Here is a 128561-nt window from a genome sequence, read left to right as displayed (position 1 = left end):
CATAACTCGTAACAATCCATTTAATCAAGTAGAAAGGAAGCATTAATACATCAAGGCTTGAGATAGAACACAGAGCTTAAGGGAGGTTTAAATCAACTTTAAGACTTGGACTGACGTTTTTCAGTAATTTCGAAGGGGTGACAGGGATAGCTTCCTATTCAAGGAAGAAAAAGACAGGAAGTTCTTTTTCTCATAAGAAAATGGCTTATTGGTCGAAATGCCCATTGAACTTGTCATTATGTCTCAGTTTACCCCTTGAAACCGGTTTTGTCTCACTTTGCCTCTTGACATTTTTAACGGTTTGCCTCACTTTACCCACTTTTGTTAATGGACTGTTAAGTTTAAGGGTATTTTAGACATTTCAGTTTTTACACATTTATTTACCTCTTGCTTACACACTAAATGTCACATCCCGGCCCAAACCCCCACCACATCCTAGACTCAACTCCACCGTAGCACGATATTGTCCGCTTTGGGCCCCGACCACACCCTCACGGTTTTGTTTCTAGGAACTCACACGAGAACTTCCCAGTGGGTCACCCATCATGGGATTGCTCTCGCGCGAACTCGCTTAACTTCAGAGTTCCGATGGAACCTGAAGCCAGTGAGCTCTCAAAAGACATCGTGCTAAGTAGAGATAGGAATATACATATAAGGCTTTAAGGATCTACTCCCTTGGGCGATGTGGGATGTTACACTAAACAAGTCTCAATTTTATTTTTGACAACTCTAATTCAAGAGCATAAATTTTGGGTATTTTTAAAAATAAATTATTCAATCAATAGAAAAATTATGAGCAACAAAATCATTCTATCAACCAAAATAAAGGTTGCAAGACATCCATATATTGGCTCAAAATTTTGCAATTGAAAAATGTTCATTACAACAAAATTATTATACCATTAAACTATCATCTCCAAATTAAATACTTCCCAAACAAAAAAAAAATCATTTAAAATAAATGTGCACAATTTGAAACAAAAAATTAAGTAGTGACAACCATTGTTAAAAATACACACAAGGAGTTAGTAAAATTAGATACAGAACATTTAAACATTCATAAAACAACATGAATAAATAGAGGAAAAATTAACAACTCACCCCATAGAAATTAATCAAACATTGTAAACTTGCAATGGACAAAACAAACAGTGAAAAAAAAAAATCAAACATACAAAAATTCATAGAAACAACAGAGAGAAAAACTCAAAATCTTAGTAAAATTAAGAACAAAAATCACTAATCACACAACAAAATCTTAGTTAGGAAATGTTGTTATAGTTAGTTACTGTTGTAACTTCCTGTTTAAGAAACAAATGAATAGCAGCTGTATAAATGATAGTCTATGTACTGTGATGATCAATCAATGAAATACAATCTTCTCAACTGAATTCTCTCTCTATTCCTCTTCTTCCTTTCTCTCTCTAGCTTGTGACGACCCATCCTGAATAAATATATATTTTCTCCTCAAATGTGTGAAAATGAAGATTATGCCCTCGTTGGCTTGGTGACGTGGATGTACGTATATAGTTTTAAATTATTTTTCCCGCTAATGTGATCAAATTGTACTCGATGCCATGAGAGCGTTAACACGAGTTAGGGCAGAATCAAGTTCGTAGTGAAAATGTTACTAAGGATTAAGTGAAATTTGGGTTGGTTTCTTTTTAGTTGGACTCAATTGTTTGAGCCCTAAACATTGTAGCCCAACTAGGGCTTGAGACCCTTTTATTTCTGACCTATCCCGTGACATACACACACATACACACGTGCCAAACCCTTCTCCCTCTCCTTCTTTCTCGAACCCCCTCTCTCGTCCGTACAAGCGTAGACCAATTGTGAAGAAAACCCTCCAAACTTCACGGATCGACCTTTCTAAGACCATCATCAGTCTTCTCTTGACTCCACAAGACTGGTGGTACCATTGGTTTGAAGAAAGGACGTCGGGAACCCGAGAACTCGCGAGCTCCGGTGGCGTAAAAGTTACTCTGACATGATTGTCGAAAATTTTCAAGGTTTTAAGGTCCAAAAAGGGTCCTAACCAACTCTATTGGGACCTTAAGCTAGTTTTGAAGTGATTTGGACGTCGGAATAGGCTAGTTCGTAGAGTTGAAGACCTTGCCAAAATTTCGAAGGATTTTCCGACTACTTTTCGTGGGTTTTAGGACTTCAAATAGGTAAGGTTAGGTTCTCCTTGTTGAGAGCTTCAAATCCATATATGATTTGTGGAATTTGGTTGAAAAATGAATGAGAAAATGAAGTTTTAAAATTTTCTAGAATCTGGCATTGAAGACGGCGGCCGATGGTGGTTTCCGGCGAGTCACCGGAGAAGAAGAGGAATATTCCGTCAACTTTGACGGAATATACCGACTGCGTCAGGTAATTTTAACGGAATATTGTAGGAATTTATCGGAATATTCCTATTACCGTTAGGGATTCTGTCAGTGTGGGTGTCTGGTGCATGTGGCCATGCCTTGGCCAGCGCGTGAGACACCAAATTTTTTTTCTAAAAATATGGGGATGCTCGTGGTGTTGAGTAGGCCACGATGGTATATTCAAACACCCCAATTGAGCAATGTACGAGAAGTTATTACACGGTTTTGGTTATGTGCTTAAAATTAACGTTAAATTAGTTGTTTCGCATATAGGTGAGACGTTTTCGGAGGACGAGCGTAGCCAGGCGAAACTCGGGGATTACGACCCTGCTACATACTAGTGAGTGGGCTTTTGGTTTTCTATATATACGTATATATGTTTTCCATTTTCCCAGAAATGGTTTTAAATGGATTTATGTTTTTTTAAATGTCATGTCAATTGCATTACATTTTAGTATATGCATTAGTATAGATATACATATTATTGCATGATGCTGCGGACGCCTAGGTAAGCTTCAGGTAAATGCATGTTGATGATAGTGATTGCAGTGTGTATAGTTTTGTTTAGATGCATTTAGTGCTCATTATCCTGCACCCCAGTGTTAGTGCTCCGCTCGAGGCCAGGGCCTAACCTTCACGTGATCGTTCACCTTCCGCACCACATGCTCACCTTGGATCCAAGGCAGGTGCCAGCCTGTCGTACAGACCACATTAGGTGGTTCTAACTCGTAGGTGACTTGCAATACTTCACATAGCCTTCACGTGATTGTAGCACTTGAGCGTATCTATTTACACCCAGCCTGTCGTACGGACCACATTAGGTGGTTTCAACTTGTGTGCGAGAATTGGTAGATGAGCTATAGGCTCAGCCATACAGGTCAAGTTAGGTGACTCCGGCTGACATATCAGTTTGCATTGATTTATTTCACCTGGCTTACTTATTTCATTGCTGAGATACTTGACATGGCATATACTTGGTTTTCAATACTCTCTAGCATGATTTCTACATATGTATGTATTACTATTTTCTGGGAAATTATACAAGTTTTACAGTCGGGGGTTATTATTTTTGGAAAGAGAAATGGTTTTAAAAAGCTTGTTTTTGCCCACTCACGTTTTTTGTTTTGCGCCCCTCCAGGTTCTAATTAGAAGTTTGTGTTGGTGGCTTACGAGGACTCTACGGTGGTTCTGACAAACTTCAATTAATGTAGGAATCTTGTTCATGTCTTGTATAATTAATACTTAGCCTGCTGGACTGCACTTAGGTTACATACGCTCTGAGTACTTGCATAACTACTTTAAACACCTCTGCACCCTTTTTATGGTTATCTTAGTGTAAATTAGTTAGTTTTGGTTTTTAATTACTCACATCTTCATATCACTATCACTTCCGCTCTACGCTCATGGCTACGTCACCCTCACGTGATGGCCAGCATGCCTCAATTCCGATCGGGGTGTGTCATAGCTTCTGATATACACTAGTTTACAAACCTATCATCCTATGATTAGGATGAAACACTTCATTTAGTTTCTCAATTCAATGCAAACTTGATGCAATTTTCATATTTGTGTTCTTGAACCTTCAGATGTAATTTATTATTGATTATTTATGGTTTGATGCTTAGCTACCATTATTCTATAGATATAATTGTGTTTGTTTGTGTTGAGTGATTATCTTGCCTTACATATAAGCACAACGATTTAGAGATTCCATATGCATATGAGCTAGAACTAGACTTGTATGTGTGTATGTTTATCGTTTCCAAAGAGCTTAACAGATTGTTGTATGTAAAATTAGACCTTGACCTTAGGCTAGTTGCATACGAAAATACTTGACTCTTGCCATGACCATTGGGAGAAATTATATTTAAGGGAAACAATTGCAAATTGAGTTGGAACAAGACCTTTTTGTAGATAAACTTCAAGAATTAAATTTGGAATTGTATGAATGCATTGATTTGAGAAACGTATGATTGAGTGTGGATTCCGAAACCTTAGGCTCACCATCCATAGATTACAGTCCCAATTCATTACAAACATTCCTTCACTGTCGTGTTTTATTTATTTCTTTTACTATCTTGTTTCGTAGGTTTTCTTGTTTGCTTATCAATCAACCACATTGTGATTTTTAGTTTAATGCTTTAGTGTTTAGTTGGGTCATAATACGAAGAAAAAAACAAGAGTCATTGTTTGTACTTTTGACTTGATAGTTATTATTTTTGTTTAAATTATTCTTGTCTCTGTGGAATCAACTCTAACTTATCGTTATACTATCTTTTTCAATTCGTATGCTTGCGAGGTTTAAATTTGTGTTTAGATTTGTTATTTGTTATTTGTTAACAATCTAATTATTCACATCAAACACCAGGGAGTTGAATTTAAATTTTTATAGAAATGAACAAATGGCCTGTTTTAGTTAACACTAAGCATTTCGTTAATGTTAACACTAAGCATTCATTTCTATAAGACATCAAACACAATCTCAGACTGCAAAATTTACAAATGAACTAAAGCAACTGAGGGATTCCTTAGTTCCCCAGTCAACAACGAGCTCCTAGTTTCTTTATTACAAACTACACTGAAATATACCAATTGTGTGGTTATTTGATCTATTACGAGCAATTAATGCTTCCAAAGTGGCTATTCCGAGTCAAATATTGTACATCATCAAGTTCAAGACTTGGCCCAACACCACAACACAACGGGATTTCTTCAGTCATCAGGAAAAACAAGCCCAAGGCTCACCTGTGGTTTTCTTGAGTGCCGCAGAGGAAGAGGTGTTTCGCCTTTAAGAATCCTTGGAGCTTCGTTCATTGTTGGCCTCTTCACATGGTTTGGGTGCAAACAAGCAAGTCCAATCACCAACATCCTCTATATCTCTAATGCATCAATCATCAAACTTCCCTATCAACCTCAGATCAGCAGCTTCGATCAGTTTCCCCTTTTCCCACATGCTCCAAACCTAATCAACCACCACTGTTCCATCATTCTCCACTAGCTTTCTCCCCATCGCCACCTCTAACACCGTCACCACCATAACAAAACTGTAAACATAAGTTTTAACAGTTGGAACACCTAAATAAAAGTATTCTGGAGCAAGATATCCCATTGTTCCAGCTGGTATAGTTGCTTCTCTTAAATGATAGAACTATGCACATACACTCCCTCTATACCAAATCCCCAAGTTTGGCGTTAAAATCTGCATTGAGCATTATTTTGCAAGTTTTAACATCTTTGTGAATTATTTGCCTCTCACACTCCTCGTGAAGATATGCAAGATCAAAAGCAGACCCCGAGAGCTATATTAAGTATTTGCTTCTAGGATAGAACAACTGCTGAATTGAAGCTTTTCTAGATAACTTTGTTAAGGCTTCTATTGCGCATGTACTCGTACACCAGGACTAACTCATTACCCTCAGATCACAACCCATGAGGTTGAATCAGATTCTTGTCCTGCAAACAGCCCACCATAGTTGCAAACTCCGTGGTAAAAATATTACGTAGACTACCAATCTCATTAGCCCTCTCAAGCCTTTTCACTACCACTTCTCCACCAAAGGCTAGAGACCCTTATAAACCTTAGATACTGCCCCCTCCCCCAACAACCCTATTTTGGTTAGAGCCCATTGTAGCTGATCTTATCTCTGCAAGTGACAAACTTGTCGGAACTTTATTCCCCTCAACTCCATAAGTTTTGCCCTCTCTGTTTCTTCTGGCAATAATACAAAACAAATGACAAAAAGAAATGCGAATATGGAGAGGACAAGCAAAACTAAACCTCCTAACCAAAGAGCCATCTCCACTACCCTTGTTTTTCTTTCATGAGAACGATTTGCTAGACTGCTTTTGGTACTTAAACCTTCTGGTGAAGAGTACATGAAACAATCCCCTTCTTCAAACGCATCAGTAGGAATCCTGGGTGGAAGAAACCCGATAGTCTTGACTCTCCACCTATCAATAATGCAAATTGAAAAGCCCTGCCATTCAAGGCAAAGAAAATGAAGTGCTTATAAGGGTGACGTTATTGTTCATCACAGGAAAGAATAACGGGTGACGTCATTGAAAGGCATTAAAGGGTGATGTTACTGTAAACGCAATTGCAAAAACTTTCTCGGGAAAGTGAAGGGCATAAACTTTCTTGGAAAAATTATAGAGAAACAATGATAAAGTATTACCTGTTGTAGACATAATTTACTAAACAATTATGGAGAAGAGATGGGGTGTGGTATAGAGAGAGAAGAGAGATGTGTAATTGTGAGGCGTGTTCTATTCCACCCCATTGTGCCTTTATTTATAGTAGTAGGGAAGGTAAATTCTTTACCCCAATAGGATTACAACTCTAATAGAATAATATCTAACCCTAGAGAATATTCCAAGATACACTAGGATTTACACAATCACATTCCTAATCTAATAGGACTGCAACACTCCCCCCAGAGTGTGTAAATACTCAACTAAATGGCGCATTAGGTCTTTAGCGATGAAGTAAGTACAATTGATGAAGTCGGCATAATGAGCAAATGCGAGTCTCAAAACAACGGAAGAATGCATAAAAAGGTAAAACTAATAAAACCTCGTTATGGTAAAATCCAAGGTGGGAGAAAAACTTATAGACTAAGGAGAAAAGTGAGAAGTTGCATTAAGTCCAAACTAAACGTCTTCTGGACACAAGTAGAATAGCTCATAAGGGTATGACCAGCCCAAGATAGGTGCCTTGTCAAAACCTAGTTAGGTAGCAAAAACCCAGTGGGAAAAATGCTCCTAATCGTAAGGAAAATAGTACATTAAGATCAAGTAAGTATACTTCTAGATACTCCCATAAGTTTGACAGAACTTCCAAATGAGAACTACAAGCATTGCATATGAATAGTTAGGCATACCAATTCCTCAGACAAACTTCTGGAAGGTTGCCTTTGGCAGTGACGTCGTGTAAAGGTCGGCAAGGTTGTTTGGGATCAGCTTGCGTGACTTCAATCTCCTAATGCTTTACTGATGTGATGTAGATGTAATATGTCTTGGTGTTGACTTCGTTGATGCATCATGTCCTGGTCAGGTCAATACATGTGGCATATTCTTCATGGATCATTGTCGGTACTCAATGATGAAAGAAAATAGCAAGTACTTCAAATATGCTCAACAAGAGCTCTCAACCATCACATGTGGTGTAATGAAGTGAGGTGAGTCTTGGAATGTTTTGAAGATTTCACAACTAAGGTCATATTGTGGACCTCCAAGATATTGCGATATCCTTAACAGTAAAGACATAACCACTCAGGGATTTGCCATGTGCAAGTTTGATAAGTAACAAGCGTTAGCATAACAAAGAAGTGAAGGGAAAACTATGAGATTAACAAATGGGATTTCGAAAAGACTAGCATGCATATACAATTCAAAATTTATATACATAAGCAACGGAAGCATGTTATCAAATAATATCAAAGCTATAGTCATGCAAATCCCCTTCAAGGTTCATAGGTTTATATATAACGCATCAAAACATTTTAGTAAAGAACAAAGTGTAGGTTTAGTCTTATACCTCTTGATCTAGACTTGAGACCAAGGATGGACCACCTCCAAGCCCTTTGTTCCTTGAAGTCCTTGAGCCTAGCCTCCCTCCTTGCCTCCTCCACTTTGTTAGTAAGAGTGCTCCAAGGTTCTCCTTTAGTCTCCAAAGGAGAAGACCTCTAAATATCCACACCCACTAGTGTAGTAAGATGGATGGAGGAATAACCAAAAGGGTGAAAGATTGTTAGTTAAATCACCCTCAAGGTGGCCGGCCTTTGGTGTTTTTAGAGAGATGTTTCTTTTGCCTCTTTGTTGTTTTAAAACACACAAAAACCCTAAGGAATAAATCTCTATAAAGTTCCTTACATAGACAAAAAGAAACCTAGTCAACAACTTGACTAAATATCTCTCCCTCTCCACTTTAAATGGCCGGCCCCTTTGTGTTGGTTTGGGTTTTGGGCTTTTATTTATTTCTAGTCATCCAATGCTTGAATAAAAGCCCAATGGGTTTAGGCCCAATGGGCCCAATTAAACCCGAACGTTTCTTTAAGCCCAAAACGATCTTTTATCGCTTTTATGATTTCTTTAGACTTTCTAAATTAATCACAACACTTAATTAATCCAATTAATTATTTCCATCATCCATTAATTACTCACTACAAGAGTGTATCGGTGTACAATCATTTTAGGTTCTAATTAGCAAGGCAGTGAGGTGATTGACATCAATCCAATTGATTATATTTAATCCAATCACATAGTGAATTAAAACTTCCTTTTAATTCACATAGTGAATTAAAACTTCCTTTTAATTCACCTTTCTTCTTTGATGAATACATTTAATCATCTAGAAGAACTCACAAGCTATGAGTGACATCTAACCATATGTCATAGCTACCCAAGCTAATGTAGAAGTTGTTCGGAGAACCTATTCAGTTGGAATTACAATGTAATTCGATCATTCTCTAAAACAATACTCTCAATCACATTACTAGGGTATGGATATATTATGTCAAACCCCTAATGTGATTATTCCTTCTTATATGATTCAATTGAGTCGCATAGGAACGCTTTCCTTTATTACGCTCGATACTTCGACCGAAGATTCCCGAATCATATCTTAGAGTATTCTTCCTCTCTTTTCGAGGATTAGAGATTCCTTGTTGCGCATTCACTTGCCTTCATGATTAAGTGGCTTAAGCCCAATTATGCCGTGGACACCCGCGAATGGGGTGACTTTGAGATAATCAAAGATTAAGTACTTAGCCACAAGACAACGACGATGCCTCAGGTCAAAGGACTACTTACATTATTCTAACCATTAGAGTTACTTGCTTGACATGTGAGTAGACCTCCATGCAAGTACTCTCGTTCGATTGTGTTCAGTGAACTCATTCCCTTAATGAGCACTTACATACTTGTCTTAGTGTCACCACACGAATGGGATGAGACTTTCCATCCTTCCATTTGAAGCAGACACAGTATGTACCGGTCTAAGCATTGTCAGTATCCCTCCGACAATCCAATGACCAGGAACCTTTTGGACATAATGGTTATGTGAAGAAGGTCTCTGTAGTCTAACATCATTAGATTACTTCTTCAATTGATCCATTGTCCATGGATTCATTATTTAGGACATATATCGTTAATTGAGATAGTCCTAATTAGTATCTTTGCCATTTGATGTATAAGAGTCATCTATACATCGATTCATTTGTCCTGAAAGGTTTCTTCCAAATATTGACTTTCAGGGCATATTTCCAACAAGAAGGTAAGCATCATTCTGATGATTGAGGCGGTCAGATCCGCTTAGGATGCGTTGGGATTTGCTCAAATCTTTAGTACCTTTCAGGGTAGCGGGAAAACGTCTTTAATACCAATTTAGTGGGTAGACCCAGTGCTGCATCTTTACCAATAGATCAACAGCGAATGGGATGCCCTTTCTAATTGCAATGATCTAAGTACAACAAGAGCAAAGTTTAAACTCAGATATGGAACTTTGGGTTTCATAACCTTTTCCAGGGTCTCATTTGCATATAGCATATGGAAGATTTTCCCAGGGGGGTGTAGTTTGACTAGTAGACACAAAGTACCATCAGAACAACGCTTCAACTTCAAGTCAAGGCATAAACAAGTTTTCCCAAGATCCTTCATCTCAAATTCTGTCTTCGGGTGCGAGACAGTTTTCTCAAGCTCTTCTAGAGTTTTAGTGAGATTTAGTCAATGACATAAACTACAACTCTAGCAATTCAGAACATGACTTCATAGTTTAACATGCAAGGGCATATTTCATATCCCTAACTGATCAAATAATCACTTAGATGAATATACCACATCAACCAAATTGGCTTAATCCATAAGTAAACGCCTCAAACAAATTGAGATGGTGTTTCGTGGTTTAGAACTATTTGAACCAATCCATGTAATTCTTCGGGAACTTACATGTAGATTTCCGTATCAATATTCCCTATGGAGAAACATTAACCACATTTCATAATGCTGTTGTCAATCACAGGGCGTTTGAGAGAAACTTTGCACCGTAAGGCGTGCATCATATCGCACTATTTTATTCATCTCATTACACTTCCTTTCCCACTTGTAACAGAACAGGGAGCACTGTAGGAACGATAGGTCCAAAACACACTTTGGTAAGGAATTTAAACCTGGATTGTAATTTCAGTTGTCTAATCAGTTCTACGTTGTCACTAGTCAACGGAACACTGTTCGATATCATCGCTCGGTAGCTACCATATAAGTGAAAACATCATCGATGATAATCTCATTCCAATTTCATTAACTTATCCAAACTAGTATATTAGACCAAGAACATCAAGTCTCGAGAGTAATCCGGATTAATCTCATGAGATGGAAATGATTAAGACAGTGATCAAGTATGGATTCATTGTTGTGCCGTGATCTTACTCTTCTAGGGAAGTTAATCTTATGAACTGAGTGATCTATTGTGCTTCAGGCTAAGATAGATTGATTGGCTAGCCGTTGGTGTACTGGACCATCCAGTAGGGGCGGCCAAATAGTCTAACAGGGACGGCATATTCTTTAGGGATGTTGACTCAACGTCTATTAAGTATGTTTATCCTTGTAGGCATGTTTGTAGCTGGTATATATGATCTCGTCACTTTAGCTAGATCAGAAGAATGTGTCTAAAGCAACATGTTTGTAGGCATGTTGACTCGACGTCCATGCAAATTCGCGTCATTCTACAAGAATGTTGACATTCTTATCTCCCCCTAATAATGGGAAGACTGTCTCATTGAAGTGACAATCCGTAAATGAGTGGTAAAGAGATCGCTTACAAAGATTCACATCCTTCTTTGAGGACCCATGTTGGTACATTGTGGTGGCGCAACTTGGCACATGGAATACACACCCAGATGCATAAATACAAAATGTTCGGTTCGTACCTAGTAACCAACTGTAACGTTGAAATGGTTGGGTGGCAATGAGCCTTAAGGTGGACCAACATAGCTGTGTACAAGATTGAATAACCCTAGGCAGAAACCAAAAACTTGGTGCATTCACCAAGGTCCGTGCGACCAATTAAATTGCGCTTTATGATCACTATGCAATGCTGTTTTGGAGTGAACATGGGAATTCAATGTCCAATTATAAATCCAAAAGACATGCAATACTTTATCAAAAACCGTCGATATAAACTCTCTAGCATTATCCCGTCTTCCAGACTTTATGGGATAAGTAGGGTGGTGAACCTTTAAAATCAGCTAAGAGGTTTAACAGCAATGTGTGTGGACAAACATGTGACCAGTTTGTTTATTCATCAACCAAAACCATAAATATTTATATGGTCTGCATTTTGGTTGGATTAGTCCACATATATTCCCTTGAATCCATTGTGAAAAGAGGGTCATTTCGTATCTTTGCTAGGGAGGATATAGAAAATCAATTTTTTTTTCAATGAGCAGGCTTAGCAAATTATGCTTGTAGACGCAAGATCCTTACTTCGGGTAAGGAGATGCATCGTGGCATCATTGTTTGACCTAAGTGTCCCAAATGGTCGTGCCAAGGCAAGTAAACTACTCGAATCACCGAGCTTTAGGCTAGCCACTTGTGGTGAATCCCAATCGAGAGGCAACCCATTGGCCCTAAAATGAAGCTTTAGGCTTATTTTTAGAGGTGGTGCAAAGATATTTCACTCTATTTTCCATTAGTGGTTTCATTCATGATCATTGTCATCTCGAATATCCTTAATGCGCAATGACGTTCTTCCAGAACAAAGAGAATATAAGGTCTCTGAAATAGTAATTTAGTACTATTCATACAACGAGAAGCGTACCAATGCTCTTGATCAGGTTGGATAGACTTGAAGTCGTTGCTAGAGATGTGATTTAGGTGTAAAGTTAGTGTGTGTAGTGTCGCATTCATCCAAACAACTAACTTTCCCACATTCATACCTAATCATGTGTTTAATTGAATTCGGTCACATGTATACAAGAAACATGATTCAATTAACTCACATTCAAGGACAATATCAATAAGATTATCCATAACTAAAAGAAACACCAAATGTGAATCCAAGAACATAGAAAAATGGTCACAAAGTAAATGGTTTACTAAGGGGATTTGGCCAACATGGTCATTTATGTCAAAATTCTGCTTTTCCAACGGTGTTTGGTGAAGCAAATTAGTCTCTCATATTGACTACTAGAATGGTACTCCTTAAAAACATTGGTAGGGGCATAAACAGGTGCATAACCAATGATCTATTCCATCAAGACAGAAGTAGATTCTGCAGGGTTGAGGTTTGGGCACAATATCCTTTATTCTTGAAGTTTTAGGTTTTAGGTGCCAAGGATCATGTTTTCGGCATGATGCCACACCTTGGCAGGCCCTAGTTCTACTATATGTTGTAAAAACAAACTCGAAATTGGATTGTGAAAAAAACAGACCCATACTTGGGTTTGGTAGGCTCTAGATGAAGATGGAAGGGTCTGCTCGATAGGTTTCTGTCGAAGCAAAGTAATACAGTTTGGTGCATCTCTGCCGAAGCAGAGCATGCCCTTCGGTGCATCTCTGCTGAAGCAGGGCATAACCATTCAGTAAGCTTTGACCAAACTGGGTTGAGCCATTTGGTAGACTCCAGCCAAACTGGTCTATACTATTTTCTCACATTTATAGTAGTAATCCGATTTGAGAATTTGGTAAACTTCCGTTCTCTGCACTGCTACTTCGAGAGTGAGTTAGAAACTTGGAAGGACAAGAAAAATATTCTCCAGTCAAAATTCGATCGAATTTATAAACTTCAGAATTGTACTTATTCATGGACGTAATCATGGTGTGCTTCAAATAATATATTTCATGATTAAATAGTTCGTAGAAGCGAGCCAAAGAGCCATGAAATCCTCGTTCGGGAGTTATTTCCCTTTGTAATGCTTCGGGCATAAGTTTTCGAATGAAGATCATGACAGAGGCTTATTCAGCTATTCCGTGCCATTGTTAGCTTCAATGGTTTCTCAGCTTCTTGATAGTCAAGTGGAGATTCACGTCTTATACCCACATAAAGTGGTTTATGTCAAGAAACGTCCAAGTTAGTGAAATCGAACTTGTGATGGTTTGACAATCACAAAATGGAGGGAACAAGATTGTGAATAGTGTTGTAGGAAATAAAATATCCATAAGCATAAAAGTTAGAACATTTGGATTCTAAGACATGGTTTACATGAAAAACATCGGGTTTTCATGGGTGTATTGTTTTAAGAAAACTTCGGGGTTTCAAAGGCACTAAATTTGAAACTACAAGCTTAATTTAGTTTATGAACGTTTAGTTCATAAAAGAGAGATTCCTGTAAGAACACAGAATACAATGTACTGATTTAAGTGCAGTGGATTTGAGTTGCTTTGGGAACTCAAGTGTGAGAGCTTCGAGACTACGAAAGGATGTCAACGGTTCAAAGAAGAAAAATAAATTATTGAATTGTAAATGTCCAAACGGGGTCGATTGGATATTTTTAACTAATTCAATAGATCGAGACCAAACGGGGTCGATTGTGGAAGCAAAATAATGACAGATGGATCATATTAGTGTAAATCAAAGTACCCAAAAAAAAAAATATTTGGACATGATTTAGAATCCGGGGATTCCAAAAATTGGCATTGGGTCGAAAAAGGTATGTATCCCAGCATGTAATTACTGGCTGCAATGGGTCACGGCCCTACAACAAGCTGTAGGTCTTTGGGCTCCATTATACGGCTGTACATCAGCCTAACTTGACTGCAAGTCAGCGGGTCAAGGAAAGACGGCAAAGCCTAACAGCGATAGGCTTGTTGGCTTTGAGCAGTGGCGTGAAGAAAGCCCAGCTTTTGTTGGCTACTTGGGCTGAGTGTGCGGATAAGCTCAGCATGGGCTGGCTTGGTCTGCCTTTGGTTGGACCATGAGAAAGCCCAGCAAACAAATGCTGGTATGCTGCTTGAAAGGGTTGCGGGCCCAGTAACTTTCAAAAACTCAGGTAATGGTTCAGCTGAAAAAAATCCCATAAATTTTAAACTCCAATGCGTTGTATCACTTTCAATACAGAAAAATTAAATTGAATCAATAGCATGTAGATCAATTTAATAAAATAATAAATTAATCATAAAAAGAATGATTAAAGCGTAATACTCCTCTGATTGAAGATCAAACACTCTTAGGCAGCCTAAAGAGCGTGTTGTAGGCATAATTTACTAAACTATATAGAGGCCAGAAAGAGAGAGAAGGTGCATCATAGAGATAGAAGAGAGAGATGTGTAATTGTGATCTATGTTCTATTCCACCCTCATTGTGCCTTTATTTATAGTAGTAAGGAAGGTAAATTCCTTACCCCGATAGGTTTACAACTCTAATAGGATAATATCTAACCCTAGAGAATATTCTAAGATATTCCTAGATACACTAGGATTTACACAATCACATTCCTAATCTAATAGGACTGCAACAGTACCAGGGTTTTCTGTTAGGATACTTGCCAGGTGGCATAATCTTGCAATGACAGATGTATGGTAGATGTGTTAGAGTTAGTTAGTTAATTAGTTGGAAATATCCTACAAATAGCAAATTGTAAGAGAAGCTTAACACTATGTTTGGATGAAGAAATTTAAGATTACTAAGGAATTTTAAAATGACAGAAATTGAAATGACGAGATTTTATTTTCTATAATTTGTGAATTTTCTTTTTTGGTTAACCTAAAAAAAACCTATGAAATTGAATACGGACTTTGTTATTTTTAAACTCTCAATCATAGAAATTGAGAAATGACACCTATTTATATAGAATTTAAATTTGGGAATTAGAGGTCTCAAATTCCAAGTTTTTTTTCCATGCGGAAATTCTAAATTTCTATGTTTATGAATCCAAATAAGGGAATTGGAGCATGTCAATTTATAAATTCTAATTTTTATCCAAATTCTAAATTTATTTCCCTCACCGAAACATACTATAATAGTCAATGAATTAGCATTGATCTTCTGTATTCTCTCTTTGTACAACTATAGAAGATGTCAAGCTAGGTTTTAACATTGGTATCAGTTGGTGTTTCGATGCACTCAATCTTTCTTTGTTGTATGACGCGCCAAGCATTGCGAAAAAAACATGGAAACTAGAGTCTCAAATTTGGAAACAAAATTCAATGAATTCAAAGCTTCACAAGATGAATTGCGACCAGCATTCAAGTCTTCGCATGAACTGATTCTCCTACATTGCAGTCATTCATGTCGCGTTGCAATAGGGGTTATGTGGGGGAATCTTGAGAGGCAACTCCACTAAATCCACAGGTGCAAGAAAGGGCATTCCTAATTGGGTTCCTAATTTCAAGAACCAATATTGCGGCCATCAATACCAGCAACAATCAAGACCGCCATTCTTGAAGATGGACTTTTGTCAATTCAATGATGGCGATGATCCAATGGGGTGGCTTTATAAAGCCGAGCATTACTTTGAATTTTTCAACATTGAAGATTCAAAGAAGGTAAAGTTGGCATCTTTTCACATGGAAGGGGATGCTTTGCAATGGTTTCAATGGGGGTGATGCCTAATCAACTACCTAGTTGGGAAGAATTTACAAAGGTTCTGTGCCAAGAATTCGGTCCCTCCGAATTAGATGATTCAACAGAAACTTTGGTTAAGCTCCATGAAGTGGGTACCATTCGAGATTATGTGATCGAGTTTAGACGCTTAGCAAATCGTACCAATGATATCAATCCTTCATTACTGAATTCTTGCTTCATTAGGGGATTAAAACTAGAACTCAGGCCTGATTTGAAACTTCTGAAACCAAGGGATGTTCTTGAAGCTTCAGCTTTTGCATTACAAATTGATTACAAGATTACTGATCTCAAGGTGAAATTTTCCTTTAAATCTCATGTGATTCAACCTAATTTTAGATCACCTCTACAATATGAAAATACTATGAATATGGTTGAGAATAGATCAAGATTCAATAACGTGGGAAGATTAATACCAGAAGAGATAGATCATTGTAGGAAAAATGGTCTTTGTTTCCATTGTAAATAGAAGTATGTTTGAGGTCATAGTTGTGAAAAGAAACAATTGTTATTGCTTGATGTGCAAGATTATGTTGAGGGTAAGGAGAATGAGGTAGAGAATGATATGGAAGAGATAGAACCTGAAATTACTAACTGTGCTCTGTTTGGAACCCTAACACCTCCATCTATAAATACTATGAAGGTTCCAGGGTTTGTCAAGTACTGTCCAGATACAATCTTAATAGATTCAGGCAATTTACACAATTTATTGATTTGGGTTTGGTTAAAAGACTCAAGAGTCATTTGGACACTAGTCATGTGTTTAATGTCAAAGTTGCAGATAGTGGTAAAGTGTCTACAAAAGGTACATTGTCGTAAGCTGCAATCAAAATCCAGGAGTATAAAGGGGTTTCAGATCTTTATACTATTATATTGGGTGGTTTTGATAAATTGTAAATGCAATTCACCAAAGATGCAAAAACCTTCTCATTACTAACACTACATCTCAAGGGGCTCTTATTGAACATATATCAACTCTACAAATGCAAAGGATAATAACTCAAGAAACAACAATGGGAGTCGTTCTATTTCAAGTTGAAAATGCAACAATTGAAACTAGCTTGTCAATTTTGAGATAGTGGATCAAAGTTTTCAACACCTTTCTGTTGAACAACAGCAAGCTTTACAACAATTATTAAAAGAACTTGAGATGATATTATGCACTTCAAGCACCTTCTCCTCGAAGGATTTTTTATCACAAGATTCCACTAATTATAGGCAGCAAACCTCCCAATACTAGACCCTCCCCAACCCCGATATCCCCATATACCAGGGTAGGCACGTGCTGGCCGACACTCGAGGGTGACGAAGCTATTTTAACATGCATACAAATAAAAGATATGTAATTAGAAAGATTATGCCACTGCAGGAACATGTTCAGAGCATACAATTAATCAAGAATTATATGAAAGAATTACTATTAAAAGGTATGAAAAAAGGAGTGAGACCTACACTAAGAAGACTTGAGGATACCTATGCGGAAGTACCCTGATGCCGGGATCGAATGCCTCGATTCTAACTCCTGAAGGGGGCAAAAACCAAAGGTGAGTAGACCAACTTTTATAATAATAATACTGATAATAGGAAAACATTTTATTTCTGAACATAATAACCCCCTGTTTTGAAAACATATATAATACTACATAAGAAGTTTTCTGAAAACCCTAGCATGCCATGAACAACCATTTATAAAGCAAGTACGTAAAATCCAGTGCTCGATAATGGAAATATCGTCGCCCAGAGGCAAATATGTAAATCTCATCGATGATGTACTCAACTAGGGGTATCATAGACACCCGAAGGCAGTACCTGTCCATCACCCGAAGGTGAAACTGTACGATTTGGGTTACGTCAATGAAGAAACATGGTAGGCCCCATCACTCGAAAGTGAAGATGTACAACTCTAGGTTGCGCGAGAGAAGAAACATATGCATATACATCTCACACCGACACTAGCCGTGGCTAGTGAAGTTGTCCGACACTGGTTTTTCCAGTGAAGCTGGGGATATGGCATAAATATCTCACTCCTCATTCGCTCGAAAGCAGTACCTGTCCATCACCCGAAGGTGAAGCTGTATGACACTAGGTTTCACCAGTAAAGAAACATGGTAAGCCCGATCACCCGAAGGTGAAGCTGTACGACTTTGGTTTACGCTATAGAAGAAATATATCCATAAATATCCTCAACTGCGTCTTATGGCCATAAACATGTACATACCCGTGTTGTGTGTATGTGTTGTATGATAACCCACTAGATAAGTACCGAAAATGTACCTCAAAATCTCATATCAAATCCGGAGCTCAAAAGCTCAAGTCTCACCATGTAATTCCATAAAATAAATCATATTCGTAAATCCGTAATATAGATCATATTAGAAATCAATAGAAATCCATATATGCAACTCCAATAATTCATAACAGTTCGTAAATGTAATTTCGATAAAATCATAAATATAGAAATCCGTAAAGCATAATGTATAACATACTCAAATCATGAATTATGAAATGCATGTTAGGCTAATATTTTATAAAAACATGCAAATTAAGAAGGGGTCCACTCACCTATATTTTATTGGCCGAGAGCCGCTCGAACTAGCGAAGATGGTCCCACCGACGCACCTAAACACAAATAGAGCGTATTTATTAAAACTCAACCCAAAAGTCAACGTTGACTGGTCAACAGTCAACAGAAGTCAACATGTCGGGTCAATGGTCAATGGGTCAACGGGTTGGGTCGAATCCGGGCTTGGGTATAGTGGATTGGGCGAGGTTATTATGTTGGGCCGGGTAATGGGTTTTGGATTTCTAGGCTGGGGCTAATGGGTTATGGACTTGGGCTCGTTCTAGGGTTTGGGCCAACTTACTGGGTCTGTTGAGTTGGATTTTAGGTACGCGGGTCGCATTTAACCCGTTTGGGTTTGCAGGTTGCCGGACCCAACGAAGACGAACACAGGGAATTTTGAGGATTTCATTCGGGACGAGTTTCAAACCTTAACTAAAATTCACCATTTAAAAGCAAGAATGATGCTAAAAGAATAAAGATTCATTTTATATCATTTTGGTTCACAGCAGTGGCAGAAAGATAGCTGGATGAATGCCTGCAACCTCGTGGTCCTTCGTTGATTGTGTGTCATACCTCTTTAAACCAAAAACTTTAACACCCTAATATTGTTTCTAACTCACGAAGGAAAAATGGCAGTGGTAATCCGAAGCTTACCTTGATCATGGAACTAGAAATCTCGCCGGAGTTTGCGAGATTGGTGGCAGTGGTGTTATGCATCAGTGAACCGAGAGGGAATGAGAGAGAACAGACGAGAGATGGAGTTTGTGAGGGAAGATAGTGAGATGAAGGATGAGTAGGTAGATTGAGTTAGGATGGCAGAGCTCGTCAGAGTGGCGAGTTAGTGACAAGGGTGGTCTGTGGGTATGCTCGGGGGAGAGGGAAAGAGTGATGAGAGGGAGAGAGATAAGAAAGGGAGAGAGAGAGAGAATGTGTGTGTGTGTGTGTGTGTGTGTGTGGTGTGTGTGTGTGTTCTAAAGAGAAAGAGAGAAAGTCACGAGAGTTCCAGAAGATTGGGATCCAATCTGTAAGTCACACATGGCACACAACCCTAATACAACATGTGTTTCAAATGGAAATTTACAAAAATACCCTTGCTATTTCAAGTTTGTAAAATCTTCATTTTAGCTCCAAATTCAAATATGTTTACTCCCACACATTCGTAGCGACAAATGCTGCAAGGATACGCCAAGGAAATGAATCTCATGTGACACGACAAGGAAATGAATATCACACTTTAAAATTATAAAACCAAAATATTTGTCGTTACACTTCAGATATGGTCCTATCCAAAAAGCTAAAATAGAGAAGAGTGTACAAAAGCTTTTACAAGCTGGGTTCATCCAACCTAGTAACAATCATTACCCTTCACCAGTGATATTAGTCAGAAGAAAGGAAGGCACGTGGTGAATATGCATGGACTATAGAGGACTTAATGATATCACTATCAAGGATAAGTTTCCTATTCCTCTTATTGGTGAACTCTAGATGAGTTGTTTGGAGCATAATATTTCTCTAAATTAGATCTGAGTGCAGATTATCACCAAATTCAAATACATGATGAGGATGTGGAGAAGACTGCATTTCGAACACATGATGGTTATTACAAATTTCTGGTAATGCTATTTGGGTTAACAAATGCCCCTGCCACTTTCCAGTGTTTAGTGAATGAAATAGTTAGACCACATGTCAGAAAATTTATCTTAGTTTTCTTTGTTGATAAATTGGTCTATAGTGCTTCTTGGTCCTTGCATTTGAAGCATTTAAGGTTGGTTTTTTACACCTTGAAGGAACACACATTATTTGTAAAATAGTCTAAATGTGCTTTTGGTAAATCCCAGGTTGAATACCTTAGTCACATAGTTTCAAAAGATAGTATTGCTGCAGACCCTACAAAGTTGGATTCCATTTCTAAATGGCCTATTCCTACAATTGTGAAAGCTATCAAAGGCTTCTTGGGATTAACAGGATATGATAGAAAGTTTATTCCCCATTTTGGCAAGATTATAAGTCCCATGACTGCCATTACAAAGAAGGAAAATTTTAAATAGAGTTCATAAACTACATAAGCATTTCTCACACTGAAACAAGCTATGTTGTCTCCATAGGTGCTTGCTCTACCAAATTTTAATAAGCCATTTATTATAGAGACATATGCTTCAAGACATGGGATTGGTGCAGTTTTGTAGCAAGAGGGAAGACTAATAGCCTTCACTAGTAAAGCCTTATGTCCACGGAATCAGGTACTATCAGCACATGAACGAGAGATGTTGGCAATTTTACATGCGATACATAAATGGCAATCATATTTGGTTGGGAATCACTTTATAATTTAAACAGATGACCACATCCTCAAATATTTCCTACAAGGCAGGGCTCACACCCATTTTCAGCAAAAATGGGTGACTAAACTACTTGGTTTCGACTATGAGATTCAGTTTAAACAAGGGTGCAATAATCAAGCAGTAGATGTTTTGTCAAGATCTCCATTAACACTTGATTCTTCTATGCACTCCTTGGAAGAATTGCAATTGTTGGCTATCACCTACCCATATTCTCAATAGATGGAAGATTTGCGCAGGCATATTGAAAAAGATCCATGGATCATTGCCAAAACTCAGAGTGTATTAACTAAAGATAAGGATGTTACTCCTATTGCCAATTTGACATTTTAAGTGGATAATGGATTCTTGAAATACAAGAATAGAATTGTGTTGAGCCCCACAAGTGCTTGGAGGGATAAGATCTTTGTTGAGCGTCATGCTACCCCAAGTGCGGGACATGAAGGTTTTTTGAAGACTTACAAGAGAATATCAAGGTGTTTTTACTAGGAAGGTATGAAAAAGAGTATTAAGGAATTAGTAGCTTACTATGCTACTTGTCAGCAAAGTAAATATGAGACTCTTTCACCACCAGGCCCTTTGCAACCTCTTCCAATTTCAACAAAAGTTTGGTCTAACATCTCTATGGATTTTATAGTGGGACTTCCTCCTTGCAAAGGTAAAACTGTGATATGGGTGGTAGTTTACAGGCTCTCTAAATACTCTTATTTCACAGTATTTGGACATTCATATTCTGCTTCCTTGGTGGCTCAACTCTTTAAGGATAACATCTTCAAATTGCATGGAATGCCAAACTCAATCATTAGTGATAAAGATTCAGTTTTTCTAAGTAAATTTTGGAAAGAGTTTTTCAACTTGCAAAGCTGTTCATTATGTTACAGTTTTTGGTACCATCCTCAAACTGATGGGCAAATAGAAGTTGTAAATAGGTGTTTGGAAACCTATTTGAGGTGTTTCTGCAGCTTTCAACCAAAGAAATAGGCATCATGGTTATCTTCGACAGAATGGAGTTCTAACACAAATTATCATACTGCCACAAAATGGCTCCCTTTGAGATACTGTATGGTGAAGCTCCACCAACTATACAAGCCTATGATAGTGGAACTACAAAGGTGGATGCAGTGGATCAGAGTTTGAAAGAAAGGGTCAAGGTCCTTTCACTACTCAAAAGTAACCTAGAAGCTACTTAATGTAGAATGCGAGTACAAGCTGATAAGCATCGGACTAAGAGGGTTTTTGAAGTTGGTGATTGGGTTTATTTGAGGTTGGTACCTTACCAACACATGTCTTTGGCTTCACATCCCTTCCACAAACTCCAACCTCGATTTTATGGTCCTTTCCAAATTCTAGCTAAAGTGGGATCGGTGGCATACAAACTGCAACTTCCAGAGCAATCCAAATTACATCCTATGCTCCATGTTTCTTTTTTGAAGAAACATTTAGGCACAAATGTACAAACTACTACACCATTACCTGTGATAACATATGTTGGCATCCTTCAAGACGTTCCTATAGCTATTTTGGACAGAAGGTTGATCAAAAGAGGTCATGCAATTGCTACCGAAGTATTGGTTCAATGGAAAAACCACTCGAAAGAAGAAGCTACTTGGGAATTATATCAAGAGTTAAAGTTTAAGTTCCCTGAAGTTGCCGATTTGTGATTTTCTTGTTGTAGTGTTGAAATATTGTGTTGTTTTTTTTTTTATTCTGTTGTGTTGTACTATTTCTGTTCTTTCATTGTACAAGTTGTGTTTCAAGAGGGTATTATTAGGATACTTGCTAGGTGGCATAATCTCGCAATGACAAATGTATGGTAGATGTGTGAGATTTAGTTAGTTAGTTGGAAATATCCTACAAATAGCAAATTGTAAGGGAAGCTTAACAGTCAATGAATTAATATTGTTCTTCTATATTCTCTCTATCTCTCTCTCTGTAGCCATAGAAGATGTCGAACTAGGTTTCAACATTTTCTTCCCCTCTAAAATTCTGCAGATGCTTCTGTCGATCTTGATACTTGAAAGATTTAACTAGTTGAATATATGAGAGAGAGGGAGAAGGAGTAAGGGAAAATTGGGAAATTTTATTTGAACCAATATAACCTCTCTACACTTGATGCGTAAAATAAGTTAACACATAAATTAACCCTCTTTTTGACAATTGTAGTATAGATGTAAGTAGGGTATCGTTCTAGGCCGGGGATTAGGAGGGATTGCTAATCTATTCTAAATTAATTTAAAAATATTAAACAAGACTCAAGGACACAAAACTAGGCTAAAAACTCTAATAACTCGAAACACACTTAGAATGACTCAAATAATGAAAACAATCAAATTAGACACTAGGAACTGAAATGGACGGAAATTGAATTAAAAGACTAACAACAATGAAAACTAACTAAATAATATAATTTAATAATGGGGGGGGGGGTTTGTTTTGACGAGAAGTAAATTAAACTTAAATAAATTACAGAATTGACAAAAGCATGAAATTAAGGTGAAAGGATAGGTGAAGAACTAGCTAGAGGGTTCTTCTCCACACATGAAATAAATATAACCTAAATCGATTTCCAGTTATCAATTTAACAAGTTATGAATAACAATGTTCCAAGTTAATTAGGTCCGCTTAAATTAACAATAATTAGATTTCCCTAGATTCATTGGATTGAATGGAATACGCATTACAACCAAATTATTCCTCATCAAAGTCCCTAACTATGGAATACGCATGATAGAGACATTCAACAAAGATCATTAAGTTCAACGGAAATCATAAACATTGACTAGGCATTCATAACTATGGAATACGCATGTTACTCTTGCCAGGAATCTACTTAACACGATCGTGACTAGCGACCTTCACTACTTGCTAATATAAACTCATAACGATTAGGTGAAACAAATTTATATCCTAGCACCAAATTCAAGTATGCAAATTAAGCGTGCACTCTCAATCAACATGCAAGAATAAGTTTTAATTTCAACGGTTAAGCAAATTGTATTCACAACTTATGTAACGATAACTGGAAGTAATCAATTCATATTACAAATATATTCATGGCTTTGAATTAACCTCTAGCCAAAATAAATTTAGTTACACATTATCTTCAAATTAAACCAAAAATTAAACATGAGTTTGAGAAGATAACACCAATAAGAATGGAGTGAAGCCTCTGCCTCTGTGCTCCTCTTCTTCCCGTGCTTCTCCTCCTATCTCTCACGCTGCCAAAGGCAGCCTTTATTCTTTCCGCGCCCAACAGTCTCTGCGCCTCACTTCCCTTCTCTGTTCCGTGTGTTTTCTCTGCTCTCTGCACAGTTTTCTGTGCAGCTTCTCTCACTAGCTGCCAGGCTCTGACCTCTCCATTTTCTTGTCTGCCATGCTCTTTATTTTCTACTTCTTTTTGTTCCATTTCCTTCCCATTTCTCCACTACCGTCCCATTTCCTTTGTTTTCTGTTTTTAGTCTCTTTATTCCTCTGTCAGTGCACTCCCCACTTAAGCTTTAAGATGTAATGGTATTGTAGTGGTCTGCAACTTTAGATAAAGATAATTGAAACCGGTATATTTTGAACCCATCTGCACATAATAACGGACTGAATTATGTTTAATTATACAAAACACAAAGTGTCCTTTCCTTTCTTTTTTATTTTTCTCCACTTTTCTTGAAATTAATCTTAAAGCAAATTGAATTGTACATTAACACAAGGTAAGGTAAAGTACCACAATTTAACACAAAAACATCACAAAGACTTTAGAAATGGATGGTATAAATGTATGAAATATATGAGTGATCAAATACCCCCAAACTTACATCTTTGCTAGTCCTCTAGCAAAACAAAGAAAATATGAAAAAGTAATAACATGAAAAACATTAGCTTCCCTCTATGTGACCCTCATAGAATTTCATTCAAGAAAACAAATCATCAAGAACCATAGCTAGCATCAAGGAACTAATCCAAGTTCATCTTCCTTATTCAAATATTAGCAGTAATCTTTGAATCATCCTTGAAGTGTAGTGTGTGAGATAGCCAAGCTAATGCAATTTCAAAATTTTTTATATTTTTAAAATCATCATATGCAAACTAGCAACCTTCTCACATGATATACACTCAATCACACATGTGTTTAGTTTAAATGTGTTTCGCTCAAAGAATCAAATGTGAAATTTCTACCATAAGCTTGCATAAAGATCTCATCTCCACAATCATAATTGCAAAACTTAAATCAAGAGGACTTTTATTGGATGTAATGAGGTTTAGGGATAGGGTTATTGAAACGATAGAATAGGAAAACACAAGTTCCAAGCTACATTGCAAGCAATTCTTTTCTTTAGATTTATAAGAACTCAAGCTCTCTAGCAATTCTTCTAGCACCTCCAACCACACCCTTAAACTGAAACTTTAAAAACTTTTTATTTTATTTGTATACAATCTTTCTTTTTCTTTTCTTCTCTTTTTTTTTTTTTTTTTTTTTTTTTAAATACAAACATGAAATACCCCCACACTTATTCTTTTGCCAAACACCTTCAAAGTACTTCACAAACATTTCTCATAAGACAATCTCTCATTGCTCGCTTGGAAAGGGTAAGGAAAAATGTTTCAGGTATAAGGGTAGACATATCTGGTGATAAGAAATAAAAGGCTCAACAAATACGGCTCAAATTGGCAATCTAATGATATCATTTTTCTTTAGGAAACATGGTTATTTGGGCCATAGTGGTAAACCTAATGCCTCTATCATTTCCAAGTTCATGCAATCAATGACAAACATTTCGAAAGATCGTTACGCAAGTTCTAGAGATGTATCTCACATAAGTTCATCACACATAAAAAAAAAAAAATAGGAGTGTATGAAAAATGCACACACTTTCAATAGGCTCAAAAACTCACATAGGATGTATATGGTCACTAAATTCACATATGAAGCTTTAAGTCATGCTTTAGTTTCACATCAACAAGGCTATGTGCATTTGGTTTTTCAAAGATGATCAAACATGTACAAAACTAACAAGAGAATTAGGAATTTCACAAAACACATGTTAACTAAGTTCTTGATGATCATGGTTCAAATTTGATCCAATTATATCATTGGGTCGGGAAACTAACAAAAATCTAATTCAAAACAATAAGGGAAACAAGACAATATTTTTGGATTTTTTAAAATTTCCGATTTTTTTTTAATTTTTTAAAAGAAAACAAAACTAATTAAGAAAACAAAAAGCAACAACATGGAAACAAATGAAACTCGTTCGTAGTTGAAGGTACAAAAAAATTTCAATTTGGTCATTTTTTATACTCTTTACCCCCAAACTCAAACTGGACATTGTCCCCAATGTCAGAAAACACTATAATGCAAATAAAAATAAAATAAATAAATAATAAGAAACAAAATAAAGCAATTGGACTGAAAACTTCCCTAGTTTGCAGTAAAACCAAGCGATGACCCCCCCAAGCTAAAATTCTGCAATCAACTTCAAGGGTGGAAATAACCAAAAGTTCCTGCAAAGAAAAGAAATAATTCAGTTAAGTAACGCAAGAAAATGTAAATAAAAAAAAAATTGAAAATCACGATAAAAGACAATGAATAGAACTAATAAGTGATCATTGGTCGTGCTTGTTGACTTTCCACAGCTTTCCTCTTGAACAGGGTGACACGTAGCTTTTTACTTGCAAGTGATGATTTGATGATATTGTATGGCGAGGCTTTGCTCTTTGGCGATGTTGTTGAAGCTTCTTGAGTTCTTCAGCTCAGATTCCTTCTGCTCTCGAGTTGATTGTGCAGGCTCAATTCCTTATTTGTTCTCCAAGCAGATGTGGCAGCTTCTCTAGTTCTTCAACTCAGACTCCTTATGCTGGGTTGATTGTGCAAGCTGCATTCTTCTCTGCTTGTTTCTTCTGCACGTTGTCTCCACATGCTGCTGGTATCATTTTCGCTTGCCTTATCTGTTCTTCAAGTAGATGTGGCAGCTTCTTTGGAAGTACATCAGCAGTGGAAGACGAGTACTCGAGAGCAATTTCTCCATGTCCTGCAGGTTAGAACAAAGACAAGGAAAAGGACATGGAGAATGCATGATATGAGATACTCTTGCTTTCAACCTTCATGATATGAAATACTTTTGCTTTGGATAGGTTGTTTGCAGAGGTACCCCAAGGAATAAGGAACACTGAGTGACTCGAGAGGGTGTGTTGGAAATACATTCTCGGAGATGAAAAAGTGCTGAGAGGGTGTGCCTTTGCTGTGGAAGGCGAAGGTAGATACTTATAGGACTTTTCTTCACAACCGGAACTATTCCCTCACTCATTGTTGGCAGCCGGTGGATGGATGAATAGTACAAATTACGCGCTTTCTGACAAAGCTGCCCGTAATTTCCGCAAAGCTGCAAGTTGCATGTGACGAGTGACGACACGTCTGGACAAATTGATCTTTTGAAATCCAGGGTTCGGCTCGTGGTTTCTGAGCAAGCCCAGCTTTTGAGAAATGCAACGCCTCTTTTGAGAAAAGAATCCGGCTTTTGAGAAAGGAGCCCCGACTCTTCGATTTGCGAGAGGACGCTTCTTCGATTTCTGAGGAGCGCCTCTTCGATTTCTTCTTTTTATAGAGGCGCTAATTTTGTTCCACAACACACTTGAGCTCCCTCCTGTAAACACTCCCTTCTTGCACTTCCAAAATCTTAATCTGTCCGATCTCTTTTTTCTTTACCATTCTGAAAAATGTCTGGCCCTTCCGATCGTCGTTTTGACTTGAACATTGGTGAAGAGGCAGCTCCGCCTTCACCAGACAACATATGGCGCCCATCTTTCATATCCCCTACTGGTCCTCTTACCGTTGGGGATTCGGTGATGAAAAATGACATGACCGCTGCGGTGGTGGCCCGGAACCTTGTCACCACCAGAGATAACAGACTGCTCGCTAGACGGTCTGATGAATTGGCGGTTAAGGAGTCTCTGGCTCTTAGCGTGCAGTGTGTGGGTTCTGTGTCCAACATGGCCCAACGCCTATTTGCTCGAACCCGTCACGTTGAATCGTTGGTGGCTGAAATACAAAGTCTCAAAGAGGAGATTAGAGGACTCAAGCATGAAAATAAACAATTGCACAAGCTTGCACACAATTATGCCACAAACATGAAGAGGAAAATTGACCAGCTGCAGGAAAATGATGGTCAGATTTTACTTGATCACCGGAGGTTTGTGGGTTTGTTCCAACCGCATCTGCCTTCGTCTTCTGGGGCGGCACCGCGTAGTGAAGCTCCAACTGATCAACCTCTGATACCTCCTCCTTCCGTGGCCCCGCCGACTGCTGAAGCTCCGCCGACTACTGAAGCACCACCTGACCAATGAATGCTATTAGTTTACACATCATTGTAAAATATTTTTACTTTTATGTTTTTTTTTTATTTTATTTTTATATTTTTTTTTATTAAATATGTAAATTAATGTAAAAAGACTTTGTTTAACCTGCCCCCACACTTAAACTAAATAACACAAACTCACAGAAATCAATCAAATAACACAACTAACTAAACAAAACAAAATGAAAACAGTAAAGATAAGGGTGTAAGAATGCAAATCTGATTTGGTTAGCGATTCCAAAGTCTCCCTTCGTTGAATGCTTGGGTTGCCTCCCAAGAAGCGCTTGATTTAACGTCCGCAGTCAGACGAATCTTTCCTTTAAACTCCCCTCGGCTCCAAAGCATGGAATTTATCTTTTAATGGGAGGTGATACTTGAAATGATTCGGCAATAGTTTAAATTCAAGAGTGGGTGCCTGAATCATCAAAATCAGAAACATGTTAGTATAAATTAAAATTAAAATTGGAGAAGATGGCTTACTTTCTTTTTCCGACACAAACTCAATGACAAACACCACATCTTTGAACATTTCCGGGACTTTGAACTTGGCCAGGTTTACTATGATGGTTGTGGCTTGTCCCGTGTCATCAAACTCAACTGCTTTGGGCTTGATTGTCTCATGCACAGCCTCTTGGATGTATTCTTGATATGCTTCAACCACTTCATTTTCTTGAATCCCTTTTCTTGGTGTGCAAGGTTCTTTGAACGTTTCAATACCATCGGGAACTTGTTTTGGTGCACCAAGAATTGGGATATCACTTTGCACCTTTGGAAGAGCTTCCACAATGTCTTTTTCACTCTCTTTGATATTTGGAATAAAAAACCTGCAAGGACAAAGGACGTTCGGTGGAATAATGTTAGAATGAAGTGAATTTAGAACTTCCTCACCTGAGTTGGATGACATAGGGATTTGAGGAGCTTGCAGCAAGAATTCTTCTAAACTGCCCAGGTCGTCCTCCTCCTCTTCTGCTTGCAGCAGCAATTCATCCATGTTCGGGCTGTGTTTGGATGGTTCTGGGACAGCTTCATCCTTCATGTCACCTTCCAAAGTGATGGCTTCATCGATTTCACTTTCTGCCTTTGAATTTGTAATGTTTGAGTTGGAAAGTTCACTTTGATCTCGAATCTGTGCCATGAATTCCACAATCTGCCCAACTTGCATATCCAATTTGTCCACTCTTTTGACTCGGTCTTGCATCTCCTGGTTTTGATTTTCTACTCCCTGATTCAAAGAGGTGAGTAACTTATTAAGTGTATCATTATTCAAGGACGTACCTGAATTGAATTGGGCTGATTGTTGTGGTGGCTGTGACGGTTCATATGGCCACTGATAGAACTCTTCCGATGGCGGCAATTGTTCTTCTTTTTGTGAACCCTGCGCCAAAGAAATTAGTCCTTCAAGAATTTCATTCATGGGCATACTTTGATTTGATTGGAATTGTTGTGGGGGATGTTGTGGTGGATGTATAGGTGTGGTGTAGAACTCCTCATATGGCTGCCAATATACATCTTGTTGAGCCTCCTTGGCTTGATTTTGTGAGCCCTGCACCAAACAATTTAATTCATTAAGAATTTGATTATAATTTATTGACGAACCTGAGTTTGATTGAGCATATTGCATAGGTTTTGAATAGAACTCCTCATCTTGCTGCCAATATCCATCTTGTTGGAATTGTTGAGGTTCCCCCCACATATAATTTGAATGATCTCTCCAAGCCGAATTGTAAGCGTTGGAAAACATGTTGTTGCTTGGTTGATCATAGCCTTGATAACCCCAAGCATCTTCGTTCACAATGAATTGAGGATGTTGATGAGTTTGATATCCGTGCCCATAAGACACACCAAATGTAGGGACATTTTGCATTGTAGTCCTTCCGGCAATCTGTGACAATTGAGAAGTAAGATTCGCCAATTGAGCTTGAATGTTAGCAAAATCCATGTCTTACTTCTCTAGAACCTGAAATCAAAGAAAGAAAACTAAATCAAATATCAAAAGTAAAATACACAAACACCAATATAAACATAAACAAAAACAAAAATAAAGGGATTAGCAAAGTTGCTAATCCCCGGCAACGGCGCCAAAATTTGATGCGTAAAATAAGTTAACACATAAATTAACCCTCTTTTTGACAATTGTAGTATAGATGTAAGTAGGGTATCGTTCTAGGCCGGGGATTAGGAGGGATTGCTAATCTATTCTAAATTAATTTAAAAATATTAAACAAGACTCAAGGACACAAAACTAGGCTAAAAACTCTAATAACTCGAAACACACTTAGAATGACTCAAATAATGAAAACAATCAAATTAGACACTAGGAACTGAAATGGACGGAAATTGAATTAAAAGACTAACAACAATGAAAACTAACTAAATAATATAATTTAATAATGGGGGGGGTTTGTTTTGACGAGAAGTAAATTAAACTTAAATAAATTACAGAATTGACAAAAGCATGAAATTAAGGTGAAAGGATAGATGAAGAACTAGCTAGAGGGTTCTTCTCCACACATGAAATAAATATAACCTAAATCGATTTCCAGTTATCAATTTAACAAGTTATGAATAACAATGTTCCAAGTTAATTAGGTCCGCTTAAATTAACAATAATTAGATTTCCCTAGATTCATTGGATTGAATGGAATACGCATTACAACCAAATTATTCCTCATCAAAGTCCCTAACTATGGAATACGCATGATAGAGACATTCAACAAAGATCATTAAGTTCAACGGAAATCATAAACATTGACTAGGCATTCATAACTATGGAATACGCATGTTACTCTTGCCAGGAATCTACTTAACACGATCGTGACTAGCGACCTTCACTACTTGCTAATATAAACTCATAACGATTAGGTGAAACAAATTTATATCCTAGCACCAAATTCAAGTATGCAAATTAAGCGTGCACTCTCAATCAACATGCAAGAATAAGTTTTAATTTCAACGGTTAAGCAAATTGTATTCACAACTTATGGAACGATAACTGGAAGTAATCAATTCATATTACAAATATATTCATGGCTTTGAATTAACCTCTAGCCAAAATAAATTTAGTTACACATTATCTTCAAATTAAACCAAAAATTAAACATGAGTTTGAGAAGATAACACCAATAAGAATGGAGTGAAGCCTCTGCCTCTGTGCTCCTCTTCTTCCCGTGCTTCTCCTCCTATCTCTCACGCTGCCAAAGGCAGCCTTTATTCTTTCCGCGCCCAACAGTCTCTGCGCCTCACTTCCCTTCTCTGTTCCGTGTGTTTTCTCTGCTCTCTGCACAGTTTTCTGTGCAGCTTCTCTCACTAGCTGCCAGGCTCTGACCTCTCCATTTTCTTGTCTGCCATGCTCTTTATTTTCTACTTCTTTTTGTTCCATTTCCTTCCCATTTCTCCACTACCGTCCCATTTCCTTTGTTTTCTGTTTTTAGTCTCTTTATTCCTCTGTCAGTGCACTCCCCACTTAAGCTTTAAGATGTAATGGTATTGTAGTGGTCTGCAACTTTAGATAAAGATAATTGAAACCGGTATATTTTGAACCCATCTGCACATAATAACGGACTGAATTATGTTTAATTATACAAAACACAAAGTGTCCTTTCCTTTCTTTTTTATTTTTCTCCACTTTTCTTGAAATTAATCTTAAAGCAAATTGAATTGTACATTAACACAAGGTAAGGTAAAGTACCACAATTTAACACAAAAACATCACAAAGACTTTAGAAATGGATGGTATAAATGTGTGAAATATATGAGTGATCAACACTCAACTTAAATTTTAGTTATGAATTGTCATTTACCCTATTGCATAATTATCATCAAGTACAAGATAAAATTAACAATAAAATTAGAATTTATCAATAAACCCACCCAATAATCACATTAAATCATACTATCATGCAATCTTTATCATCCGTTCATTCTAACTAACACTCTAAGTCTCTCTTATAGAGAAAAACAGGCTCTTTTGACCAATAGATGGTGATATTGTGGTTCGTGAAGATGGTTAAAATTGCTTTGATAGATATGTGGAGATTTTCTTTTCTTTGAAAATATTTGTCAATTTTTTTGTCTCTTTACATTTGCAGATATGTCTCCAACTGTATCTTGCTTTGAACGCTAAGGAATTACAATTTAAATGGTAATATATTGTTTGAGATTGGTCAATTGTAACTTCTTCGAGAACTAGGTCTTTGCTAGTATACTTGAGCACGGAGGGTGTTCAAGGTTTGTACAAGGGGTTAGGGGCGAGCTGCATGAAGTGGGTGCTTGCATCAAGGGTTTCATTCATGTGCTATGAAGCATGCAAGAGGATACTGGTAGAAGAAAAAAAAATGGAAGGGTAGAATATTTTCAAGAGAAATAAATTATATTAAATAATAAATCTAGGAATAAATTTGAATATTTGGGTGGAGGCGAACTGTATTCTACAACAATCCCTAAAAGAATTTTTATCATAGCTAAGCAAACACTACAAGAAAGGCGAATCTAAGAATCTAAGAACAAAACTTAGACAGCCACAATTTTTAAAGAAACCTAAAACTGCTCTCTTTTACGAATGAGTTGTAGAATACTGCTTTTGAGTTTTTATTGTTTAAATGAGTGAAAATATGAATTATATATTGAATTGAGTTTGTGAGGATAATTTAGGTAGTAAGTTTATGTTTAAAGAGATATTGATAGTTTAGTTAAAAGTAATATGAGTGTAAATAGTAAGTTGATTGTAGAAAGATGTTATATAGGTTCAAATAAATTTTCCCGGGAAAATTTCCCCATGGGATTGATCGAGAAAAACCAATTTTGGGTCCCAGTTAGAGCAATTCCACTCATTGCCAAAGGGCAAGGGCTAGGGCTTCTCAATTGCCTTTTAACCTTAAAAACCACCTCTAACAGCCCAGCATGCCAAAACAAGGAGAGCAATTGGTGAGCCACACCAAGCCCGCCCAATCACCCATGCAATTTAAGTCCGACCTTGCATCACCAAGTATTAACGTCAATCATATTTTTTTTTTGTCAGGCGTGTGTAATACACATCGGTGCGGGCTAGTGGGCTAACAACTTTTGTTGTGTGGGACTCGCAACAACAGCTCCAACTGAAGAGCCCAACGACTCTATGACGTAGCGTGATGATAGTCGTTGGATTTCCAACGGCATGATAATTTCGTGGACTCGACCCGCCCCGCCCCGTTAATTTTGTGGAACCGATCCACTCCGCCCTGATTTTTGCTTAGAATTTTTGGACCCATCATGAACCACATAAACCCGCCCCTGACCTACGGGTCCAAGACCATTATGCCTACCTCTAGTTTAGAGACTGTTTATACCATATTTAAGGCCTCCGTATTTAGATCTCGTACAAATACTTAGGGGACTTAAATGTAATTATGTAATAAAGGAAGGGGCAAATATATAATAAGTGAGGAGCCCTTATTCTATAAAATGACTCCTCACCCTCACAATTGAGGAGGTCAATTCCTAGGCCATTAGAGACTTCACTCTCTCCCTCAGAGGCTCTGAATCTCTCTCCCTCACAAACAGAGAAATACATAATCAATGTGGACTAGCCCAAACCTTGGGGTGAACCACGATACATCTTGTGTTATTTACTTTCATGCAGATTCACGGTCGGATTTACGTTGTTCCAAGACCTTCGGTTTTGTGCATCAACATTTGGCATCGTCTGTGGGAAACGATACGAAAAGTTGTGTCGGTTATTTTTTCATTTTTTCACCTCCGCCGTGAATTTGCAAAATCACAGAAACACCAAACCAAAATCCCAGTCCCATCTCTCTCTCTAGAAACCCAGAAATGGGTAAGCAGAAAAAACACATACTTTAGATCTCTCTCCATTCCTCATCCGGGGTTTGTTCCCAGTGCATCAAACTCTCTACATCTCTCTCTCTCTCTCCTCTTGCTTCACTGGGCCTCCAATCCCACTCGAAGATCTGAGCGGCGATGTTCCTCGACAGCGCCCCGGCTTCACAGAGTCCGAGCCCGCCTATACTTCGCTGGAATCAGAGAAGCGGTCGGGATCAATCCTCGTTCTCCGAGGGCCACCCGACACAGAATCCGACCCGGGAAGTTTCGAGCTGTTATACGACGATGAAGCCGGGATGGGTCTCCGCCCGCTGCCGTCGTCGATGTCGGATATCTTAATGGGTTTGGGTTTCGACCGGTTGCTTTACCAGTTGACTTAATTAGAAAACGGTGTCACGCTGCTCGACCACCCTCCGACGTCCAAAGCCACGATCGAGTTAATGCCCGTCATCAAAATCACCGACAACCACGTCTCGACGGAGTCGTACTGTGCCGTTTGCAAAGAGGCTTTTGAGCTCGACTTTGAAGCTCGGGAGATACCGTGTAAGCACATCTACCATTCAGATTGTATCTTCCCATGGCTTTCGATCCGAAATTCATGCCCGGTTTTCCACTACCAGCTCCCTACCGATTTGAGAAGCCCGTGTGGTAGTGGCATGGCTTCGCCAGAGAACAATGGCATGGTTGGAGAAGAAAAGACAGTGGGGTTGACTATCTGGAGATTGCCTGGTGGCGGATTCGCTGTGGGGAGGTTCACTAGAGGCAGAAGAGCTGCGAAGCGCGAGTTTCCAATTGTTTACACCGAGATGGATGGTGGGTTCAATAGAGGTGGCTTCCAGTTGTCAGGTTGTTTTCTTCATGATTCAGTGGTGCATCTCTGGTATGCCTCATATGAATTTTCTAAACAATTTTTGTTGGTTGTCCATCTTCTCGAAGTGTTCTAGTTTCTGGGAAAGACGGAATACCATCTGATTCAAAGTCCATGTCTACTTTATTAGATGCCACCTCTAGCATCAAAGGCTAATAGTTCGCATACGGGTGCTCAGTCAGACAATGGTTCAATGTTGTATTACCTCCACAGCTATAACCCATATGCCCCAAGAACAACTAAAAGAGCTGTAATGGTTTCTGGCAAGGAGGAGCCAGATTTTTCTCTGCCCCCAGCAATGGACTACTGTCTATTCTACTTGATCATTATCCTCCTCGAGTCTTGACAAGCATGGGCAGTTTGATCCAAGTGATGTCAAGATGCTTTTTAGAGCTCTCTTTGAAAGAATGGGCTGGCAAACTGATACTGACCTGATAGGTATGGTAAAAAGCAGAATTACTGCTCCACTCAATTTCACCATGTGAGGCAGGACAAGCAATAATTCAAAGAGCTCAGTGACCCATCCCCTGCATCTTCTTACAGGGTGGTAGCCATGTGAAATCACTTTCTAAAGGCCCAGAGGGTATGTCTACTTGAGCAAAGAAACATAGTGGGAAACAGAAACAAAAGCAAAAGCAAAGCATAAAAGAAAAGAGAAAGCAAAAGAGAAAGCAAAAGAGAAAGCAAAAACAAGGAATAAACACCCCCACCAGAATGATGTGATTTACTTTTATTTTTTATTTTTTATCTTTTGGAGATATCTGTATAAACCCCATCAGAGGGTAATAATAATAATAATAATAATAATAATAATAATAATAATAAAAACGGCAAAGCCCAAAATAAATGGGCTGGAATGTTATGGAGGGCGAAGGCCTATAAGCCCAAAATAGCACCAACCAGGTGATCAAAAGTACGCCCAGTACTCCAAAATTATTCGACACCTCACCGCCATTACCACCAACCAGGTGATCAAAAGTACGCCCAGTACTCCAAAATTATTCGGCACCCCTCTGCCATTACTACCAACCAGGTGATCAAAAGTACGCCCAGTACTCCAAAATTATTCGGCACCCCGCCGCCATTACCACCAACCAGGTGATCAAAAGTAAGTCCAGTACTCCAAATTTATTCAGCAGCCTGCTGCTATTACCACCAACCAGGTGATCAAAAGTACACCCAGTACTTCAAAATTATACATGAGCATTACTCATGTCAATCATACATAAACATTCATGAGCATCACTCATGTCAACATCCATGAGCATCACTCATGTCAACATCCACGAGCATCACTCATGTCAAAACAACACAAACATTCATGAGCATCACTTATGTCAATCAGCTTCAAAAGCTTCATTTACAGAGCTCCAACTTCAAAAGCTTCATTTACAAAAGCTCTAGCTTCAAAAGCTTCATTTATAGAGCTTTAGCTTCAAAAGCTTCATTTACAAAAGCTCTAGCTTCAAAAGCTTCATTTACAAAGCTCCAGCTTTAAAAGCTTCATTTACAAAAGCTCCAGCTTTAAAAGCTTCATTTATAAAAGCTCTAGCTTCAAAAGCTTCATTTATAGAGCTCTAGCTTCAAAAGCTTCATTTACAAAAGCGCTAGCTTCAAAAGCTTCATTTACAAAAGCTCCAGCTTCAAAAGCTTCATTTACAGAGCTCCAGCTTCAAAACTTCACTTGCAAAGCTTCAGCTACAAAGTTTCAGTGCAGGGTATACAAATACCGCCTCCGAACAACTGCCACTTCAGCCCATACATGGATTCAATTTGAAGTCTCCAGCCAACAGACTCTATTGACCGAAGACTTGTGGGACTACATTATGTACCATATATTGGGCCTCAACTGGGCCTTATAAAAAATACTTGGGGGACTTAGCCTATTATTTATGTACTGAGGAGCAAGCCTTTATTTTATAAAAGGGACTCCCTCACCATCATTAGAGAGCATCAACTCTAGCCCATCATTCATGTATTGAGGAGCGAGCCCTTATTCTATAAAAGGAACTCATTCACCTTCAACGCCACAAGCCGAGCCAACCAAGGTAACATAAGCCACGAGTCGAGCAACCTCGCAGCATGTGCTACTTCTAGTTGAGCATCATTTTAGATTGAGCACCGCCTTGTATCGAGCATCAATTTAAGACAACATCTAGTTACTTCGGCCCACACATGGACTGAATTTCAAGTCTCCAGCCAAAAGACTCTCTTGACTGAAGACTTGGGGGACTACTGTTTATACCATATTTAGGGCCTCCGTATTTAGATCTCGTACAAATACTCAGGGGACTTAAATGTAATTATGTAATAAAAGAAGTGGCAAATATGTAATAAGTGAGGAGCCTTATTCTATAAAAGGACTCCTCACCCTCACAATTAAGGAGCCCAATTCCTAGGCCATTAGAGACTTCACTCTCTCCCTCAGAGGCTCTGAATCTCTCTCCCTCACAAACAGAGAAATACATGGAGCACAGAGGAAGGGTTGAGCATTTCGAGAGGCTCGTGGGGGGGAAGAAAGCTGAGTATTTCAAGAGGCTTCGTTGGGAGTGCCCTCTTAAATATGAGAAAAGGTTGAGCATTTTTGGAGGTCTTCCTGTCTATGGAGGATGGAGGTCGACATATATAGGAGTCTCCTTAACGAAACCGAAAGCATAAACAAACAACATACCTAAATTGTAAAGGCATTACAATTTTGTTATTTGAAAGCATAAACAAGCAAACCGACCTAAATTGTAAAGTCATTACAATGTAGTTATTTAAATGCTACAAACAAGCAAACGGACCTAAATTGTATCTTCCACTACAAATAAACAAAAAGAAGAGATCTTGTCTTGTCTAATTTCGAACAATGTGCCAATTAGAGAAATAAATCAACGGATGAGATTAAGATAAGATCCAATCCAGTGATTGTTATGAAATGAAATCTTATTTTGTTTGATTTCAGCGAATGTATTAATCAGACAAATAAATCAACAGATGATATTGAGATAATATAATCAAATCCAATGATTGTTATGAAATAAAATCTTATATTGTTTGATTTCAAAGAAACAAACAACATATGAGATTGAGGTAAGAGAATTTAAGTCAATGGTTCATAAGTGATGAAATCTAACTTTGTCAGAAAGTAAGACAAAATTTAAGATATCACGTTCAAAAATCAACTTAAGAAAAGTTAAGACAAAAATAAATTTACCACGTAATTAAATTACTATATAATAAATTTATAGAGTCGGAAAGTTATATAGTCTCTTCATAGATCTGTACCTGGATGGATGTAGCCCCATTCTTTGACCAATTGAAAATGAAACCTTTCATTAAAATTACAAATATAGTAACCTCAAAAGAGGATAAAGCCCCATTAAAAATGCTCTCGTTAGAGACGCTCTAGTGCCATGAAGATCTTTCTCCTGAGTAATAATATTCATACCATGTTTTTGTATCACATTTTCTTACCATCTTAGGTGACATTTGATGTGGATAGTCACATAATTTGAATTAATCAGATTTTTAAATTTAGCTCATTATTTAATAAACTAATAATTAAGAAAAATAATTAATTAAATGATAATTGTGGTATACGAGGAGTCTTTCTTATTCCTTTATTTGGATTTTGCAAATTTTTCAAATGATGTTGCTGTGTACATCAGATACCACCTAAAGTTGTATAGAAATATAGATAAAAACATGGTATGAATAACATTACACATTTCTCCTCAATAGGGAATTGAATTACCCTCGGGTTTGTGAATGCAAAGTGAGCCCGGGACAGCAATGTTCTGCTTTGTCTGGCAGGTAACACGTGTACTCAAGTTCTCATGCCACGTAGCGTCTCACGTAAACGACTTCTTCCCCTGCGTGTGCACCCGCGACCCAAACGGCATGCCGTATAGCGGTTTAACTTCAATCCACCGCTATTTTCCGTTGCTTCCCAATTACACCAGTTTTCCCCCATTTTTTTTTTCTTCAATTTTTTTTTTATTTCCCCACAAAATAAATATTTCTAATTTTAAAATAGGGAGATCTTCGGGTTCCACATTTTACTCCTTTTTCACCTTTTCTTCAGATTTTCCCTAATATCTTCTGACGATATTGTATTCATTCTTTCACCAAAAGAAAGATGGCCCCTTTGAAACCCTAATTTCCTCACATTCTCGCTCTGATTTGCCCCCAAAAACTCTCGCATTGCAGTCAATTTTCTGAAAATTGAGGCGCTTCAACTTGCATGAAGGACTCCTGAGCTACTGGCCAACTATGGTATGTTTACCCAATTCCCAGTTCAATTTTCTTGCTTTTTTCCAATTGAATTTTGTAATTTTTTGTTTATCTTTTCGAATTTTGGTTTTTGAAAGTTTGGATCTACTAATTAGACTTGCATGGGCCTAGGTAAGTTAGTAGGAACTGTCTGGTGGGGTTTTTAAGCATGTGAAGTGTTTGAGGGAGTAGAATTATGGAACTTTAGGGCAGGAAGATGTCGGTTTTACCGGGAAAGCAGTAGATTTGACATATGTTATGCTGCGTTTTAGTGATGAGGGCATTCATCTATGGTTCATTACGTTAATTTTATTGATTTGACTGTGTAAAGAAGTGTATATGTCTATGTCATATCTGCAGTGTATGCATGTGCTGTACCATATTTTTTTTTTTTTCATTTTGAATCTAATTGGTTTTTTCCGAAACTTACAAGAGAGTAACGAATTTTGTGAGTATATTCGCCAGGAAGATGATGGTACTTGATCTTTAGAGAAAAACTTCAAACCCAATAATTTGAAAAGGAAAGAACCCAACTGACTTGATCACGGTTTTTTTTTTTTTTCCTTGAATTGAGCTCTTGAAGTGTTTTTGTATAAAACTTTGTCATGGTGTTTTGTTCTATGTTTGAATGAGGGACAAACTTAAATGCACTACCAGAACACTACTGATGAACTACTAAAGCACTACAGATGCGGTAGAAAGACATGCAAGGACTTTCAAGGTGTCATTTGAAAGTTCTTTCAAATGTATTGCATCTAGTCATTTTTGTAACCTCTCTATCTATTTTTTGTAGTGCATTTCTGAAAGGGCTAACCTAGGTTTCATGGCTTTAAACACATCATCCAAATGTAGTTTCTTTTCATTAAAAAAAAAATCATCCAAATGTAGTGTTTACCCTATGTTTGGATGAGGGACCTTAAAATTCCAAGGGACTTAAAACAGTGAGATAGGGACTTGAAAATTATTACAGGCAATCCCTTTTTTAGTGTCTTTATTAGTTCATTTATGGTGTTTATGTAGTACACTTTTAACAATTAAGTCCAATTTCCTTGATACTTTGAAAGTCCTCACCCAAATGTAGGGTTAGAGTATTTGCTATGCAAACCACCATACTCAAAAGTCTCTTGTAATATTTCCAGAGTTCTGAGTGTTTGGATATCACTTTGCTGTGAGCCTTGCTTTCCATTCTAAGCTATTATTTTAATTTCTGTTTCAGTAATCCACAATTTATACTTCTTATGCCTGCTCCTACCAGGTTTATTAACTAGAATCATAGTACTTTTACTTTGTGTGCGTGTGTGTGTGCGTGTGTGTGTTCTAATGAGAAACAAAGACTTTAAAAGTCAAGAAAGTACATGTTGAGTCCAGTCAAGCGCAATGTTGTAAAAAGCCAAGAACCATGGTACTTTTCTAGTTGTCAATACTCAGTAGGCAATTGTGAACCAATATTTTGTGTTTTTCTTACTAAACTTGTAATTCTCCTTTATCTGTTTTTGTTCCCTAACAGCCCATGGTGATGCTATAGTTCATCAAAAAACAAAAGAAGAAATTATGATGCTATAGGAATGTCACTGTTCGTGCATTTACTCTATGACAATGTCACTGTTCGTGCATTTACGCTATCCCTCATTTATATATTATTAAGCAGCTTTGAATTGGATTTGTGTTTTCGGTTTCCATTGTATTCATGGAGATTGCGCCTGATAGGGTTAATCAATTGGAAATCATTATTTATAATATATTATTATTAATTCTTTTGCTGTCCAACCCATCAAATCTCAAAATCTGCCGACCTAAGTTCTTTTAAGAATAAATAATAAATTAAGATAGCTATTCCTTTTGAACTTTCCTGTTTTCATCCTTCTGTGAGATGATTTATCTAATATAATGAAAGATGTAACATTAGTGGCTTCTCATTTTTAGTGATTCAAACATTTTTTTAATCATGTTGTAGTACTCCTAAATTTTTTATAACTTCAGTAATATATAGAAAAAAATTTATAAGTTTTAGACGCATATATCATATAATGTCTCCATAAGCACTGATATGCATGAAGAGTGAAGATTTCGGATACTGATGGTTAATCCAATTTACAATATACCTACCTCTACTCTTGTGTCCTAATTTATCACTTTTGTCTGTTCTTCGTAGTTGTACATTCCTCAATTAGACTGCTGTTGACCCTAAAATCTACCAAGCCTACGTGGCGCGCAGGCCGAATATATTCTAAGCTAACTACGTCCTTCGGTGATTGCGGGGCGTGCCAACTCGTCGGCCGAGGCTCGGCCGAGGAGTAAATTTGATGATGCTGCGTTGGGTCGCGCTACTGACTTCTGCGTCTTGCGATTGCGGCCGAGAAAGGAACGCGTCTCGGCCTCTTGGGTTCTCGAGCCTGAAGACAAGGCTGCTATTTCTTACAAAGTTCACGAACCGAATTCGGCTTACAATGTGCCGAATGTAATAACTGTAACACCTCACCTCGCCGAGAAGGCTAATGAGATGACCTCGACCAACAAGGATTCGAAAACCCTTCTCGACCGAGACTTGGATAGGCAATCGACCGTTCTCGCCGCAGTGCTGTTGATGCCAACGGAAGATACTGCGAGACCGACCGACTCTACGGTGACAGAGCTATCTATGCCGACTTAAGATATCACCGGTTGCTTCCACAGTGCTGTTGATGCCAACGGAAGATGTGTCAGCGAAAAAGGAAAAGAAAAAGATCTCAAGTTGTGAGAGTTTGCGCAGGGCAATTTTGTATTGATTTTTGTGGGGCTTTCCTGATGCACAGCTTCCGCTATTTATAGCACTGGACCCCGAATCTGAGATAGAATCCCATTCGGACTAGGTTTTCCCTCTCCGGATCAATATCACCTCGACCAGTCCTGTTTTCATTAGGATTGTGAACCTAGTCCTTATTCGAGCCCTATCCGCTTCTAGGTTGTTAATCCTGCCGAGAATCCCTATTGTATCAGGACTCGGCTTGTCATTGCATTTTGACCTAACTGGCCTAGGTTTGGAAGCCCATAAGCTGAACGATCCATGGTCTTCTTGTCGCAAGGCCTTCCGGGCCGAGAATGGCTCTACACTCGGCCCAAACTATTATTTTGGGCCCAAACATTGCCCCCTCGCTTCTGAGGTCCTCGGCCTGCAATCTTCGGCCGAGTTCCGGCCTTGAAGAAGCGAATCTACCACTCAGAATCCTCATACCCGAGTTCCAAGGCGCATTTATTGAGCACGATCGCACGATCTTGATCCTGCTAACCTACTCACCACGTGGCGTCCTCTAATATGGCCAATCCTACATAATGACGTCTAAGGCGTGCGGCAGCCTGAACTGTCTTGCCATCATGACCACTATCTCAATCCGCGAGCCACTACCTCAGTCCGTGAGCCCATTTGTCATCGTGCGGTCGTCGAACCGTCTTTTCGTCATTAATTTAGCCGTCACACGCAATCGTGCGCCCCCAAAACCCTAAAACCTTCGGTCTTCTCAACCGCATTCCCCAAATGTTCATCATGATCAACAATTCCTTTGGTCGATTTTGCCCTTTGTTTTGAATTTCGAACGATTGCTCTTCCCCCCACAACTCTATAAATACCGAAATTTCCTCATTTGTACTTTTACGCTCTCAAACTTCCCGAAATTCTCTGCCATTGATTTCTAGTGCCTCTCCTATTCCGAGTCTTCGTCTTTAAATCCCCAACCCAGAAAAACCCTTTTACTCCGTGCTTCTTTTTTCATAATGGCATCCTTCATCTCCAAGCTTTCCAGGGAATGTGACCAACATCCGAAGATCCTTGATCGGAGCTCGATCAAGACCATCCGGTTTGAAAACGACATGAACACCCAGTACCAAATCCTGGGTCCTCTCTTCAAGGCTACAATACCGCCGACTATCATCGGCCTTCTACAGGAGCACTGCCTAAAACCCTTGCTTCGAGGGTTTGAATGGTCGCGATGGGATGCGGCTAAACCCCAGGGCTCCTGGCCCTCGACGACCACATCCTGGGCAGCCTGGGTCGTTCGAATGGAACGACTCTTCGGCGAGCAATGGAAGGCCCTTGGCATCTACGACGCCATCCTCCTTTCGTCCATGGAAATCGTCCCCGACAAGGAACTTCTCCAAGCCGCTCTGTGCTTCTGGTGTTCGGCTACCAACACAATGGTCCTTCCTCTGGGTCCCATGGGTCCCACCGTCCTGGATATTACTGCCATTCTGGGGACTTCGGCGACCGGGATCCCTGTCGACGCGACCCTCTCTGGGCATCCGTCGAATATCGACCTGAAAACGCTCTTCGACCGTCGGGCCTTCGAGACCTTGAGCCGTGACGGTCATATCCCGTCGAAGGAAGATATTCAGAAGCTCCACAAGAACTTCTGTAATTACAACACCCTCTATCTTCACTTCGCCGGCCGAGGAGAAGAGGACCTGCGAGAGGGAGAGCATGAAGCTTTCCTCTTCTACTGGTACAACAAATACATTTGTTGTACCAAGTCAAACAAGTGTTTGGTCGAGAACATGCCGGTAGCCGAAGCCCTGGCCAGTGGTCACGTCTTGGCGCTGAGTTCCAACATTCTCGCCCAACTTTTCCGCTGCCTGGCCGAGGCGACCCTCCAAAAGGTCGACCCGCACCAGAATGGTCCTCTCTGGGTCTTCCAACTCTGGTTGCAGGTATACTTCACCTCCCTTCGGCCGGCCATAGCCGAATTCTCACCAACAGAGGCGCTTGGGTCTCAATTGGCCTCTCGACCGACACCTCCCCATCAAGCCGAAGAGGTATTTCGGTACCTCTTCGCCCTCGACGACTTCTCCAACGACGAGTTCCTAATATGTCGTCGTCGAGACTATCCTTCCTCCATCAGGCTGCCTATCTCCTCATGGAGCGCGGAGGAGGACGCCGATCTCCGTCAGACCTGGGGGTCGTTTGTGCTTGCCCGCGACCTCCCTCTCGGCTGCGATGGGAAACGGTCAGGATGGGAAGTATATCATCCGAACTTCCTCGCCCGACAGCTCGGCTACCTTCAGGGCTGCCCTATCCCCCTTCTCTTCTCCCGAACGGTCCTAAGCCGTGGACGCGAACCTCGTTCCTCTGAGAAGGAATGTAGAATCGCCGTGAAGGAGTTCCAAGAGCGCTGCCAAAAATTCCGCCTTCGACCAGCCACCCCGGAAACCCAATGCACCGACACCTTTGGTGAGTGGTGGGAGCAATACACCCAGGAATTCTTTGGTGCGCCGGTCGAAGACGTGCTTAGCAGACTCTTTGGTGACCGGCCTAAGAAGGCCTCGGCCCCTCATCCTCAAGGTACCGGTTTCATTTTCTTCCTTTCCATCAACCTTGCATATTGAGTTGCCTTACTGAGTTGTCTTTATCTTTTTAGGTAGTCGGCCTTTGAGAAAGACGGAGGCAGTTGCCGCTGCCACGACCGGGAAAAAATCGGTCGTGGCCCAAAAGGACAAACCCGCTGGTAGGGCCGTGCTGATCAAACGGCCTCGCCAAGAGGCCGAGCCGGCTGTCGAGCCTTCCCCGCCAGCCAAGCGGGTCAAACAAATGGCGAAGAAGGGTGCCCGGGAGATCCACGTTATCTCCAGTCACACGACGACTCCCAGTGCTTCTTCTCCCGCCGCCGGCCATTCTGGGGTCGAGACACAGCCGGCCTCGGCCGCAGAGACGGCACCAGCGCGGCCTGCCTCTGTGGCCGGCGCATCAGTTGTACCTCCCTCTGCCGAGAAGGCACCTGTCTCTCAACAGGCGGTTTCTACGACCGAGGGAACTTCTCCCAAGAATCCAAAGCCCTCGGTCTTTGTGTTGGACGAAAGCGAGGGGAGCGACGAGGTCCCGCTGGCGCACCGTCCTCATACTCGTCGACAACCTCCTCCAATACCCGAGATGGCGGTTCAAACCGGCCCCTCCCCGGTTAATCGTGGCAAGCGCACGGTCGAGGAACCGATCCCGGTGGCCGAACCTCTCGTTCCTTCTCAGGACCAGGGCGTCCCTGCCTCCTCTGAAGCAGCTGCGCCAGTCGGCCCATCGGCAGCCGACCGGGGCAAACGGCTGCTCGAGGAACCCGAGGCTACGGCGGAATCGCCGGTCCATCCCCAAGACCAAGGCTTCCATATTCCTCCACAGGAGGTTACCTCGGCCTTTGTAAGTACCTTCACTCGTCTCCTCCTGATTACTTTTCCGCTTTAGACCTCTAAACAAAGAAAATACCAAATGTCAGGTGCCTATACATTCTTTTCACCGTCAATTCTATGCGCCGAAGGGCGTTATCTATATTTCCTGGCCGCCTCAGTGGCCATCAAACGTAGATAACCTCCATCGGCCGCGTGAAGTGAGAAGCAATCTGAGACACTGGGCTCGGCCATTGAGTTCTTTAGGTTCGAGCAACGATCCTGGGGACATGGCCGAGGTCTCCTCTCGGCAGGTTAACACACGACACCTTCTTGCTATTCTTGTCATGACTTCCTTTAAACTTAACCTTGTTTATTTGTGCAGGCTTCATGGGAGGTTGAATTCAAAGCCCTCCTCTCCAGCACGACTGCAGAGTCCGGCCCTTCGGCCGCTTCGACTGATGCTGCCGATCCAAGTGCCCTAACCCAGCTGCGAGAAGTCCTAGCGCTCTCATCATCGCAAGTTCTTGAGCGCAACGGTCTCGATTTGCTCGGCGTGTGTCTGAACGACCTTGGAGCCGATGGTCGCCTGAGCGGAGATGCCATTGTCCGGGCATCGTCTGCCTTGGAGCGCGTTCGGGAGACATTTAGTATCTTCCAGACTGCTCTGAAGGCCGAACAGGACCTGCAAGCCGCCATGGCCGTTCAAGACACCCTCCGTCCGAAGATTGACGATCTACGGGCAAAAGGAGAAACGTTAGCCGAGCTCGACCGTCAGATGGCCGAACTAGCAAAACGTCGGTCGGCCATTGCTTCTGAGCTTGCGAGGGACTTCGAGTCAGGCGGGAAGGATCGCCTAACTGAGTATGCGGCGGCCAACAAACGAGTCGAGCGGCTGAAGCTGGATAAAAAGAATCGGCAGGCCGAAGTCATCATGGCCGACGTGCGGTGGTTGGAGCTGAAGGCTTTGCTCAGCACTCTTCTTCCCTCTTCTCCTTAGATATATTTGAATGTAAACCAACCGTCCTACTCATTTGTAAATACTTATCAATTTTAATGGATTGATTTTTTACTCATGCATTTCCCAAGTAACTGGATAGTATTTCTTCAAAAACTTCCCATTAATCGGTAATTTGTGAATCACACCAGTCCGATCTTTAAGATGATACGCCCCTTTACCGTATACTTTATGCACAATGAACGGCCCTTCCCAATTCGGCGACCACTTGCCGAACCTAGGATCTTTTAGTCCTACGGGCAACACCGTTTGCCATACCAATTCACCCTCGCCGAACGTTTTCTGTCGCACCTTTTGATTATAGGCTCGCTCGGCAATCTGTTTTTGCGCCACTAGTAAGTTATACGCGTCAAGTCGCGCTTCTTCCAAATCTTCTAGTTCCTGTCTCATGGACTGATTGTATTCGGCGCTAAACAAACTACTTTGTTCAATTAATCGCAACGAATTTATGCTCAACTCGACTGGTAGCACTGCATCGTGTCCGTAGGTTAATGCGTATGGGGTTGTTGCAGTCGCCGATCGGGGCGACGTTCGGTATGCCCATAATGCCTCGTTCAACTTCAAATGCCACATGCCAGGCCTGTCTTTTATTATTTTTTCAAGGATGCCGATCAACACTTTATTACTTGCTTCGGCCTGCCCATTCGCCTGTGGATAATACGGTGTGGACTGCTCCAACCGAATGTTCAAATTTGCCGTGTATTCTTTAAACCTTTCGGCTGTGAAGATTGTTCCATTGTCGGTTATGATTGTTTCTGGTACACCGAACCGAGTCACAATGTGTTCCTCCACGAAGTCGCAAACTTCTTTAGATGTTAACTCGGCATATGATTTTGCTTCGACCCACTTAGTAAAGTAATCAGTTGCGACTATTATCCATGCATGCTTAGCAGCTCCAGAAGTCGGCGTGATTTTGCCGATTACGTCCATGGCCCATCCTCTAAACGGCCACGGCTTAATGACCGAATGTAGTGATTCGGCCGGGACCCTTTGTATAGGCCCATGGATTTGGCACTGCACGCATCCTCGTGCAAACTCGATACAATCTTTCAGTATTTTCGGCCAAAAATAGCCGTGTCGTCGGAGTAGCCATCGCATTTTCCGTCCAGATTGGTGAGCTCCGCATACCCCTTCATGAACCTCTGCGATCGCCCGAGCACTCTCTTGGGGGCCGAGGCATAGCAGTAACAAACCATCTTCGCCCTTTCGGTACAACTCGTTCTGGTACGTGACAGTTCATGGCGTGAACCCGTGTCCTGCGACTATGTGTCCCGTTAGGATTATCAAGGTACTGCATAATGGGTTTCCTCCAATCATCTGGTATAGCCTCGGCCGCGCAAATTTCTATAGAGTCCTGCCGATCCAACAACGAAGGCAAGGACATGACCCTGGTGCGGATCACATTGTCTCGACGGAGGATTTGCTGATTAACCAAGGCCGGGTATAGCTGTCGTAATATTGGTATCTCCCGGCCTAGCTTGCCCCCCATGAGTTGAGCACCGGAGGCGATCTGAGCCAACTCGTCTGCGTCGGTATTATGAACCCGAGAAATATGCTCGAATGTAATACCGTCAAAAGACTCGGCCAAATAGCTGGCGACCATGTGGTAGGGCGCCAGAGTACAACTCATGCAACGAAAAGACCCATTAATTTGGTTAATCACGAGTTCAGAATCACCGAGGACGAGGGCACGAGTGGCTCGAAGGTCAAGAAGGAGGCCAAGACCAATGACAAGAGCCTCGTATTCGGCCTGATTATTGGTGCACTCGAAATCCAGTTTGAGCGAAAAATACCAGCGATCGTTGTGAGGAGATTGAATGACGATGCCCGCGCCGGCCGAAGACGAAGTACTGGAACCATCAAAATACATCGTCCAATAGTTGTCGCGGGTCACCACCATGCCGATTTCGACGTCAGCATCCCCGAAACCATAAGGCGAAGGGTGCTGAGCAAGGAAATCGGCCAACGCCTGTCCCTTCACAGCTTTCTGCGGCACGTACTGCAAACTAAATTCGGACAACGCCATTGTCCACTTCCCAATTCGGCCTTTGACGATTGGTCGGGTAAGCATGTACCGGATAACGTCGGTCTGGGCAATGACTTGGGTGACCGACGGGAGCATGTAATGCCGGAGCTTGGATGCGGCGAAAAATACGGCGAGACACAGTTTCTCGACGGCGGGATAATTGATCTCTGGTTGATTGAGATTCCGGCTTAGATAAAATATAGCCTGCTCTCGGCCGGCATCATTGTCTTGCGCGAGGAGGCAGCCGATAGATTCTTCGGCCGCCGAGATATAGAGCTTCAGAGGTTTACCACGCCGAGGGGGAACTATGACAGGGGGTTTCGTGAGGGATACTTTGATCTGTGTAAACGCCGCCTGATGCTCGCCGTTCCACACGAATTTATCCGAGTCCTTGAGTTTCAAAAGCGTGGAGAACGCTTTCATTTTACCGGCCGAGTTAGCAATAAATCGGCGGAGGAAATTGATCTGGCCAAGCAAGGACTGGAGTTGTTTCTTCGTCGTTGGGGGTGGGGCATCAACGATTGCGCGTGCTTTATTCGCATCGACTTCAATTCCACGGTGATGCACGAGGAAACCAAGGAAATTTCCGGCCGACACGCCGAAAGCACATTTGGCAGGATTCATCTTGAGGTTGTGCTGACGCATGCGGAGGAAAGCCTGTCGGAGGTCGTCCAGATGTGTCCGTCGGTGTTTAGATTTGATGACAACGTCGTCGATGTAAACTTCGACGATGGTTCCGATTAAGTCGTGGAAGATGGTGTTCATCGCTCGTTGGTATGTGGCGCCGGCATTTTTGAGGCCGAATGGCATAACAACCCACTCGTAAGTACCGAGTGCCCCCGGGCAACGGAAAGCAGTTTTATGCACATCGGCTTCGGCGATGAATATTTGATTGTACCCAGCATGCCCATCCATAAAGGATAACATCTCATGATTCGCCGCGGCGTCGATTAACAGGTCTGAAATCGGCATTGTATACTCATCTTTGGGAGTTGCCAGATTCAGATTTCTGAAATCGATGCATATGCGCAGTGCACCATTTTTCTTTAAAACAGGAACGATATTCGCCAACCATTCAACATATCGAGCTGTCCGAATAAACCCGGCTTTCAAAAGCCGAACCAGCTCGTCCTTGATGCTGAGTTGCACTTCCGTCGAAAATCGACGCGGTGGCTGACGGAAAGGTTTACATCCGGGTTTAATACGTAACTCATGCTCGACAAGAGTACGATCTAAGCCGGGCATCTCATGGTAGCTCCAAGCAAAGCAATCTTTGAACTCCGTAAGCAAGGCACGAAGCTCATCTTTCATTTGTTGGGGAAGTAAAGCACTAATAAACAAAGGCCGTGGGTCATCGGCCGTCCCAACATTAATCTCTTCCAGGGGATCCTTAACTTGGGGCCGATGGTCTTCGAGCGCGGCCGGGGCGGCTTGAATTTTATCAAGAGACAAAACAGGACCATTATCTCCTTCGGCCAGGAACTCGACGAGGTTAACGCCCGAATTTGGCTGTTTAGATATAGTATACCAATGGGCCAGCAGTCGTTCCATAGTAGATGAAACCGCGGCCCTACGTGCTTCTCGATCGGTGTCAGACATCGGCCTCGGGGAGGAAATTGGCTAATCCGAGTCTCGCCGAATCCTGGTGGACAGTCTCGGCGCCAACCTCGATAGCTTTCTGTACAGAAATCCGAGTCGGCCGGCCTTCATCATTGAAGCCTTGCAAAGTAATGTAGCCGACGTGGTCATCATAATACCGTGCTTGGATCATGTTAGTTTCAAAGGGCTGGTTATCGGCTGGGTGAACAGTGACCGATTTGCCGTCCCAAAAAACAAGCACTTGATACAATGAGGAAGGAATACAACTGGTTTGATGAATCCAATCTCGACCGAGCAGTGCATTATACTCGGTTTTGGAATCAACTACAAAAAAAGCGGTCATGTGAGTGCGACCGGCAATAGTCACAGTTAACGGAAGTACACCCTTGGTTTGCGATTTGTCGCCGACGAAACTACTCATTGTGATCCCTGACGGAATAAGTTCGTCGTTCGAGCGACGCAAGGCCTTCATGATGTTCAGAGGCAGGATATTGACGGTCGCGCCACAGTCGACAAAAACTTTAGAAACGGGATATCCCTCGATGTGGGCCGTCACATACAATGGCTTTAAATGGTGGAGTGCGGCCGATGACGAACGAGGAAATAATTCGGTCAAAGCGGCCTTCAGACTGTCATCTTTCGTTGTTGACTCATCTTCAGCAATAGACACAAAATCCACATGGCCAGTTTCCTCGGCGACTACATCACCATCGAGGAAATTCGGTTGAGCCGTGCTTGATTGAAAATCAGCAGGTAACACATGGACCATACTAATTTCCATGTTATCCAAGACTGACGGGCCCATCGGGTTGGGACCCTCCTTGCTAACCTCATCCCTCGTTTGGTCGATGACTGCGGGCTCTGTTTTTGTCAGAGTTGGACAAAAAGACTCCTCTGTCCCTTCTTCGAGGGTTTGAACCTGCGGTGCTGCTTCGGCAGCTTGTTGGTTCTGTGTGACCGCCGCAGGCGAGGTTGAGATCGACAGTGTGCTTGGGGTCAGGACCTGCACCTGCTCTTGGTAGTATAGCCGGGCATCTCTGGTATCGAGATAAGCATCCAGACGTGCAACACGTGCTACTTCATCGGTCGTGAGGCCGAAGAGAGAAACCGCCGAAAATACTTCGAAGTGATATCGTAAATACTGAAGATCCTCCATTGAGAAAGGAAGGTCGGCTGCAACGATATCAGTGTATGGGTCGACTTCAAATCCAAGGACACGGGCTTCTCGTATGTGCTGGAACCTTGCCTTCAATCCCGGGTCAGAGGTCTTCTGGATGACGCGCTCGGCGTCCGGACAAGTCAGGACTAGATCAATGGTGTCCTGGCATGCTTTCGGCAAACCATACAGATCGTTGGCCGAATGTTTCTTATGGAATTCGCGCATATATTCTAAAGCCTCCCCAAGGAATGGTGGATGCAAATTCCGTCGAATTTTAATCAACGGTTCTTGTATAGCTGGCTGGGCTAATTTGCTCTCGGCCTCTTGCCTGAAATGCTCGAGGCGTGCCTTCATCTCCCCTGGGCGAAGAAGAAGTTTGATCTGTTTATCGGCTTCTTCGAACGTGGTCTCGATATCTCGGTCGACCAACCGTTTCCCCTGACCCAACTCTGTCATAATAGCTGGAGATGGTCGTTCATCACCAGTAGCAACTGTGTCCTTCGGCCGCCATTTAGGGGCCGAAGTTTCTTGGGCTGCCTGCCGACGGGCCATGCAATCTATCCTCTGGTGCCGGCGTTTCTGGGATTTGGACAACGCGGTGTAGACGCCTTTCGAAGAATGATACGTGTACCAACGTTGATCTTTAGGCTCGGGAGGTTTGAAGGTTTTTTGACTCCGCGACGATTCCGAACTACCAGAATTACGCGTATAATAGTCCTCGTCATAAAATGAAGCGCCAAAATCGAGGCGCCGCCTGACTGAGGATGTCTCTTCCATCTTCACTTTTGGGCCGAGCCTATCAAAAACCCCTTGGTGTCGGCCGACGCCGGCTGCTTTTTGCTGAATTGCGGCCGTAGGTCGTTCTGTGATAGGCGAAGATGGTTTCTTCTCTGGCTCACTGCCGACCTTCGCTCTACATTTACTGCAAAAAACCGCCGTCCCACTATCTTCATCGGTGCTATAATCCCTCATAGGTTTAACAATAGCAGGTCCTGTTAAAGCTGTAGGTGGTTTGTTCGAACGAAAATCGGCCATGAAACGTGGCCGAGAATTCTGAGTACGAAAGTCTTGCGTCGCAACAACTTCGGCCTTCCCTTTTCCTTTGTCCTTAGGTAGGTATGCATCGACCATATTCACGGTTGCTGTGGGGAAAGGATCAGCATCAATACTCATCTTCTTCTCTGGAAATTTCAGTTTTCCATTATCAATCCAGCTCTGGACGTTGTCTCGAAATACGACACAATTGTTTGTCGTATGTTTACTTGAATTATGGTATTTGCAATACACCTTTCCTTTGAGCTCTTCGGCCTTGGGAATGTTGTGACCAGGCCGAAGTTTGATGATCCTTGCTGACAACAGTTGATCAAAAATTGCGTCAGCCTTTGTAATATCAAAAGTATACACTTTTGACGATTTCAATGTTCCTTCAGTGGCCGAGCGGCTTTTGACTTCCCTGGAGTCAACTTGAGTCAAGGCCTTGCAAACGTATGGCTTATCTATTACTATCTCAGCCGCATCCACACTAACGCATTCATCCTCGGTTGACGCATAACTGACGGTAGGATTCTTGTAAATCGTCCCCCGAGACGGAGTTTTCGAAATCTTTTCCTCGCGGAGCAAATAATCATACTGTTCGACATGTTGGGCTAATTCATACATATCCCGAACATTTGCCCCCAAGAATTTCTTTTTGTATTCGACGTCGAGGCCGTTCAAAGCAAGCCGGACGAACTCGACTTCGGGCAAGGGTACTCGGCACCAATTCCTGGCTGATTTGAACCTGGTAAGATAATCCATTGGGGACTCATCTGATGCCTGAGCCATCCTTGCTAATGAAGAAACCGACACCTCCAACCCTGGTCGATAAAACTGCTCGTGGAATTTCTCGACCAACTCCTCCCAATTTTGGATGGAATTAGGAGGGAGATTGATATACCAAGCAAATGCCGAGCCGGTCAACGAGAAGTTGAACAGCCGTAATTTATGGAAATCACTATGAACATCGCCGCATTGCGCGGTGAAACGAGCCACGTGCTCCAACGAAGACAAGGACGATTCACCGGCAAAAAGGCTAAAATCCGGAATCTTGAAACCTTTCGGATATCCGAACGTTTCTATGTAGGCCGGGTACGGATGGATAAACTTAGGAAACTTCGGCCCTTTCTTCATGGCCGAGTCGATCATCCGCTGAACCTCGGTCATATCAACAGGTGTTGCTTCGACCCTCTGGTCGATTCCGTCCGACCTACTATTTGACCCTCCGACCTTTTCCAAGTCAATTGGTTTGGGCCGAGCAGGAATTGGCTCGGCCTGTACCATTGGTAACGGATTATTTCTTGGTGGCAAGCGCTGGAGAGGATCGAAAGGCCTGCCGTCACTGAATTTACTAACCAGCATTTCGAGCAGTCTGGTTTGCTGCTCAGTGGAATTGAGTATCACGTCATGTAGCTTGTCAATACCTCGGCTAAACGTCTGCTCAACTGACCGAGACTGCTCGTCGAGTCGCTTTCGAAGAAACGACCTTGTTGGTGGGTCAGATCCTTCACCGCCATCCTCGTCGCAATCCTCCACTATCCCTTCATTGAGAACACAAGTGTTCCTGTTAGGGATTTCTAGACTGCGGTGTTGACCGCCGAGATTAACTTCCCTTTCTCGGCGAGTCGCACTTGTGGACTCAGGTGTCCCGGCGCTAAGGGGATTCTGCGCCTGTGGCACACTTTGTCCTACGTTCTGAATCGGTAAATCGGCTGTTGATTTTCCCATAGCTGTTTTCTTTTTTACCGATCGCGTTTCAATTGGCATGAACTTCGTAGTTTTAGCACTGGGTCCCACCGGGCGTGCCAAAATGTTGACCCTAAAATCTACCAAGCCTACGTGGCGCGCAGGCCGAATATATTCTAAGCTAACTACGTCCTTCGGTGATTGCGGGGCGTGCCAACTCGTCGGCCGAGGCTCGGCCGAGGAGTAAATTTGATGATGCTGCGTTGGGTCGCGCTACTGACTTCTGCGTCTTGCGATTGCGGCCGAGAAAGGAACGCGTCTCGGCCTCTTGGGTTCTCGAGCCTGAAGACAAGGCTGCTATTTCTTACAAAGTTCACGAACCGAATTCGGCTTACAATGTGCCGAATGTAATAACTGTAACACCTCACCTCGCCGAGAAGGCTAATGAGATGACCTCGACCAACAAGGATTCGAAAACCCTTCTCGACCGAGACTTGGATAGGCAATCGACCGTTCTCGCCGCAGTGCTGTTGATGCCAACGGAAGATACTGCGAGACCGACCGACTCTACGGTGACAGAGCTATCTATGCCGACTTAAGATATCACCGGTTGCTTCCACAGTGCTGTTGATGCCAACGGAAGATGTGTCAGCGAAAAAGGAAAAGAAAAAGATCTCAAGTTGTGAGAGTTTGCGCAGGGCAATTTTGTATTGATTTTTGTGGGGCTTTCCTGATGCACAGCTTCCGCTATTTATAGCACTGGACCCCGAATCTGAGATAGAATCCCATTCGGACTAGGTTTTCCCTCTCCGGATCAATATCACCTCGACCAGTCCTGTTTTCATTAGGATTGTGAACCTAGTCCTTATTCGAGCCCTATCCGCTTCTAGGTTGTTAATCCTGCCGAGAATCCCTATTGTATCAGGACTCGGCTTGTCATTGCATTTTGACCTAACTGGCCTAGGTTTGGAAGCCCATAAGCTGAACGATCCATGGTCTTCTTGTCGCAAGGCCTTCCGGGCCGAGAATGGCTCTACACTCGGCCCAAACTATTATTTTGGGCCCAAACAACTGCATAACTTGAATTATATCTACAGGTGTTTGAGACTCACCCTTTTTTGGCATCAGAGGGGGGGGGGATAAAGAATAAAACAAAACCATGATTCATTTTAATGCTCATTTTCTTTGATGTTTGATTGCTTAATATCATTTCAACTCAACTCTTACTTTGAAGACTTATGATTTCATATACACTTTTCTTTTGTATGTGTTTGGGTGAGGTTTTTGTTTGTTTTCGTTTGTGTGTATGTGCGTGTCATTAATTAGGCAGCTCTCATTAGTTTCTGCACACAATCTGAAATATATCTTGATTGATACCTCAAGAAACTAAATTTTATTATTTCACTTTCTTATGCTAACTCATTTGGTTGACTGCTTTTATCAGGTTTGATATTTCTAATTGCCGGGGGTGATATATTTAACATTTATGTGTCTCTGGAATTCAGAATCGTATAATGTATTCCAATTCGTATACCATAAAAATGGGTTATTGGTGTAGCAGTTGTTATCGGGGCTATAAAGTAAATGTTTTTAATGGTAATCTTTGTCTAGATGTCAAGGTTTGTGGAATAACTCCTTTTTGGCAGACTCAAAAGATTAAGGGCGAATGGTACATGTGTCTTTTTGTCACTTTGGATTGTTCATATGATTAAGGGTTGAATGAGTGAGATTTATTATTTACATCCACATCATTTATACTTTAAGCTGTAAATATATATTTATTTTGGGCTGTGGGACTTCCGACTCTTTCCGTAATTGGGGTTGATTTGTTCCTGTTTATTTATAAATAGGGCAGAATAATGCTAACATTGATTCTGATGTACTGGTTGTAGGTGACTGTGTGTCAAACGTGTGGCGACAGAGGTATCGAAGATGCTTTGCTTTTCTGTGACAAGTGCCAGAATTATGCTCTTCATCGGTATAACTTGTTTCCATTGTGCTTTCGTATTTTCAGTCCCTGGAAAAAGATGTGAAAATACTGTTATTTATGCATCACATTATCCTAAAAGAAATGCTCAGTTCCTGGTTATTAAAGTTTGGGTCAGTCCTTAGAGTTGTTGCTGAAGTTGAAGTTGGATTAGTTCTTGAAATCATATGTACGGTTATAAGAACACACAAAGTGGCCAACTTCAAATTCTCAATATTTTTTCAATTGATTCGACATTGTTCAAATGACGACTCTCCTCTTTTATTTCTGTTTTCCAGTTATTGCCTTAATGTACCAGCAGAAAATATTTTTGATGAAGATCTGACTTGGCTTTGTGAGGATTGTGATCCAAAGATTGTAAAGCTTTGTAGAATTGATAAATCAGTAAGATCAATGGAAATTTGTCATAACAAGAAGTTCAAGAAGAGGAGGAAGAAGAGTAAAAGAAAGACTTTACCTATATACGGGGCTAAAAAGAAGGTGCAGAAATGTGCAGGGGCGAAGATGAAGGTGCAGATATGTGAAGGGGCTAACACGAAGGTGGAGATACATGAAGGTAGTCCCTCTGAACATGAGGCCGAGGGTAGTAATGATTGTGATAATGGTCAGAACCTTGGTAGTCAGTGTGACGAGGTTCGTGAGGATCAATTGAATTCCTCTGATGACGTTGCCAAATCTGTAAAAACTTCTCTAGTTACTACTTCCGACCCTTTAAATACCTCAGAAATAATTTGTTATGTTGCTGCACAGCCTATTATTGATCCAGTCTGGAGGTAAGACTTTCTAGCTTTCCGACTCGATTGAGTTTATGGTGAATGTGTACAAGCACATCTAGTGCAGGGTATAACTGTGAGATGGTTTGTCTAAATGACAGGGGTAGCCTCAGCATATTCAACAAAGACTTCAACATTGTTAGTGGACTTGTAGCCCATCTCTCTAGCTTAGCCTGTCCAAAAGTACGTGAGGAGGCAGAATTGCTACCGTTACTGCTTTTTCCAGAATTGGTTAATAGAACAGATGTGTGGCCCAAAGCTTTCGAGAAGTGCGGACCTAACGATCAGAGTATTGCTCTTTATTTCTTTTCTGATAACGAAAGGTGATAAATTTGACTCTTGTTTCTTGTTTCCATCTACTTTCCCTGTATTGATTGGATTACTTAAAAGCTGACGTTCCTCTTCTTTTCTCTTCTTTTTTTTTGGGTACAGAGATGAGAAGGATTTTGACACCATGGTGGCTAGCATGATCCAGGATGATCTAGCTATGAGAGCTGTGCTGGACGATGCTGAGCTCTTAGTTTTCACGTCAATCATACTGCCAGAGCAGTATCGGAGTGAGTCCCGAAATCTCTACTAGTTTGTAGCTTTTCTACTTCCTTTCCTTCCATTAGTAAAGAAAGAAAAATCTGTACAGCTCGTCTGGAAAAGCGAATAACATGATTGCATTTACCGGGTTGCAGGATTTCAGGCAAAGTTTTATTTGTGGGGAGTATTTAGGGCTAAGCAAATTCCGCAGTTAACAAATAATAACGTCGGGGTCGAGGAGAATGACGTTGCAAAGCCGTTAACCTGTTATGGGCAGAGTCCAGTTAGTACGTTGAGCAACGATGTAGAAATTACTTGTGCTGCTGTACCTCTTAATTCCTATTGTCCATCGGTCATGTGATTGTTTGTAATCAAACCCTGTATATTGTGTTTAGTTTAACCTCAAGATGTTCATAATTTTAGTGATGCATGGACGTGGTTTTGAAGTGCTAGACTTGTTGTCCTGCCTTTTATATTTAGGGCAGCTTTGTTCCTGATGGATAATAATTAATTGAGAAAGTTGCACATATACCACGTGGACTTTAGGCATGTGTGCAAATACCACCTGAGCTAATTATTTTTTTCACAATTTACCACCGAAACTTAAATTTATAGCAAAGTTTGGGTGGCCTCCACATACTGCACATCAACATTTGAAAGTTTAAAACCTTCCAATGAATTGATATTGTAGTGTTGGTTTTTTGTTTTATGCTTGGCATCAAAACAAAATAGGAAGGGTGGTGTTATTCACATAATCTTTTCAAACTTTGGCTGTCAGATTGAGTGAATTGAAAATGATCGAAGGAAATAAATTAATAAGAGTTGTGTAAGAAGTAAAAATAGGTGTGTGGATAACATCGTTGAAAAAGAAATGTTAAAATTTAATTGTTCATTCGTTTCTCATAAAATGTTCACAGACAGAGACGTAAATGGGCTTCACCCCACAAGAAAACCCTCCAATGTGGTCAAAATAAAGAGGTCCAAGAGTGGCTGGAAAAGGGAAAAAAACAAAAAACTTTAGAAGCCGAAGTGAAGGATGATCCACCACAACTGCCAAGGAGAGAAATTTACATGTCGTCATGTCATTTCTCTCTCTCTCTCTCCCAGCACGGTATGAAAAGAAAAGAGGAATGCCGAATGCGAAATTAAAGGGATAATTGATGAATGTAAAATTGTCAAAGACATAGTAAGTTATAGTTTGTTGCCAGTCCTTTTCAGCATGTTATAAACGTACCAAAATATTATTGTTATCATTTTCATTTCTCATAGTATGCGCAACTACAAGGAAAAAGGACCTAAGGGTCAAGGTTGTGTATCACTTGTCATACCACACTAGTAGATGAAACAATTGTTTTCTAGCGTGCTCGTATCTTACATTATTTTTAATACTAGTTACTTGCCCTATTCATGCTTGTTAATCATTTTAAATACTTATCTTTTTGCTTACTATGTCATCAGGCCGTCAAAGTGCGTATCGTGAAGAGTTGTCATTTTCTTTAGATACCACGTTTAAGGAGAAAGAACTCAATTTGCGATTACTGATGGGCAACGAAGTGCCTACTACAATTGCCATCACCATAATCACCGCCACCACCACTAGTCCCTAACACCCAATAGGTAGTTGGGGATCTTTTAGCATTTTGGTAAAAGAAATATCACTATATCAATAACTAGTCGATACAATATTAAAGGCTAAAATCAATATCATTTTAACTTAACGTAGTAGATTATGAAACTTTCATTATTTCAAGTCGATAAATATATTACATTAGTTTACAATTAGATTGTTTCTCATCTATGTTGAAATAAATAGTATCCCTCCTTCATATATAGTTATATAACTTGCACGTATCTCTATATCCCTTTATTAGGTTAAGAAAAGCTGATGTCCAACCTGGACTGCTATTAATCCAGCCAGTTGAAGCCGCCAACCTAAATCCAAGTTTTCTTTTAATAATCAATGTTACAGTCTGATCTTTTGTGGAATAATCTTTCCTCAATTATGTGCACTTAATTCTTAACCAATCCCAGCTTTGTTATCCCATACTTACATAATATAAAATTATTAAATATAAAGGTACGAAGCACGCAAATGAATATGTTGACTTTGAGGCCAACAATAGATGTCTCATTAAGCACCACGTTAACGGCAATACTTAATCCTAGTCTTCTAGAGGGAAGGGATAATAAAGAGAGCAAGTGAAGGATATTTACTTTTACGAGTCAAAGAGCAAAGCTAGGAAAGTTCTTTGATTAACTTACACTGTTGTTAATTAGTTAAAGTAAAATTAATTTGTAAGAATTCAGTTAACCACGAACACATGCGCATACACACAGATATATATTATGGTGGAGTTGGAGAGTCCTGGACTGGACCACTCGTGTCGTCGAGTATGCAAATTAGTGAAGTAATTAAAGCTCAATCCAGAAGGCATTTTATCGTTGGTACTTAGCAGGGCTAGCCTGGCTGACCATTAACTATTTTGTTCGGGTCCGGCCGGTAGATTTTGTTGGAAAATATTAGTATTTAGGTTTATTTTAGTATTTGGGTTTTACTTGTTAGTTTAGGATTTTGGTCTAACCCATCGGAGTTAGGGTTTCTTAAGTTTAATTCTCTATAAATATTGCTTGTAATTTAGTTTTGAAAAATATGTTAGTCACAGTGTAGCCTCTTAGGGTTTTGTAGCCGTTCTGCCATTCTTGTCTTTTAATAATATTCTTATTATTTTGTAATCTTGTTTGTTCCGCACTCTGATATTCAGCTTGGTATCAGAACGGGTTCAATCCTTAGCGTTCAATCCGTTCTCGTTAGTATCAATTTGTTTGCCTTTGTTGTCGTTTGTTTTAGATTTGTTAGTTGGTATTGATTGTTTGCAAGGAAAAGAAAAATGAAGGAGAAAAAAAAAGTTTTGCTTGCAGAGGAGAAGATCCCCCAGCAAATGAAAAAAAGGGGACGAAGGAGTAAAGAAGGTAAAAAAAAAAAAAAGAACCACGGAAAGGAAAAAGAAGGAAGAAAAAAGGAAAAAGAAGGAAGGAAAAAAAAAATATATGGCTGCTGTGTTTTGAGGTTTAGGGCCCACGTGATGCTGCTATTTGGGCTTGTTTCTGTAGCTTCTTATTGCCTTCTACAACGATCACTCGAGTGTTTGAATTGGTGACCACTAGAGTGACGTTGGGTAGATGGTGAACTAGATTTTTTGGCAACGGCATTGATATTGGCATTGACATCGGCATCGGCATTGGCATTGGCATTGGCATTGGAATTTGGAGTTTTGCATCGACATCTACTTTGGCAAACCCATGTCGTGTACCGTCATGAGTTTGACGGGAGGTGTTGGAAAATATTAGTATTTAGGTTTATTTTAATATTTGGATTTTGCTTGTTAGTTTAGAATTTGGGCCTAGCCCATCCGAGTTAAGGTTTCTTAAGTTTAGTTCTCCATAAATATTGCTTGTAATTTAGTTTGAAAAAAATATGTTAGTCACAATGTAGCCACAATGTAGTCTCTTAGGGGGTGTTTGTTGCATCAGACTGTCTCGAACTGGACTAGCTTCAGGGACTAAGCCGGACTGGCTTAGACTAGACTAAGCTGGACTGACTTAGTGAAGCGTTTGATGCAGTGTCAAACTATAATATTATATTATTTAATCTATATTTATTAATATTTTATTTTTAATTTAATATATCAATTAATATTTTATTATTACTTTATCTTTTCCCTATTTTTCTACAACCCTCTCATATCTCTACATTCATTTTTTTCTCCGCCTCTCTCTCCCCATTCCCCTTTTCTGCCATTTTTGTCCTACCTTTTTTTATAGCAAATCCTCTTCCTCTTCACTTCATCTTCTTCGCCTCCTACCTCTGCACTTCACCTTTCCTTTTTGCCTCTTCACAACCTTTTCACTGCCTTTGCACTTCGCCTCCTACCTCATTTTTTCCAATGAGTTGCAGGTTTCCCGATGGGTTTTCCAACTAAACCTCATCGGATTAGACGAGGTTTGCACCATTAACAAACTCTTCCCCATCTCTGGTCCCATATTCGAGCTTTGCATGCTCGATCTGTCATGGATTCGGAAAAAAACCCAAACCGGCCGAGACTTCCAGGCCATTTTCTGGCCACCTCCGATCACCTTTTGGCCTCGATTCAGGTAGAATCATAATCCCTTCACTCCCATCTTCAATTTGGTATTTTATATGAAAATTGGTTGTGAAAAGCATCCCATGGTTTTCGAGGGTGAGTGGTCGAGGAGCAAGGCGAGGAGATGAGAGGGGGCGAGAAGGGACAGTCTTAGCTAGTCCCATGGTTTTCAAGGGGTTTCGTTAAGACTGGCTAATCTCGGATTTAGTCTAGGCGAGTGAGACTTAGTCTCATTAAACCTAGTCCCTGTTAGGAGCAAACATGGGACTGGACTAATCCTTAGTCCAGTCCAGTCCAGTACACTTTAGTAAGGGCAAACAAACGCCCCCTTAGGGTTTTGTAGGCATTCCGGCATTCCTGTCTTTTAATAATATTTTTATTATTTTGTAATCTTGTTTGTTCCGCACTCTCTGATATTCAATTGATTTAAGGAAGATGAATTGGCCATATAACATTTTACATTTTATTTTTCCAATTGGATAACTTGGGCATAATCCCCATGCATGCATGCATGCAAAATTGCAATTTTTTGAAAGTTCCAAAACTCTATAATACTAATTAGTTTCTGTTTCATAATAAAAAGTCAACATTACTTTGTTGGATCGTGAACGGCAGCTCTCTATAAGTTTAGATTCTGCAAGATTGGAAATTTGTCGATGAAGAATGTAGCATATTGTTTAAATGTTTCAAGCCTAGCTAGGTGGTTAATTGTCATTTTTGTGGTCCAAGTTGGTAAATACACAAGTGATAAGATTCAACTGGCGACATTTGTGTAAAATTCACTAACCCTATGTTTGGATGGAGAATTTCTAAATTATCACAGAATTTTAAATGACAGGAATTACAATTGACAGTAATTAAATTCCCGTTAATTGAAATTTCATCGTTTGGATGTTGGATACATAGAAATTACAAAATGACGGGAATTCCAAATCTCATTGTTTGGATATTCTCTAGAATTTGTATTAAATAGAGGAATACAAATTTGAATAAAAACATTAAACTGGTTATAAATCATCAAGTGTAATGATCAGCTGTTGGAACAACATCATAGTACTTCTCCATGGTTGCAAATATCTACCGACCTTGATCAGCAATACCGGCATGGTTGCAAGCTGTCAGCACTCCTATAAAAGTAATCTTGTTAGGTCTTATCTCAGTCGTCGACATCTCATGAAATAATTCTATCGCTGCACTTGCAAGACAGTGCATTGCAAACCCCAAAATCATTGAGCTATAAGAAAATATGTTTCTTTCCTTCACTCCCTCAAAAACCTTGAATGCATTATCCAAGCTTCCACACTTGGAGTACATATCTATCAATGCAGAACCCACAAGAACATTTTCAGTAGGCCCAAAACCGGATTTCTCAGCAATGTCTCGAACCCAATTAGCATAAGTAGAAAAGTTGATTGAAGTAGAAAAATCCCAGTAAATCCATAATTAATATAAAGGTACCTCCAGCTACGTAGCTTAATTTTTTTTGTCGAATTAATAATTAATGTTGGGAGCAAAAAAAAAAAAAAAAAAAAAAAAGAGGAATTATGCTTAATGTGTTGTAAACTTCTAGTTTAAGTGTGATTGTGTAAATCCTAAATTAGATTTGATTCTAGTTATTCTTTCCTATATGGACTTGTATTCCTTAGCGATCAAGGATTTCTTCTCTCCCTTATTACTATAAATAAAGGCACAACTTAAGGGGAATAACATATATTCCTCTACACAACCTACAAACACATCTCTCTATATTTCATCTCGTGCTGCCGGCCCCCTTCCCCTATCAGTTAAATATAAGCCACAACACATTATTAGCATGATCTTACCACTGCGCTTAGGAATCTGATGTGGAAGCTTTCTACATCAAACCAGTTTATCCATATGATCACGCAATCAGGATCTTCCAAAACAACGGTTTTTATCTCGATATTTTTGCAGCCCTAATAGCATGAACATTCACCATAATGCATGACCCAACTTTACATTTTTCAAATTTTAGATTCTACATAAATTGTGTATACATTATATTCATAATTGATGAATTATATGAATTTGATATATGCATGGAATTAATTGAAAAAAAATTAAAACATGATTCGTCTAGGATTCTTCGAACCTAGGAACTGAGCCAACCTCGTGGAGCATGAAGCTCTACCCCCATGAGTGAACCAAAATGACGCTGTCCTTGGGATCGTCTCAAAACCCAGAAAACCCCCACTTGCCGTCACGAGTCACGGCTTCATCGTCCTTTTAAAGGGTAGCCGCGACATGTAGTTGTGTTCTTGGGCCTTGTTCATCGTCTTAGACGACGATTGAATGAAATTCCAGAAGAATTCCTTCGAATTTCTTTTTCAAAACTTTGGTTCTACATCCCTCAATCGAGAAACCTTTTCTCTGTCACTTGGATTTATTCCTATCGAACTCACGGACCTGCACCATGGTTTTTAACCTAGAACTCAACCGCCAACAGCAGTGGCGCCGTTCTTCTTATCCGACGAAGCAACCCAGCACACACTGGGGTGTTCTGGACACCAAAACCCAAATCCCATATTGGGTTGGCCTGTTCGGCCTGCGAAAAAAAAAAAGGGATTTTTTTTAACTGGGCTCGCTTGAAGCGGCCTAACACCATGGCTTGGCCCAACACGTGGCACCAACTTGAGGGCTACGATGTCCCACATATTTTCGATGCACCAGATCCCAGCCTGCAGCTGGTGCATCGGTGCACCTGCACTGTACCGCACCTGATCAGCACCTAGTTTGGGCCCGACCTTCTTACAGCCTGTTTGCTGCTACTGGGCTTGCAGCCCAACAATTTTATGTAGGGCATAATCACCCCTGTCCATCTTAGTCTAATTTTTTGGCCTAAACCGCATAGTACAAATTTGATAAGCCTACCTGTGGGCTTAGGCCCATTATTTTGAGCCCCCAATTTTAGTTGTTTATTTTTATTTTTAGACAATGTAGGTTTTATAATTTTTTTTCACCCACACTTTAAATTTGCCCCGAAGTCTAATAATTAATTCAATTATAGACCTGAAGTTCTATTTGCATATTTTCTTGTTGCATATTTCTGTATATATAGTTGTGTTTGTTTGCAGGAACATATGAACCTGAAGTTCATAATTATTTCAAAACCTGAAGTTTCTACAAACATGCCTTGTTTGAACACCTGAATGTTTTCCTTAAAAACATCACCCATGAAAACCCGAAGTTTTTTCATGCAAATTTAAACCAATACATGTCTATTAGAACCTGAATGTTCTACTCATATGTGAATGGATTGATTTTTTCTCCATTACACTAACCATATCTTGTCCATCTATTTTGTGATAGGCACATGTCGAATTTAAGCAAACTCGACTTTACCGCTTTGGAAATCTCTGGAAGGAACTACCTCAAGTGGGTCCAAGATGTGAAGCTTCACCTCACTGCAAAGAATTTTCTTTCCACCATGAAGATGAGACGGACAACCCGGTTAGTGAAGCTGAGAAAGCCACTGCCATGATCTTCATCTGAAGACATATTTATGACGCCTTGCAAATCGAGTACCTTACTGAGGATGATCCACGAGCACTTTGGGTCCCTTTGACTGATTGTTTTTATCACCAAAATGACATTTTCTTGCCTGAAGCACGACATGACTGGCATCATTTGTGCTTCTATGACTTTAAGTCTATGAATCAATATAATTATGAAGTTCGTCGAATCCGATCACTTCTCAAGTTCTGTAACGAGACCTTGACCGAAAAGGATCTCTTGGATAAGACCTATTCGACATTCTTTGCTACTAATATTGTCCTACAACAACAATATAAGGCTCATAAGTTCACTAAGTTTTTGGATTTGATCTCTGTTTTACTTATCGTTGAAAAGCAGAATTAGCTGTTGATGAAGAATCATCAAGTTTGACCTACTGGGGTGACTGTTGTGCTTGAAGCACATTATAACACAAATAAACACCAAAATAGGCATGGTCAGGGTAGCCAGAAGCCATCCTGTCAAGGTCAACAAAGCCAAGGCCCACCTAAGGGAGGAAACAGAGCCTAGAAGCGCCCTAACCTCGATCCCAAGGCCCTAAACTTCAAGAATAAGGCAAAGCACCTGAAACCATGGATGCGTGCATGTGTTATCGCTATGGTTCAAAGGACCATTGGTCCCGTGTTTGCTGAGCTCCCCAGAAGGTTGTAGTTGAATATCATTCTCGTCGTAAGAAGTTTGAATTAAACTTTATGTAAGTGGACGAACCGGAGAGTACCAAGATAGAGGTTTCTAATTTTCAAGAGGCCGTTACCCCTATGGAAGATTAGAATTTTGGACATAAACTAATTTTCTAGTTGAAATTTAGACAATGGGGCCGAATTCTACCTAGTGGCTGAACCCCCCTTGTTTTTTGGTTAAATTTTGAACACTTTTCCTTTATGTTTGGATTATTTGTTGGTGATTTGTTTTTTGGATATTAAGTTTTAATTAATTACCATCTATGAATACTTAAATTATTTTGAATGGATATTTTTTTTTAAGAACTTTTATGCATGTGACCGATTCAAATTAATTTTCATTCTAGGTATGACTAGTGGGGAAGTTAGTTGTCAGATAGTGCAACCACGCACATCGTTTTGTGTGAACGCATCTATTTCACTAACTTCATACATAAGAATGCACCTTTGAAAACCTTTTCAGGCCCATCCAACCTGATCGAAGGATATGGTAAGGCACGTATAATGTTGTCCAATGGTACAATTTTGACCATTGATGAGGCACTTTATTCTCCACATTCCAGAAGAATATTGTTGAGTTTCAAGGACATTAGAGATAATAATTACCACGCCAAAACCTATGTGGAAAACGGAGGTGAATTTCTATACATAACTTCCTTTAAATATGGCCAGAAGCGTATTTTAGAGAAGATGAAGCATATCCTGAGTGATCTGTATACTACGACCATATAGAAAGCCACTATGTGGTCAGCTCTACCTCTGGGACCGTACACGAAATTACACTTTGGCATGATCATTTGGGACACCCTTGACGAACAACGATGTGCCATATCCTCAAATCATCACACAGGCATCCACTAACCCGAAATTTAGGTTCGAGTCAAGGAATCACATGTTAAACTTGCTCCATGGGAAAGCTTATTATTAAGCCTTTTTATAACAAGATTCGTTTGAATTCTCCTATTTTTCTACAAAGGATTCAGGGGGACATTTGTGGACCGATTCACCCTCCATGTAGACCATTTAGATGTTTTATGGTTTTGGTTGACACTTCCACACGTTGGTCACACGTGTGCTTGTTTTCCACAAGGAACACTGTATTCTCCAAATTGTTGGCTTAGGTTATCAAGCTCAGGGCTCACCACCTTGATTATCCGATTAAATCTATTCGATTGGATAATGCTAGAGAATTCATATCTAAAACTTTGATGACTATTGCATGTCGATTGGGGTTGAAGTTGAACATCTTGTACTTCATGTTCACACCTAGAACGGCCTGGCAAAGGTTTTCATTGCGCTTACAAATGATTGCTCGATCGTTAGTCATATGTACCAAGCTCCCGATCGCTGCTTGGGGCCATGTAATATTGCACGTAGCCATGTTGGTCTGTTTGAGGCCTGTTGTAAACCAACCATATAGCGCATTTCAATTGGTTACCGGATACAAACCCGACATATCGCATCTGCGTGTTTTTTTTATGCGGTCTATGTGCTGATTTCACCGCCCTTACATACAAAAATGAAACCTCAATGAAGGATGGGAATCTATGTCGGATATGATTTTCCTTCGATCATTCGTTAATTAGAACCTTTGGCAGGTGATTTGTTTGTTGCTCGTTTCACGGATTGTCACTTCTATAAGACAGTATTCTCGTTGTTAGGGAGATATAAGAATGTCAACGTTCCTGAAGAATGACGCGAATTATCGTGGACGACTCGTATTTTATCTCATTTAGATCCCCATACCGCTCAGTCTGAAACTAAAGTTCAATGCATATTAGATCTCTAGAGTATAGCTCAGAGTATGCCAGATGCTTTCACCGATCTAATGCGAATGACAAAATCACATATTCCAGTTGCGAATGTGCCTGCAAAGATGGATGTACCAAATTTACGACGAACTTCCTTCCTGGAAGTCCAGGATGCGACTTTGGCCTATCCATGTACATTAGCGGCTAGTCAATCATCTGCCCCTACACACAAGTGTGACAAACCACTTGGTTCAAAGGATTCACTCCCCCGGAATAGGAAACTCACGGCACAAGCACCTGAAGAGCCTACTGTGAATCCAATTGTCACTTACTCATTCTATCCAACTCATAAGGAAATTAAATTACGGAAGCTTCCTTGAAGAGACGAATCCATCTACCAAGAATCATGAGATTTCAGTCTATTATGCTAGCTTAAATGATGTTTGGTGTAGAAATGAGATGATCGTCAACGATGCATTAGTATATGCAATAGCTATTGAGACCATGTTGAGCGATGACATTGAACCCCGTTCCATTAATGAATGTCGACGTAGAACCGATTGGTCAAACTGGAATCAAGCAATCCAAGTTGAACTCGATTCGCTTGCGAAACGTAAGGTGTTTGGACCTGTAGCTCATACTCTTCCACATGTGAAGCTCATTGGCTACAAGTGGGTTTTTCATTTGGAAGTGTAATGAGAAGAACGAAATTGTGCATTACAAAGCTCATCTTGTTGCGTAAGGCTTCTCACAATGCCCTGGGATTGACTATGAAGAAACTTATTCACCCGTTATGGATGTAATTACTTTTCGCCACCTTATTAGTTTGGTAGTTTCTGAAAAACTTAGTATGCAGCTGATGGACGTAGTAATTGCGTATCTTTATGGGGATCTTGATACGAAAATTTATATGAAAGTTTCTGAAAGACTTACATTGACTGGATCAAATATTTCCAAACGTTCTCAATTCGGCTGAGGCATTCACTCTATGGTTTGAAGCAATCTGGAAGAATGTGGTATAACCGTCTGAGTGAGTATTTGACTAGTTAGGGATATGTGAACAATGAACCATGCCTTTATGTGTTCATTAAGAAGTCATATTCCAGTTTTGCGATTGTTGCAGTATATGTCGATGATATGAATCTCATCGGAACTCCTAAAGAGCTAGCAAGAACTGCCACGCACTTGAAGTCGGAATTTCAGATGAAAGATCTAGGAAAGACTCGATGCTGTCTCGGTCTCGAGATAGAGCACCGTTTAGATAGAATCTTAGATCATCAATCGAACTACACCCAGAAGGTGTTGCACCACTTTAATGAGGATAAAGTGAAGCCTTCAAGTACTCCTATGGTCTCGATTGCTAAATGCAAAATGAGATCCATTCCGCCCGAATAAGGATGATGAAGAGATTTTGGAGCCCAAAGTGCGATAGGCGCTTTATTGTACTTAGCTCAATGCACTTGACCCAACATCTCATTTGTTGTTAATTTTTTGGCAAGATACAGTAATGCACCAACATGTAGACATTGGACTGGTGTTAAAGACATCTTTGGTTACCTTAAGGGTAATACGGATCTGGGCTTATTCTATCCTTATGGATCCTCGAGTGATGTCGTTCCTCTTATCTCGAGTCGATTCTCGCCTTGTTAGTTATGCCGACGCAGGATACTTATCTGATCCGCATGAGGCGCACTCTCAAATGGATTATGTCTTTACTGTTTGAGGTACCGCAATGTCTTAGAGGTCAACTAAACAAACCTTAGTTCCCACTTCGACTAACCATGCTGAAATTCTCGCCTTACATGAAACAACTCGGGAATGCTTTTGGTTGAGAGTAGTTGGGGGCCATAATTGAAGCTCTTGCGATCTTTACCCCATAGTTGATGTCCTGACGATGATCTAGACAACGTATCATACATCAAACAGCTCAAGAAAGGTTGCATCAAAGGAGACAACACCAAGCATATTGCGCCGAAGTTCTTCTTCTCACATCAATAATAAAAGCATTAGAAGACTGACGTCACACAAATCTGTTCAAAAGACAATCTGGCCGACCTCTTCACCAAATCACTACCGAATGTGACATTTCAAAAGCTTGTTTAAGGAATTGGTATGCGTAAAATTTCTGAGTTGTAACATTGCTAGTTCTCTTTGGAATTGGGTCAAACTTAGGGGGAGTATCCTGAAGTATACTTGCTTGATCTTAATGTACTCTTTTTCCCTGTGATTACGAGCATTTTTCCTACTGGATTTTTGCTACCTAACTAGGTTTTAACGAGGCACCCACCTTAGGTTCATCATTTCCCTGATGTAGTCCAGTAAACGTTTCATTTGACTTTGCATTTCTCACGCATTTTTCCTTAGACTATGGATTTTGTCCCTACTCGAGTTTTTGCCATAGCGATAGGGTTTTTTGTGAGACTTAGTTCCTTATGAAAGTTCATACCTTATTTGAGAATATCGTGTCTCCAGAATCAATGCCGACAAGTCAACTTCCTCGACTTCTATGTGATGTCGAATCTACTTGAGTATTTACACACTCAAGGGGGAGTGTTGTAAACTTCTAGTTTAAGTGTGATTGTGTAAATCCTTGGGGATGAAGGATTTCTTCTCTCCCTTATTACTATAAATAAAGGCACTGTGTAGGGGGAATAACATACATTCCTCTACACAACATAATGATATTTTTCATCTCTCTCTATATTTCCTGACACATCCCGACCTGAATTGTCCACTAGGACTTCAAATCGAGTTGTGCTGACCGGCACCTAAAAGGTGACAAAGCTATAAGGTGTAGTGATGTGAAATATGTGAATAAATTTAAACCTAAAAGTGCCTAAATACGAGAGTGCACTGTGAGTGGGAATGAACCCATTTCACGCGTGACGTCAGAGCATAAGTAAAGTACAGTAGAGTGAATTGAGAGTCATACCATTGGAGGTAATCTCCAATACCAAGATTTGCCACTAATCCTCATCGATAAGAGAGCTTAGCTATTAAAACTTGGAGGGGTGAAAAAAAAATAAGGGTGAGTGGGCCTGAAAATAAAGTTTTAATAAAGACCTTCTAAAACATTATAACCCTTCACTGTAAAACATGTATAGTTTCCAGAAAATTATACTACGTATTAATATGAAATCAAATGCAAATCAATAGTAAATCCAGAAATATTCCAAATCACTACATATCGGCAGCAGCATAATAAAATCAGGTGCTCATCAATCTATGCTGACACATGAGTCGGAGTTGCCTAATGCAACCTGTACGACTCATAGATCAATCTATGATAACACATGAGTCAAAGTTGCCTAATGCAACATGTACGACAGTGTCGGAGTTGGTTATTGCAACCTGCATGACAGTGTCGGAGTTGCCTATTCTTGCAACCTGTACGACAGTGTTGGAGTTGCCTATTATTGTAACATGTATGACAGTGTCGGAGTTGCATAAAACATAAATATAGTTATGCCATAACTCAATCATTTCAAATAATACCATAAACTCACTTGAACTTACCTGTGCGTCCCGCGTTCACCTTAACACCTCAAAGCATTCACAACAATTATATGTAGGTAATATGCATATGGATATGCCATGTGCAATCTAAAACTCAACCGTATCATAGTATTTTAGAATATATAAATATATATGACATGGAATAAAATGCATAAATCAATTTAAAAGAATTTATGGAACTATTAATCATATATATACGATAAAAATAAAAGACTCACTCATCTGAGGACTGTGCTACGACTCCCTAGCATGAATATCAAGACGTCACGAACGATCGTCACCTAGAACAAATATTTAGTCATGTCTCAGAAATCTTATCGATAGAACACGTAACTTACATAAAACACATCCCAAAGACGTTCTAGAATGATTTGAGACCCATTGACCAAAATCAACAGGTGGTCAAAGATCAACGGTAAGGTCCACAACCCTACGTAAATCGATCTAAAAGATCTGCATTATGCTTCTAAAACATCAAACTAAAGTTTCATTACGATCCAACGGTTGGATCTCCGCCAATTGTCAATCGGTCAATGTTTTATTTTATGAACTTACAAATCTAATTTGAGAAGATCCGTAAATTAGATTCCCGATCTGTAAGTTCCCAATGTCCTCAAATATTACATACTATAATGTATTAAAGTTTGGCGACGATCCACGGTTGGATCATCGATTCATAAAATGGTCAAGTGACGGACCTTAATAGAACTAGGTTCAAACGACGGAAATTTGTCAATTGGACTTCACATACAGAATTGGAGAATCAACTTTAGCCTAGGAAGGTTAAGAGATGCTTCGGCCCATGATAGGAACATATTTATGCGACTTAGTTAGCTTGTTCTTGGGCATTTGTGTTGTTATTTCTTAGTTAATTATGTATTTTAAGCTATTTTTGTGTGTTTGTAGGTCATAATAACAAAGTTGGCAAGAAAGTGCATTTTGGAGCATTTTAGAGCCTTTTTGAGCCAAGATTGGATAGTGCAAGCATGGAGACATGAGGATGGACGTTTTTGAAGATTTGAAGGCTAGAAATCAACATGTGTGTGTGCAAGTGTGTTGACCTACAACTCCAAACATCCATCCACTACACCCATTACATCCACTCATTACCAAACATCCACCCACTACACCCATTACATCCACTCATTACCAAACACTCATCCACTACACCCATTACCAAACATCCACCCACTACACCCATTACATCCACTCATTACCACAACACTCACCCACTACACCCATTACATCCACTCATTACAACTCCATACACTCCTCTCCCTAGCCTATAAATACATCCAGCCTTCACCATAATTTGGGGGGCCATCATCCAAAGACACCACATCATCTACACAACTCTCCACCCTTCACCATAACTCACCTATATCCATCCACCACCACAAGAGACCATCCATTCACCACTCACACCTTGGTGCCGCATATTTGCAAGGAAGAAGGATTGCTTGGAGTTGTGCTAGTCATTCAATTTGGATTGCTGGAGCATTCTAGGTGTATTCTACTTTGGTTTTCAATGTTTAATTACAATTGTTTCTGTTTAATTGCAAGTATGAGGAACTAAACCTTTTTTGGCTAGAGGAGAATTCGAAACCATGAATATATTTGCAATATGAATTGATTTCTTCCAATTGTGATTTGATAAGTTGTGATTGCAATTCAATTATCTATTTTATTCATAACGGATTTGTGTATGTTTATTAAGGATGCATACTTAGTTTTCATGCATGAATTTGATGCTAGGATATAAATAAGTTTCACCTAATCGTTACAAGTTTATATTCATGAGTAGTGAAGGTTGCTTGTCACAATCGCGTTAATTGAATTCTTGGCAAACGTATCATGCATTCATAGTTACAATTGTCTCGTTAGCGTTTATGATTTTCATGGAACTTAATGATCTTTAATTGTATCTCTATTATGCATTCATATAGGGGACTTTTAGAGAATGATTTGGGTTGTCGCATGCATTCATCCAATTCAATGAGTAAAGGAAAATCTGAGGGTTAATTTGTGCATCACGGTTAATCTGGGGTGTTGAGCATCATAGTTTATTGAAAAGCAATTGGAGATTGATTTGTATGCAAGTGTGTCATGTGTGGAGAAAGACCTTCTAGCTAGCCCATCATCCATCCAAAATAACCAATTTCGTGCAAATCTGTTTAGTTCTAGTTTCTGTTTTGTTTTACTTTATTTTCGTCCAAAACCCAATCCCCCTTTACTTTAGTGTGTCTAATTAGTTAGAATCTGTTTTAGTTTGTGTTTTTAAATGTTTTGAGTCTATAGAGTCTAGTTAAGTGTTTTTTAAGTTTCTTTTTGTAAGTCAGTTTAGTTTAGATTAGCAATCCCTCCTAATCCCCGGTCCACAACGATCCCTACTTATACATATACTACAATTGTCAAAAGAGATTTTAATTTGAGTGCTTAACTTTCATCGCATCAAATTTTGGCGCCGTTGCCGGGGATTAGCAATTTTGCTAATCCCTTGTTATTTCTTTTTGTTTATTTTCATATTTTTTGTTTTAGTTACTGACTTTGTTTCTATTTGTGTCTCTTATTTTTACTTATGATATTTGATTTAGTTTTGTTTCCTTGATTTCAAGTACTAGAGAAGCAAGACATGGATTTTGCTACTATTCAAGCTCAATTGGCGAAACTTACTTCTCAATTGTCACAATATGTCGAAAGGACCACAATGCAAAGTGTCCCTACAGATGGTGTGTCCTATAGGCAAGGATATCCAACTCATCAATGTTCTCAATTCGCTGCGAATGAAGATGCTTGGGGTTATCAAGGCCGTAGCCAATCAGGGGACAACATGTTTTCCAACGCTTACAATTCGGATTGGAGAGATTATTCAGATTACAAGTGTGGAGAACCGTAACAATTCCAACAAGATGGATATTGGCGGCAAGAAGAGGAGTTCTATCACTGGCCATATGAACCATCACAGCCACCACAACAATCTGCCCAATTCAATTCAGGTACATCTTTAAATAATGATATGTTTAATAAGTTACTTATCCCTTTGAACCAGGATGTAGAAAACCGAAACAAAGAGGTGCAAAATCAAGCCAAGAAGACGGGCGAATTGGAAAAGCAATTTGGGCAAATTATGGAGTTCACGGCACAAATTCAAGAGCAAAGTGAATTCTCCAACTCAACTGTTGAAAATTTGAAGGAAGATTTTGAAATCCATGATGCTATCACTTTGGGAAGTGCTATAGAGGTTGGAGGTGAACCGAAGACATCCAAACCAAGCCAAAACATGGATGCACAGCTGATGCTCGAAGAAGAAGAAAGTAACAAGGCCACGACAAGGAAAGAACCACCCTTGCCGCAGCCCCATATGCCTTCTATGCCATCCACTACAACCAAGGTAAGCCTAAATTCAATTTGTCCTGACCCCATTTCACCAAATGTCCTTATTCCTTGCAGGATCATGCAATCCAAGGAAGAAGAGGGTGAGAAAGACATCTTCGAAACCTTTCCAAAGAATCAAGAGCAAGAAGTGGATGGGGAATGTCTAGAATTCATCAAAGAAGATACATTTGAGACGAAAATTCCCAAAGAAGTTGGATTTTATGACACAGGACAAGTCATAACTCTCAAAACACCAAATCTGGCCAAGTCCCATATCCCTGCAACCTTCAAAGATGTGGTGTTCGTAATTGAGTTTGTGTTGGAGCAAGCAAGTAAGCCATCTTCTCCAACTTCGATTTTATTATATACTAACTTGCTGATTTTGATGATTCAGGCACCTACACTAGAATTTAAACCATTGCCAGATCATGTTAAGTATCACTATCCATTCAAGGATCAATTCCATGCTATGGGCCCTATCCAAGTTTAGAATGAGGTATCGTCCGATTGGAAGAGGTTAAAGCAAGCGCTTCTTGGAAGGCAACCCATGTATTCAAATAAGGAAGATTTTTAATTGCTCCATAATCAGTTTTACGTTTCTAAAAACCTTCAATTTTCTGTAGTTTTATTTTTCCATGATTGTCATTTTTATCTGTTGCTTGTTTAATTGTTTTTGGTGTGGGTTTATTTTTGAAACACTGACAGTTATGCAAGGTATTTTTACATTCATAAAAAAGGAAAGGAACATTAAGCAGATAAATACAAGAGGGAGCATTCATAAAGGCTGCTTAGGAGAAGTCTCAGTATTCAGCGGAGCCTCAGCAGTCGGCGGAGCCCCAGAAGGAGGAGGCATCGGAGGTTGATCATTTGAGCTTCATTAAGCGGTACAGCCCCAAAAGACGAAGGCAAATGATGTTGGAACAAACCCACAAACCTCTGATGATCAAGTAAAATCTGACCATCAGATTCCTGCATCTGGTTAATCTTCCTCTTCATGTTTGTAGCATAATTATGTGCGAGCCTGTGCAATTGTTTATTCTCATGCTTAAGCCCTCTAATCTCCTGCTTGAGACTCATCACTTCAGCCGCCAATGATTCAACTTGACGGGTTCGGGCAAATAGGCGTTGGGCCAGAGAATCCTTTACAGCCAACTCATCAGATCGCTTAGCAAGTAGTCTGTTATCTTTAGGAGTGACAAGGTTCCTGGCCACCACCGCAGCTGTTATATCATTCTTTATCACCGAATCCCCAACAGTAAGAGGACCAGTAGGGGATATGAAGGATGGGCACCATATGTTGTCTAGAGAATGCGGGACTGCCTCTTCACCAAGGTTCAAGTCAAAACGACGGTCGGAGGGGCCAGACATTTTCAGAGGTGTTAAAGAAAGAAGAGGTCGGACAAGTCAAGATCGTAGAAGTGCAAGAAGGGAGTTTCTACAGGTAGAAATTCAAGTGTGCTTTGAACGTCCTGCGTACCTATATAAAAATCAGCACTCGACGGGATTTCAGAGATCGAAGAGGCGAGCTCAGAAATCGAAGAGGCCAACTCAAAAATCGAAGAGGCGCTAGCTTTCTTAAAAGCTAGGCTTGCTCAGAAACCACGGCCAATCCTCTTTTCTAGATTTGTCCGCACTTGTCACATGCAACCTCTGCACTCGACGGGATTTCAGAGATCGAAGAGCCAAGCTCAAATATCGGAGAAGCATCTGCTTTTCCAGACGTGTCAGCATCTATCACATGCAGAGTCAACTTTGCGAAAATCACGGGCAGTTTGTCGAAGCGTCGATTCCAGATATCGAAGAGGCACTTGTTTTTTTTCAAATGTGTCAGGGCCTGTCACATGCAGACTCAGCTTTGCGGAAATTACGGGCAATCTGTCGAAGATCTCTTGTGAAGTAGAAAGCACGTGAAGTTTACTATTAAATCATCCAACGGTTCCTGACAAGAGTGAAAGAATACTACCGGCTATTAATTTCTATAAATGTCACCCTTCACCCTCCATTGCAAGGCAGACAGACATAACCCTTCTTTTTCTCCGAGAATGCCTTTCGAACAAACCCTCTCGAGTCACTCAGTGTTCCTTATTCCTTGGGGTACCTCTGCAAAGAACTCATCCAAAGAAAAAGTATTTCATATCATGAAGGTTGAAAGCAAGAGTATCTCATATCATGCTTTCTCCCTGTCCTTCTTCTTGTCGTTGTTTTGGGACAAGGAGAAAGAGAGCAATCAACCAGCACTTGGTATCAATCTTCCGATTTGGAACCGACTGCTTGGAACCCCTTCCTGATTGCTTACCTAGTCTTGCTCTTTAGTACTCATCTTCATCATCTTATGCTTCCTCTTCGTCTACCATATCTGCTTGGGGAACAGATAAGGGAAGTGAAAATGATACCTCGAAGCATGTGGAGACAAGGTACTAATTCATCCTCAGCTAGGGACAAGGAGAAAGAAAGCAAGAGATAGGCACTTGGAAAGATTGAAGAAAGAAACAGACCAACACCTCTACCTCGTGCCTGCCTTCCGTGTAGAAGAAACAAGCAGAGAAGAATGCAGACTGCACAATCAAATTAACCCGGTAGAAGGAGTCTGATTTGAAACCAAAGAACTCTCATATTCCTCGCTCAGAATTCCAAACCAGTTCGAGATCAAAGCTGTGGAAAGATAACAAGATCATCTATCTCCAAATCCAGATTTGCGTTCTTAAACTCTACTCTATCTAATTTTTATTGTGTGAGTATTTGCTTGTTTTTGTTTTGTTTCATTTTGTTTCTTTTGTTTTGCTCGAGGACTAGCAAAAGCTAAGTGTGGGGGAATTTGATAGGAACATAATTATGCGATAGGAACATATTTATGCGACTTAGTTAGCTTGTTCTTGTGCATTTGTGTTGTTATTTCTTAGTTAATTATGTATTTTAAGCTATTTTCGTGTGTTTGTAGGTCATAATAACAAAGTTGGCAAGAAAGTGCATTTTGGAGCATTTTAGAGCATTTTTGAGCCAAGATTGGATAGTGCAAGCATGGAGATATGAGGATGGACGTTTTTGAAGATTTGAAGGCTAGAAATCAACATGTGTGTGTGCAAGTGTGTTGACCTACAACTCCAAACATCCATCCACTATACCCATTACATCCACTCATTAACAAACATTCATCCACATCCATCCACTACACCCATTACATCCACTCATTACCAAACACTCATCCACTACACCCATTACATCCACTCATTACCAAACATCCACGCACTACACCCATTACATCCACTCATTACCACAACACTCACCCACTACACCCATTACATCCACTCATTACAACTCCATACACTCCTCTCTCTAGCCTATAAATACATCCAGCCTTCACCATAATTTGGGGGGCCATCATCCAAAGACACCACATCATCTACACAACTCTCCACCCTTCACCATAACTCACCTATATCCATCCACCACCACAAGAGACCATCCATTCACCACTCACACCTTGGTGCCGCATATTTGCAAGGAAGAAGGATTGCTTGGAGTTGTGCTAGTCATTCAATTTGGATTGCTGGAGCATTCTAGGTATATTCTACTTTGGTTTTCAATGTTTAATTTCAATTGTTTCTGTTTAATTGCAAGTATGAGGAACTAAACCTCTTTTGGCTAGAGGAGAATTCGAAACCATGAATATATTTGCAATATGAATTGATTTCTTCCAATTGTGATTTGATAAGTTGTGATTGCAATTCAATTATCTATTTTATTCATCACGGATTTGTGTATGTTTATTAAGGAAGCATACTTAGTTTTCATGCATGAATTTGATGCTAGGATATAAATAAGTTTCACCTAATCGTTACAAGTTTATATTCATGAGTAGTGAAGGTTGCTTGTCACAATCGCGTTAATTGAATTCTTGGAAAACGTATCATGCATTCATAGTTACAATTGCCTCGTCAACGCTTATGATTTTCATGGAACTTAATGATCTTTAATTGTATCTCTATTATGCATTTATATAGGGGACTTTTAGAGAATGATTTGGGTTGTCGCATGCATTCATCCAATTCAATGCGTAAAGGAAAATCTGAGGGTTAATTTGTGCATCACGGTTAATCTGGGGTGTTGAGCATCATAGTTTATTGAAAAGCAATTGGAGATTGATTTGTATGCAAGTGTGTCATGTGTAGAGAAAGACCTTCTAGCTAGCCCATCATCCATCCAAAATAACCAATTTCGTGCAAATCTGTTTAGTTCTAGTTTCTATTTTGTTTTACTTTATTTTCGTCCAAAACTCAATCCCCCTTTACTTTAGTCTGTCTAATTAGTTAGAATCTGTTTTAGTTTCTGTTTTTAAGTGTTTTGAGTCTATAGAGTCTAGTTAAGTGTTTTTAAGTTTCTTTTTGTAAGTCAGTTTAGTTTAGATTAGCAATCCCTCCTAATCCCCGGTCCAGAACAATCCCTACTTATACATATACTACAATTGTCATAAGAGGGTTTAATTTGAGTACTTAACTTTCATCGCATCAGCCCACGTGCCGCTGTACATGGCAGTCGGCCGCCCCGACTCGCCGAAAAATCTAACTATTTCTAAAAATTGTCAAACTTCACAGAAATGAAGATCTCAATGAGTAGAGCAAGTTTTATACATGTGACCAAGTCCAATTTGATCAGGAAAAGCCTCAAATCGCCTCAAACCCACCGAAACCCTAGAAATGAGTGCACTTCGATTTGTCGTCGCCAGTGCTCCGCTGCCAATACCAATGCTTGGGTTTTGTTCTTGGGTCTAAGGGAGGAGTTTTGGTAGTGGTGATCGAGGGTAGGTGTTTTAGAAATGGGTGGATTCCCGGTGAAGGTTGCTCGAACCTGTGGGTGAATTTCTAGCAACATCGGGCTAAAATTTGTCGAGTTTAGCTAAAATTAGGTGCTAGGGAGGTTATGATGAGGTTAGGTGATAATGGAAGGTTGAAGAAAGCCGGAATTTGGACGGAAAGCATGTCAGAATTTGAGTAAGGGTGCGGGTTGGGTCGTGGGACTAAGGGATCCGGCCGATCAACTCCTCTCTCTTTTCCCCTCATTTCTTCTTCTTTTGATTAGTCAGCCTTCACTCTCTCTTCACGTGATTTGGCCCACTCCCTCATTTCTCTCCTGGAACTCTTCTCTCCTCCTTTAATTGGGCAGCTCTGCCTAATCCTTCTCCTCTGTTTCACCTCTTCCCCATTTCTATTTTATTCCCCTCAGCCACACACATGTGGCATAATAATTTAGTAGTATAAAATAATATAATATAATTAAAATAGTGATTTCTTCAAAATACTTTCGGGTTCGTAGCTCCATGAAACTTTAATCGTAGCTTCAAATTCATTTTTGCTTGCGTCTACGCGTTCGTATCGTCGAGTACTTTATGAATATGCTAAAAGAATATTTCGTACGTCTCACTACATGTTGGTCAATGAAAGTCAAAACCTTTACCTCTAGGGCATTTTTGTAAATTCACACTTTTAAAATTTATAAAATCATAGAACTAGCGACGGGTTGTCACATTTCTTCTCTGTGCCGCCGACCCTCTTCCCTTGTCAATTAAATATGGGCCACAACATAATGATATTTTTCTTTGCAATATTGGCATAGGTCCAAGATCGAATCATCATTGTTGATAAATAAAAAATTTAAATGATAGTTTAGGCCTCGTTTGTTTAAGGTTGGATTGGATTATAACTCACAATAGTTTAGGTAATGTTGAAAGACTTTTCTTGGGGATCGCAATAACTTGTTAGGATTGCAAAGTTATACCAGAGAAAGCCTGGCTAACCAACATTACATGTTGGTGATGGATGTACATATCAAAGACATAGAAGAAAGAACAATATCTTGAAGTGTCCAAGAACTAGATGGTGGAATCTAAAAGGAGAAAAACAAGTCACTTTCAAACAGAGGTGGATGCATTGAGGGGCAGGGTGGTCAGTTGACCCCCCAAACATCGGTGAATGTCCATAGATAACTTGAGTGCTGACCCCTCGAATTTCGATGTGTCCATGAATAACTTGGATGGTGCCCTTTTGAAGATTGAAGTTGGCTTCATACATGCCCTTCAACTGTAAGAGTGGCTCTTCTTATTATTTGTTTTTAATAAATATTACTTTATCAAAACTACATAGTTTTGGACCCTTAGCTTAATAAAAAAAATAAAAATAAACACCCAGAGCCAAAAAAATAAACACATGGATGATGGATATGTTACTCGAGGAAGATCACAACGTGAAGCTCAAAGAGTCACAAACTTCCATCATTATCATATGGAGCTCTTTGTTGCTATCATTGATAAGCAACTTGTGGAATTAAATAGTTGTTTTGATGAGGTAATTACAAAGTTGCTTCTTTGTTTGGCAAGTTTGAGCCTGAATGATTCATTATTCATTCTCAGCTTTTGATGAACAAAAGTTAATATGTTTTGCACAATTTTATCCGAATGAATTTACTACTTGTCAACTCTTGGCACCTGAAGTTCAACTTGGGCATTACATTCTTGATATGCGTTCAAGTAGTGAATTTTCTCAATTGAAAGGAATTGGTTGCCTTACAAAAAAAATGGTGGACACGGGGAGGAATAGAGTATATAATCATGTATATTTGCTAATTACATTTGCTTTGGTTCTACCAGTTGCTACTGCTTCAGTGGAGAGAGCTTTTTCCGCTATGAATATTGTGAAGACTCCATTTCGTAACTGAATGGGAGATCAATGGTTGAGTGATAGCATGATGGTTTATATGGAGAGCAATGTTTTTTCTTCCATTGACAATGAAGCTATAATGCAACGCTTTTAAAATATGAAAATGCGTCGGGGACTATTGTAACTTGTATTGTTATTTGTTCTATAAGTTATGAATGATGGAACTATAGTTTAATCTTTAAGTTATTATATGTCTAAGAAATGTTTGTAAACTTTTATATATGACCCCCAAAATATTTTTCCTGGATCCGCCACCACTTTCAAAGAGAAATTACCCACCCAATGCATTTGGGATACAAAGGGGAACCTTACCCAAATGTAGGATTCCATGGCTAGCTGTATCTGAAGAGTTGCAAAAGGGGAATTAGTAGAGTCCAAGGATTTTGTCCACATCAAAGGAATCTTGGTGGTCGAAAGAGGAGGTACAAAAAAATTGGTTAAGGCTAAGAAGGAATATTGTAATGCCTATACAAGGAGAGAAAACTATGAAAGATATAAAATAAAGAAGAAGGAGGCGAAGAAAATCGTGAGAGAAACAAAGATAACGGTTTATGAAAATATGTATAAGCGATTAGATACCAAAGAAAGAGAGTTGGATATCTATAAACTAGCTAGAGCGAGCAAAAGGAAGACAAGAGACTTGAACCAAGTAAGGTGCATCAAGGATGAGAATGGAAATGTTTTAGTTAAGGAGAACGCGGTTAAAGATTGATGGAAAGTTTATTTTCATAATCTTTTCAATGACAGACACGAAAGGAGTACTTATTTGGGTAATTTGAGTAACTCGAAAGATTGAAAAAATTACTCCTTCTAGCGCCAAATCAAGAAAGAAGAAGCTTGTAGCTTTGAAAAAAGATGAAGCATAGAAAAATAGTGGACCCCAACAATATACAGATCGAAGTGTGGAAAATCTTGGGAGAGACATGTATAACATGGTTCATAAACCTTTTTAAAAATATTTTGAAAACGAAGAAGATGCCAAAATGAGTGGCAAAAAAGCACTTTGGTGCCTATATACAAGAATAAGGTGACATAACTATAGGGGTATTAATTAAGTTAATGAGTCATGCACTGAAGCTTTGGGAGAGAGTAATTAAGCATAGACTGAGGCAAGAGACACAGGTCTTAGACAATTGATTCGGGTTTATGTCAAGGGGCTCAACTATGAAGGCAATCTATCTCTTACGGTGATTGATGGACAATATAGAGATATGCAAAAGGATTTGCACATGGACTTTATAGATTTGAAAAAAGCGTGTGATAGGAACCTAAGAGAAATTCTTTGTAGGACTGCAATAAGAACTTGTGAAGGGCAAATTAAAAGCTTTTCATAGTCATAGGGTTATACCAAGACTCATCTTTAAGTCCTTACCTTTTTGTATTGGTAATTGATGAGTTAATTTGTCTTTTTGGATTGAAAAAAATTTATTACTTGCTATATTAAAGGTATACGTTGAAAGACCTTTCTTGTACTTCATATAGGTTGTTACTTGTTGCGACCTTTCTTGTGTTTTTTTTCTCACACACGGGGTTTGAGCTACATGTCTCCCTTCTCCTTTTTTCTCCTTTTTCTAATATAATTCGGTAGGTATTGGTGTTTAGAAGAGGGAGGGAGGGAGGGAGGGAGGGAGGGAGGGAGGGTAGGCTAATGTAGTACTCCGATCACTCGGCCTTGGTATGTAATTCTGGTCACTTAATCCTCTAACTTGATCCTACAACTTGAAGTTAGAAGATGAATTACTCACTAAGAAGCCTTATTCATTATAATTCCCTCCATGTGTTATTTGATTCTAATCCTATCAAAAGGAAAACTCATTCACCTCTATACTCAACATACCTTAAGACTATGTTTAGGTGTCTCAAAGCCAAAGGATTGAGGTTAAGTTAGTAAAGAATGAACTGCAAAATGTTAGAAGGGTTAGAAATGCAATTCGTGAGCATTATAAAGGCATGAGAGGGGGATTTGCAAATCACTAGTTTGAGTGAGGCATTTACGAATCCTTCATACATGCCTTTGCAATTAATGCTCATGGAGTGCATTTTTTAACCCCTTTATCTTACATTTTGTAATTCATTAGTTACTAACTTGACCTCAATCTTTTAGAACTTAGAAATTCTTTGATCAAACATAGCGTAAATATAATGAGTTATCAAGTAGAACGCAATTGTTGACACCTAACAATGCATATGTATAGTAGCTATAATTATCAAGAAAAACGAAACTTCCTTGTCATTTTCTTATCAAGTTTCATAAATAATTAATGGGGATAATTTGATTGCGGTCCCTAATCCTTAACATTTTTTTATTAAAACCTTAATAGTATTCAAAGTTTGATCAAGGTCCCTTAACTTTGTACACCTCATTATATTACTATTAATATTTATATTCTTATAGTTTTGCAATTAATTGTTTGATATTTTATGAGATTTATAATCCTATAAATTTAAAATCCTTCATTATAATACTATTAGAAACGGTTATAATAAAAAAAAAATTCAAACATTTTAATTGAATAAATGGATAAAAACTATGTAAAAATAAGAAATAATAAATGGCAAAAGAATGTATCCATAGTGTTAAAAAAATTGGTACATTTTACAAAAAAATTGGTACATTTCACATATAACAAAGTGGTACATTAATAAAGAAGAATGGGTACATCATAAATAAATTAGGGTACAAATAAAAGATTAAAAATTATGAGTACAAATGAATTTTTAAAAATATAGGTCCTAAAAGAAATTAATAAATGGGTACAAAATAAAACTAAAAAGAAAATACTACAAATTTTAAAAAAAAAAATGTTGCAAATTAAAAGTGGGTACAAACTAAAAATATAAATATATGGTACAAAGTTTAGGCATAAAACATAAATATACCATATGTAATTTTTCTATCATTGATTAAATATACAATGTCACGTGATAGTATACACATGGGTACAAACACAAATAAAACTTTAAAAAATATGGGCACAAAAAGAAACTAATATATGGGTACAAATTAAAAATGAAAAGAAAATTGGTACAAATTAAAAAATATTTGCAAATTAAAAATTGGTACAAGCTAAAAATAAAAATATATGATAAAAAATTTAGCCATAAATATAAATATACTAATTGTAACATTTTTAACACTAAAGGAATATATTTAAAAATAAAAATATTTTATTATTCAAATAATTAATGATGTTATTAATACCAAGGACCTTGATAAAAAATTGAAAATGAATAGGATTTTAATCAATGGAGTAACAAAAAGAATGATGTGAACCTAATTTTCCCTTATATGTGTACATTTGTAAGGTGTTTTTAGCTTAAGTGGATAAAAACATTTACAATTTACACCCGAAATCTATTATATGTTCGATTCTCTCTACCTAAATATCGCTTTTATGTATACAAAAGAATCATATATACATGTATAATTATACGTTAAACTTGTGATAACTATATATGTGTTGCAAATAGAGGAATGTGAAAGTACATTCGTATAAGTTAGTTCAACGGCAAATAGAAAACAAACTGAAAAGAGCAATGAGAAAGGTCAACTATATATGTGTTGCAAATTACATTCCAAAGGAACATGACAAGACATGGTATATAAAAAAAAAAAAAGGATGGGTCATAAGATATATGAGAGCTAGGCACTCTCCATCTTATGGTCCACAGTATTAATCAACCTATTATATTCATTAACTTTCCCACCTGCCTTCCCACCAAAAAGAAAATCAAAATTCCAGCTCGGTCCCTTAATACTCTATTATCTTCACCAATGAAATTCAACTCCCCATCTCTCCGAAAAAGGAAAAAAAAAAAAAAAGTAAAGGAGAACCTCAAGAAACCAAGAGAAATCCACATCTCTGAATAATTCTTCTACAATAGTTCCCATTCTTTCTTTGAAGTAAAAGAATTTGATAACAGAAAATAAATAAAAAACTATAAATATGGAAAATTGTTGAATAAGTCTATGGATGTAGAAGGGGAAAAGAAGTTTGAAGGACTAGGCATGAAGCTACCTTCTATGAAGTTCCTGTTGCCATAGAGCACGGGGCTCAAATCATGAAAGAAGCTATCAGCCGGCGGAGAGAAGAAGTTTGACGGAATTGGAGTAAGTGAAGCGGGCCCTGGTGACAAGATCCCCGGAAACAAACCCTTTTTCACACCACCGTCATCCATTATTTCCATTTCTTCCACAACATCTTGAGCAGTACTGCTTTTCTTCATCCCTTGATCATCATGAGCTGGAGGGTTATTATAGTTATCGTGATTCAGAGGATTAATATTGTTATTACTAGGCGGTGAAGAAGATGTAGTTGAAGAATTTGATCGTCGTAAGCCGGTGAGGCGTTGGACAAGGTCCATGAACTCGCTAGGGTTTGTGTGGATGACCTTCGGGGACACCGTGTAGATTATGACCGGCTGACGTGGCTGCTGGTAGTGATGGGGCTGCTGCTGCTGGTTTGGTTGTTGTGACGGTTGTGGTACAACTGGAGGTTTCTTGATCTTGTGAGAGTCTTTGTGTATCCTGAGAGGCGTTGGACGTGGACCTTGGAGTTGAAGCTCTCTTCTTGGAGATTTTCCTGTTGAATAATCCATGCCGATGAAGATGAAGATCGATGGAATGACACTAAGAACACGAGAGCTGAACTCTTCTGGGTTTTTGGTGATGTTTTCGGAATCTTAAGTAGTACTTATCTATCATGTTATGTATTAATAGTCAGAACTCAAAGGGCAGAGATAGATATAAAGAGGAAGAAATGTGGTGAGATGAAATATTTAAAGGAGAGAGCAAGTCAATGATTTGAAGGGGAATTAATTAAATAATCCAACAATCATGATATTAGTAAAAATTGGCTACTAGCAAATAGCAATAAGCTTAGCTTGTGAAGGTGATATTTTAGGAAGAGAGTGTAGAGGGGATTTTTGCAAAGGCCGGTTTCGTGGTGGGGTGGTGTATGAATTGAATTTGTCCTAATGTGGGACTTGGAAGGGGTCTGTGTGTGCCGCGTCAGACTGAGAGGTAGTGACGTCGTATATGTGCTCATGTAATTAGCTTATACATTCTATAGTGTTGGATGATTAAATAAAACAATTTTCTTTATTCTTGTTATTTTCTTTTAGGAAACCTATTTTTATATTCTTTTTTAGATGATCCGGAAGGAGGAATTCGAATTTGAAATGTATCTTCAAACTTTGAACTATAGAACAAGAAATACTACCATATGAAAAGTTAGTAGAACTTCTACCAAAAAGTGTTGTAAGTAGCAACGCTTTTATTTGAAGCGCTTTAAAAAATTAATAAAAATGCAATTGTGTTTTTGGAAAAGTATTTGAAGTGTGTTGATGCACAAAATCAGTTAGGACTTTGGTATAATAGAAAATGTTAAGTTTGTAACCTTCGCTAGATTGCTCCGGTTACTAATGTGGATAAATATGTAAATGGATAGAGATAGGGAAGCAAACACAAGATGTACGTGGTTCACCCAGATTGGCTACGTCCACGGAGTAGAGGAGTTCTCATTAATTGTGAAGGGTTTACACAAGTACATAGGTTCAAGCTCTTCTTTTGTGAGTACTAGTGAATTATTTAGTACAAATGACATTAGGGATTATTGTAGGAGAATGATCTCCTTTTATAGAAGAGAGTTTCTAGTTTTGTTCTGGCCTTGACACGTGTCATGCTGTGATTGACCTTTGATGTTGATACGTCTTGTCCTATGATTGGCCTCCTGGTTGGAGGGAAACTCTTCTGGGTCCTTGACGGTATAATGTTGATCGGTACTTGGAAGGTTCACAACAACTCAGTGACTTGGATCTTTCAAGTCTCCAACCGAGAAGTTATCCTCACTCAGGAAATTAAGGGAGCACTACCTTAACCTACATGCTTCACTAACAAAGCTTCAACATACAAGCTTCAACAAAAGAAAAAATTCAAAGAACTTAGTGAAGAATGCTTTGGTGTATTTAACACAATACGTTGAAATGAAGCAAAGCTTTTTTATTGATATCACCGATAAGTTACAAATATATATATATACATGAATCAAAATAAACAAACAAGAGGGAGCCTTCACAAAGGTTGCTCAAGAGAAATCTCAGCAGTCAGCAGAACCCCAGAAAGAGAAGGCACCGGAAGGTGATTATTCGGAGCCTCAGTATTGAGAAAGCACCAGAGGTTGATCATTTGGAGCTTCCTTACGCGGTACAGCCCCAGAAGACAAAGGCAATAAATGCCTTTGGAACAAACCCACAAACCTCTGATGATCAAGTAAAATCTAACCATCAGATTCCTGCAGCTAGTCAAGCTTCCTCTTCATGTTTGTAGCATAGTCATGTGCGAGCATGTGCAACTGTTTATTCTCATGCTTGAGCCCTCTAATCTCCTATTTGAGACTTATCACTTTAGCTGCCAATGATTCAACTTGGCGGGTTTGAGCAAATAGGCGTTGAGCCATATTAGAACAGAACATGCACACTGAACACTAAGAGCCAGAGAATCCTTAACAACCAACTCATTAGACTGTTTGGAAAGTAGTCTGTTATCTTTGGGAGTGAGAAGGTTCTTGTCCACCATCGCAGCGGTCATATTATTCTTCATCACAAAGTACCTAACGGTAAGAGGACCAGTAGGGGATAAGAAGGATGAGCGCCATATGTTGTCTTGAGAAGGCATGGCTGCCTCTTCACCAAAGTTCAAGTCAAAACGATGGTCAGATGGGCCAGACATTTTTAGAAATGATAAAGGAGAAATGAGGTCCAATAAATTTTTGAAGTACAAAAACAAAGGGAAAATTCCTACAAGCAATAACTCTCTGAACGTACTTCTTGCACACAATTGGTGCCCCTACAAAAGAAATGGCAGCATGACCGTTTGGTCAAAAATCGAAGAGGCACCACTCTCAAGATTTCGAGAAGCAGATTTTCCTGAGTAAAATATGTCGACAATCCTAACACGTAACATCAGCTCCTCGGGTACCACAAATAACTTTGCAAAAGATCTCTGACAAAGTTTAGACACATAAATTTTGAAGGTTCAGCTACCTTACCATTACCCACAAAGATAAAGGAACAACATCACTGCTTGATAACTCGAAAATCCCTATGTGTGTCAACCTCCGTGCTCCGTGGCAAGGCAGACTGGCAAAAATGCCAACCTTTACTCACATTGAGAAAACACTACTAATAGAATTACTTGCTCAAAAATCGAAGAGAAACCGCTCTCTAAATCACGAGAGGACTCCCACTAGGATTGTTTTCTCACAAATCGAAGAGGCACCACTCTCTGAATCTCGATAGCCAAACTCCCACCAGGATTGCTTTCTTAAAAATCGAAGAGGCACCGCTCTCCGAATCTCGAGAGCCAGACTCCCACTAGGATTACTTTCTAAAAAATCGAAGAGGCACCGCTATTCGAATCTCGAAAGCCAGACTCACAACATGATTGCTTTCTCAAAAATCAAAGAGGCACCGCTCTCTAAATCTCGAGAGCCAGATCCCCAATAAGATTGCTTGTTCAAAAATCAAAGAGGCAATGCTCTCCAAATCTTGAGAGCCAGATCCCCAACAAGATTGCTTGTTCGAAAACTGAATAGGCACCGCTCTCCAAAGTTCGAGAGCCAGATTTCCTTGGATAAAATTTGTCTGCAATCTTCACATGCAACATTAACTTTCCAGATACCATAGACCACTTTTTCAAAGTGCTATGACAAAGATAAAACACGTGAATTTTACAGCTCCCACTACATTACTATGACTGAGAAGGATAAAGGAACAGCGTTACTACTTGTTGTTGGGACAATTCCTATATATATCGACCTCCATCATCCACAGCCAGGCAGACCTACAAATAAAAAAAAAAGCTCAACTTTTCTTCACATCCAAGAGGGCACTCTCAGCAGAGTCTCTCGAAATACTCAGCTTCTTTTCCCCCCGATAATACCTCTGCAAACAAGCCACACCAGAGTAAGAGTATTTCATATCATCAGGGTTAAAAGTAAGAGTATCCCATATCATGATTTTTCCCTGTCTTATCCTTTGCCCTTGCTCTTACCTGCAAGACAAGGAGAAAGAAAACAATCAGTCGGAACCTGAAATCAAACTTCTGATCTGGAACTGATTGCTCAGAACCTTTACCGGTTGCTCACCTAGCATTGCTCTCGAGTACTCATCTTCAACTGTTGTCAAGGTCGCGAATTCTTTCGGTAAATACCTCAGAACAGTTGATACAATATTGGCTCTTTACACTGAAGCTGCCAAGCATGGATGAGTCGCTGAGAAGTAGTACTCTGAATGACCATTCAAAGGCAAAGGTTGCTTACTACTTTTGCGGTGCAAAAGATTGAAGCAGAAGGTTCAACGATGAGATGGAACAAATCATTATAGCACGACGCCCTCCTTGCAGAACCGCATAATCCAGACGGAGGAGTCTAAGTCAAATCCAAGCTCAACATCATTGCCCTATCTGAATAGCTCGAGAAGCTTCAATAACATTTCGCTGACACTATCACCAAATAGCACAGCCTCGCCATGCCACATCCACTACTTTGTCAATAGCAAAAGTATCCCATATCATCAAGGTCGAACGTACTTTAGATTTAATGGACTTGTTTTGAACCTCAAATTCTTGAGTCGGCCTTATACCTTGGAGGAAACCAGAAAACCCTCCAGCCCAGTTCAAGAATAAGCCTCTGGAAAGTTACTTCTTCAAAAGTAAAAGTATCTCATATCATCTCTTTTCCTTTTTCTTCTCTTTATCCTTCTTGCTGCCTGCAAGATAAGGAGAATGAGAACAATCAGCCGGAACTCAAAATCAAACTTCTGATCTGGGACTAATTGCTTGGAACTCTGATTGCTTACCTTGTCTGTCATATCTTTCGGCAGATCTCCTAGCTCGGCGACTTGGGGGACTCCTACTACATGGTTTGTATCGTGCTTGACCAAGCCTGAAACTACAAGTAAGCTTCAAGTGAAATTGATACATTACCTTGTGCATCTTCACCAGTTAAAGATACCACCCATGGATGGAGGAAAAGTACTTCCAGAGAAGATGCCACATCTACCTATGAGACAGATAAGGCAAGTGAAAATGATGCCACACTTCGGTACTTAGAAGTTTCGTGATTACTCAACGGCTTGAATCTTTCACAAGGTTATACCGTCAAGGACCCAGAAGAGTTTCCCGCCAACCAGGAGGCCAATCACAGAGCAACACGTGTCGACATCAGAAGCCAATCATAGCACGACACGTGTCAACATCAGAAGCCAATCACAACACGACACATGTCAATGTCAGAACAATGCTAGAAACTCTCTTCTATAAAAGGAGATCATTCTCCCACAATATTTCCTAATGTCATTTGTACTAAATCCTTTACTAGTACTCACAAAAGAAGAACTTGAACCTATGTACTTGTGTAAACCCTTCAAAATTAATGAGAACTCCTCTACTCCGTGGACGTAGCCAATCTGGGTGAACCACGTACATCTTGTGTTTGCTTCCATGTCTCTATCCATTTACATACTTATCCACATTAGTGACCGGAGCAATCTAGCGAAGGTCACAAACTTAACACTTTCTGTTGTACCAAAGTCTTCACTGATTTTGTCCATCAACAAAGTGTTTTTATTTTCTACCAAACATGGCCAACTTCCTTTAGAAAACCTTTTAGTGTTTTTTTGCTTTTGTCAAACATGGTCAAAAACGCTTTTAAAATTTAATAAAAATGCAATTGCTTCTTTGGAAAGTATTTGAAGTGTTTTTATTTTTTGCCAAACATGGCCAGTGATTCTTTTAGAAAACCTTGAAGTGTTTCTTTTGTTTTTGTCAAACATGATCAAAAGCGCTTTATTTAGGGGATTTGAAAGCACTTTTGGTGGCAAATGTTGCTTTACCGCACTAAAGCAAAACAATAATGCCTATGCACCTTGGTGCGAATTCGATCACCATGCATTCTCAATGCGCAGAATTGTCGATCCATTTAATCTTTCATGCAAGTAGTTTGTCAACAACTTTAATAGATACATCTTTTTTAGTTTCTTATCTTCTGCAAGAACTAAAACTAGAAAAAGCTACTTAGTACTACAGTATAATGGTATTCCTCTGCACTTGTAAGTGAGAGGTCTTAGATTCAATTCTCGCCAAAGACAAATTTGAACGACATTATTACTAGCCTATTGTGAGACTTAATCCACTCCCCTACCCCTTTAATGTAGATAATATAGTTTGTTCAAAAAAAAAAAAAACTAGAAAAGAAATTCAAAAACATTTGAAGGGAGATTGAGAAGGAATGAATGAAAAAGGAAAGAAAAATGAGAATGTTGTTTGCATGCTAGGTTTGGAAAAGAGATTGGTGCAAGTTATGTTTAACCATTTTTTTTAATTGTTCTATCAATGTATAGTTCGTTTGGGCCTTACCATACTATAGTAAGGTTAAAAAAAAACATATTGAGATTTGAAAAGTTACTTCTATATAACCTAGTATTAAAAGTTAACAAAAATGCAACTACTTCTTTGGAAAGTATTTGAAGTGTTTTTATTTTCTGCCAAACATGGCCAATGCTTCTTTTAGAAAACCTTGAAGTGTTTCTTTTGTTTTTGTCAAACATGATCAGAAGCGCTTTATTTAGGGAATTTGAAAGCACTTCTAGTTGCAAATGTTGCTTTACAACACTAAAGCAAAAAAAATCATGCCTATACACCTTAGTGCGAGTTCAATCACCATGGATTCTCAATGCACAAAATTGTCAATCCATTTAATCTTTCCTGCAAGTAGTTTGTCAACAATTTTCATTGATACCTCTTTTTTAGTTTCTTATCTTCTGCAAGAACTAAAACCAGGAAAAACTTGAGAGGTCTTAAGTTCAATTATCGTCAAAGAAAAATTTGAATCACATTATTATTAGCCCATTATGAGGCTTAACCCACTCTCATACCCTTTTAGTGTAGATAATATCGTTTTTCAAAAAAAAAAAAAACAAGCTAGGAAAGAACTTAAATAACGTTAGAAGGGAGATTGAGAAGGAGCGAATGAACAAGTAAAAAAAAAAAAAAAAAGAACGTTCGTTTGCATGCTAGGTTTGGGAAGAAGAGAGGCGCAAGTTATGTTTAACCATTTTTTAAAATTGTTCTATCAATGTATAGTTTATTAGGAAAACTAATGAAAATGGCTTGAAAAATTTGAGTTTTAACGATAAGGACAAAATAAAGGTAAAGTGAATAGTACCATAATTGACTTTTTAGAGTAAAAATGTGGTTTTTCGTTAAAGTGAACAGTACCGGGAGTTTTTCGTTAAAGTTCCTTTTATTATTCGGGCCTTTACACCATACTAGAGTAGGGTAAAAAAAATATTGAGATTTAAAAACTTACTTCTGTATAACCTAGTATTAAATAATTACGTTTTTTGTTTTTTGTATGTGTACTAATAAAAAGAAAATTGAAGGGCCCTTTGATGCCGGACCCCCAGGCAATCTAGATCAATGACTTATATGGTAAGTTGGTAACTAACAAGTAAATAAAGGGGATCGTGTGTTGCCGTGTGTCTGATGAGACTGCCTGCCCTCAATTGACTAATCAAGTAGCATGCCAGTGTGACTCAAGTCATAGCAATGTAAACTCATATATATATAACGTGCATCCTACTACACTCTAGTACATTATATGTGGCACCAAATTCCAAATTAATGATTTGATCCTAAATTTGTCTTGCATTAGGGAAAAACATTTGACAATTGTGCTGCACATCGGAATTCACCCTCATGTTGATACCCTACATTTATTATTTTTTTCCCATCTTAGACTTATGAATGTCGATTAATTAACTCTATACACACTTGGTCATGGTCAACACAAATGAAGTTACGTTATGTCAAAAATTTTCTAGGTCTGGTCCGATTTGAAGGCTTCTTCCCGAAGTACAGTGCTTTCTGCGTGTCCCCAATTAAAAGGGATGTCTTTTATTCGGTGACCAAGGGGCAGGCATAACCTATTTGTTGCTATTTCTGCTTGCATGCTCTCTTGCAGATGATATAATCTAGACTTGTTAGTGAGATAAAATTCGCAAACTAAATTATGGATAACCTATAGGAATGAGCACGTTTATCAACATTTAAGTAATAGTTCATCATCAACTTTCATGTCATTTAATTTACAAAATTTAGTCTACAAAGTTAGTCTCCTTAGCATTACCATATTCCAATAATGTCAAATGATCAAACAAAAGTTTCGTCCAAAGTTGTGTGAAGTTTCAAGTGAATTTATTTATTTATTTATTTTTGGTTAGTTTATTAGAAAAGAGCATGCATTTTGTCGTGGAGTTCGACTACTCTCCAATCTTATTTCATGCCGCATGAAGAGGGGGCTATTTCAGTAGGCTAAACAGCTCATGTCAGTTACATGTTCTTACTCCGCGTCATTGTAATAAGGCTGCACCCATGCGCGGTGGCCTCTTTTGTGTTGAAAATTTGGGTGAAAAGCGTCGCAAGAGAGCGACTCGCCCGTGAACGATTGATAAGTGAAGGATCGATCGATCCTTTTGCACCAGTTTTGTTGGGAGACCTGTACTTTAGGGGTATCATAGTTGGACTCGTGAATTCTCGGTGTGGCTTTTCAAAACATTAGCCAATTTAAGATGTTGATATTGATATTGATTTGTATTTGCGTTTGTGGATTTTCGTTATGAAGTTTTTTCCTTAATTTGTGTTTAAAAAAAAGGGAAAACTTTCAAGATTTCATCTTTCACTACTTTTCTCATATTTATTGGAGAGATTTTTTAGTGTGCTGAAAACACGGCCCTACCAAGTATCAATATGCAAGTGGTTGGTTACTTGAGTTGGTTACTTGAAGAAAAAAAATTTGAACCACTTGTACTATGATATTTGGTGTATTGTGCTTGGAACTACAAAATTTCTCCATTTATTGGGGCTACACAATCTGGTTTTCTTCTCAAATCAAATGGTGAACATGTCTTCCTAGATTTCAATTGTCAGCTTTGTTAACATTGTGGGTATTAGGTAGGGATAATGCTTAAGTATTTCCTAGTGAGTTTTTAACTTTTAATTTGCCTAACGATATTGTAACACATGTTTATTATTTTAAAAAACAATAGACACATTATTTAATTTTTCTTGAGCTTTGAAAAACAAAGAACATATGACATCTTTTATTTGGACCAAATAAAAAAGTGAGTATAAAAAGTACTTATTAGTGAGTATAGAAATGACTAACTAGTGAGTACCTAAGTATTATCCATTACGTAGTGAATATATTTGATCCATAATAATATTGCTTCCGTATAAGCAAACATTTCCAAGAACCAGTCAAAGAGAAAGGGAAGAAAAACAAAGGAGGTAAGTGTTTAACCTGGTTGAGCATCAGTTGAACGAGTAAACAAAGTCCAACTTCGTGTTAATAAATTTGAGTCCCAGCGTGATTTGAAGAGATTGTAGAAATTCTCGAACCGAATTGGAAAAATAGTCTGCCAAATTCTTTGCCATAAACTGATATAAGGAAAAGTTCAAGGCTTGGTCACGTGTGTGGACTGAGGATGAATTGACCGCGACTGAGGCAAAAGCGTCACAAGAAGACTATGGGAGGTGAGAAGTTGGCAAACATGAAATTTAGCTCCTAAATTACAAACCACCCACTTATGGGCCTTCAAAGCACAACACAAGAAGTTGGAATGACACAAAACCTAACCCAAACACACAAAGCCCAACAGCGTATAAGAAAACAAAGCCCAATACCACACACGATTAGCTCCGACCGATACAAGATTTGCCAATGCAAAAATTTCAATATCACATAGCAGTGTTGAGTGCCAAAATGAGATAAGTAAAAGATAATTTGTATAGAAAATGTAAAAATATATGATTTTCATTAGTTTTTTCGAATCGTCCAAATATTTTATTGTCATTGTTATAGAAGATGTCAAAGATAACTTGTACATAGAAAATGTAAAAATATATAAAAGACAAGTAGTCTGCAATCTTGTCCTTGTTTAAGGGGATGGCCACTTCTTGAGCCTCTGATGAGTGACGTTCCAATGCAGAAGCATGCGTCGAAAATGGCAGCTCTTCGGAATCACTGGTGAGTTATTTTTGTTGTCTGTAAGGACAAGCCATGGCTAGTGAAATCAAACACAAGTGTAACTAGCCTACACATTTAAATTTTGATGAAGGCCATGAATGGCTGGTTTGTGTTGCTTTCCTTATCTCAATGAAATTATTCTTATGTTAATATAATTCAATGTGCCTTTCTTCAAATCCCTTAAAATTTTGCCCCGGTGCTGTTCAATACCCTCTAGAGGAGGGTGTTTCATTGGATTTCCATTTTTGTATTCATGTGAGTTTTCAGGAAAAATCAAAATTTGATGTGTAATATCCAAAGCTTGGCCACCCTTGGATAAATTATTGTGTGCGATGGTACAAAATCTGGCTAGCTATCCACATGTGACATGAGCTAGCTATCCTATACTTGTTTCACATACCGACGTGACCAATGAACTCGGTAACCTTGAGCAAGGCTCCCACAACGAATAAAAAGAACCATCTCAGAGCTTTCCTTCATGACGCAATGAAGAAAAAAATTCTGAATCCGACAGTGGAATGTCTTTTAGGCCATCTCCAACCGAATGAGAGCCGGAAGGCTCTCTTTGGCCATATAGCTCTCTAAGAAATTAATATTTTAATGAACAATGTCATGCCATTTTTCTTACCATCTCCAAGAAATTAATATTTTTAAAAGTGTTGTTTAAGTTTCATGTTGTTAAATGTTTTTTATTTATGTTGTATAATTTTTATGTTGTTAAATGTTACTTAATGTTATTTAATGTTGTTTATGTTGTTTAATGGCTTATGTAGTTATATGAAGAAAAAAAATCAAATATGTTTAATGGCTTAGTAATTATATGAAAAAAAATGTTATTTAGTGTTGTTGAATATGTTTTATGTTGTTTATGTTGTTTAATGGCTTATCTTATATGAAAAAAAAAATTTAGAATTTAGAATTTTTTTTAAATTTGTAAAAAAAAAAAAAAAAAAAACAAATATAATGGCTAACTGACGTCAACAAATAGCCGTTGGATTCAAACGGCTGGACCAGTCCGGGGCTGGTTGGTTGGTTGGGTTAGGCCAGCCGGTTGGCCATTTTCTACTTTTTTGGCCTGGCGGGGCCTAGAGCCTTTTGGCCTAGCCTTCGGTAGGAGACGGTTTTCATGTCAATTTGGACTATTTTTGGCCCTATGTCCCTCTAGTTGGATCGGTTAGAGATGGTCTTAGATCCTATATATGACAACTTAAGGCTCCTCTTTACTAAAGTTGCCCAAATTCCTGTAGTATATATATAATAGACTGTGCTTAAATGCCAACAGATCAGAATCTCCAGGTGATTATTCAAGTTGCTTAAGCAACCCCTTTCTGATTCTAAAGTGTAGTCGCATGCCAAAATTAGAAGGTAAACTAAAAGTAACATGCCTTTTAGTTCCTATATATGCAACTTTTGCAAACTTTGGACAACTACAAGTCCTGACTCCTGGGCGTATAGGTAGTGACATGCATGACCAGTGACCAGTGGCGAAGCCAGGATTTGTCGAGGGGAGGGGCAAAATTCAAAAGAGTGTGTTGATGCACAAAATCAGTGAGGACTTTGGTACAACAGAAACAGTGAGGTCAAGTTTGTGACCTTCGCTAGATTGCTCCGGTCACTAGTGTGGATAAGTATGCAAATGGATAGAGACAGGAAAGCAAACACAAGATGTACGTGGTTCACCCAGATTGGCTACGTCCACGGAGTAGAGGAGTTCTCATTAATTGTGAAGGGTTTACACAAAGTGGGGGACTGGGTATTGAAGAAAAGATTACTCTGCGACAGAGTCCCGAGTGAAGGAACACTTAGTCCAAACTGGGATAGACCGTTTGAAGTTGTTGGCATCAGTCGCCCTGGCTCCTACAAGCTTAGAAGCTCTGATGGCAAGACCCTTGGCCATCCATGGAACGCTGATCACTTGAAGTACTATTACAAGTAAACTCACATTGTACAAGTGTTAAGCATCAACCGTTCGGTATCCTCTGTAACAAAGACTACTTGGCATGAATTCAATAAAGAGGTGATTTAGACAACTCGGTCCTAATCCTCTTACATTCCTAACAATGAAACACTCGAGTTCAAAGCTTCAACATGAAACAAAGTCTATGTCAACAAGACTATACAAATAAACTAACAGCTTCACAGTATATTCGTTCAATCATACATTCCAACACATTCATACATAAGTCAACTGTGCTTCGAAAGAGTTTAACATACTTTGTGTCATTCGACACTTGCTACAATGTGCCTCGACACCTTGCCCTTATTCTCACCAACCAGGTGATGAAATGTGAAGAAGGAACTCATCTTCATGCCACCAACCAAGTGATGAAATGTACAACCTGTACTCTTCTTCATACCACCAACCAGGTGATGAAATGTACAACTAGTACTCTCCTTAATGCCACCAACCAAGTGATAAAATATAAAACCCGTACTCTAATATCATTTGGCAACTTGCCACTCATGCCACCAACCAGGTGATGAAATGTATAACCCGTACTCTAATATCATTTGGCAACTTGCCATTCATGCCACTAACCAGGTGATGAAATGTACAACCCGTACTCTAATATCATTCAGCAACTTGCCACTCATGCCACCAACCAGGTGAAGAAGTAACTCATTTTCATGCCACCAACCAGGTGATGAAATGTACAACCCATACTCTCCTTCATGCCACCAACCAGGTGATGAAATGTACAACCCATACTCTAATATCATTTGGCAACTTGCCATTCATGCCACCAACCAGGTGAATAAGGAACTCATCCTCGTGCCACCAACCAGGTGATGAAATATGATGAAAGGTGATGAAGGAACTCACCTTCATACCACCAACCAAGTGATGAAAGGAACTCATCATTCATTCCACCTACTAGAACTTGTACATGTGAACTCCTAGCATTCACAAATAATCAAAAACCCTCAAGCTTAACAACTCAACTAGGGGAGCACTTATGCTCAACAAGAGTTATAGTCACCAACAAAGTCTTATTGCAAGCCAACAACAACTTCAGTGCATGGCATGCGAAGATCAAGCTATTCAACCCTCTTGCATCTACTTTAGACATTCCCCCTCTGTAACAATGAAAACACTACAACTCGTAGAAAGCTTCACACACTCTTGATCAAGACAGTGTGAAGCAAAACCAATTTATGGTGTTAACAAGAGCTTCATCAAAGGAGTTCAACCACAATTCTCAAAAGCTTCACACACTCTTGATCAAGACAGTGTGAAGCAAAACCAATTTATGGTGCCAACAAGAGCTTCATCAATGGAGGGCAACCACAATTCTCAAAAGCTTCACACGTTCTTGATCAAGACAGTGTGAAGCAAAACCAATTTATGGTGCCAACAAGAGCTTCATCAATAGAGGGCAACCACAATTCTCAAAAGCTTCACACGTTCTTGATCAAGACAGTGTGAAGCAAAATCAATTTATGGTGCCAACAAGAGCTTTATCAAAGGAGGGCAACCACAATTCTCAAAAGCTTCACACATTCTTGATCAAGACAATGTGAAGCAAAACCAATTTATGGTGCCAACAAAAGCTTCATCAATGAAAGACAACTACAACTCGTAGAAAGCTTCGCACACTTTTGATCAAGACTGGTCGAAGCAAATTCAATTTATATGGTTCGTCCAAACCTTCAACTACTACAAGGTGTGACTTGCATCACAATCTCTTGCTCAACAGTGTGGAAGAAAAATTTGTATATGTTGTCTTTCCCACATTTTCAAATTTCTAGTTTGCCAAAAAAAAAAAAAACAAAAAAAAAAAAAGAAAACAAAAAAAAAAAAACAAAAAAACAAAAAAAGGGAAATTCAACAAACTTCTAGTTTTCCAAAAATAAAAAAAGGAAATTCAACGAAGCTTCATTAATGGAGGACAATTACAAATTCTCAAAAGCTTCACACTATCTTGATCAAGATAGTGTGAAGCAAAATCAATTCATGGTACCCAACAAAGCTTCACCACGAAAGTTTCACCAACAAAAGCTTCATCAATGGAGGACAACTATAAATTCTCAAAAGCTTCACACTATCTTGATCAAGATAGTGTGAAGCAAAATCAATTCATGGTACCCAACAAAAGCTTCAACTCCAAAGCTTCACCTACAAAAGCTTCAACACAAAAGCTTCACCTACAAAGCTTCAACTCCAAAGTTTCACCTACAAAGCTTCAACACAAAAGCTTCACCCACAAAAGCTTCACTCACCACAAAATCTTCACCCACAAAAAGTTTCACCCACCACAAAAGCTTCACCCACAAAAATTTCACCTACAAAAGCTTCACCCACAAAAACTTCACCCACAAAAACTTCACCCATCACAAAAACTTCACCCACAAAAAGCTTCACCCACCACAAAAGCTTCACCCTTCACCCACTAAAAGCTTCACCCATAAAAGCTTTACCCACAAAAAGCTTCACCCACCACAAAGGCTTCACCCACAAAAGCTTCACCAACAAACAAAAGCTTCACCAACAAACAAAAGTTTTACCCATAAAAGCTTCACCAACAAAAGCTTCACCCACAAAAGCTTCATCTACAAAGCTTCAACATAAAAGCTTCAACTACAAAAACTTCACACTATCTTGATCAAGATAGTGTGAAGTAAAATCAATTCATGGTACCCAACAAAGCTTCAACCTCAAAGCTTCACCTACAAAGCTTCAACACCAAAGCTTCACCTACAAAGCTTAATATATATATATATATATATATTTTTTTTTTTTGGAAATTCGAAAATAAAAAAAAATTAAAAAAAATTCGAAAAAAAATTCGAAAAAAAAAATTGCCTAGGCCTCCTCTTCTTTGGGCCTAACAACTTTCATAACAAATATATATGAAGAAGGAGTTTTGGACTACCATAGAAAGGAAATGCCTCATTCGTAAACTCCCTCGACTGGAGACTTGGGGGACTCCTACCATATGCTGCTGCACCTTAATACTCGGAAGTCTCACGACCACTCAGTGACTTAGATTTTTCAAGTCTCCAACTGAGAAGTTTTCCTCACTCGGGAAATTAAGGGAGCACTACCTCAACATACATGCTTCACTCACAAAGCTTCAACATATAAGCTTCAACAAAAAAAAAAAAAAAAACTCAAAGACCTTAGTGAAGAAGGCCTTGGTGTATTTAACACAATATGTTGAAATGAAGCAAAGCTTGTTTATTGATATCTCCGCTAAGTTTCAAATATGTACATATACATGAATCAAAATAAACAAACAAGAGGGAGCCTTCACAAAGGTTGCTCAGAAGAAGTCTCAGCAGTCTGCAGAGCCCCAGAAAGAGGAAGCACCGGAGGGTGATTATTCAGAGCCTCAGTACTAAGCAGAACCTTAGAAGGAGGAGGCACCAAAGGTTGATCATTTGGAGCTTCATTACGCGATACAGCCCCAGAAGACGAAGGTAATAAATGCCTTTGGAATAAACCCACAAACCTCTGATGATCAAGTAAAATCTAACCATCAGATTCCTGCAGCTGGTTGAGCTTCCTCTTCATGTTTGTAGCATAGTCATGTGCAAGCCTGTGCAACTATTTATTCTCATGCTTGAGCCCTCTGATCTTCTATTTGAGACTTATCACTTGAGCATGTGCAACTCATTAGACCGTTTGGAAAGTAGTCTGTTATCTTTGGGAGTGAGACGGTTCCTGGTCACCACCGCAGCTGTCATATCATTCTTCATCATAGAGTCCCCAATGGTAAGAGGACCAGTAGGGGATAAGAATGATGGGTGCTATATGTTGTCTTGAGAGGGCATGGCTGCCTCTTCACCAAAGTTCAAGTCAAAACGACGATCGGATGGGCCAGACATTCTTAGAAATGATGAAGGAGAAATGAGGTGCAATACATCTCTGAAGTACAAAAATAAAGGGAAAATTCCTACAAGCAATAACTCTCTTAACGTACTTCTTGCACACAATTGGTGCCCCTATAAAAGAAAGGGCAACAAGGTCGTTGGTTCAAAAATCGAAGAGGCACCATTCTCCGGATTTCGAGAAGCAAATTTTCCTGAGTAAAATATGTCGACAATCCCCACACGCAACATCAGCTCCTCTAGTACCACAAATAACTTTGTCAAAAATCTCTGACAAAGTTTAGACACATAAATTTTGAAGGTCCAGCTACCCTACTATTACCCATAAGGGTAAAGGAACAGCACCACTGCTTGATAACTGGAAAGTCCCTATGTGTGTCAACCTCCGTGCTTCATGGTAAGGCAGACTGGCAAAAATGTCCAACCTTTACTCACATTCGAGAAAACACTCCCAACAAGATTGCTTGCTCAAAAATCGAAGAGGCACAACTCTCTGAATCTCGAGAGCCAAACTCCCAACAGGATTACTTGCTCAAAAATCGAAGAGGCACCACCCTCCAAATCTCGGGGGCCAGACTCCCAACAGAATTACTTGCTCAAAAATCGAAGAGGCACATCTCTCCGAATCTCGAAAGCCATACTTCCAATAGGATTACTTGCTCAAAAATCGAAGAGGCACCACTCTCTGAATCTCAAGAGCCAGACTCCCAACAGGATTACTTTCTCAAAAATCAAAAAGGCACCGTTCTCCGAATCTTGAGAGCTAGACCCTCAACATGATTGCTTGTTCGAAAACCGAAAAGGCACCGCTTTTCGAACTTCGAGAGCTAGATTTCCTTGGATAAAGCTTGTCTGCAATCTTCACACGCAATATCAACTTTCCAGATACCACATACCACTTTTTCAAAGTGCCCTGACAAAGTTAAAACACGTGAATCTTGCAGCTCCCATTACATTGCTATGACCGAGAAGGGTAAAGGAACAGCGTTACCACTCGCTGTTGGGATAATTCCTATATATGTCGACCTTCATCCTCCATAGCCAGGCAGACCTGCAAATAAAAAAAATGCTTAATTTTTCTTCACATCCGAGAGGGCACTCTCAGCAGAGTCTCTCGAAATACTCAATTTTTCCCCCTGATAATACCTCTGCAAACAAGCCACACCAGAGCAAGAGTATCTCATATCATCAGGGTTAAAAGCAAGAGTATCTCATATCATGCTTTTTCCCTATCTTTTCCCTTGGGCTTTTTCTTACTTGCAAGACAAGGAGAAAGAGAACAATTAGTCAGCACTTGGAATCAAGCTTCCAGTCAGGAACTGACTGCCTGTAACCCCTTGCCTAATTACTTACCTAGCATTGCTCTCGAGTACTCATCTTCAACACCTTATGCATCCAGAGAAGATACCACATCTGCCTGAAGAATAGATAGGGCAAGTGAGAATGATACAAGGAAGCATGTAGAGACAAGTGTAACAGAACACGTGCCGATACATCCACTACTTTGTCAACAGCCAAAGTATTCCATATTATCAGGGTCGAACATACTCTAGATTTGATGGACTTGTTTTGACCTTCAAATTCTTGATTCGGCCTTATATTTTTTAGGAAACCAGGAAACCCTCCAACCCAATTCAAGAATAAACCTATGGAAAGTTACTTCTTCAAAAGCAAAAGTATCTCATATCATATCTTCTCCATTTGCTTCTCCTTACCCTTGTTGCTGTTTACGACACAATGAGAAGGAGAACAATCAACCGGAAGCCAAAGTCGAACCTCTGATCCAGGTTATTTGCTTGGAAGTCTGATTGCTTACCTTGTCTGTTACCTCCTTTGGCAAATCTCCTAGCTCGGCGACTTAGGGGACTCCTACTATAAGGTTTGTATCACACTTGACCAAGCTCGAAATTATAAGTAAGCTTCAAGTGAAATTGATACATTACCTTGTGCATCTTCATCGGTTAAAGATACCACCCCTGGATGGAGGAAAAATACTTCCAGAGAAGATGCCACATCTACATATGAGACAGATAAGGCAAGTGAAAATGATACCACACTTCGGTAATTAGAAGTTTCGTGATTACTCAATGGCTTGGATCTTGCAAGTCCGCAACCGAGGAGCTTCCCTCACTCGAGAACTTAGGGGAGCACTGTTTGTACCATACTTGACCAATCCCAAAACTATTGAGCACCGGTCAACGTTATACCGTCAAGGACCCAGAAGAGTTTCCCTCCAACCAGGAGGTCAATCACAGCGCGACACGTGTTGACATCAGAAGCCAATCATAGCGCGACATGTGTCAACATCAGAAGCCAATCACAACACGACACGTGTCAATGTCGGAATGAAACTAGAAACTATCTTCTATAAATAGAGATCATTCTCTCACAATATTTCCTAATGTCATTTGTACTAAATCATTCACTAGTACTCACTAAAGGAGAGCTTGAACCTATGTACTTGTGTAAACCTTTCACAATTAATGAGAACTCCTCTACTCCGTGGACGTAGCCAATCTGGGTGAACCATGTACATCTTGTGTTTGCTTCCCTGTCTCTATCCATTTACATACTTATCCACACTAGTGACTGGAGCAATCTAGCGAAGGTCACAAACTTAACACTTTCTGTTGTACCAAAGTCCTCACTGATTTTGTGCATCAACACAATTCATAAATGTCAATTTTTATAAAAACTTTCAAATCTACCCAAAATCTTACATTAATATACCAAATTACCCTCCTATTAAAAAACCACACACCAAAGAGATGTGTATTTTCTGTTCGTTCTTTTTTATTCCTTTTCAATTTAGGGTTCCATATTGTAATTCGAAAATATAGAAAGAAATATGGCATATGTTCTGATGGTATCGAGTCCATTATATTCTCAAATTCAAATCATAATTGACAAACTTACAACCAAGACCATGAAGAAAATTACACAAAAATGCAATTTATGTATGTTTTTGTGTAAGATTTAAATTGTATTTTGCAGAAATTTTCATGGAAATTGCCATTACACGTTCTCATATTTGTTGGATCCCCAAAATCAGATTACCTATTTAATTAAGAGTGAGCATGAAAGGCATGCCCAATCCAGCAATTATAACGTGTTTGGATTATTTTGATTTAATGGTTGTTTCCATGGCTCCCATCTGTTCTAATAATATAATTTATTCTTTGAACTTTATATTTGTGGTAGAGTTCTTCAAATTTTATACTTAGTGTAGACAAGTAGAATGTGTTTCTATCTTCGCAATGGTGCAGCTGACGTACATTCATGGTGTCTTCCTTGTTCAACCATGGCTATAACTAATATACATGTGAGTCCAATTTACCACACCCAAAATCTCATCAACAATGACACAAGATTTGAAAGCATTTGTTTATGTAATTAGGTGTAAATTTTAAGGGTACTTGGGTCTATTCAAGTGGAGTTTTGGCTATATTTGAAATATTTTATAAAATAGACATTTTTTAATTTGTATGTTAAATTTTGGCTATATACAATAAATTCTCCCCTAAAATATAACCCCAATTGAAATTGACCCCCTAAAATATTTTTAGGTAAATTAACCCCCTGAACTATTTAAAATCAATCAATTAACCCCTTGTCGTTAGATCATGGGATCAATTCCATCAAATTCAAGGGCAAATTAGTCATTTCATCATTAATTGTTATTTGTTAGCTATAACCACCTATAAAATTTTGACACATGGCCACAAAATAATTAAAAAATATATAGCATAATGAAAAAACATAAAAAACCAAATGTTTACATAACGGACCATCTCACATTGTCATTACACATTATTTTGTTTTCACATGTCATAATTACATTGTTGGTTATAGTTGACAAGTAAGAATTAATGAAGGAAAGACTAATTTTTCTTTGAATTTGACGAAATAGTGGATGGAATCTACCGAAAATAGGTCAATTGGCTTATTTCAAATAGTTCAGGGGGGTCAATTTCAACTTGAGTAATAGTTCAAGGGTCAAATCACTAGTACAAAAAACAGTTTACGTGACGAAGCATAGTTCGTCGCAGGGTTTGCGCGACGAAGAAGTAACCAGCGTCGTGCAATAGGTTTTTGCACGACGCATCGTGCTCTCGTTGTCACGCAAAAATTAGTGTGCAACGCAAGTATTGTCATTGCGCAAAGACCTTTTGCGCGATGCATGTTACGCCTTCATTGCGCAAACCCTTTTTTTCTTTTTCTTTTTCTTTTTTGACAAAATATTTTTTACTTAATTTTTTTTATAAATATTGTAATTAAATTATAAACAATAATTAATAAACAAAAAATAAAGTATTTAATTATAAAATATATGAAAATGTACATACAAGATGTTCGAACATAAAAGAAAAAACTACAAGAAGTAGTCGTCTATGTTTGATGCATCAAGCTATTGGGTATCGGCTGGGCGAAGTGGCTGAGCGGCACCTGGGACGCCCTAGGAGTAGCTTCAGTAAGGGGTGTAGGCTCCCCAATCAATGGAGCACTCACAGCTGAAGCAGTAGGTGCTGAAAATGCAGGAGGCACATTGGTCACACTCCAACGACGAGTGATCAATTACGACATTTATACCCTTTTTGAACCATAAAAATATAACATTAGAAACTAATCCTTTCTTGCATTTGAAACTAATCAATTAGCAGTCAAAGTAGTATCATATCTTTTCTTGCATTTGTTCACATATATATAAAGCATTATTGCAAAGGTAGAAACAATACTAATTCAAAAGTAGTATTGTTTCTAACAATAACCCGATCTGAACTACAATAATAAATTTAAAGCTACTTAATAAATATACATACCATTGAATTTCTTAAGTGTTATACATACAAAATAAATAAATTTAAAGCTACTTAATAAATATATATACCATTCAACTTGATGGGATACGCATTCTACAAATTAGTTTCAACAATCTAACCGTCAAATTTGTTTGTATATACTTCGAGATCGCATACACCAAAAATCGCAAAAAAACAAATATTCAGAGCTCAAGTAACGAGACAAAAAATTTCGACAGTTATAAACGAAAAATCACGATTTAACGATTATTTTAACTCCAATTTTGATGATTTTTTACAGCTACACTCCTTGACCCTATATGAATACAATGAATGAATTCGATCTTCAATTTAAAATATTTACACTAGTGGATACCTCAAACTCTTATGTTATACTTAATGAATGGGTAAATAAACTCCAAGTGTTAGTGAATCTATTGTTTTGATGGGATCCGCATTCTATGAAACTAGTTTCAATGATCCAACCGTCAAACTTGTTTTTATATACTTTGAGATCGCATATGCCAAAAATTACAAAAAATAAACATTTAGAAATCAAGTAACGTGACAAAATTTTTCAATGGTTGTAAACAAAAATGTCATGCCCCGGACCCGTTGTCGGTAATAAAAAACTCGAACTTGAATCCGAAACACGAATAAAAGTAAAATAAATAAATAGAAATTGACACGGGTTGGAAAAATAAACTCCTCTTATTAAAATAACTCCAAAATCCTTACAGGGTGTACAAAAGTAATAAATTAAAATCCTTAAACTTCTCCTCAATCACAACCTCATCTCTTCTAACACCTGTCTTGCCAAATAACTCATATGTAAAATAATAGGTGAGGGGTGAACAACAACCACCGTCGCTCAATGAGTAGAATATATCATATGTCAGTCAAGCTTGCCATTTTAATCACACTATCAAATAGGATAATAATATCAAAGCTTTAGCCATGTAATTCCATATCACATCGTCCCTTCACATGTTGGTTATCCTTCATAATATGTAGCTCACCACGTGACCCCTAAAATGGCATTTCCGCCCTAATGTCCCTGTGTGCAGTTTACATTTATCCCTCGAATAACCCAACACTAAAGTTCTCATGCTCTATGAACATCTCAAGTAATTTCATATACAATATATATCCCATCATAAAACATTTACACAAAATCCAACATGCTTGACTTAAAATATGTTTGTACCATACTTAGGGCCTCCGTATTTAGACCTCGTATAAATACTCAGGGACTCAAATGTAATTATGTAATAAATGAAGGGGCAAATATGTAATAAGTGAGGAGCCCTTATTCTATAAAAGGACTCCTTACCCTCACAATCCTTAAGCTCTGATCCCCACATACAAAGCCTCACATCCCCGAAGAGAGGCTCATATCTAGCAACCCCCTCACACTCTTAAACTCTCTCTTTCTCTGGTGGACTCCCCATCACCCTTGTAATTCATACATACAGTTAGAGAGAAATACAATCAACATCAGTGTGGACGTAGCCCAAACATTGGGGTGAACCACGATACATCTTGTGTTCTTTACTTTCTTGCAGATTCATGGTCGGATTTACGTTGTTCTAAGACCCCTCTGGTTTTGTGCATTAACATTTGGAGCCGTCTGTGGGAATCGACACGAAAAACTATGTCGGTTCTCTTTCATTTTTTCATCTCACCACCCACTGTGAAACCTCACCACACTGTCCACCATAAATCTGCAAAAAACCCAAGAACCAAAGCTTTCCCAGATCCCACATGAAAGAGAAAGAGATATGATCACTTGCAACAACACCAAATCCCAGATCCTACATTTTTTCTTTTCTCTCTGTTATTTCCTTCCAATCCAAACAACTAATTTTCCGAGAAAATAAAAGGGAATGGGAGAGAAAAGAAAATCCGGCTCCCCATTTCAGAGACTTCAATTTTCCTAATTTTCCCGAGAAAATAAGATAGAAAGATGATGCAGAGGTAGCAGCAACATGACCAGCAATCCAGGGTTTTGTACAAGCTATCGTCTCTGGTTCTCAACCTCCTCCGATCTCCTCCCATGTCGATTCAATTCTCTGATAACTCCACGGTGATGATGCCCCCGCCAATTTTTGGCGTCGTCGTTGAGGCGGCCGGTGGCGGCGTCGACGACGTAGAGCTCACCGGCGGGATTCGCATCGTTGATGCAGGGGATTTTGATGGCTCTGATGCTGTGCAGAACAGTGACTTTCTTCATTGGGTTCATATTGATGCCGTGGGTGCTGGGATTGGTGATGGCCATCAATGGCGGACATGGGTTTTAGGAAGGAAGCTCAAGCGACGCAGAGGACGCGTCTGTCAGTTTCTTCATCTTTTGATCAAGCTCCATTATTCCTCTGCTGCAGTCCGTCCCCGCCAAAACCTTCCAAGCCAAGCTCTACTCCAACAGGCTCCGACCCATCAAAAAGAGAGGAAGGTTTGGGTTGTCTACGATTACATGCTCCTCTTCTAATGGCAAAGAGCCTGATTCTGTCAACATTGGTGTGAAGAGCGTGGAGCGTTTGTTGGAAGAGAAGCGGCGCGCCAAGCTTTCTGCTGGGATTGCCTCAAGAGAATTCATTGTGGAGAAATCTGGTTTTCCATCTCAATTGAAGAGCGGTTTGTCGAAGGTTGGAGTTCCTAAGGGGATACTAGATTTCTTGTTCAGTTGGGCTGATGCACCTGAAGACTATAAAAAAAAATAATTTCTAGAGGCAAAATGAGCTATCAGTGCCATCCGAAGGGGACTGGTAAATATGGTGCAGACGGCGACGTGCTATAGTTCTTGCACCGCATAAATATACGAAGCTCGTTCTTCGATGCGATTGCAAATCGATCAACTGGACGACACCGTCTTACGTGGCGTTTACTGACACGAAGAGGCTGATCGGGGATATGACTAATGGAAGCCAGATCCCATTCTCAATCATGCAGTTATTCTCCAGGTTGTCGCACTTGTCCAACAAAAGAAAAAAAAGGCCCTCAGACAGCTCAACCACTCCTACAAAAGTGAAAAGAAAAAGCAAAAGCAAGTCTGCAGGTGAGTATGTCTGGAGGTGGAGAGACAGAGAGATGTGCGGTGGAAAAGAGAAAGTAAAAGCAAAAGCTCAAATTCCCTTCAATTGTATAGATGCTATCCCATTATCCAACCATCTGCCATACCCACCTTCTGCAACAGCTTTTTTGAATAATGTGATTTACTTTTTTTATCTTTTGCAGACTTTTGTATAAACCCACCAGGGTGTAATCATAAATAAAGAAAGAAGGCAGCATGCCAAAAAAATAAAAAAAGGCAAGCCCAAATTAATGGGCTGGATTGTTATGTGGAGGGCGAAGGCACATATGCCCAAAAGAGCCAGGCCCTATGGCTTCAAATTCCAAACTCCATCCCCCCACTTAAGGTTCACCCTCTATTACCACCAACCAGGAAATCAAAAGTACGTCCAGTACTCCAAAATTATTCGGCAGTTTACCGCTATTACCACCAACCATGTGATCAAAAGTACATCCAGTACTTCAAAATTATTCAGGAGCCTGCCGCTATTATCACCAACCAGGTGATCAAAAGTACGTCTAGTACTCCAAAATTATTTGGCAGCTTGCCGCTATTATCACCAACTAGGTGATCAAAAGTACATCCAGTACTCCAAAATTATACATGAGCATCACTCATGTCAATCATACATAAACATTCATGAGCATCACTCATGTCAATCATACATAAACATTCATAACCATCACTCATGTCAACATTCATGAGCATCACTTATATCAAATATCTATAAGCATCACTCATGTCAATCAACATAAACATTCATGAGCATCACTCATGTCAAACATCTATGAGCATCACTCATGTCAATCAACATAAACATTCATGAGCATCACTTATGTCAATCAGCTTCGAAAGCTTCATTTACAGAGCTCCATCTTCGAGAGCTCCAGCTTCAAAAGCTTCATTTACAAAAGCTCCAGCTTCAAAGCTTCACTTCCAAAGCTTCACCTACAAAGCTTCAGTGCAATGTATACAAATACCGCATCTGAACAACCGCCACTTCGGCCCATACATGGATTCAATTTGAAGTCTCCAGCCAACAGATTCTATTGACTGAAGACTTAAGGGGCTGCACTATGTACCATATATTGGGCTTCCGCAACTGGGCCCCATGAAAAATACTTGGGGGACTTAGCCCATTATTTATGTATTGAGGAGCGAGCCCTTACTCTATAAAAGGGGCTCCATCACTTTCATTAGAAAGCACCCATTATTTATGTACTGAGGAGCGAACCCTTATTCTATAAAAAGGACTCATTCACCATCATTAGAGAGCATCGCCACCTGCTGAGCAACCGCCTCGCCGCGAGCATCAACTCTAGCCCATCATTTATGTATTGAGGAGCGATCCCTTATTCTATAAAAGTACTCCCTTACCATTATTAGAGAGCATCGCCGCCTGCTAAGCAACCGCCTCGCCGCGACATCAACTCTAGCCCATTATTTATGTACTAAGGAGCGAACCCTTATTCTATAAAAGGGACTCCTCACTTTCATTAGAGAGCACTTATTATTTATGTATTGAGAAACGAGCCCTTATTTTATAAAAATGACTCATTCAACATCATTAAAGAGCATCGCCGCCAGTTGAGCAACCATTTCGCCGCGAGCATCAACTCTAGCCCATCACTTATGTATTGAGGAGTGAACCCTTATTTTATAAAAGGGACTCCTTCACCATAATTAGAGAGCATCACCGCCTGCTGAGCAACTGCCTTGCCGCGAGCATCAACTCTAGCCCATCATTTATGTATTGATGAGCGAGCCTTTATTCTATAAAATGGACTCCTTCACCTTCAACACCACAAGCCGAGCCAACTAATGCAACATAAGCCACAAACCGAGCAGCCTCGCAACATGTGCTACTTTCAATTGAGCATCATTTCAGATTGAGCACCGCCTTATATTGAGTATCAGTTCTAGACGACATCTAGTTACTTCGGCCCACACATGGACTGAATTTCAAGTCTCCAGCCAAAAGACTCTCTTGACTAAAGACTTGAGGGACTACTGTTTGTACCATACTTAGGGCCTCCGTATTTAGACCTCGTATAAATACTCGGGGGACTCAAATGTAATTATGTAATAAGTGAATGGGCAAATATGTAATAAGTGAGGAGCCCTTATTCTATAAAAGCACTCCTCACCCTCACAATCTTCAAGCTCTTATCCCCACATACAAAGCTTCACATCCCCAAAGAGAGGCTCATATCCAGCAACCCCTTCACACTCTCAAACTCTCTTTTTCTCTGGGGGACTCGTCCTCACCCTTGTAATCAATACATACAGTTAGAGAGAAATACAATCAACATTAGTGTGGACGTAGCCCAAACATTGGGGTGAACCACAATACATCTTATGTTCTTTACTTTCTTGCAGATTCACGGTTGGATTTACGTTATTCTAAAACCCTTCCGGTTTTGTGCATCAACAAAATAGATAGAGATTTATAAATAGATAAAACCCACAATAGTTCATGGTTTTCGTTTATCAGAAAATAAGAATATTTTAAATACATTACATAAACCACTCACCTCAATAATAGCTTTGACAAGACAACCCAACTAACAATCTCCATTCTTTCTCTCTTTACCCTCACTCCCTTTCTCTACTTTGAACCTTCAATGCACGCTCTACATGTTTCCGTCTTTTAATGCTCCAAAAACAATGGAGCAAAGCTCCTATTTATACTAGTAGGAGACGGCCAACTATGACCTCCAATTGGTTGGTTTTAGCAGCCAGACAATGGTGGCATGCAAGGTGTCAAATGGATGGTTTAAGGGGGGACACATTCACTAGTAGCTTTCTACAATCATCATACTAGAGTGCTCAGTCACTCAATCAAGATAAGAATGCATGAATGGCTTCCACCTCATGCTAATTGAAATAAACATCTGCTTTGGGAGATATCTATGGAATACTACAACTTATAAATTAATAACTAATAATATAATGTTATGGCATGTTGTTGTAGCTTAAGGATATCACGTGGAATTCTCATGTTAACCTATAAACTTGCCTAGGAAAAATATATATTCCAAAATACGGGTCCTTACAGAAAAATCACAATTTAACAGTTATTTTAACTCCGTTTTTTATGATTTTTTATAGTTACACTCCTTGACCCTATATGAATCAAATGAATGAATTCGATCTTCAATTTAAAATATTTACACTATGTTATACTTAATGAAGGTATAAATAGAGTAAATTGTATCAATAGTCCCTCAATTTTAACTCAATTGGAGTAATGGTACCTCAACTAAAAATCCATTACCATTGGTCTCTCAACTCATCAAAACGTGCAACTATAGTCCCTCAACTAAAAATCAATTACCAATGGTTCCTAAACTTTAATCCAACTAGAGAAATGGTCCATCAACTTTAACCCAATTGTAGCAATGGTCTCTCAACTTTAACCCAATTGTAGCAATGATCCTTCCAACATAACTCATTTTGACAAAATTGTGACGAAGTTGACAAAAATGACCATAGCTAAACGTTTTGATGAGTTGAAGGACCAATGGTAATATATTTTTAGTTGAGGGACCATTGCTCCAATTTGATTAAAGTTGAGGTACCATTGCTACAATTTACTCGTATAAATAAACTCCAAGTGTTAGTGAATCTATTATTTTGATGGAATACGCATTCTACGAAACTAGTTTCAACGATCCAACCGTCAAATTTGTTTGTATATACTTCGAGATAGCATACACCAAAAAACACAAACAAACATTTAGAGATCAAGTAACAGGACAAAACTTTTTGACGATTATAAACGAAAAATCACGATTGAATAGTTCTTTTAACTCTGATTTTGATGATTATTTACAGCTACACTCCTTGACCCTATATGAATACAATGAATGAATTCAATCTTCAATTTAAAATATTTACACTAATGGATACCACAAAATCTTATGTTATACTTAATGAAAGTATAAATAAGCTCCAAGTGTTAGTGAATATATTATTTTTATGGGATACGCATTATACGAAACTAGTTTCAACGATACAATCAACTCATTTGTATATACTTCGAGATCGTATACGCCAAAAATCGCAAAAAACACATTTAGAGATCATGTAACGGGAAAAAACTTTTCAACGATTATAAATGAAAAATCACGATTTAACAGTTATTTTAACTCCGATTTTAAAGATTTTTTACAGCTACACTCCTTGACCCTATATGAATACAATGAATGAATTCCATCTTCAATTTAAAATATTGAATCTATTGTTTTAATAGTGTCGCATATACTATTTCCAGAAAAGTGCGCGACGGACAAACCACTTCGCGCAAAGCCTCTTTGCGCAACGGAGATTTATTATATCGTGCAAAGTGTGTTAGTGCAACACATTGGTCCGTCGCACAAAAACCCTTTGTGCAACGCGGTTCTTCTATTGCACAAACACCCTTTGCGTGACATATTAGTTGGTGTGTTGCGTAAAACACCTTTGCACGACGCATTTGGTTCGTCGTGCAATTTTCTGGTACCAAACCATGATTTTATCGCAATTTCCTGGCACATTAATATATTTTTCTAACAAAAACCCGATTCGAACTACAATAATAAATTTAAAGCTAGTTAATAAATAAATATGTACCATTCAATTTCTTAAGTGTTATACATACAAAATAAATAAATTTAAAGCTACTTAATATATATATATATATATATATATATATATATATATTAATCCTCATCTGAACTACAATAATAACTCTCACTATTCTCACCACTATCATTTTTGGATTCCCATTCATCCTCATTTCGTTTGCCTCTTCCGGTGCATTGTATCACGGCAAATCACCAAGGTCAATTGAAATTGACTCTATTGGTATTTCAATTTCGGAACTCTCGCTACTCGTTTTCTTAATTGGAGCATACCATCACGCAAAACTATTTAACGCAACGAAGGTGTACCTTCGTCGTGGAATGTTGGAAAAAAAGGGTAAAAGTCTTGGTTTGGCACCAAAAACTTGTGCGACGGACCAACCGTGTCACGCAATTTTCTAGCGCCAAACCAAGATTTTTACCCTTTTTTTCCCAACATTGCGAGACGAAGTTACACCTTCGTTGCGCTAAACAGTTTTGCGCAACTGTATGCTTCATCGTGCAAAGTTCCGTTTACTCAAAATGTGCTTGGGTGATGCTTAGTTGTCAACATTGCGCAAAATGTCCTTACGCAACGTAATTTGCTCTGTCGCGCAAGTATGTTTTTGTACTAGTGAATGACACTTTACCATTCTTCCATTGCAGTTTTTTTTGGTTGAAACCTAGTAGGCAAAGACCTAAGTACTTTCTTGACAACTTTAACTTCAAGAATTTTTTCACCCAAGTTTTTTTTTTTTTTTTTTTTTTTTTGAGGACATCGATATTTTACATTAAGGGGAGGTAGTGTTTGGCTAAGTCACACAATGGGCAACCTAATTTGGTATCAAATTCACCATCCATGAGATTCGAACCTAAGACCTCTCACTTCTAAGTGAAGAGGAATACCACTAGACTGTAGTACTAAGTGCCTTTTTTCACCCAGGTTCACACACCCATTTATATGACACTCAATTTTTCTTAAAATTCAAAGTAAGATTCATCCTCACTCATCTTAATGTTTTCAAATTAAGTTGCGAGCATTGCAGTTTTTACTCTCTTACAATGTAATTTCTCTCATGAGTGACCTGTAAGATATCCCAAGCCTCCTTGCAATCTCACACCTTGAGACGTAATTGAATTGATCAGCAGACAGAGTTGTGAACAGGGAATTCAATCATTTTTTATTGCTTATGCAATGCGTTTTCTCATCAAGCGACCACTCACTTTTAAGTTTGGGGACAACAACCTCACACATATCGACTTATATTTCACTATGTCCGTTTTCTAATTTCATTTTCTCTTTATTTTTCACAATTTTAATTGGTGCAGTATAACCTTTAATAATTGTGTCCAAAGTACTATCATCTATTGTCCAAAAGAAAACCTTCATCTTGACCTTCCAAGCCCTATAATTTCAAAGTACTATCATCTATTAGCCAAAGGAAAACTCTGGCGCTAATCAAGCAACAGGTAGAGGTCTAGCATCTAGGAGTCTAGGCGGAGGCCTAGGCAGTTTTTTTTTAATTTAAATTTAATTTATTATATAACATATAAATAAATGTCTACTTTCTTAACACATGGTCTTTTTCGACCACCAAGTAGTACAGACCGATAAAAAGATCGAGAAAAGCCCAAGAAAGATCAAGACCTAAAGAAGGAAAAGAAGTCCAAGGCCTAACGAAATTAGAAAATGAGTATTTCTGAGCGCTATAGCCGACCTCTCACCAATGTGGTTTGACTAAGCAACATAAAGCACTTTCCGACTGGCACGTGGACTAACTGACATCTTATGGCACAAGGCTCTAGGAACATACCTACTCAGGCACCAACCCAGGCCACGTGTTGGTCACCAACGAAGATAGAAACCTAGGACAGAACCTAGAAGTTGTCAGACGATTGCTCAGAAGGAACATGTTGACTAGTCAAGGCCGAGCTTGGTGCTCGGTACATGTGGGCCTAGAAGAATATGTAATCTCGACTGAGCTACCATCATCTCACCGCCAACATGTCGAATGATGTACGAAAGAAAGGCCAGCATGCAAGCCCATGTAGGTAGCTCATTTAATACCAGAATAGTAAAGTAAGGGGGCACAAAGCTTTTGGGCTTACTGAAGGCCTATATAAGGGGGTAAATGCCTCTTATATGGGGTCAAACGATTGAGAAAAGAAAGAATTTTGACTATAGCCGAGCGCTTCTTGTAATCATCAAGTCAATATATTCTGAGCACCACAATGGATGTAGCCTAATTTTGAGGGGCGAATCACTTAAATCTTTAGTCCATTATTTCAGAGCTTTTAACATGAAACCATCTAGGGTTAATTGTTCTAGTAAATCATCCAATCCATGCATGTGAGTTTGAAAGAGAACAAACTTAGTTTCCCCTTGTTCCTAGTACCATCCAATCCAATTAGAATGGAACCAGACTCATAGCCTTAAGTTCAAGTGAAAACCCAAAGCATGGCCCACATTTGATAAGGAGAGAAATGAACTTTCCCTTTCCAACTCATGCAGGAGAATGATAGACGAAAGTAAGGAGGTGTGTTATTGGAATTAACGCTTGTGGAAATTGATTTGGGAAATAGGCGCTCTAGGAAGATCACCAACACAGTATTCACTAGAGCAACAATGCTTATCTTTGTTACACCAAAAAGGAAGGTTGCAGTTGGGCTAGGATTAGGAAAAATAGGAATGAAGACCGATGTAAAGGAAGAAAGCAAAAAAGCCTATAGATTCCCTAGGGATCCTTGGAAAGAGAACCCTTCACCTATAGCAAAGGAGGTTCAACTGAATGCAAATGGCAACATAACGCTAGAGAGAGGGAGAAGGAGATGAATTCAAGGTTGTATTTCACCGAGCAAGATAAATCACTCTCTAAGTGCAAGCAGTCTTGAATCCTTGAGACAGTCATCTTCCTACAATCTTAGAGGTTCCTCGCATCTTCCTTGATCTTTCTGACTCAATAGAAGCTCTCTTAGAATCCTAGGTAACCCAAATTATCCACCTCTTAACATCATGGAATCATGCAAAGTTCTCTCTCATGCTAAACTGACAAACTTCAAGCTTCCACGCCATGCTTCGCTTAGGCAATTCATTATTTGTCTAATCATGCTATCTTCAAGCCATTAATATAACCAAGATACTTCTTATGACACTCTAATTCTTTCGAGATATTCCTTAACTTGGTATTCAAACAAACTAGGGGAAGTAAAGGGTGTCCTCCAAAGCCCAAGTTTAGTTCAACATAAAAATCTCCCAACACAACCCAAATAAACTCAATCACATAAATGTGATTTCCTAAATGAATGCATATGATTTTTACCTTAAGAAGTCCACGAAATCAACTTTAATGATGTTCTCGCGCAAACCAAAGACCTAAAACTTAGGACTAAACTGAAATTGAAGATTAAATATTGCAAACAAGTTTTAAACAAAGTTTAGAAAATTAGCCAACTAAAAAACTTGCGCTTTCTGTATGATATTGAAATGATGATCAAGAAAATCTACGGTTCTATTATTAAATTTATGTAAAAATACGTTAATAGCAGAAAGTGAACAAGATGGTGCACCTCATGGAATGAATGCAAGTATTGTTCTTATAATAAAAATGAAGACATCCAACATGGAAAAATTGTAAAGGATAATTTGCACCAAGAGCTTATTGATATTTCAATCAGAATACATCAACTGCCTGCATGCGTTTAGGCAACCATCAAGTGGTGACACTGAAAGACATAACTACTCATTTCATCAGGTTGGTCCAGGTCATATACATAATGTCCCACCTTATCTGGCTTGCGTTAAGCATGCATACATGTCTAGCTACTATCTCATATATGGAGAAGATAATGAATCATCATCACACAGGTTACTCGAACTCTAGTCACACGGGTCATGCATGCAACATATTGTTATATTGCGCACGTGCTATTCCACCAGTTGTAGCTGTGCTTAGTTAAGGCACATGGAATGGAACATGTATCTCTTATTAATTTCATAGGACGATCGGTTCATTACAACAAGAACTTTGATACAGTATTATTGTAGCGTTCCGTATTAATAATATAAAGATAAATAAATAAAAATTTACACATACTATTTTGTTATTGTTAGAACAGAACATCACAATAATTTTGACAACTTGCAATGAGAAAGATATGAAGCATTCGGGTTTGTGATCATTTGTGATTTTGTGATATCTGCAAAGTAAAAACTAAGGAGAGGTAGAGACGTGGAAGCTATTGATCCTCGACTTCGCATCTATATCGTGAAAGCGACGCCAAACCCCCACGTGATTTAACTCATGACCAAAGGTTTCAATCCCATAGAATTGGCTAATATCTTGCAATTCCTGATCGTGTGAGATTGATAGTTGCCCACAATTAAACACCAATTTTAACTTAAATCCTTCCCGCGTGCAATAATAGTGACATTCAACTTTTTTGATTTTTGTGGGGAGAAAATATTAAAATATGCAAAGGAAATCAAGAATGTATCACGAGGACGTCATCTGAATTGACTTTGTTTTTTTTTTGTTTTTTGGCTAGCTTTGTTGTTTTGAAATTTTTTGATCCAAAAACTCTAGTTGCATTCGTGGGTCTTTATTCAGGATTTTCTCAGCTTGTAGATAAAGTTCTAGCAGTTAGATCGACAAGCTCTTCACTCTCTAATCCTCAAACAAAGCTGTAGCCGGTAAATGGACGGATTCATCACTCACTCTCTAATAGCTAAAAGAAGTTGTAGCCGTTAAAGCTCTTCGCAAATGAAACTATGTCAAATCTAATATTTATTTTAATAAAATTCAACGTAAAATATTATAATAAAACATGTTATATATATATATATATATATATATATACGGCGGTGAAAATGAAATGAATGTGGTTGTTAGGAAATTGGACAACTCAAATTAGAAATCATATTTGTTTAACATTTAAAGGAGGAAAATTAAGGGAGGGATGTGAAGTTGTGCTCTTATGCAATATATATGTGAACATTGGCAGGCACATGCTGATGTAAGTTCTTGAAAGCCTTTGCATTATACGATCATGGATGCCTACTGCAGATAGTGTTGGGGACCAGTGACTGTAGGTTTTTTTAAAATTATTTTGAACAGTCACATGCATGGAGGTTTTTTGGGCCAATGGCCTTCTCCCACACGTAGGTACTAAAAACTTAACAAAAAGGATTAAATATATTAAAAGTTAGATACATTTTATGTTATAACACTATTAGTTGAATTAGAAGTTAGTTTCAAGTACCTGCGAGGAGGATGGAGTAATGAGTATGATAAGTTTAAAGTCAATTCCATCTAATTTGGCAAAAGATAATTACAAGCCGGGCAATGTTGTAGCGACGGTGGCAATGATGATGTTGTGAAATGCGCCGCTAGTTATGGTGATTATGATGGTGGGTGGTGGTGGTGACAAGGATATATGGTGGTGATCACTGTTGCTTTTTTTTTTTTGTTTTTTTGTTTTTTGTTTTTTGTTTGTTTTTGTTTTTGTTTTTTTTTTCGCTTTTAAACTCCTATACTCATGTATTAACGTTCAAAATTTGTAGGGTAACAAACTAGAATAATTAGTCCTTGGTGGACTTGGAATTGAAACTCAAATGAAATGGACTCAAGATTTGAGTGGATCACCCCTCAAAACTGGGCTACATCCATTGTGTTGCTCTGATTATATTGATTTCCAAGGCTACATATGTCAGATAGTGCTCAGCTAAAGACTACAATTATTCTATCTCTCTTCAGTAATCCAACCCCATTACAACAGGTTCCCAACTCTTTATATAGGCCGTCAACGAACCCAGAAACCTTTGGCTCCCTAATCTTATTTTGCTAGCATTTAATGCATCACTCACATCGGCTAGCGTGCTGACAACCTTTCTAACCATCAATAGCTCTTTGGCAATGAAGTGACGTTTGCTCAATTGAGATTCCACGTTCTTCTAGATCGATATGTGTCAAGTGACCTACTAGGTCTTGACTAGTCAACGATGTCACTTTGAACAACAGCACGATTGAACAACGGCACGACCAGCTTTACGTCTCGTCCTAGACTTCTGCTTTGATTGGTGATTGACACATGGCCTAATTGGTACCTAAGCAAGTATGCTCCTAAAGTTTTGTGTTATATAGTTGTGAGTCTTCCCACGTGTCCTTGGCGGTTGGAAGTATTTTATGTTGCTCAGTCGAACTAGGCTGGTGAGCGGTCATCTCTAGCACTCAAACGTGCCCCCTTGTTAATTCTACATGGCATTGGGCTTCTTACTCTTCTTTGGGCTTTAACTTTTTGGTCATTTTCTTGACTTGCACTATTTTGAGGGTCAAAAAGGACCCTACACTAACACATAGAAATTTAGAGATGAGAACTACATAAAATTTAAATTTGGAAAATGGAGGTCCCAAATTTCAACTTTTTTTACGCGAAAATTCTAAATTTCTATGTTTATGAATCCAAAGAATGAAATTGGTGCATGTTAATTTATAGATTCAATCTTTTGTCTAAATTTTAAGTTTATCTTCCTCATCCAAACATAGTGTTAGTGATATGCCACTTAGTAATACGGTTTAGAAGTATATCTCTTTACTTGTATATGTGAAAGGTCTTATGTTTCGAATCTCGTGAATAATAAGTTCAAAACCAATTTATTTCTTCACCCCATAATGTAAATATATATTTATATCAAAAAGTTGAAAAAGATACAAAATTCAATTCCTCTCTTTCCTTGCATTATTAACTGGCAAAATTCATCATTTTCCCTTCATATAATATGTTTACTTGAACGTCAGTAGCAAATAGCTAGCATACTAAAGGAGATGCATGAATGAATGGCATAAAGAGCAACAGATACGTTGACTGTGATTAATTAAGAATTATGAAATTAAAGAGATTAATCATACATAATTAAATAATTGGAGTGTGAGTTGTGGACTAACACAGTCCGTAAGTTGAGATCAAGTATTCAATTCCAGTCTCCAGATGACAGAAATTATACATTAATGTTTCAATAAATTAATGTTAAAATTAAAAAATTGAGACGAATGAAATGGTGCCACGTAACAGTGGGGCATGTGGGTTAAGGGATGTGAAATGCAAGTATATGCAGCAAGATATACACCCGCGACGTTAGCCTTATGATTGATTAATGAAGGGGAAATCTTCCTTGCACAGTTGCACTCATTCCTCGTTAATTCCGAGAAGCAACGTACGCTGTGTGTAGTCCATACATGCACTTGCATGCCGACAACTAATTTGTTGACATTCTATGATTAACCAAGATTTCATTCTTTAATACAGTTTTTACTTTAATTTTTAAACTTTTTTTACAATTTGTCTGTCAAGTACAAGGAATATTATACACTAATTTAACAGAGGGATGGAGAAAATATGAACCTAAATCGTAGTATTTTGAAAAAGAATGACTTTAAACGGCATTTCACTATTTGCAACTATATCTTACATTTAAGTATGCATGTAATTAAGATTCATATGTCCTATTTAGATTATTTATATTAATTTACAAACTCATAGGGAAGAAATACAAATGAAAAAAAGTTCATGACTATTTAGTTTAGGATCACCCTATTTATACAATGTTGAAAGAGGTCTTTAACAGTGAGTTTGATATACAAATATAGAAATCAGACAATTTGAGTTTAATTTTTGCGGCTCAATTTTTATAATTGTTTGAATTTGATAAAAATGAGTTCCATCTATCAATTATATATGGAGATATATTTATTTTGGAACATTACTTGGCTACTCCAAGATGAGTAGGAACTCCTACTCAAAACTTTTAGTATTTGAATCACAGAGTTTTGTGCATATAATCAAAACCATTCATATTATCAATCACACTATAAAGATCATCCTTGCAAAAAATGAATTAAAACTATGATTGTTTAGTCAATGTATTCTAGCAAATACATAAACGGTTCGTAATGCTTTTACCAATTTCGTTCATTTGTTTTTATACAGTTCGATGACTAAACAATCTTAGTTTTAATTTATTTTTTGCAGAGATGATCTTTATAGTGTGATTTATAATATGAACGGTTCCGATTATAAACATAAAGTTCTATAAATTGGTAACGAACAATTTTGAGTAGGAGTTCCTACTCATCCTTTGAGTATCCAAGTATTGTCCTTTATTTTGTACTCTACTATATTGCACTCTCTCTTTCTCTGGGAATTATAATTCATAATATTGTAATTTTTTTTAAAAAGGGACAACCATAATATTGTAATTAAACTCATTACTTTCAACATATTATATTCAATAATTAGAATCATTTTCATATAACTCAAAATTTTCTGCCTATTATAAGGTCTTCTATAGTATGCTGAAAAAAGTTAGTGTGATACCAATATATTGGACTCATACAAGAATTGTACTCTTACAATGGGCTGGAAATTTGGGTGTTATACCAATATATTGAACTCGTGAGTGTGATAACAAAATTGAACTCATACTATTAATAGTGTTATAGATATCAAACTTAGACTCCCTGATTCCTATATATAGGGATCACACTCACTCAAACTACTATGAAAGGTCTAAGAGTTTAATTCTTATAAAATTGGAATCAAACTCAACCGGCTCACTGTGAAAAGCCTCCAAGTTTCATACATAATAGTCATCAAACAATAATAATAATAAAAACCTATGAAAAAATGAAAAAAAATTAGAAGAGAACTCTTAGTAAAAATTTGAAGTACTGATCTATCGCTGTAGCGTAATAACCATAATCATATGGCCTCCATTGAATTCAATTACTGTGTTATGTCATGGTCCATATGATACTAACAAAAATACACTGCCAAATTAGGTATACTTGTAACTTTGTTCCTTTCATTAAAGCTATTATTCATGACCCTCATCCTTTCGAATTAATTAACTTATCGTCAGGGAATGTCCACATAAAGCTAATTAGGTTGTCATGAAATTGACCTATCAAGCTAAAATTTCTTCGCTAGCTGTTAAATTACTCAGCCAGTGATCTGCCCAATTTTTTCCACTGCCTTCAATTCCTTTGTTTATATGGAGATTGGAGACTTACAAGTTACAAACTAAATAAACTAGCTAAAGTACAAGATTAGGTATACTTGTTATTTCGCTACTCATTAATTAATCATGCTTCTAATAATCTTCACCCTCTTAAGTTCTACTTAAGCATTTATTCCTCAAACTCATTGCCCTAATTGCAAGTTCTCTGATCCCTAGGGACCATATAATATATATATATATATATACACACACACACACACACAAACATGGCCATATTGGTCATTTGGAAACACAGAAAATGTGACAACTAATAAGAAGCTTTGACTTTGTTCAAAAAAAAAAATGTTTTGACTTATCAACCTCAATCACTGTCATATGAACTCCCCAACGAAGAAATGCCACATGAGTTCGAGAAGGGCCACGACTAATCCGCCTAGTAAAGAGCATGCCGTAACATGCATGTAAACATGAAATAATTAACTCACTTCACATTAGCAAAATCATGATAAATTTTTGTTTTATTCTACGTGTTATAATGTGTTGGTAATATAATTGATATGTTTCACTTTTAAGTTATTAAAACAAAATAAATATCGTGCAATAATTTTAATAGAATAGTAATCATGTAACCCTAAAGGGTTGATCTAGCGGAAAGTGAGCAAAAAATTGAAACCTCCACCCCAAGTTCGACTCACACAGGTATATTGTTTGGTGTCACTAGCTTTGCTTTGGTGTATTATTTGACCTGGGAAGTCAAAAGTATGCTACCGTCTTATCCAGTATTAGGACTGTATGGGAAGAGAAATTAATCTATTATATGATGATATACCTTCTATATTAAAAAAAAACCATGTAATTTTGTGAAAGTGTTCGGAATACACCTAAATCTCTCCAAAATCACAATCACAATCACAATCTCAATCTCACACCCTTCCTTGGTCGTGACGCTTCCCCAACCGCCCACGTTCATCTCCAACCCCATCTTACAAATTAGTAAGAGATTCACATACAAATTTCACTCCCACACACACGCACACACATGCCTTTGCACTAACTCCAACACATACCCTCCAAATTCCAAAGCCTCTTATATTTATATACCCCCAAACTCTCTTTTCTCACAACCCCACTTCCAAATTTTAATCACAATTGATTTTGCAAAATGTTCACAGATCCTACTGTTAAACAAATGCTACAGTGCCCTCCATCTGGGCAAGGGCAATTCATGATGATGGAGATGAAGAGACCATGGAACAAATCCCATATTGAGGTTGCCCCAAACTGCCCTCGATGTGCCTCTTCCAACACCAAATTTTGCTATTACAACAACTACAGCCTCTCACAGCCAAGGTACTTTTGCAAAGGGTGCAGGAGATATTGGACAAAAGGAGGCTCCTTACGCAACGTCCCAGTTGGTGGTGGCTGCCGCAAGAACCGCCGTGGTAAAGCGACCAGGCTCTCACAGACTGACAGCGCTTCATTAAGTTACTTTCAGCATCACAACTCATCAAGTGGTACTGAAGATGATCCGTCCGGAAATAATCAGCCAGGTGGATCTAATGCATCAGATATTGATTTGGCTGTTGTGTTTGCCAAATTCTTAAACCACAACTCCACTACCCCTGATGATCATTATCATGACCCCAATTTGGTAATTTCAAGCTCAGCATTGAACGATCACGATGGCTCACAAAATTCTTCCAAGGCTGGTGATCTTGTTGAAGCAGTTGATCATTATTTACTTGAAGGACATCAACAATCACAGGAAGAAAATGTTCAAACTTTTATGGGAATTAATCACAATGATGATATGAACATTCATGAATTTGAGTTACAGGGTTTACCAGTAGACGAAGACCAAGTGGTGCAAGATGTGTTTTGGTCCGATGATGCAACGATGTCGTCTTTGGCAAGCAGTACTGCTAGTTTTACATGGCAACCGATGGTGCATTTGCAAGAGTTGGACTGTTCACTACCATCAGACGATGATCAAATGAAGATATCGACCAATTTATGTGGCGATAATTGGAGCACCTTTGATTTCTCAGGGTTTGAAGTTTTCTCACGATCTTAAATATTGGATGCAAATTTACAAGCATTTGATTAATTATTTGTTGTGTTAAGTTCATTTAATTTACAATTTTTGTTCCTATATATATAGTTGGAAGGTTTAGTACTGTTACATTGCCATGGAAAAGAAATATCATGGCATATACATAAATACTATGATATAATACAATAAACTTTTTTTCATAATATGTTATCGAGCGAGTAGTCAATTGTTATTAGCGTTAATTTCTGCTGAGTTTTTGAGTTTCTATATATATCTATATATATATATATATATATACACACACACACACACATTCAAAGAGGCTTCTAAGGTTAGTTTTATTATCATACGTCCTTAAAATGTCATCCCTCAATCTCCTGAACCTTATATTATATTAAACAGCTTTGGACCATCATTAAGAAACAAGTTAGCTGCGACCTTGCACGAACTACTATTGGTTATGTGAGGATGGTATATATTATACTAGATTACCCATTAAAATTTGCTACTTAATCAGTTATACTTGTAATTGAGAGGTCTTAGGTGCGAATCTCGTGGATGATGAATTCATTACCAAATTAGATTGCTCATTGTGTGGCTTAGCCGGAATCCTCCCTCCCCTTAGTGTAAAATATATTGTTGTACTCCAAAAAAAAAATCAATTATACTTTACTGTATTGAAAACAATATTGTTAAACAGTTCTAAATAATGTAAAGATTGAAGCAGTAGCTTCAATGGAGATGATTGAAGAAACCAAATTGTAGAGAGAGAGAGAGAGAGAGAGAGAGAGAGAGAGAGTTGAGAGAAGTTTTCTTTCTATTTCTTGAGAGTGAAGTTATCTTCTTACACCTTAGCTATATGTATTTATCTAATTACATGGCTTGTAACACAAGCTAAGATATGGATAATATTCTAACAATCTAACAACCTTAGCACCAGATTCTACCAACCTTATAACTTCCCTTGGATCTTGTGACACTTGTCCTCATCTAGACCCTTAACTTCCTTTCACTTGGATTCTCATCTTTGTGCTTATTGTCTTTACTTAAATCCTCTTCTTTGTGTTTGTCTACACTCTTACATCCCCCCTCAATCTCATGCTCGAGTGAACTGAGCATGAGATTGCCACAGTGTTGTTGAAAAAAGGGTTTAGATAAACCTTTTGTGAGTATATCAGCAAATTGTTCAGTAGAGAAAACATGTTGCACTTGAAGATATCCTCTTGTGACCCTTTCACGAACAAAGTGACAGTCGATCTTAATGTGTTCGAACTTGGCATGAAACACAAGATTGGTTGATAGAGTTATAGCTGAGATATTATCACATTGAATCATTGGTGCTTGATAAAGAGAAATGTGTAAATCACAAAATAACTTTCTTATCCAAGCTATTTCAGCAACTGTGATAGCAAAAGCTCGATACTCAGCTTCTGTAGATGACATCGACACAATGTGCTACTTCTTTGATGCCCAAGAAATAGGATTGGATCCTAGAAAAACTACAAACCCTGAGGTGGATCTTCTGTCATTTGGATCCTTGGCCCAATCTGTATCACTATAAGATTGAAGATGTATTGGTCCTAGTTTAAAATGAATCCCATAATTTGATGTGACTCCATAGGATTATGCATGAATTGACATGCTTAATTCACATAAAAGGCTATGTTAGGCCTTGTAAATGTGAAATATTGAAGTGCTCCAACTACACTTTTGTATTGATCAGGACTATGATATGGTTTTCCATCGTTTTTTAAGAGTCTGTGACATGGTAAGCATGGGGTAGCACATGGTTTACAATCCTGCAAATCCACTATGTCAACTAACTCACTGATATATTTGGAATGTGAAATAAATAAGCCTTCTTCTGTGTGACTAATTTGCAGCCCCAAAAAAAATAATGCAGATTACCTAAATCCTTCATCTCAAACTATGTAGTAAGTTATTTGATCACCTAAGATATCAATTGAGATGAGCTACCAGTTAAAATTACATCATCAACATAAAGCATCAACACTGTACAATGCCTTGTTGAGAGTGTTGAACAAATAAAGATGGATTAGCCTGTGAAGACTTGAATCCCAATGTAGGTACAAAAACTAGTAAACCTGTCATTTCTTGCTCTTAGAGCATGTTTAAGCCCATAGAGTGATTTTTTAAGCTTGCAGACATGATTAGATGGATGTTGTGATCTTTGAAACCCTAGAGACTGCTTTATATACACTTTTTCTTGTAAAATGCCATGTAAGAAGGCATTTTTCACATCTAATTGCTTAAGTTGCCACTTGAATTGTGATGCTAAAGCAAAAATAAGCCTAATGGTTGTAGGCATAACCACAAGACTAAATTTTACTCATAGTCTACACCTTCATTTGGACTATAGCCCTTTGCTACAAGCCTTGCTTTTTACCTTGCCACAGTGCCATTTGTATTCTTTTTTATTATGTACACCCATTTACACCTAACCAGGTTTTAATCACTTGGAAGTGGAAACAAGAGACCATGTATATTAAGAATGTAGTGCATCCATCTCTTCCTGCATTGCATTTTGCCATTTTGATACTTTGGAAACAGCCTTGAATGTTTTTGGTTTTGAGACAGATGACTGAGAACCAATACTAGCTTAGAAAGCTTTCCTCTTGGTAATACCATTCTTGGATCTTGTTAACATAGGATGCACATTCATTGGTACTGGAAGAACAACATGAAGTTGTTCATGTTGGAAATCAGAATCCACAGGGATTGGATGTTATGTAGGTGTGTTTCCTAGTATTTTAGGACTAGAAGATCGATTTGAACTGACGTGGTGATGAATGAATAAAATTTGGGGTAGCAGATGCAGGTGTTTCCAAGACATCTGAGGCACTAGATACAAGCAAAAAATCTGAGACACTAGATGCAGCCAATGAATCTAGGGCACTATATGCATTTGTAGTTATTAATCTATGATTTTTTATGAAGATGCATAAGCATGAAGTGGTGATATGACTTAATTAGTCAATGTAATGCATGGTAATGATGTACAAGGATGCAATGATAAATTTGTGAATATGAAGGTTGATGTTTTGATAGAACCATAAAACTTTTTGCATGGAAAGACTGATTCATCAAATAGCACATGTTTGGATATGTATAATTTATTTTGAGCAATGTCTAAACATATAAAACCTTTGTAATTTCCTGCATAACCTAGAAAGACACGTATTGTTGTTTTTTGTTGTAATTTGGAAGTGTTATATGGTTTCAAGAGAGGAAAACATGCATAACTTGCTGTGGTTATTGTTTCATTGCCTTGATATGGACTTTCCAATTCCAAGTTAGCTATCTTAGAGGTCATATATAAAGTTGCACCAGTGTCTGCAACTCATAATTGTTCTACAGATGCAGAAGGTTGATGATTGGCATACATTGCATAGAGATTTGGGGGTGGTGACTTTCCTTGATAAGCAAAATTGCCTCTATGATAGCATTGAATAGTTGAATGACCAAATTTCCAGCAAATTTAGCATTGAATTGGAGAATTAGAACTTGTGACTGGTGTATTATGTCTCTAGAAGCAATTAGCTACAACATGTCCTCTTTTGTTACAGATTTGGCATGTTGGTATCTCAGATGGATGATTTAGGTAATGAGCTTGAAATGGCCTTGAAGCACCAAGAATTCCTAGACTTGCATTTGGTAGAGGATATGATCTGCCTTTTCCTTTGCCTCTGAAGTTGTTACCCTTGTAACCCCTATAGTTGTAAAAACCTTGATAATGACCACCATAGTTGTTGTATTGACTACCATTGTTATTGTCTTGACCACCATAATTATAACCAGTAGAATTTGATCCACCATCATTACTCTTGTAGTTTTGATCATTGGTTCCAAAGCTAGAACCAAACTCAACAGAATGTTATGAGTCTTGATCAAGAACTAGAGCTTCCCCTTTATTGCACTAGTACAAAAAACAATTTGCGCGATGCAGGTCCTTCGTCGCGCAAAGTAAAAAATGTAGCGCAAAACTTAGCGCAACGAACCTTCGTTGCGCACTAACCGTCGTGCCAAAGCAGTGACAGAAAGGTTTGCGCAACGAAGAAGAAACATGCGTCACGCAAACCCTCTTTGCACGACGTAGGCTGTGTCGCGCAAAACCATGTTTTTTTTTTGGCAAAAATATTTTTTATAAATATTGCAATTAAATTATAAACAATAATTAATAAACCAAGAAAAAGTATTTAATTATAAAATATATGAAAATGTACATACAAGATGTCCGAACAAAAAAGAAAAAACTACAACAAATAGTTTCCAAAGAAGAATGGTGTAAAGTTGGTGAACAAAGGCTCATTGGTTTCAGGATTCATCTTCTCA

The 128561-nt window shown here is 38.9% G+C and overlaps 3 protein-coding genes, 1 long non-coding RNA gene and 1 pseudogene across 4 annotated transcripts in view; 3 read left to right on the top strand and 2 right to left on the bottom strand.

Annotated features, from left to right (window-relative positions):
• The first annotated feature begins 33980 nt into the window (after positions 1 to 33980).
• LOC103402234 (E3 ubiquitin-protein ligase RDUF2-like) lies at positions 33981 to 35203 on the top strand (annotated as a pseudogene).
• Positions 35204 to 38739: 3536 nt separating this feature from the next.
• LOC114824739 (PHD finger-containing protein 1-like) lies at positions 38740 to 57571 on the top strand. The gene is made up of 6 exons (XM_029101852.2): positions 38740 to 39117; positions 55647 to 55732; positions 56020 to 56514; positions 56616 to 56837; positions 56947 to 57071; positions 57198 to 57571. The coding sequence occupies exons 1-6, from the start codon at positions 39115 to 39117 to the stop codon at positions 57401 to 57403; spliced, it is 1137 nt and encodes a 378-aa protein (XP_028957685.1). The 5' UTR covers positions 38740 to 39114; the 3' UTR covers positions 57404 to 57571.
• Positions 57572 to 84276: 26705 nt separating this feature from the next.
• LOC103412246 (protein MKS1-like) lies at positions 84277 to 85499 on the bottom strand. The gene has a single exon (XM_008350839.4). The coding sequence runs from the start codon at positions 85347 to 85349 to the stop codon at positions 84690 to 84692; it is 660 nt and encodes a 219-aa protein (XP_008349061.1). The 5' UTR covers positions 85350 to 85499; the 3' UTR covers positions 84277 to 84689.
• A 37680-nt stretch (positions 85500 to 123179) lies between these two features.
• LOC103402173 (dof zinc finger protein DOF3.5) lies at positions 123180 to 124411 on the top strand. Its single transcript, XM_008340910.4, has one exon. It carries the CDS (start codon positions 123318 to 123320, stop codon positions 124227 to 124229), a length of 912 nt encoding a protein of 303 aa, XP_008339132.1. The 5' UTR covers positions 123180 to 123317; the 3' UTR covers positions 124230 to 124411.
• A 4108-nt stretch (positions 124412 to 128519) lies between these two features.
• LOC139195866 (uncharacterized) overlaps positions 128520 to 128561 on the bottom strand; it is a 2653-nt gene continuing 2611 nt past the window's right edge. Inside the window, exon 3 of the long non-coding RNA XR_011580935.1 lies at positions 128520 to 128561. This exon is cut by the window's right edge and continues 264 nt beyond it. This is a non-coding gene — a long non-coding RNA (uncharacterized lncRNA).

This window comes from Malus domestica, chromosome 05, assembly GCF_042453785.1.
Source record: "Malus domestica chromosome 05, GDT2T_hap1".
Taxonomy (NCBI): Eukaryota; Viridiplantae; Streptophyta; class Magnoliopsida; order Rosales; family Rosaceae; genus Malus; species Malus domestica.
The sequence above is the reverse complement of the archived record's forward strand: the minus strand, read 5'-3'. Positions and strand labels throughout refer to the sequence as shown.

Bases quoted from the DNA above. Each gene is read 5' to 3' on its own strand.
- LOC114824739 (XM_029101852.2), top strand. The intron at 56,838-56,946 runs GTGATAAATTTG...TTTTGGGTACAG, and splicing joins TTCTTTTCTGATAACGAAAG to AGATGAGAAGGATTTTGACA. The intron at 57,072-57,197 runs GTGAGTCCCGAA...ACCGGGTTGCAG, and splicing joins ACTGCCAGAGCAGTATCGGA to GATTTCAGGCAAAGTTTTAT.
- LOC103412246 (XM_008350839.4), bottom strand. From the start codon at position 85,349: ATGGATTATTCAACAGGAAAATCTCCAAGAAGAGAGCTTCAACTCCAA.
- LOC103402173 (XM_008340910.4), top strand. From the start codon at position 123,318: ATGTTCACAGATCCTACTGTTAAACAAATGCTACAGTGCCCTCCATCT.